General features: G+C 44.4%; 1 protein-coding gene across 9 annotated transcripts; it reads left to right on the top strand.

Moving 5' to 3' along the window:
- Positions 1-55,069: 55,069 nt before the first annotated feature.
- On the top strand, positions 55,070-142,290 carry LOC144597442 (leucine-rich repeat transmembrane protein FLRT2). Of its 9 annotated transcripts, none has more exons than XM_078406832.1 (4): positions 55,080-55,163; positions 68,290-68,376; positions 134,526-134,838; positions 135,273-142,290. In XM_078406832.1, the coding sequence occupies exon 4, from the start codon at positions 135,710-135,712 to the stop codon at positions 137,699-137,701; it is 1,992 nt and encodes a 663-aa protein (XP_078262958.1). In that variant the 5' UTR covers positions 55,080-55,163; positions 68,290-68,376; positions 134,526-134,838; positions 135,273-135,709; the 3' UTR covers positions 137,702-142,290. The 9 variants fall into 9 exon arrangements, with proteins under 9 accessions (XP_078262962.1, XP_078262958.1, XP_078262964.1 ...); XM_078406838.1 differs by having other exon boundaries at positions 68,290-68,408; positions 134,766-134,838; XM_078406830.1 differs by having other exon boundaries at positions 68,290-68,408.
- Positions 142,291-144,179: the final 1,889 nt, after the last annotated feature.

Genomic DNA, 144,179 nt, shown 5'->3' with positions numbered 1-144,179 from the left:
TCAGGTACCTCAATTTCTATGTCTGTATTACAACTTGTCCTTTCACGCAGCCTGACCGACTACGCATGGCTTAGTTTAGTTTAATTTAGAGGTACAGCACTAAAACAGGGCCTTCGGCCCACCGAGCCCACGCCAACCAGCGATCCCATACACTATCTACACACTAGGGCCAATTTACAATCTTACCGAACGAAGCCAATTAACCTAAAGGTGTGCACGTCTTTGAAATGCAGCAGGAAACCGGAGTATCCAAGGAAAAACCCACACGATCACTTGGAGAACGTTCAAACTCCGTACAGACAGCGCCCAGAGTCAGGACTGGGCCCAGGTCCCTCGCGCAGCCCTAATGCATAGGTACATCTGTACATGTTTGTTCAGAGATACTGCATGGAAGCAGGCCCTTAGGCCCATTGTGTCTACTCTGACCATCGATCACCTGTTCACACCAGTTCTATGTTATCCCACTTTCTCATCCACCCCCGACACACTGGGGGCAGTTTAGAGAGGTCAAACAACCCGCAAACCCACACGTCTTTGGAATGTGGAAAGAAACCGAAGCGCCACGCAGTGAGAGGGAGGACGTTCAAACTTCACACAGACGGCACCTGAAGGCACGATCCAACTTAGGTCTCTTTCTTTTCTTTTTTTTTCTTCTTTTTTTTCTCTCTCTCTCTCTCTCTCTCTCTCTCTCTCTCTCTCTCTCTCTCTCTCTCTCTCTCTCTCTCTCTCTCTCTCTCTCCCTCTCCCTCTCCCTCTCTCTCTCTCTCTCTCTCTCTCTCTCTCTCTCTCCCTCTCTCCCTCTCTCCCTCTCTGTCTGTCTGTCTCCCTCTCTGTCTGTCTCTCTCCCTCTCTCCCTTTCTCCCTCTCTCCCTCTCTCCCTCTCTCCCTCTCTGTCTGTCTCCCTCTCTGTCTCCCTCTCTCCCTCTCTCCCTCTCTCCTTCTCTGTCTGTCTCTCTCTCTCCCTCTCTCCCTCTGTCTGTCTCTCTCTCTCTCTCTCTGTCTGTCTCTCTCTCTCTCTCTCTCTCTCTCTCTCTGTCTCTCTCTCTCTCTCTCTCTCTCTCTCTCTCTCTGTGTCTCTCTCTCTCTCTCTCTCTCTCTCTCTCTCTCCCTCTCTCTCTCTCTGTCTCTCTCTCCCTCTCCCTCCCCCTCCCTCTGTTTATCTCCTTCTGTCTCTGTCTCTGTCTCACACACACTCACTACTCCAACCATGTATCACCATGGCGACCCTGGTTTTCCCTTTTCAGAGATATTCTTATTGCTCTGCCCGTCCTTTCCTCTCCTCTCTGCAATTTATACCCGCATAATCTTCTCTCATTCCCAGATCTGATGAATGGTCATCAACCTTTCCACAGGTGCTACCTGACCAGTTGAGTTTTACCAGCATTTGTTTGGTTCTATTTCAGATTTCCAGCGACTGTAGATTTTTAAAAAATATATATATATTGGCATGTGGGTCAAAGTGGGTTACAACCAGAACTGTCTAGTCCAGTTTGATGGTCGGCACAATTGAACTGAAAAGTGGTCACTGACACAATTCAGTCTGGGATGAAATTAAATGTGTACGAAGGAACCGCAGATGCCAGTTTAAACCGAATATACGCACAAAGTGCTGGAGTAACTCAGCGGGACAGGCAGCATCTCTGGAGAGAAGGAATGGATGACATTTCGGGTCGAGACCCTTCTCCAGTCTGAAGGATCTCGACCCGAAACCTCACCTATTCCTTCTCTCCAGAGATGTTGCCTGTCCCGCTGAGTTACTCCAGCACTTTGTGTCTATCTTTGGGATGAGACAAAATAGGATTGGGTAGGTAGACACAAAGTGCTGGAGTAACTCAGCTGGTCAGGCAGCATCTGTGGAGACAAGGGAAGAGACGATATTTTGTGTCGGAACCCTTCTTCAGACAGGCTGGCTGGCTTTACTAAACGTTGACCTATCCAACGTCTTCATCATAGTCCAGGTGAAGGTTCTCGACCCGAAAGGTCAGCTATCCATTTTCCTCCTGCCTGACCGTCTGAGTTGCACCAGCCACTCATTATTTGCTCCAGCTTCTGGGTCTCGCCGGTCTCCTTTGCCAGCAGAAACTGACATCTCTTCCACACACAAAGAACGGGTGGCGCCGCGGTAGAGTTGCTGCCTTACAGCGCCTGAAGCGCCGGAGGACCCGGGTTCGATCCCGCCTACGGGCGCTGTCTGTACGGAGTTTGTTTGTTCGTTCGCCGTGACCTGCGCGGGTTTTCTCCGAGGTCTTCTCTGTTTCCTTCCACACTCCAAAGACGTACAGGTAACTCCAAAGACGTACAGGGACGTACAGGTATGTGGGTAAATTGGCTTGGTGTATGTGTAAATTGTCCCTGATGTGTGTAGGATAGTGTTGATGTGTGGGGATCGCTGGTCGGTGCGGGCTCGGTGGCTGGTTTCCGCACTGTATCTCTAAACTAAACTAAACTCTGACCGCCGCCGCTCGTTACTCTCCACCCATGCCAACACTTTGCCCTTTTCCAACCCCCTTATTTCGCCCACTCACACTAACTCCACTAACCCCACCACAACACCGAAATCCATCAGGGGTGAAATCTATTTCTCAGTGACACACACAAGACAACCTGAAATGTAGTTTCATTCTCAGAATGCAGGCGTTAAAGAGCTGGGCACTCGCCAGCCGAGATTTCATCAGCTGGCCAGTCGATTCCATGGAGTAAACAGGCACCTCTCTCATTTGTTTTTTTTATTTCCTGTTTTGTCAAGAGAATTTAGGGCATAGTCTCCAAATGTAATGAAAAGCAGCCCGCCCGCCGCATTCAGATTCATAAATTCTTTGCATCTCCATCAGTGGCAGGTAAATTGATTGCAATCTGGCAGATTTAAGATAGGACAGATTTGACATTTAGACTGTAATCGAGGTAATCTCCCTGTCAAAACATCCAGTCCCCTCTCAGCACCTTAGCAGAAAAATAAACAAGCCAGTGGCTGACTAAGAACCGTTCGCCCATTATTTTCCGCGCATAATCACTTGGCTTCAGTAGTCGCCAGCTGCTTCTTTTCCTTAAAGTAGGGTTTTGCTTGGACGTGTACATTTTGGACGAACAAAGGCCATCTCAGCCCACTGGCTCACTTTGCCGTTCAGACCTACGCTCAGGACCATGTTCCTCTCATTTAGTGCCTGGCACCCTGCCCTTCAGCTTTGGGCCTCTTGTTGAAACAGGAATTGATCAGTTTCTTTTCAGAAAGCTTGAAACTAAGTCTCCATTTACTTGGTTGAAAGTCGCAGCAAGCCAGTTTTACAAGCTAACGACTCTGAATGTAATTTTCTTAAGAGAGGACTGCATCTCTTAATTTGGCCAAAGACCTTGTACCTGCTCGTTCCCCTTTGCCTGCTGTTCTGAGTGGGTTTTGTCTCCCTGTAACGATTTACATTTCAGGACCACATTTTTTGTTCTCTTCCAAGCGGTCCAAATGCCCTTGTGCCTTTCCACTGGGGTGTGAACTGGTCCATTCTTGGTTTGAGAAAGACAAATTGGATAATCTTTTTTAACACTGAGCTACATAGAGCAGTGAAGTGAAGAGTTGTAGATGTTCTGATTGAAGAGACTAAAATAAATGTTCCAATTTGTAAAATGGAGCTGTAATACAAAAAGGAAAAAATATATATGCCAACGGCACGGTAGCGCAGCGGTAGAGTTGCTGCTTTACAGCGAATGCAGCGCCGGAGACTCAGGTTCGATCCTGACTACGGGTGCCGCACTGTAAGGAGTTTGTACGTTCTCCCCGTGATCTGCGTGGGTTTTCTCCGAGATCTTCGGTTTCCTCCCACACTCCAAAGACGTATAGGTATGTAGGTTAATTGGCTGGGTAAATGTAAAAAAAAAAATTGTCCCTAGTGGGTGTAGGATAGTGTTAATGTGTGGGGATCGCTGGGCGGCACGGACTTGGAGGGCCGAAAAGGCCTGTTTCCGGCTGTATATATATGATATGATGATATGAATGCAGAGGGCCATAGTTTGACTCCAACTGTAGCTCCAACTGTAGCTCCATGCCTAATTTTGAGCATCCCTTTTGGGCGGCACGGTGGTGGAGCAGTGGAGCTGCTGCCCTACAGTACCAGAGACCAGGGTTCGAACGTTACAGTAGGTGCTGTCTGTATGGAGTTTGTACATTCTCCTCGTGACCTACGTGGGGTTTCTCCGGGTGTTCCAGTTTCCTCCCACAATCCAAAGATGTACAGGTTTGTACGTTAATTGGATTCGGTAAAAATTGTAAAATTGTCCCTTTGATCTCTTACCTTGACGGAGATGTGATTTTTTTTCCGTATCGTATCGCTGTCCGCACTGCGACCTAACATCATGGAGTTGGCGGGCATCTGCTGGGGACTGACTTCGGGAGCTCTAACCGTGGGAGCCTGCGGACTTTAACATGGTGGAGCTGGCAGTCCCCCTCGGGGATCGACCTCGGAAGCTCCAACTGCGGGTGCCTGCGGAATTTAACATCGAGGAGCTCAACGTCCGGACCTCCAGACCGCAGGAGCTTCGACCGCCCCGATCACGGGAGCTTCGATTGTCGGATACGGGAGCTTCGATCGCCCCGACTGCGGATGGTTCGACTGCCAGACCGCGGGAGAATTAAGATGAACGAAGATTAGACTTTATTGCCTTCCATCACAGTGAGGATTGTGGGGAATCCGCTGTGGTGGATGTTTATGTTAACTTTTATGTATTTGTGTAAATTGCTTTTTTTAGTGTGACTGTATGGTAAATCGAGTTTCAATGTACCTTAATTAGTACATGTGACAATATATTACCTTTGAACCTTTGTACGTCGGAGAGTGCCAGTGTACGGGCATCTTAACCCCATTCTCCTGCCTTTTCCCCATACCCTTTGACACCCTTACTAATCAAGAACCTGTGAATGTCCAGCTTAAAAAAATATCCATTGACTTGGCCTCCACAGCCGCCTGATGCGATGAATTCCACAAATTCACCACCCTCTGACTGAAGAAATTCCTCATCATCTCTTTTCCAAAGGTATGTTCTTTCATTCTGAGGCTCTGGCCTCTGGTCCTAGACTCTCCCACTTGTGGAAACATACTCTCCACATCCACTCTATCCACGCCTTTCACTATTTGGTAAGGTTCAATGACGTACCCCCCCTCATCCTTCTAAACTCCTAATGGTTCAACTGCCTCGTCTGCGGTAGAACAAGGAGGAAAGAAGATAAGACCTTATTGCCTTCCACCACAGTGAGGAATGTGGGGGAGCCGCTGTGGTGGGTCTTTATGTTAACTTTTATGTAGTTGTGTGTCTTGTTGCTTTTTTTCTGGTATGACTGTACGGTAAATCAAATTTCACTGTACCTTAAATGGTACACGTGACAATAAAGGACCATTGAACCATTGAACCATTAATCAAAGCCTTGGGCGGCCACGGCGGCGCAGTGGTAGAGTTGCTGCCTTACAGCGCTTGCAGCGCCAGAGACCCGGGTTCGATCCCGACCACGGGTGCTGTCTGTACGGAGTTTTACATTCTCCCCGTGACCGCGTGGGTTTTCTCCGAGATCTTCGGTTTCCCCCCACGCTCCAAAGACGTACAGGTATGTAGGTTAATTGGCTTGGTGTGTGTGTACATTGTCCCAAATGTGTGTAGGATCGTGTTAATATGCGTGGATCGCTGGTCGGTGCAGACTCGGTGGGCTGAAGGGCCTGTTTCCGCGCTGTATCTCCAAACTAAACTAAACTAACCTTGTTTTCAAAGGCGATTTCATCGAAGCATTCAAAATAATAACTGGAATAGAGCAGATATAAGGAACTCTGCTGGTTATTAATACCTCACGTCTCATTAATTAAAAACTTTTTTTTTTGTTAGCTTCCACTCATTACTAAAGGGGGCAGGTGACTCCTCTCAAATCTCCAGCTTCAAAGAGGGTCACTAGTTTCCCACATTAGCCTTGCACCTGATCTCTGGCCTTACTTTAGTCTTGCCTGAGGTGGAAGCAGCACAGAACAATTACCAACATGAGGCTCGATACACAAGTTCTTGACAGCCTCAGGCCTTTCATTTTTGGCGTGTTCCTGGAGCCTTCTGACAAGCTCTTTGCCGAGCATGGGCCAAGAGCAGTTCCTACCCTAGTCACCAGATTCACTGCTTGAAGAAACCCCCCCCCCCCCGGATATATTTATTCTTCCTGTGAATATTCAATTAATCAAAGTAAAAAATGTCAGTGCCGAGAGTTTGAATTCTTTCACGCGACTCCATGTAAAGTACTTCCAAAAAACATCGTCACTTGCAGAATACAGGGCCCAACACTCTGCTCCAGCAACCATGCAATTATAACGTGTTGTAGCTCAATGCTCAGCCATTTGGCTTGTCACTGAGCCAGTTCCTAATCCCATCCTTCTCTGGATGATTATTAGATGCCATGTTCCCCCCTCTAAGACATCTGATGAGTATTTCCGAAAGTGCCAGAATTTTCCAATTAGCTCCGTCAGCTATTCTACAGTAAGGCTGCGACTTCAGTGTTATTAGCTCAAAGTCTAGACTCCAAATTTCCTGAACTTCTCTCCTTAAACCTCTTCTTAATCTTATTGCCCTTTAGAGGTTTACCAGAACACTGCGCGGGCCTTGTGGGTATTAGCTACAAGAAGAGGTTGGATAAACTTGGATTGCTTTCTCTGGAACTTGGGAGGCTGAGGTGAAACACGACTGAAGTATGTAAAAGTACGAGTGTGGAATTACAGGGTGGAAATTCAAGGACTAGAGGGTGAGAGAGGCAAAGTTTAAAGGAGGTGAGTGGGACCAGTTATTTACAAAGAGAGTGGTGGGTGCCTGTCACACCCTGATTGGAGTTATGGTGGAGGCCGATATGATAGTGGCATTTAAGAGGCGTTTGGATAGGCACATGGATATACAGGGAATGTAGGGACATAGATCACGTGCAGGAGATTAGTTTAGTTTGGAGACACAGTGTGGAAACGGGCCCTTCGGCCCACCGAGCCCGCTCCGATGAGCCATCCCCGTGCACTACCACTACCCTACACACTAGGGACAATTTACAATCTTTATGAACGCCAATTAACCACAAAACCTGCACGTCTTTGAATGAATGAATGAATGAATGCATGAATGAATGAATAAGTTTATTGGCCAAGTATGTGCATATACAAGGAATGTGCCTTGGTGCTCCGCTCACAAATGACAACACAAACATATATATTCCTTTATTCGTCCCGCACTGGGGAAATTTAGTACAGTTAACAATTAAGAATAAAGCATAACCACATCAAAACAATAAGGATACAACATTACGGTCTAAACGTGTGGGTGAAAATAAACCAGAGCATGGGAGAAATGTGGGAGAAAACGGAGCACCCACGCGAGAGACGGGGAAAACGCCATACAGACAGCACCTGTAGTTAGGGTCAAACCTCGGTCTCTAGCACTGTATGGCAGCAACTCTACCACGGTGCCCGTTCTGGCCTTCTCAATTTTTCAGTATGAAGAAGAGCTCCAACCTGAAACGTTGCTTATTCCTTTTCTCCAGAGATGCTGCCTGTCCTGCTGGGCTACTCCAGCCTTTTGTGTTTACCTTGGCAGATCAGATCTTTTGGCCCAAGAAGGGCAGATGCCTGCCCATGGAACATTCTGTCTCTTGCTGTGTGGTCCCTGTTGCGGTCTCCCACTCTCTGGCCTGGTCCTGGCCAGTGCATCGCAGAGACCTCCGGTGTAGGTGGTTAGATGTTCCCAATAGAATGGTTTTGAAGGCCGATGGAGCCTTTTCCCAAGTCAACTTAGCTCTCAAAGCTCTCAAGGTAAATGCATTAAGACACTAGGGACCGCAGTTGCTGGAACCCAGAGAGAGAGAAGAAAAAACAAATAACTGGAATAACTCAACTGTGGAAGCAGTGAACGCACTGGACTGGATAAGGGGAAAAAACATGGACACATGGAACCATGCATCAGGATTGGGAGGGTCGAAGGGACATAGCCTGTGTGAAGAGGTGAGGGGATGAGCTGAGACAGAAGCTGGAAGGCAATAGTGGAACCACACGAGGAGGGGAATGATGGGGAATTGGAAGATGGACACAAAAAGCTGGAGTAACTCAGCGGGTCAGATAGCATCTCTGGAGAAAAGGAATGGGTGACGTTTCGGGTCGAGACCCTTGAGTCAGATAAGGGAGAGGGAGGGGTGAAGTCGGGACAGTGACTGGTGAGTGATATGCCGAGATAGATAAGGAAAGAATTCAAAAGGGAGAAGATGAAACCAGGTGGAGGGGAGGGGAGGGGGGGGAGGGGAAGGAGGAGGAGGGTAGAGACAGATGCTGGAAGGCACTGCTTTTCTGTGACAGTTCACAACAAAACAGCATACCATCACGTCTAAAAAAGTTAAAACAAGATTTTATTAGACGTTTAAATAGATTTATATTTTTACTTATTAGTTTATTATTTAGCTATTAGTTTATTAAATTAGTTTATTTGGTCACAATATGAAGACAGAAGAGGAAGTTATATTGACGGGGAAAAAAATGTTGGTCAATGTAGCTACATTTTTAATTGATAGGCAGCTTTTTGTCCACAAAGAAAGCACTGCTGGAAGGTAATAAATTGAGAGAAGAGACTGTAGATGTGGAATCTGATAAGTGAAGAATGTGATGACTGGAACCAGATAAGGGAGGGAAATATGGACAAATGGAACCAGTTTGGAGATGGATAAGAGAAGTATGTTGCAGTATGTGGTTATGGACAGATGGGACCAGGTGAGGAGGGGAACGCGAATGAGAGGGAAAGGAGCAGATGGAGTTTGGGTAGCTTTAAATTGGAAAGTTTAACATTCGTGCCATTGGGGTGTAGACAGCAGCACAGTGGCACAGTGGTAGAGTTGCTGCCTTACACTGCTAGACACCCGGGTACAATCCTGAATGTGGGTGCTGTTTGTACAAGCTTCTTTCACTAAATCTCTGTCTCCAATTTTCTCTCTCTCTGTCTCTCTCTCTCTCTCTCTCTCTCTCTCTCTCTCTCTCTCTCTCTCTTTTTTTTTTTTTCAAAGACTTTATTCAGCACAATCACATGATACATCACATCAAAACCACAATCAGAGGTTACAAAACATCAGGTAATCATTATAATACAACATTGCCTTCATTATTTACAATGCTCTCAACCCCCCGCGGTGACCAGCGTTCACGGAAGGCCTCCAGAGTCCACGTGGTCTCCGCGTGTTCCCTCTCTAGGGACACGCGCGCGCGGACGTAGGGCCGGAAGAGGGGGAGGGCAGCTGACTCTGGCAAGACCATCGACCGCCCGCTGCCTGGACCCACGAATGGCCATCTTGGCCAGGCCCAGGAGCAAACCGACAGGGAAATCCCACCCTCCCGATTGGCCCTCCCCACTCCCAGCCCCGAGCCCAAACACCAGGATCGTAGGACTGAAATGCAGCCAAAACTTGAGGAGCAACCCCTTCAGATACTCATACAGGGGCAGCAACCTCACACTCTCCATGTACATGTGGAACACGGACTCTTCCTCGCCGCAGAAAATACAGGCGGCCGGCGAGTCCGTGAACCGGCTCAAAAATTTATTACACACAACGGCTCTGTGCAACACTCTCCACCCCAGGTCCCCGATGTAAAGGGGGAGGATACCCTTGTAGAGAGACCTCCACTGGGGGACCACCCCCGCCATCAGGTGGTAACACGGATCGCCACGGCGTATCCGGACGGAAGACGAAGGCGAGGAGGTGCAGAGTGTGCAGGAGCATCCTATACAGTAAACGTCTGCCTGCATCACGGAACGGCACGCTGGGCATCTGGGAGAGGCGGCTCAAGTTGTGTGGGGCCGGCTCCGGGAAATATTCCGGAGCCTGGGCCCGATGAGCAGTTCCGGCGGAGCGGGGGTAAGCTCGGCCGGAATCACTCCAAGCTCACGCCGCTCCCCAACACCCACCGCGACAGCGTGAGGACCAGCCCCCACCACAGCCACCACACCCCCCTTCTCTCTCTCTCTCTCTCTCTCTCTCTCTCTCTCTCTCTCTCTCTCTCATCTCTCTCTCTCTCTCTCTCTCTCTCTCTCTCTCTCTCTCTCTCTCTCTCTCTCTCTCTCTCTCTCCTCTCTCTCTCTCTCTCTCTCTCTCTCTCTCTCTCTCTCTCCTCTCTCTCTCTCTCTCTCTCTGTGTGTCTCTGTCTCTCTGTGTCTCTGTGTCTCTGTCTCTCTGTGTCTCTGTGTCTCTGTGTCTCTCTCCCTCTCTCTCTCTCTCTCTCTCTCTCTCTCTCTCTCTCACTCTCACTCTCTCTCTCTCTCTGTCTCTCTCTCTCTCCCCCTCTGTGTGTGTCTCTCTCTCACTGCAGTGTGTCTCTCTCTCTCAGGTAAGAGCGAATGACCTGTATGTGTGTGTGCTTTTATATGAGCGTGAGCGTGTGCGTATGCGTGTGTATGTGTGTGCATCACACGTGAAAGTTTACATTCATTTCAATGATTTCTATTATTTAATATTTTGACTAGTTTTTAAGTGATTTTGAAAATTGGCCATTTTCAACAAATACACAGTAAGTGGATAGTTCAGATTAATTTAGTTTACAGATACAGTGTGGAAACAGGCCCTTCGGCCCACTGAGTCCGTGCAGTTCAATTACCACCCAGACACTAGTTCTATCCTGCACACTTGGCACAATTAACAGAAGCCAATTAACCCACAAACCTGCACGTCTTTGAAATGTGAAAGGAAACAGGTGCACATAGAGTTAATGCTCATCATTGAGATAAATGTCAATAGACAATAGACAATAGACAATAGGTGCAGGAGGAGGCCATTCAGCCCTTCGAGCCAGCACCGCCATTCAATGTGATCATGGCTGATCATTCTCAATCAGTACCCCGTTCCTGCCTTCTCCCCATACCCCCTGACTCCACTATCCTTAAGAGCTCTATCTAGCTCTCTCTTGAATGCATTCAGAGAATTGGCCTCCACTGCCTTCTGAGGCAGAGAATTCCACAGATTCACAACTCTCTGACTGAAAAAGTTTTTCCTCATCTCAGTTCTAAAAAAAGTTTTTCCTCATCTCAGTTCTAAAAAAAAGTTTTTCCTCATCTCCTCATGTCAGTCCAGTGTGCCAGGAAACTTGCAAGAATCAACAGAACACGAGCCTGGCATGAGGAGGCTTCACCCCATCTCCCGTAGGTGTGAAAAAAATCTTATTTACAAACAAAATGTCGGGTGATCTACCAGCTCTGTAAGAAATTGTCACAATCCACTTGAATAAATGGATGTGACAGGGATGTGAAGTGCTATGTGATCAGTGCAGGTGGTCATACTCAAGAGGATGATCAGTCTCAGAAACAACTTCGTCCCCTCCGCTATCAGGCATCTGAATGCTCCTTTCATAAGGGAGGGTATTGTTCGATTCACCTCAACCTCATTGAGGACATTGGACTTTGCCCATGGACTTTGCCCATTAGAGGGATACTGAAAGTAAGCATGCAGGTACAGCAAGCAGTGAAGAAAGCTAATGGCATGTTGGCCTTCATTGCGAGAGGATTTGAGTTTAGGAGCAAGGAGGTCCTACTGCACTTGTACAGGGCCCTGGTGAGAACGCACCTGAAGTATTGTGTGCAATTTTGGTCTCCTAATTTGAGGAAGGACATTATTGCTATTGAGGGAGTGCAGAGTAGGTGCACGAGGTTAATTCCCGGGATAGCGGGACTGACATATGATGAAAGAATGGGTCGACTGGGCTTGTATTGGCTGGATTTTAGGCTGAAAGGGGATTTTATAGAAACATATAAAATTCTTAGAGGATTGGACAGGGTAGATGCAGGAAAAATGTTTCCGATGTTGGGGGAGTCCAGAACCAGGGGTCACAGTTTAAGAATAAGGGGGAAGCCATTTAGGACTGAGATGAGGAAAAACTTTTTCATCCAGAGAGTTGTGTATCTGCGGAATTCTCTGCCAAAGAAGGCAGTGGAGACCAATTCAGTGGATGTTTTCAAAAGAGAGTTAGATGTAGCTCTTAGGGCTAAGGGAATCTAGGGATATGGGGAACTGATTTTGGATGATCAGCCATGATCATATTGAATGACGGTGCTAGCTCGAAGGGCCGAATGGCCTACTCAGGTCACCTATTTTCTATGTGTGTGTGTTTCAATGATATGGGCCAAATGCAGGCAAGTGGGACTAATGTAGATGGGTCATGCTGGTCGGTATGGGCATGTTGGGCCGAAGGGCCTGTTTCCACACTGCTTGACTCCATGACTTTATGACTCTGGGAGAGAGTTGGTGCTCTGCTGGAAGGGCGGCACGGTAGCACAGCGGTAGAGTTGCTGCTTTACAGCGAATGCAGCGCCGGAGACTCAGGTTCGATCCTGACGACGGGTGCTGCACTGTAAGGAGTTTGTACGTTCTCCCCGTGACCTGCGTGGGTTTTCTCCGAGATCTTCGGTTTCCTCACACACTCCAAAGACGTACAGGTATGTAGGTTAATTGGCTGGGTAAATGTAAAAATTGTCCCTAGTGGGTGTAGGATAGTGTTAATGTACGGGGATCTCTGGGCGGCACGGACTTGGTGGGCCGAAAAGGCCTGTTTCCGGCTGTATATATATGATATGATATGATATGATTTCCCCTGGTGCCCATCATTCTCCAGCTTCCGTGGCTCTTCAGTCTTTGCCTCATGGGCTGCAGACTTCCCTCCAACGTCTGCTTCAGTTTGCTAGATTGTGTAGAGCGTACACCCAACAGTTGGGACTCTGCACCGGCTGGTTATATTCTGCAGGGCAGCCCCGGGCTGATTTGGCATTTGGAAGACCAGTGATGTTTTCCACAACAGTTGTGCCGTTTCTGTAGCTCTCAGGCGATGTTCCCCTGAGAGATTTAAGCCTGACAGAAACATCATTACTTTTTTATTTCAGCATCTTTTCTTTTTTTTCTAATCAAGTAACCCATCTAAACAAGGAATATTTTTGAAATTCTCCTCTCTGGAGGAACATGTCAGATAGATGACTCTGCAGTGTAATGGACATTAGGAGAATCATCAACAGACAAAAGGGCAATTGGATGTGGAGAAGATGTTTCCACTAGTGGGAGAGTCCAGGACCAGAGGCCAAAGCCTCAGAATTAAAGGACGTACCTTTAGAAAGGAGATGAGGATTTTTATTTTTTTTAGTCAGAGAGTGGGGAATCTGTATAATTCATTGCCATTGAAGGCTGTGGAGTCCAAGCCAATGGATATTTTTAAGGTGGAGATTAAAAGGGTCTTGATTAGTAAGGGTGTTAAGAATTATGGGGAATGGGGTTGAGAGGGAAAGATAGATCAACCATGATTGAATGGCCTAATTCTGCTCCTACGACTTATGACACATGGATAGGACAGGTTTGGAGGGATATGGACCAAATGCTGGCAGGTGGGACTAGTGTAGCTGGGACATGTTGGCCAGTGTGGGCAAGTTGGGCCAAAGGGCATGTTTCTACACTATATCACTCTATGACTCTATTATGAAAACTCAACTGGAACTGGAAATCAGCCATTTTACGCCTATCCTGATTCAAACTCCATTCCAATAAATTTAAAGATCCACTGACTTTAATTTCCCTTTCACATGTTCTATTTAGGTTTAGGTTTATTTTTGGCATGTGCACCAGGGAAAAGCTTTGTTTTTGGATGCTAATCCAAACAGATATACCATACATAAATACAATCAAGCCAAACTCAATTGCAATATTTTTATAAAGCAAAGGGGAAAATACAGAGTGCAGGATATAATTCTCAGCATTGTAGCTCATGGTAGTCCATCATTACATGGACAGGTGTATCTGATCTGTTTGGATAGTATACCATGCTTTGGATAAAAGCAAAGCATTTAATTGTACCTCAATACCCAAGACATTAACTATAATAAATCTAAAAACCTAAACCCAAGCCTCAAGATGCTGCCTGGCCTGCTGAATAATTACGGTATTTTATGTGTTTGGTTTAGATTTACAGTATCTGCAGTTTCATTTTTTGATTTTCAGTGATTATACTGTGGTCCTCAGGACTATTCTAATACTCTAATGCATTATGCCCCATTTAAGCCAGTCCCACATGCTTGCATTTGGCCTTTATCCCTCTGGGCATTTCCTATCCATGTCCATGTCCATGTGTCTTTTAAACATTGTTATAGTACCTGCATCACCTACCTCCTCTGTCAGCTCGTTCCATATACCCACCACCCTCTGTGTGAAAAAGATGCCCCTCAGGTTCCTATTATATCTTTCCCCTCACCTGAAAGGTATGTCATCTTCTTCTTGATTCCCTTACCTTGGGTAAAAGACTGTGTATTCCCTCTAACAATTCCTTTCATGATTTTACACACCTCTATAAGACCACCTGTTAGCCTTCTGTGCTCCAAGGAATAAAGTCCTAGTTTGCCCATTCTCGCCCTATAGCTCAAGTCCTGACAACATTCTCATGAGATCATTCACTCAAATCATTAATATACACGGTGAGTACCTGGGCTCCCAGTATTGATTCCCATCACAATTACTGCCTACCACTGAAAAGAGATCTGTTTATTCCTACTTTTCATTTTCTGTTCAGTCAACCATATCTCTATCCATATCAGTTCTTTACTCCCAAACCCACATGCTTTCATTTTCCATGCTAATCTCTAATGTAGGTCCTGACACCACGTCCATCATTTCCCTCATCCATTCCACCAGTTTAGTTCAGTTTAGCTTAGAGATACAGCGCGGAAAAACAGGCCCTTCGGCCCACCGAGTCTGCACCGACCAGCGATCCCCACATATTGACACTATCCTACACACACTAGGGACAAATTTTACATTTACCAAACCAATGTACCTAAAGACCGAAGATCTCAGAGAAAACCCACGCAGCCACGGGGAGAACGTCCAAACTTCGTACCGACAGCACCCGACGTCGGGATCGAACCCGGGTCTCCGGCACTGCAAGCGTTGTGAGTCAGCAACTCTACCGCTGTGCCGCCGTGCCGCCCTTACATCCCTATTACAGTGACATCCTCAAAAATCTCCGGCAGATTTGTAGGGCATGATTTTCCTTTCAGTTGTGAAATAATTTGTTTTATTACAATTGAACCACATTTAGGGTGGCACGGTGGCGCAGCGGTAGAGTTGCTGCCTTACAGCGAATGCAGCGCCGGAGACTCAGGTTCGATCCTGACTACGGGCGCCGTCTGTACGGAGTTTGGACGTTCTCCCCGTGGCTGCGTGGGTTTTCTCTGAGATCTTCCACACTCCCACACTCCAAAGACATACAGGTACGTAGGTTAATTGGCTGGGCAAATGTAAAAATTGTCCCTAGTGTGTGTAGGATAGTGTTAGTGTGCGGGGATCGCTGGGCGGCGCGGACCCGGTGGGCCGAAGGGCCTGTTTCCACGCTGTATCTCTAAATCTAAAAAAAAATCTATATTACTTTGCAAATAAGATTATTGTACCTCTGTAATGAAGAAGCAAAATGAATGACTGTAATCGATATGACAGTCTTTTGTTCCAGTTATCCACGAACCAGCACTCCACTTTAAGAACCAAAGCCATATTATCTCAAGCCTAGAATGATATGCATGAGTACAGAATAGAACAAGGCAATTAATTTGGGATTACCTCTCTTGTTCTTTCAAGCCATTGTTTCTGTTTGAAGTTAGATAGCCTACGCCATCCCAAATATTTTACCAGCAGGCATTGCAAGGTCACAGATGTGCAAAGGGTAAACTGAGCGACAGACCCAGTTTTCCACTGGCAGGCGCGATAGAAATAGCTAATCACTCAAAAGAATTTCTCCTTGAACTAATAGTTCATAAAGATAGCAATTCTGTGACAAAGATCAACTGGTTTAAAATACAATCCAGCTTTCATATTGAGTTTTCAACATTACGCATGTGAAAAATCAATCTTTTTGATTTCGAGAAGTTTAGCCCATTTTTCTTGCTGTGGCTTTGCACTTTGGTTCTCAATCTACGTGAGATATTGATTATATCAGGCGAGGTGGGCTGGCTTCTGCTAAGAACCACAGAAACATCTTTTTGTTTATGCATATTGGCACCAGCGTTGCCATTTTACATATATTTTTTAAAAAGCATGTTTACTCAGAGTACACTGGTTCAACTCGCCAGATTTTCTTTTTGCGTTATAATCATTGTGACTTCTAAAACTGGGTGGCTTATTTAAGAGATAAAATCAATGTAGAAGAGACTGCTGTGTTTTCAGCTGGGAAGAAAGAACGCTAAAATGAGTCATAACAGACAATGACAATAAACTGGGCGATTTGTGACTGAAGAATTCCTGTTTTAGTTTAGTTTTAGATAAAGAGATAAAGCATGGAAACAGGCTCTTCGGCTTACCGAGTCAATGCTGACATCGATCCCCCATTCACAATACTTCTATGTTATCCCACTTTCTCACCCACTTGTTTTTCCATGAAGTCCTAAGACTTTATTCCTCAGAGCACAGGAGGCTGAGGTGTGATCTTAGAGGTGCATAAAATCATCAGGGCAATAGATAGGAAGAATGCGCAGAGTCTTTTACCCAGGGTAGGGGAAATCTAGAACCAGGAGACAGGTTTAAGGTGAAAGGGGAAAGATTTAATAGGAACCTGTTGGTGAGCTTTCTCACACAACGAATGGTAGGTTTATGGAACGAGTTGCCAGACGATGTAGGCGAATCAGTTAGTATAACAACATTAAAATAAGACATTTCGACAGGTACATGGATAAGAAAGGTTTAGAGGAATATGCACCAAACATGGGGAAATGGAACTAGCTCAGATGGGGCATCTTGGTCAGCATGGATGAGTTGGGCCAAAGGCCATGTTTCTGTGTGTCTGATTAGATGACTTTGTGACTCTAAGTGAATTGTTTCCATTTGTCAAACTACAGTGAAAGGGTTTTCAACGAGCTGAATACTTTATGGAGTAATTGAGTTGCTTAAAGGGTGAGAAAGTGAAGAAACTATTTCCTCTGGGACACCCTTCACAAGATTGCAAGGTGAAGTTCGATCTCGATCATTCACAGATTGATGTCAGACAAAGCATGTTGAGATTCTGTAATTCCCTCCTTTAGAAAGCAATTTCAGTCAAGCCAAAAAAAATAGTCAATACATCTTGATAGGTGACAGTATAGAGTTAAAGTAAGGAGAATAAGTTAACATATTGATTACATTGATTATCAAAAATGTATCTTCCTCTTCTTTAAATACCTCCAATGATTTAGCTTCCACTACCCTTCAAACAAGAGAATTTGCAAAGATTCTTATCCACATTATATTGCATCTGCCATAAATCTGCCCACTCACTTAACCTTTCATGGCAAAATGGAGATGCTTTGTATCCTCCTCAAGGCTCACCCTCCCTCAACTTTGTTTTCCAACAACTTGTAGATATTCACCTTAATTAGAGTCATAAAGTCATATAGCACGAAATAGATCCTGCAGCCCAAGTCATCCATGCTGAGCATTATGCCCCATCTAAGCCAGTTCCATTTGCTAGCATTTGGCTCACATCCCGCTAAACGTTTCCTATCCATCAACCTGTCCAAGTGTCTTTTACACATTGTTATAGTACCTGCATCATCTACCTCCTCTGTCAGCACCATTCTTTGCAAGAAGTTCTTTTGCACCTCAGTTTTCAATGTCCACCCCTAATTTTGTAAACATTTTCCCTCGTGGAGATGTATCCATGAAAACATCTACCCTGTTGTGTCCATTCATGCTTCAATATGATCACCTCATTCTACTAAAATTTAAAGAATACACATCTAATTTCATATCCATGCATGAGAGAACAATCCTTTCATCCACACAATTAGCTTGGTGAATCTACCTTGGACTGCTTCCAATGCTCACATATATCCTCTCTAAAATAAACTGTGCACTGTATTCCACTTATTGCCTCAAAGTTAAGGGCAAGACCCTTAAAGGCAATGATGCACAGTGATCTTGGAGTCCAAGTCCACAACTTCCTGATAGTGGTAACACAGGTAGATAGTCGTAAAGAAGGCGTATGGTATGTTTGCCATCATCAATCGGCGTATTGTGCATAAGAATCAGAAAGTCATGTTCATAAGGTCATAAGGAATAGGAGTAGAATCAGGCCAATCGGCCCATCATGTCCACTCCGCCATTCAATCATGGCCGACCCATCTCTCCCTCCTAACTTTCGTTAGGCTGCATTTGGAGTAATGACTGGAAAGATGTGGAGGCTTTGGAGAGGCTGCAAAAGAGGTTCATCTGAATGCTGCCTGCATTAGAGGGTATTAAATACAAGGAGAGGGGGGACAAATTTTGATTTTGTTTTCTCTGAAGCGTCAGAGGTTGAGGGGAGATCTGATAGAAATACATAGAATTATGAGGCATAAATCGGATTTAAAAAATCATTTCCCGGGATGGAAACGTCAAAGACTGGAGAGGAACTTTTAAGGAATTTTAAGGTGAGAGAAATAAAATTTAAAGATGTGTGGTGCAATTTTTTACAATGAGATTGGTGGGTGCCTTGAACACTCAGCTGCTGGTGGCGATGGAGTTAGACAGGGCAATGGCATTTAAGAGGCTTTTAGATTGGCACATGGATATGCAGGGAAGGGAGGAAATGGACCAAGTGCGGACAGAGATTAGTTTAACTCAGCATCACGTTCTGTACGGTTATTGTGGGCCAAAGGTCCTGTTCCTGTGCTGCTGCACTGCTCTGTGTTCTAGCGATACCTTGTACATTGTTTCAAATGTAGAAGGTATTGATAGAACATAGAACAGCATGTTTCTTAACGATTTCTAAACTCCAACCAACCTCCCAACCATTGACTCCATCTACGCTTCGACAAAGCCACCAGCACAATCAAGGACCAGTCTTACCCCAGTCTTACCCCAGTCTTACCCCAGACTCTTCTCCCTTCTCTGATCAGACAAGAGGTACAGAAGTGTGAAAACGCACCTCCAGATTCAGGGACAGTTGATTTCCCAGGTGTTATGAGGCAACTATCGCCAGCTAGTGAGCGATCCTAACCAACCATCTACCTCATTGGAGACCCTCAGACTATCTTCTTTTGTACATTAGTGGACTTTATCTTCCACTAAACATTATTTCTTTATCCTGTAACTGTACACTTTTTACTGTACCTCATTGCCGGTGACGATAATAAACTGAACTAAAGTAAAATAAACGAAACTAACTAAATTAAACCAAAGTTAACTAAACTAAATTAAACTAAGCTATGAAGGCCCATATGCATTAGCATCCCAACCACTTGCACCTATCCACTATTTGAGATTTGTGCACACAAAACATCTGGAATGCCACATTGATACCGAGACCTATGTTTAAATGAGATATTACACTGTGGCCCAGTTTAACAGCACACATTAATGCAAATAATTCCATGACATATTCTAAAGAAGGTCAGGGATGTTCTTCGCAAAGTCCTAGCTGAAATGAATTCCCCAACCACCTCCACTATAAAAAACATTATCAGAACATTGTTATAACCAGGTGACTTTGCCAACCAAATGAACTCCACAAAATATATTGTTTTCAATTGGGTAATTGTCTTCCAGAGTTTCGTTTATTGTCATGTGTACCAAGGTATAATTAAAAGCTTTTAGTTTAGTTTAGAGATACAGCGCAGAAATAGGACCTTCGGCCCACCGAGTCTGTGCCGACTAGCGTTTCCCACACACTGACAGTATCCTACACACACTAGGAACAATTTACAATTTGACCGAAGCCAGTTAACCTACAAACCTGTACGTCTTTGGAGTGTGGGAGGAAACCGGAGCACCCGGAGAAAACCCACGCAGGTCACGGGGAGAATGTACAAACGTACAAAGTCCATGCGGAGAGCACCCATGGTGAGGATCAAATCCGGGTCTCTGGCACTGTAAGGCAGCAAGTCTACTGCTGCGCCACCGTGCTACCCCTTTTGTTAATATAAATTGTGTGGAATAATAGACATTAGAAGCACCCTCAAATTATTCAGATAAACCTTGAGGGGCAATCTCAGGAGAGCCTCAGTCCTTATGGCTATGACATGTGAGGTTGGTTGGATGCTCAAAGTTAGCTCTTAACTAATATCTGCTCCACATTCTTGCTTCACATGGGTATAGTCATGTGAGATGCCCGTGGGCTAACAATGTACAGGCAAATGTACAGGCAATGTACAGGGCGGCATGGTGGCGCAGCGGCGCAGCGGTAGAGTTGCTGCCTTACAGCGAATGCAGCGCCGGAGACAGGTTCGATCCTGACTATGGGCGCCGTCTGTACGGAGTTTGTACGTTCTCCCCGTGACCTACGTGGGTTTTCTCCGAGATCTTCGGTTTCCTCCCACACTCCAAAGACGTGCAGGTACGTAGGTTAATTGACTGGGTAAATGTAAAAATTGTCCTTAGTGTGTGTAGGATAGTGTTAATGTGCGGGGATCGCTGGGCGGCACGGACTCGGTGGGCGGAAGGGCCTGTTTCCGTGCTGTATCTCTAAATCTAAAAATCTAAATGTAACCGAAAGGCCACGACAACTGCTAGTGAACGAATTGAAGGCGGAGAAAATTGGGAATGGAAGAATTAACGGTAAATTTAAATACAAACTCTGTAAATATATAAAGATTTGACACGTAACGAAGAGGAGAGGAAAGGTTAATTGTGAGTGGAGCCATCTGTTGTGTTTTTGAGCTCATTTATCATTTTCACTCATTTACTTGGCTCCCTTGATTCAAATGGCTCTTGCAGCTTAATTCCTCGCCTTATTTCTCTTTTGCAAGGGTTTTCTCTTTATTTGATATCTGAACAAATAATAACACACGCAATATCACTGTCTTCCCATATGCCTCCCTTCCCCAGCAGCCTCCTCACCTCCCCCCACCCAAACACTGTAAATGAACAGGAACCTTTTATTTTGGTGATGTCAGCTACCGGTACATCCTGTAATTTAATGAGCTCCAAACAGCAACAGCCTACCTCCTTCGCATTCGCCCAGATCCCAGGCTTTACTTTGCCAGACAATCTGTTATAAAACAAGCGAAGCAACTACAATAACCGGAGCAACTTTGAAACAGTTGTTTTGAAATGGCTGAATGAACAGATAAGTGACGGTGTGAAATTTCATACAGAGAAATGGCGGAACAAGTAACGATGGAAAACATAGATTGTATCAGAATTTTAAAGGGCATGCGGGATCGGAGAGAACTGGACGTGTTTGTGCATACATCCTTGGTGGTGGCAGGTCACGTTGAGAGGGCGGTTAGCATAGCATGTGGGTTCTTAGGTTTTATAACAACATAGAATATACAAGCAGAACATTTATGCTGAATTCACATAAAAACACCAGCTAAACCCCAACAGGAGCATTGCACTCTAATCTCTTTATATCCAATGGAATATCAACTCACAAATCTCACGTCACCAACATTATCCAATCTGTTGGGTATTACCAGCTTTCGTGTTATTTCAGATCTCCAATATCTCCACCTCGTAGACCACGTCGCACAGTTCCACCCCAAAGAGGATTTATTTCTTCTTTCCAAACAGTTCTCTATTTTACAGATAGGTCAGCCCTGATCAATTAACATCCATTTTCGTTCTGAGAAAGCATCAAAATCAATCGTGCTGGAAGGAACTGGAGACGCTGGTTTACACCGAAGATAGACACAAAATGCTGGAGTAACTCAGCGGGTCAGGCAACGTATCTGGGGAGAAGGAATCATATCATATCATATCATATCATATATATACAGCCGGAAACAGGCCTTTTCGGCCCACCAAGTCCGTGCCGCCCAGTGATCCCCATACATTAACACTATCCTACACCCACTAGGGACAATTTTTATTTTTTTTTACATTTACCCAGCCAATTAACCTACATACCTGTACGTCTTTGGAGTGTGGGAGGAAACCGAAGATCTCGGAGAAAACCCACGCAGGTCACGGGGAGAACGTACAAACTCCTTACAGTGCAGCACCCGTAGTCAGGATCGAACCTGAGTCTCCGGCGCTGCATTCGCTGTAAAGCAGCAATTCTACCGCTGCGCTACCGTGCTTTCTGCGGGGAACACCCTTTGCCTCGAGACCTCTTCTTCAGACTTCAGACAAAGAAGGGTCAGACCCAAATCGTCACGTATGCCTTTTCTCCAGAGATGCTGCCTGACCCGTTGAGTTACTCCTGCATTTTGTGTCTAAAATCAATTGTGTCACTTTGCCACTCTTTGCAGTATCCTATCGCCGGCCCTTGTTCTCTCCATCCTGTCACTTCACTGCAACCTAAAACAGTGTGTTTTTTTTTTCATTTTACCAGTTCTAATAAAGGATCACTTCCCCAAGAGCTTTGCTCCTGTTTATAGACAATAGACAATAGGTGCAGGAGGAGGCCATTCGGCCCTTCGAGCCAGCACCGCCATTCAATGTGAACATGGCTGATCATTCTCAATTAGTACCCCGTTCCTGCCTTCTCCCCATACCCCCTGACTCCGCTATCCTTAAGAGCTCTATCTAGTTCTCTCTTGAATGCATTCAGAGAATTGGCCTCCACTGCCTTCTGAGGCAGAGAATTCCACAGATTTACAACTCTCTAACTGAAAAAGTTTTTCCTCATCTCAGTTCTAAATGGCCTACCCCTTATTCTTAAACTGTGGCCCCTTGTTCTGGACCCCCCCAACATTGGGAACATGTTTCCTGCCTCTAACATGTCCAACCCCTTAATAATCTTATACGTTTCAATAAGATCTCCTCTCATCCTTCTAAATTCCAGTGTACACAAGCCTAGTCGCTCCAGTCTTTCAACATATGACAGTCCCGCCATTCCGGGAATTAACCTAGTAAGCCTACGCTGCACGCCCTCAATAGCAAGAATATCCTTTCTCAAATTTGGAAACCAAAACTGCACACAGTACTCCAGGTGTAGTCTCACTAGGGCCCTGTACAACTGCAGAAGGACCTCTTTGCTCCTATACTCAACTCCTCTTGTTATGAAGGTCAACATTCCATTGGCTTTCTTCACTGCCTGCTGTACCTGCATGCTTCCTTTCAGTGACTGATGCACTAGGACACCCAGATCTCGTTGTACGTCCCCTTTCTTTATCCACAGATGCTGCCTGACTTGCTGGGTGCACCCGGTATTTTCCATTTTTTATTTCCGGTTATTCCAGTGTACACAAGCCTAGTCGCTCCAGTCTTTCAACATATGACAGTCCCGCCATTCCGGGAATTAACCTAGTAAGCCTACGCTGCACGCCCTCAATAGCAAGAATATCCTTTCTCAAATTTGGAAACCAAAACTGCACACAGTACTCCAGGTGTAGTCTCACTAGGGCCCTGTACAACTGCAGAAGGGAAGACGGTAGAACAGCAATGGCAGGTATTCCTGGGAATAATGCAGAGGTTGCAGGATCAATTTATTCCAAAGAGGTGGAAAGACTCTAAGGGGAGTAAGAGACACCTGTGGCTGACAAGGGAAGTCAGGGACAGCATAAAAATTAAGGAGAGGAAGTATAACATAGCAAAGAAGAGTGGGAAGACAGAGGATTGGGACTCTTTTAAAGAGCAACAAAAGTTAACTAAAAAGGCAATACGGGGAGAAAAGATGAGGTACGAGGGTAAACTAGCCAATAATATAAAGGAGGATAGCAAAAGTTTTTTTAGGTACGTGAAGAGGAAAAAAATAGTCAAGGCAAATGTGGGTCCCTTGAAGACAGAAGCAGGGGAATTTATTATGGGGAACAAAGAAATGGCAGACGAGTTAAACCGTTACTTTGGATCTGTCTTCACTGAGGAAGATACACACAATCTCCCAAATGTTCTAGGGGCCGGAGAACCTAGGGTGATGGAGGAACTGAAGGAAATCCACATTAGGCAGGAAATGGTGTTGGGTAGACTGATGGGACTGAAGGCTGATAAATCCCCAGGGCCTGATGGTCTGCATCCCAGAGTACTTAAGGAGGTGGCTCTAGAAATAGTGGAAGCATTGGAGATCATTTTTCAATGTTCTATAGATTCAGGATCAGTTCCTGTGGATTGGAGGATAGCAAATGTTATCCCACTTTTTAAGAAAGGAGGGAGAGAGAAAACGGGTAATTATAGACCAGTTAGTCTGACATCAGTGGTGGGGAAGATGCTGGAGTCAATTATAAAAGACGAAATTGCTGAGCATTTGGATAGCAGTAACGGGATCATTCCGAGTCAGCATGGATTTACGAAGGGGAAATCATGCTTGACAAATGTACTGGAATTTTTTGAGGATGTAACTAGGAAAATTGACAAGGGAGAGTCAGTGGATGTGGTGTACCTCGACTTTCAGAAAGCCTTCGACAAGGTCCCACATAGGAGATTAGTGGGCAAAATTAGGGCACATGGTATTGGGGGTAGGGTACTGACATGGATAGAAAATTGGTTGACAGACAGAAAGCAAAGAGTGGGGATAAATGGGTCCCTTTCGGAATGGCAGGCAGTGACCAGTGGGGTACCGCAAGGTTCGGTGCTGGGACCCCAGCTATTCACGATATACATTAATGACTTAGACGAAGGGATTAAAAGTACCATTAGCAAATTTGCAGATGATACTAAGTTGGGGGGTAGTGTGAATTGTGAGGAAGATGCAATAAGGCTGCAGGGTGACTTGGACAGGTTGTGTGAGTGGGCGGATACATGGCAGATGCAGTTTAATGTAGATAAGTGTGAGGTTATTCACTTTGGAAGTAAGAATAGAAAGGCAGATTATTATCTGAATGGTGTCAAGTTAGGAGGAGGGGGAGTTCAACGAGATCTGGGTGTCCTAGTGCATCAGTCAATGAAAGGAAGCATGCAGGTTCAGCAGGCAGTGAAGAAAGCCAATGGAATGTTGGCCTTCGTAACAAGAGGAGTTGAGTATAGGAGCAAAGAGGTCCTTCTACAGTTGTACCGGGCCCTGGTGAGACCGCACCTGGAGTACTGTGTGCAGTTTTGGTCTCCAAATTTGAGGAAGGATATTCTTGCTATGGAGGGCGTGCAGCGTAGGTTCACTAGGTTAATTCCCGGAATGGCGGGACTGTCGTATGTTGAAAGGCTGGAGCGATTGGGCTTGTATACACTGGAATTTAGAAGGATGAGGGGGGATCTTATTGAAACATATAAGATAATTAGGGGATTGGACACATTAGAGGCAGATAACATGTTCCCAATGTTGGGGGAGTCCAGAACAAGGGGCCACAGTTTGAGAATAAGGGGTAGGCCATTTAGAACGGAGATGAGGAAGAACTTTTTCAGTCAGAGGGTGGTGAAGGTGTGGAATTCTCTGCCTCAGAAGGCAGTGGAGGCCAGTTCGTTGGATGCTTTCAAGAGAGAGCTGGATAGAGCTCTTAAGGATAGCGGAGTGAGGGGGTATGGGGAGAAGGCAGGAACGGGGTACTGATTGAGAGTGATCAGCCATGATCGCATTGAATGGCGGTGCTGGCTCGAAGGGCTGAATGGCCTACTCCTGCACCTATTGTCTATTGTCTATTGTCTATTGTCAACTTGTGGAAGGATGCAAGGCCCCAAGTAAGGTTGCAGAAAAGATTTCCTGGAATAGGTCCAGGAATGAGAGGTTTGAACTGTTGGGTGAGACTGATGAGGCAAAGGGTGCTCTCTGTGAAGCAAAGAAGGATGAGAGGAAACTTAATAGAGGGGTGTCACATCATAACAGGTTCGGACAGGGTCAATAGAGTGAAGTTGTCCCTTTTAGACATTGCAAGGGCTCAAATGGGCAAAGGTTTATGTAGAGACTGATGTTAATATGGACTTCCCTGCCTGGAGAGGACATGGAGGCAGAATGAGTCAGAATTATTCCAAAAGGATTGGGAGACAATTATTTTAAAAGTTTAGTTTTAGTTTAGTTTAGAGATAGAAACAGGCCCTTCGGCCGACCGGGTCCACATCGACCAGCGATCCCCGCACATTAATGCTATTCGACACACACTAGGGACAATCTTACACTTATACCAAGCCAATTAACCTACAAACCTGTACGTCTTTTGAGTGTGGGCGGATACCGAACATCTCGGAGAAAACCCACGTGGTCACGGGGAGAACGTAGAAACTCCATACAGACAGCACCCGTAGTCAGGATCGAACCCAGGTCTCCAGCTTTGCAAGCGCTGTAAGGCAGCAACTCTGCAGCTGTGCCACCATGCCAACCTAGGGAGAAAGAGCAAAAGAATGGGACTATTCTCTGTGAGGAGCTAGCACATATGTGATGGGCCAAACATCCTCCTTTAGTCCAATGATAGTTATACGATCTATGACTAGTTCTTCAACTGGTAATTCGAATTTCACTGTACCTTAATTGGTACATGTGACAATAACTGACCTTGAAACCTTGAACTTGTTGAAAATACTTAATTCATAACACCGATTCTAAAAGTCTTATTGACCTTTCAATAAGATTTCCCATTTTCTATCTTACTTTCATCATCGATGCCTTTAAGAAGATGCAAACTTGTGTCAAACCTATCAAATCGAAGAACTTTCGGTTAAACAGGCCAGGCTCCCACAATCCAAACAACAAAAACAGGTAACCAGAGCATTGTGAATTTAAATAACTCACAGCCCAAACCACAAAGGTGCAAATCAGGTACACGCTTAAACCAATAACCTACTAAGCTACGAATTGGTCTTGTATAGTTGCACAAAATAAATGATAGAAAATCTCCCTTTTTCAGCAGATCCAATTTTCTTTTTGATTAAATTTGGTTCCCTTCCACATTGTCCATGTCACCGTTCAAGGGGAACTTGTGCCCAAGGGTATTTTTACTGAAGATTGCTCTACCCTTGAGGAATCAATTAAACAGTCAATGTATTCAACTCAGCCAAGGGCTCTGTGATGAAACTTGTGAAACTTCACTTCATATTCAATATTCTTAATCAAATAAACCAATATTTTGCTCCATGGCACCTTTTCAGCCAAAGAGTTTGTTATATTTTCAAATCCTATGCATTTCCATTATTTCTGTTTAGTTTAGTTTAGTTTAGTTTAGTTTATTGTCATGTGTACTGAGGTACAGTGAAAAGCTTTAGTCGTGTGCAAACCAGTCAGTGGAAAGACAATACATGATTACAATACATGATTACAGCCTGAAGAAGGGTCTCGACTCGAAACGCCACCCATTCCCTCTCTCCTAGATGCTGCCTGACCTGCTGAGTTACTCCAGCATTTTGTGATACCATGATTACAATCAAGCCACTTACAGTGTATAGATACTTGATAAGGGAATAATGTTCAGTGCAGTAAAGTCTGATCAAAGATAGTCTGGGGGTCCCCAAAGAGGTAGATAGCAGCTCAGAACTGCACTCTAGTTGTGCTCCAGGATTTCTGATCTTTTACAATTTGAGACATGAATGCGCTTGGTTTCCATTTAGTCACACAAGTGAGGAACATCCTCAGGTCAGTCAATAGCTTGGATGTTGCCCAGAGAACTGGCAAAGCAGCATATAGCATCCCAGCCCCTTACTTATTTGCTGACCTGTTCATTTGAACTCTCGACTGGACATTTGTAAAATCCTATCCAGCCACGACTTCATCATGGATATATTCTACATTGGAGCAGCCATTTGTGTTAATTGAGACGTTGAAGCCAATGGAAAATCGATTAGGACATTAAAGAAGGGCATTAGGGCGTGAAGAACAATGGGGAGCCGGCGTGGGGGGGTACGCCGTGAAAACAATGGAGGACCCGGTGTGGGGGGGACTCCCGTGAAGAACAATGGAGGACCCGGCGTGGGGGAACCGCTGTCAGGGACAGTGGGAGAACAAAGGGCGGCCCAGCGTGGGCGAGGGAGCACTGTAGTTTTAGAATCCTCTGACCAGTGGATAAGTCTGTGTTTGTTTGTTTGTTCGTCCGTTCCGGTGAAGGCGCTGTGCACACGGCAGCCAGCCAACAGTCGCTGGTCTTTTTCTTTTTTTTTCACTTTTAATTTAATTATAATTTCAAGTCTTTGTGTACTTTGTTGTGTGTTATGACTGTTTGCAGATCAATTTCCCTCCGGGGATGAATAAAGTTCTATCGTATCGTATTGTAAATGTAGCTCCAAGTCATTCTAGCCCTCCATATCAATATCATTGGCTAGTGTCTTTCTCCCTTCTGCCACTTGTGCCTCTTGGCTGCCTTTTCCGGATTTACCAGACTAATGTCCCAACTAACTAAAACATGTGGGTTACGCACCTGCGAGGTGGTCGTATCGATACCTGCTCATCACAGGATTCCTTCCAATGAGCCCAGGAATAAACTTAACAGTATGTGGGGCCCTCTCTTTACATTATCGAGTCCCAGTATCAACAGTGTCAGATTTAGCCTTTGGCTATAATTTTCATTTCAGCTTGTAATAAAGGGCACTCAATTTTTTTAAAAAAACATCCTTTTTTAGGAATTTAGTTCACTTCAAAATGATCTTTTAGAAATAAAGTGCAGAGTAGCCAATGAGTCGGTGATGTAGCGTGATGTTAAATGTGTAGGAAGGAACTGCAGATGCTGGTTTATACCGAAGAAAGACGCAGAATGCTGGAGTAACTCAGCGGGTCAGACAGCATCTGTGGAGAAATAGGATAGGTGTTGGGCAGAACCCTTCTTCAGACTGAAAGTAGAGGTGGTGGGGTGGGGGTGGGGGTGGGGGAGCACCTCCCGAGATGCTGCCTGAATACAGAATTTTGTGTCTAAGTGTGATGATAATCTGCATTCACCAAACATACTATTGCGTAGCAGGTGTCATAGTCATGGAGTTTTACAGCACAGAAACAGGCCCTTTGACCCAACTTATCCATGCCAATTAAGATTTCCCATCGAAGTTCATCCCATTGGTCCATGTTTGGCCTCTGGAAGTAGGATTTTACAAGGGGCAAACTGGTAGAATTGCTGCCTTACAGCGCTGGAGACCCAGGTTCGATCCTAACTACGGATGCTGTCTATACGGAGTTTGTAGGTTCTCCCCATGACCTGCGTGGGTTTTCTCCAGGTGCTCCTGTTTCCTCCCACACTCCAAAGACATGCGTGCTTGTAGGTAAATTGGCTTTGGTAACATTGTAAATTGTCCTTAGTGTGTGTGGGATAGTGTCCAAGTGCGCGGGGATCGCTGGTCAGCGCGGACCCGCTGGGCAGAAGGGCCTGTTTCAGCCCTGTATCTGTAAACTAAACTAAACTAAACTCTAAACCTTTCCTGTGCATGTACCTGTCCAAATGCCTTTTAAATCCTGTCAGAGTGCTTGCCTCAAATACCTCCTGTGGCCGCTCGTTCCAATTACCCACCACTCTCTGAGTAAAAGGTTGCTCCTCAGGTACTTGTCCAGTAGCAGTGAGTTTACTTGGAAAACTGAGTCCATTTGAAGATCAGAGGAAACAACTTATTTCAGAAACTACGACGACTTCACCCAATAAGAGCAGGATAAATCCTCCAGGTAAATACTTAATTGCAATACAGTTCCATACAAATCATGCAGGTAAATTCATTCTCAGTCAGTTACAGGAATGTGAGTAATGGATTTGATTGAAGAGGTAATTACATCATACCCTTCATCCTTGCTAGGAGTAACCGATCCTATGCACAGCCTTCGTGAGAAGCTTGTAGGAAAATAACTGCAGGAGCTGGTACAAATCGAAGGTATCACAAAATGCTGGAGTAACTCAGCGGGTCAGGCAGCATCTCTGGAGAGAAGGAATGGTGAAGTTTCGGGTCCAGACCCTTCTTCAGACTGATGTCCGGGGGGGGGGGGGGGGGGGGGGGGCGGGACAAAGGAAGGATATAGGTGGAGACAGGAAGACAGTGGGAGAACTGGGAAGGGGGAGGGGAAGAGAGGGACAGAGGAACTGTCTATAAAGTTAGAGAAGTCAATGTTCATACCACTGAAGTTAGAGAAGTCAATGGGTCTCGACTCGAAACGTCACCCATTCCTTCTCTCCAGAGATGCTGCCTGACCCGCTGAGTTACTCCAGCATTTTGTGATACCTTCATGAGAAGCTTTGCGCAAGTTCCATTTTACATGCAATTAATAAGAATGAAGCAGCTTCAGACCCAACTGGTTTGACTACCCGGACCGGACTGAAAATTAATCAAAACTCTTCGATGTTTTCCCTCAAGAAAACTGAACAAAGGTCAACAGGGGAACAAAATAAAACAATTCCTATACCAACTGCGGATGAGATCAATAATTCTTGTTTTATTCTTTTTTTGCTGACTCAGATTTCCCTTGACAAAAACAAGGTGAGGATGTTTCCCCTTTGAAAGCTTCCTTGCCTCTATGAAAACATCCCCCTACACACAGCGCTGTTACAACAGTGGTACCGGTAATCTAATATGCCTGCTGGTGATTGTTCCTTTGAGACCTTTATTATTCAGATGCTAGAATCTAATTACTTGACACTTTGCCTTCTCGCAGCCAGCGAAAGACTCTATAACGCACTTAATGCTTTGTATGTCGGTCATGAAAATTCTCCTTTTTTTTCTTACACAAACACTGCAGTGTGATTTGTTTTGGCCCTTGGACAAACATCCCACCTTGATTTCTTTCAAAGGCCATACTCTACCACTGTTTCTTCCACCAAATCTCTCCCGTTGTACGTTCGTTCTGCAGCTGTATGTCGGCTCTGACCAGCATTACCTCAGGTGCGGCTTTTAAAGTGAGTTTAGAGTGTGTGACAAGGTGAAGAAAGAACCTTTCCACGGCCTCAAGGCATCCCAAGCAACTGTGTGGTCAAGGAAGTTCCTGTTACAGCTATTCACTGTTGTAACACTCATTTCCTAATTGGCGCTAAGACCCTTTCACCCATTTCTCCTGTGCTTTCAGACGGACATTTTTAGTTGCCGATTAATCAAGATTCAAGATTCAAGATTCAAGATAGCTTTATTTGTCATTCAGTCACCCACAGTCACCCACAGTCCAACAATAAAAGCATTAAAATAGGCAGATTACACAATAAAGCATTAAAATAGGCAAATTACACAACCCCAAAAACACACAAAAAAAGAAACATCCATCAGTGAGTCTCCTCCAGTCCTCTCCTCACTGTGATGGAAGGCCACAATGTCTTTTCCCTTCCCCTGCCGTCTTCTCCCGCGGTCAGGTTGTTGTGGTTGCAGGCCGCGCCGGACGGTCCGCAGCGGGCCGACCCAAGCCCCGCGATCCGGGGCGGGCGAACACGCTGCCGCTGTTGCTGCACGTCGGGGCGGTCGTGGCTCCCGACATTGAAGCCCCCGCCCGGCAAAGAAAAAAATCCCGCGGCCTATTTTAGGCCGCGCCGGACGGTGAAATGTCCGCGACCCACGCTGCCGCTGCCGGAGCTCCCGATGTCGGCATCCACGCGGCACGAGCCTAAGGCGAGTCGCAGCCGCTCCCGCAGCCTCCGAAGACGGCCGGCTCCGCTGATGGTAAGTCCGATCTGCGGCCTCTACGAACCAGAGCCCTGGGGGCCACCAGCTCCAGGAGTTGGGCCGATGGTAGGCCGCAGCAGGAACGGAGACACGGCCCAGAAAACAAAGGTCGGGTCTCCGTTCGGAAGGGACACATATTTACAATTTTACAATTCCCCCCCTCCCCCCCACACCCACACATAGTACACAACCACAAAAACACGACATCACATCGACAATTAAGACACAAAAAAACAACAAAACACAAAGACAAATGGACCGCAGGTAAGCCGCAGCTGCTATGACAGCGCCACCATTTTGGGTAATATCAATCCACTGATATTAAAATGCCGAGACTTTGTTTTCAAATCAATTCCATGGCCCTGTGCCTGTAATCTCCTCCCGCTAAAGATGGACACAAAAAGCTGGAGTAACTCAGCTGGTCAGACAGCATCTCTGGAGAAAAGGAATTGGTGACGTTTCGGGTTGAGACCCTTCTTTAGACTTCAGACAGAGGGTCTCGATCCGAAACGTCACCTATTCCTTTTCTCCAGAGATGCTATCTGACCCGCTGTGTTACTCCAGCTTTTTGTGTCTATCTTCAGTTTAAACCAGCATCTTCAGTTCCTTCCTACACATCTCTTCTAGCTATCTGAACCAAACAAATCAAGGTCTTGTCCACCCAGGTCATTTTCTTCCCCTTATCCCATCTGGCAGAAGGTCCAGAAGCGTGAAAGTGCACACCATCAGACTCAGGAACAGTTTCTTCCCCTCTGTTATTAGGCTTTAGTGTGGCCTTTCCATAAGCTAGGGTACTGTTAGATTAACCTCTACTCCATTGAGGACATTGTACTGTCATAGAAACATAGAAACCTAGAAAATAGGAGCAGGAATAGGCCATTCAGCCCTTCGAGCCAGCACCGCCATTCAATATGATCATGTCTGATCATCCAGAATCAGTATCCCGTTCCTGCTTTCTCCCCATATCCCTTGATTCTGTTAGCCCTATGGCCTACATCCAACACTCTATTGAATACATCATGTGAATTGGCCTCCACTGCATTCTAAGGCATCAAATTCCACAGATTCACAACTCTCTGGGTGAAAAGATTTTTCCTCATCTCAGTCCTAAATGGCCTGTGACCCCCTGGTTCTGGACTCGCCCAACATCGGGAACATTTTTCCTGCATCCAGCCTGTCCAATCCCTAAAGAATTTTACATGTTTCTATAAGATCCCCTCTCATCCTTCTAAATTCCAGTGAATATAACCCTGTCGATCCATTCTTTCATCATATGTCAGTCCCGCCATCCCGGGAATTAACCTGGTAAACCTATACTGAACTCCTTCAATAGCAAGATTGTCCTTCCTCCAACTAGGAGAACAAAACTGCACACAAAACCCCAGGTGCAGTCTCACCAGGGGTCCTAGTATGAGCTGACAGGGGAGGTAGTTGAGGCAGGTATGATCATAACATTTAAGAGATAATTGGACAGGTACATGGACAGGATAGGTTCAGAGGGCTATGGGCCAAGTGCAGGCAGGTGGGACCCAGTGTAGATTGGGCATATTGGTCAGTGTGGGGAAGTTAGGTCGAGGGGGCCTGTTTCCACTCTGTGTGACTCGATGACTCCATAAAACATTCACTGTCATAGCCACAATTCACAATCCACCTATTCTGTCTGGGAAGATGTGGAAGATTTCATTTCAAGACCAACTCAGTTGGTAGCACACTTGCTGAGCTCAGACTAGCCCCACTTGACTTCCAGTTTCCATCATTGGCTTCAGTATTCCAATGTCGTCCAACTCGGCTCAGCAGACAGGAAGGGACCTGAACCAAAGGGCCCCTGTGTAAGCAAGCATTTGACAAAAACAGACTCAAACACAAATATTTTTTTGAAGCAGGATATTTTTGTTCCCTATATCAACTGGGGGAGCTAGCTAATATAAAGCAGCTTAGTTTAGAGATACTAAACTAAGTAATTAAGGTTAATCATTTAATTCAAGGCATTCTCACATGGTGTATCAGTTCTTTGTCACTGCATGAAATAATCCCTTCTCTAGTAGTAATCGGTAATGTTAAAAATAAAAATAGCTTTGCTTCTGCTTGCCTCTTTGAAACAGCCTGTAATGTATCATATCCATACTGTCCTGTGGGTGGTCCTGCAGTGCATGTAAATCTGAACGAGTTAGCCTGTGACACTGAATTTATTGGCCAGAAGTCAGGAGTCCCATTTTTTAAACGATCGGAGGGAAAATAATATTGTTGCTGCCTGAATCAGGGGGAACCACATATTCAGTTATGGTTTCCAGCGTCCCTCTTTACATGTTTCAGCTTTATCGCTTTCAGTAGCTAAAACAATCTGCAAAATTTAAATTGAAATGTCATCCATTTTAGCTTCCCTTGGGAAATGAACAAAGTAGTGCTTCGGAATGTCATCCTTTCCAATGCCGGCTCAGCTCAGCCGGTAGCCGGCCTTGCCCGAGCCAGAAGGTTAAAGTTCACACCTCACTCCGGCAGCAATGAACTATTAGTTTATTGAGTAGTGTGAGGAGGAACTGCAAATGCTGGTTTAATCAGAAGACGCACACAAAAAACTGGAGTAACTCAGCAGGCCAGGTAGCATCGCTGGAGAAAACGAATAGGTGGCGTTTTGGGTCGAGGCCCTTCTTCAGAGCGGGTCGTTACGCACATTATTGAAACTGTCCCTTCTTATACAGTGCTGAGGGGGGAACAGCGTTGTCAGAATATGTTGCTTTGCAAATGAGATTATTGTCTCTTCCGCTAATTCAGATGGGTGCATGTATTTATTTTAATGATACTGTAGGAAAACGTTTGGAGAAGATTTGGTTGTGACCTGAACAACATTCATCCTCACTCCACCAATGTTAAAGATGATCTCTGTCTCATTCATTGTTTCAGGACCACAGCGCTTTCAAAGACACAGCTCCACAGGAACGGAAGAACTAAAAATTCTCGTGGTTCATTCGGCCTTTCAGGCATGCTCCGTCATTCAGAATGGTCGTGCCCGATTGCTGTTTAAAGTTCACTTTACCGCCCCATATCCCAGTGGCTGCAATTAAAAAAATAAAAAGTACTGGTTGTGAAATAACGAAGAATATTTTGAGGATGTGGTAAAAAATATATTTGTCATTGCAAGCTTATTCGTATTGCTATTTCGGGATTATTCAAGACTTACACCGACAGGAACCAATAAAGTTCAGGTTTTTTTCGGTTTAGTTTCGAGGCACATTGCAGAAACAGGCCCTTCAGCCTACCGAGTCCACGCCGACTAGCGATCCCCGCACACCAACGCTATCCTGTACACACTAGGGACAATTTTGCGATTTTACCACGCCCATTAGCCGTCAAACCTGCACACCTTTGGAGGGTGGGAGGAAACCGGAGCACCTGGAGAAAACCCATATGGTTTCGGGGTGAACATACAAACTCCTTACTGACAGCACCCGTAGTCAGGATCAAACCCAGGTCTCTGGCGCTGTAAAGGCTGCAACTCTAAAGCTGCGACAACGTGTCGTACCGTTGATAGGAACAAAGGTAATGGCCTTGATATTATTTCTGATGTGGAGCTGAACATTCCAAGACGAAGCAAAGATAACGGGAGGTTCTGAATGCGCAATGTTAAGGTCCTTGGAAGGAATGCAAGAGAGCAGGATACAAGGGAGCATGCTGTGACTTTCAGCACAGGGAGAACACAGAAACTATACAAGTCTAGCTTTGTAAAAACAGATGAAGAGGAAATTCGAAGAAGCAGCAAGCATTTATCACCGGTGAAGCTGACAGACATAATGCAGAGTACATAAAGTCAAAGGGCAAGGAAGAAGTATGTTTTAGAGAATTAAAATTTAGGTAAGAGTGAACATGCAGCAAAATATTTTGCCAGAATGATCAAAATATCTTGGGAAAAGGCAACATGCTAATGGTGCATAAGTAAGGCCAGTTTGAAGTTAGGGCCACAGCTGATCTTTTGAACTTAAGAACTGTTAACTCCAGTTCCACGCCGCACAGTCCTACCTCTCAGTACTATACTACTCAGTACTTTACACTAAGACGTTAGACTTTAGAGATACAGCACAGAAACAGGCCCTTCGTCTCACCAAGTCCTCGATGACCAGCAATCACCCTGTACACTAACACTACCCTACACAATAGGGATGATTTACTATTTTACCGAAGCAAGTTAATCTACAAACTTGTACGTCTTTGGAGTGAGGGAGGAAACCAGAGCACCCGGAGAAAACCTATGTGGTCACGGGGAGAACGTACAAACTCCATACAGACAGCACCCGTACTCAGGATCGAACCCGGGTCTCTGGCACTGTAAGAGAGCAACTCTACCATTGTGCCACTGTGCCACCCCAAAATTTGTATTACATAATTTGACTTGCATTATCACCGCCTAGTTTACCTAGAATAATTGATAATTTATTTATTGTATTTTTATTTGTTGAAGAGGACGTTTAATGTGCTCGTAAAGCATCAGCAAGCAAGAATTTCATTGTTCTGATCCTGATGCATATAACAATTCAACATTCTTGACTCAGTACTCTTGGTATTCACCTGACCTGACAATACTCAAGGCCAACTCATTTCCAAAAATGAAAGTGTTTCATACAATAAACATAATGTTCTTCACCTTGACTAAGACGCACACACGCTCACAATAAAAACAACAAGTAGATATGAGTCAGTAGACAAAAAAAAAGAAAATTCTGTTTCTCGGGGTGGCAAGGTGGTGCAGAGGTAAAGTTGCTGCTTTACAGTGCCAGAAACCCGGGTTCAATCCTGACGATGGGTTCTGTCTGTACGGAGTTTGTATGTTCTCCCTGCGACCGCATGGGTTTTCTCTGGAAGCTCCAGGTTCCTCCCAAAGACGTACAGGTTTGTAAATTGTGTGTAGGATAGTGTTAGTGTACGGTGATCGCTGGTCGGCGCGGACTTGTTGGGCTGAAAGGCATTTTTCCATGCTGTATCTCAAAACTATAGTTCATACAGACCCCCAGGTTCTCTCAAAGCACCTTCATCCCAGCAAAGCACTTGAAACGTGTCTGCCACAGCTAATTTACAAACTGGAAACTCCCACAAAGATCAATGCAGCAAGATGAACCATATCCATATATGTGTGCATTTAGAGAGGTGTAACAAGTCAAGTGGTGTGTACAATATGTACTGAAAACTGAGGAACGGTATGGATATCCACAGACCCTTAAAATCAGGACAGATCAATAAGATGGTTAAAAGGGCACATGGAATGCTTTTTTTTTATTAGTCAAGCATAGAACATGAGAGTAGGAAGTAATATAACACTGCACTGACCGCGGCCTGAGCAGTGCATACAAATAAAGTTAGCACATTACTGGAAATATTGATAGAAGGTGCAGTGAATATTTATGAGGGTCTTTCTGGGAGTGGGAAATTGTAGCTCTGAGGAAAGACTGGATAATCTGAAATGTTTTCCCCCCCTTGGAACAAATTAGGCAGAGTGAAGATATGTCATGCATAAAAGCATGAAGAATCTGCAAAAGTCAGAAAATGGACCCCCAAAAAATGGATAGAAAGTAAGAGATCCATGTAGAAAATAGACAAGGGGGTCACGAAGAGAATCAGAGGATTTGTCGACTCATCCGCAAAGAAAATCTGCAATTCTGACCCAGTCGGCCTGATCTTAAAATGGAGTGATGCAGAGCTCCAGAAATATCAGTGTTGTTGACTCTCTGATGCCCACTGAAACGATCAAGTGAACCATTCCGTTCAGGCAGCTAATTATGGATAGAAAATAGACGGCGGTCTAGTGAGCAAGGTCCATTCTTCTGAAAGAATAAACAAAAAATAATAATGTAAGGAGAGAGCGCCACTGAGAGAGAAAAAAAACCCAGAGGAGAACGCTGAGTGAAAGAGTGGTTTGTGAAAAAAATGGAACAAATTGGATGCAGTGGTTGAAAATGGAATGAAACCATTTTGGAAAAAAAAGAGAAATGTATGGAGAAAATGCAATAATAGTAGGTTTTGTATCAAATGTTTGTAATTCAAAAACACACAGGAATACCAGGAGATCAAGGAAATGCAAGTTTAAATCAAGACATTTGCAGCCACAACAATATTAAATATCAATTATTTTTCAGCATTTATTACAGCGATTATGGGGTTTTTTTGCAAAGAGTTATAGCAGGTTAAAAGCAAGATTGCGAAGAGCAGGATTCCAGCATGAGTGCTTGGAACTGGAAGAAACCACCCACCATCTGCAGTTTTAAATGGGGCTGGCTTCACATCCCTCTGTGTTTCAAGTCTGCTGAGTAGCAGTGCATCCACACATTTACTTCCCACAGGAATGCGGTCAGACCGAAGGGGAAGCTCATCGGAGAGCCAAGTGTTCCTTTGAAACATACAGTACTGGCTGGCAGTCAACACATGAGGCAAATCAAATTCTATTGCATTTGGCTGCAGGGATTCTCATACACACTATTTGCTCCACAAAGGTTCAATGCAAAGAAACTTCAGGGGACCTGTCCAATAAACAGTTGCTCTGCAACACTCCATTTTAAAATTAGGTTTAGACTGGTGCCCCAATATTATCTACTGGAATCTTATATAGGGGTTGAAAAGCATGTTTGAGTCTTAAATTTGTTTAAGCTGCATAGGAGACTGAAGTTCATGTCATGACTTCTTAATTGATCATGAACTTCATAATTATGAAGTAGTGTAGCTGACAACAAGATAATCTTCATGCAAGAGTCTTCAAGCTCTAAAGAAGCACTATATAATAAAACTGATCGCTCAGATCTTCCTAACTCTCCTTAAGAAAATACATTCTGGCCTTCCATCACAGTGAGGAGGTGACTGGAGGAGACTCACTGTGATGGATGTTTCTTTTTTTTGTTTTGTGTTGGTTTGTGGTTGTGTGTAATTGCTTATTTTATTGTTCTTATTGTTGGACTGTGGGTGACGAAATCTCGTCCAAAAGACTTGTTTTTTTTAGATGACAATAAAGGTAATTCTGATTCTGATTCCGATTTGCAAAATACATAAACTGATTAACACAGGTATCTAATGAAATATTTGTAATGAAGTGGTTTGTGAACTGAATTACTGCTGATTTGGGGTTTTTTCCCCCAAAATGTGAATCCATGGTGAGGTATAAGATTGTTGAAACAACCATTCATTGCTCTGATATCATACTTCAAGGACTGTAATATTTGCTGGCTATTTGACCTTGAAGCTGGGTTGAATCCCATTCACACCCTAAACGCACATCAGTACCATTTGCAATAGAAATCACAATTGAATCAGGTAGATTTGTCGGTCAATGCTTTTTCTCATCATACAAAATCCACCTAAAATCTACCTCCATTTGACAGGGACAAGAAGATCAGTTTTAGCCGCTCTGCTCCCATCCCAAGTGACATTAGTTAACTCAGCACAAACCTGGATAATGGAAAGCGGAGGCTGAGTTCAGTTTAATTTAATTTAGTTTAGTTTAGTTTAGTTTAGTTTAGTTTAGTTTAGTTTAGTTTAGTTTAGTTTAGAGATACAGCACGGAAATAGGCCCTTCGGCCCACCGCGTCCGTGCCGACCATCAATCCTCGCACATTATCACTATCCTAAGCCAATTAACCTACAAACCTGTACGTCTTTGGAGTGTGGGAGGAAACCTGTGCACTCACAGAAAACCCACGCAGGTCACGGGGAGAAGGTACAAACTCCATGCAAACGTGGTGTTGAACTTGCTTGTATTCCACTTCAAGAACTGCCTCTACCAATGGTATCATTGCTTAACTTGGAACAGATGTAGTAGTGTCTTAACTTTCTTGACTAATAATGGAGACGGACATTTATGTATTAATAGAATGCATGTATTTTGTTAAATTAAATAACTGCTGATATTTCGTAGAATGAACATAAAGTTTTGACCATTATTGGTATTATAGAAGTGTAAGAAAATAACTGCAGATGCTGGTACAAATCGAAGGTATTTATTCACAAAATGCTGGAGTAACTCAGCAGGTCAGGCAGCATCTCAGGAGAGAAGGAATGGGTGACGTTTTGGGTCATGACCCTTCTTCAGACTCTTCGTTCACACTCTTCGTTGATCTTGGTCAATTCATCCACTTTCTTGCCAAAGGGTAAAGATTCTCCTGCAGGTAATTGACATCTGCATCAGAATGGCAAGTGAGACAACCTGAACAGATTAATTTACACCATTGCTGCATACACTCTCCACTCTCCAAATGACACCAACCATTCATCAGCCTGAGCTTTACCGATAAAACTGTTTGCAGCGATTACACCCTGAAACCGATAGCAACCTTGGGGAATATGTGCATGTGGTCAAACATGAAAATCCAGAAGCTGCTCCAAGACATTCCCTGCTCGTCCACAGGGTGTGCTGTCCTCCAGCCTTCTCAAACGTAATCTCCTGAAACCAGAGAATGGACAAAAACTTCAGGAATGCATGAACTGAACTCACTGTAAGATGCACAGCAACTATCACACTCTGTTGTATGGGGTGATGTAATAACACTGTGCACTGCTGAACAAACAATCGGACCCAAAGTGAAGCATGTTAGGTTTGAGTTTTAATTTATTTGAATGTTATTGGAACATAGCACAGTACAACACAGGATTGGGTCCTACGGGATCACAATGTCTGTGCCTTACATTATCCAGGTTTGTGCAGGTTCGTTACTCCCTTATCGTGTATCTATGCACTGGAAATGTCTCGATTGTAATCATGTATTGTCTTTCCGCTGACTGGCTAGCAAACGACAAAAGTTTTTCACTAATACTCGGTACACGTGACGATAAACTAAACTGAAACTGAACTGAACTGAGTTAACTTGCTGCCTAGTTAAAGTGATCGCATTTGCCTGAACATGATCCTTATCCCTCTATTCCTTACGCTTCCATGTGCACATCTAAAAGCCTCCTGAACACCGCTATCGTATCTGCCCCCTTCACAATTGCTGGCAATGCGTTCCAGGCCCCTGCCACTCTCTGTGTAAAAGATTCGCCCTGCTCATCTCCATTAAACTTTCCCCCTCTCACCTTATAGCGATGCACTCTAATGTTGGACATTTCCACCCTGAGAGAAAGTTTCTGACTGTCCACCCTATCTATCTGTCTATCCTGTTAATATAACTGTTTTAAATGAAAGCTTTACAATGAAATTTAGGCCATTACCTTAATCTTAGATGCATATTTTTCTACCTTTATTCTGCAATCTGTAAAACATTTGTTGAAATTGTGCTTTCTCCTTGATTTTGGTATTGGTTGTTGCATGTACTGAGACGCATTTAAACGCTTTGTTTGATGTGCTGTCCAGGAAAATGATACTAGACATGAGGACAACAGCGAATGCAAAAAGGGGAAGGAAACAGAATGGAGAATATAACGTGTAGGAACGAACTGCAGATGCTGGTTTAGATCGAAGATAGACACAAAAAGCTGGAGTAACTCTGCGGGACAGGCAGCACCTCTGGAGAGAAGGAATGGGTGACGTTTCGGGTCGAGACCCTTCTTCAGACTTCTTCAGGGGAATATAATGTTACAGCCTCTGAGAAACTGCAGATTAAAAAAAAAGTGCAAGGGCAACAATGAGGTGAATTGGGAGCCTTCAAGAGTCAGATCACTCGAGCATCTGATAACAGAAGGGAAAAAGCTGTTCTAGTTACTGTGTGTGAGAATTCTTAAATGCAATTGCCCTTGCAGCTTGATGATAGCACTTTCATAAGTTCATAAGCGATATGAGTAGAATTAGGTCATTCGGCCCATCAAGTCTACTTCGCCATTCGATCATGGCTGATCTATCTCTCCTTCCTAACCCCATTCTCCTGCCTTCTCCACATAACCCCTGACAACTGTACTAATCAAGAATCTATCTCTGCCTTAAAAATATCCATTGACTTAGCCTCCACAGCCTTCTGTGGCAATGAATTCCACAGATACACCACCCCCCAACTAAAGAAATTCCTCCTCTGTTGGCACTGTTGTTGAATTACATTAGGCTCCCTTTGAACCAACAACTAGTAACAAATTATGTTGGAAAACTGGAGGTGCACGTGCCAGACATCGTTCAAGCAGATTTACGAATGATCTCAGAGTACAAGTACTTTTTGCCATTTCAGTGATATTCCTAGAAAATCTAATAACACTTTCACTGCACCTTACATGTTGTCAGAAAGGCCTTTTGAATACTTTTCAAAGTGTATCCTTTTGCCATTGAGAATGTGCAACAAAGATCGGTTAATCTTTGCCATTTTACAAATTTCCTGTTCGAGGCACAGTTGTATAGGCTTACACCATGGTAGCATGGTGGCGCAGCGGTAGAGTTGCTGCCCTACAGTGAATACAGCACCAGAGACCCGGGTTCGATCCCGACTATGGGTGCTGTCTGTACGGAGTTTGTACGTTCTCCCCGTGACCTGCGTGGGTTTTCTCCGAGATCTTCGGTTTCCTCCCACACTCCCAAGACGTACAGGTTTGTAGGTTAATTGGCTTGGTAAATGTTTTTTTAAAAATGTCCCCAGTAGGTGTAGATAATGTTAATGTGCACGGATCGCTGGTCGGCACGGACTCGGTGGGCCGAAGGGCCTGTTTCCGCGCTGTATCTCTAAACTAATCTCTAAACATTCGAGTTTAAGGGAATGAGAGGTGATCTCATTGAAACCTAACGGTGGACACTAAGAAGATATTTTGTTTTCTTGATTTCGAAGACCTGGAGGTCTCATTATATAACATTATGAGAGACATAGATAGGGTGGACAGTCTGAAGCTTTCTTTTACCATGGAGGAGATGTCAAGGACTAGACGGCATAGCTTTAATGCGAAAGGGGCAAAGATTAAAGGAGTTGCGTGGGGCAAGTTTTTTTTCACAGAGAGTGGTGGGTGCCTGGAATACACTGCCAGTGGTGGTGGCAGAGGCAGATATGATAGTGGTGTTTAAAGATACTTTTAGATAAGTACGTGGATATGCAGGGCATGGAGAGATATGGATTATGTGCAGACAGAGGAGACTAGTTTAGCTTGGCATCATGTTCGGCACAGGCTTCCTGGGTCGTAGGGCCTGTTCCTGAACTTTTCTACGTTCAATGAAGAAGGGGCATCCCATTTACGGTAGGGATGAAGAGAAATGTCTTCATTACGGTTCTTTGTGATTCTTGGGAATTCTCTATCCTGGAAGGTTGTGGATGTTAAGTCATTGAGCTCATTCAAAGCAGAGATAGAAAGATTTCTGAATATTAAGGTTTTTCTCAAGAGAAATTAGAATAATGCAGGAAAATTGAACTAAGTTAGAAAACAGCCATGATCATAGCGGTTGTTGGAACTGCCTCACATGCCAGATCGTTTACACTTGCTCCTAATTCTTAGGAAACACTACAGCCTGAGGGGATTCTGAGTGTGGAATTCATTGCCACAGATGGCTGTGCAGGCCAAGTCAATTGATATTTTTAAGGCAGAGGTTGGCAGATTCATGATTGGTAAGGGTGTCAGGGGACATGGGGAGAAGGCAGGAGAATGGGGTTGAGAGGGAAAGGTAGATCAGCCCTGATTGAATGGCGGAGAAGACTTGATGGGCCAAATGGCCTAATTCTGCTTCGAGAACTTATGAGATAACTTTGCAGATGCTGAGAAAATGTTTTCCATGGCGAGGCAGTGTGGAAATAGGGTACATAGTTTCAGAATCAGGAGTCATCCATTATTTATTTTTTCTCTCTGATAGTGGTGTCTTTGGAACTTTGTACCCCAGGGAGTTATGGAGGCCAAATCATTGAATATATTCACTGGGAAGTGGAGCTGTGGCTAAGATCAGATCAGCTGTGGTGTCTAATTTCACTTCTCATCTGCCCTGTTACTCCACACCCTCGCACACACCTTTCTCCCACTATCCCCTCACCCAGTTTCTTTCCCCTCCTCCATCCACTCATCTCCCACCCCTCCCTAAATATACAACCATTTCTGCAAAGAGGAGGCCATTTAATGCACAATAAGGGCCCATATTAGTTGTTTAGTTTATTGCCACGTGTACCGAGGTACAGTGAAAATCTTTTGTTGTGTGCTAACCAGTCAGCGGAAAGACCGTAAATGATTGCAATCAAGCCAACCGCAGTGTACAGATACATGATAAAGGGAATAACGTGAATAATGTTAGGTGCAAGATAAATTCCAGTCAAATTCGATCAAAGGTAGTCCAAGGGTCTCCAATGAGGCAGATAGTAGGTTAGAACTGCTCTCCAGTTGTTGGTGGGATGGTTCAGTTGCCTGATAACAGCTGGGAAGAAACTGTCCTTGAATCTGGGGGTGTGTGTTAAGGGATCTGATAATGATCACGTAGCCTGTTTCATAGTGATAGACACACAAAGGCTGGAGTAACTCAGCGGGACAGGCAGCATCTCTCGAGAAAAGGAATAAATGATGTTTCTGGTCGAGATCCTTCTTCAGACGGAGAGTCAGGGAAAAGGGGAACGATTGATATGGATGGTACTTTGGAAAAATAGAAACATAGATACATAGAAAATAAGTGCAGTAGTAGGCCATTCGGCCCTTCGAGCCAGCACTGCCATTCAATACGATCATGGCTGATCCATCAAAAATCAGTACTTCGTTCTTGCTTTCTCCCCATATCCCTTGATTCAGTTAGCCCGAAGAGCTCTTTTAACTCTCTCTTGAATATATCCAGTGAATTGGTCTCCACTGCCTTCTGTGGCATAGAATTCCACAGATTCACAACTCTCTGGGTGACAAAGTTTTTCCTCATCTCAGTCCAGAAATGGCCTCCTCCTCATTCTTAAGCTGTGACCCTGGTTCTGAACTCCCCCAACATCAGGAACATTTTTCCTGCATCTAGCCTGTCCACTCCCTTAAGAATGTTATATGTTTCTAAAAGATCCCTACTCATCCTTCTAAATTCCAGTGAATATAAGCACAGTCTCTGGAAATGAATGGAAGATATATCCAAAAAGAAAGATGACAATTGTGATGTTGGGTGTGAAATGGTCACACAATGTGAAAGTCACAAAGTGGAGTTTCCGGAAAGCAGATCAGGAGACATGAGTTTGAATCCCATTTTTGCAACTGAGGAATTCAACTTGAAATTCATTTTAATTTGTTTATATTTCAGGATCTGGCAATAAATTACAACATTTATTGTCGATCATTAATTACCCTTTGAGAAAGTGGTGATGAGCCAGGCTATTTAATTTTTCAATGCTGTTTGAATGAAGCAGTAATAGTATAACTGTAGCTCATAGGCATTTTAAAAGTCAACTGCATTAGTGATCCTGGACTATTAGTGACGTCTCGACCTGAAACGTCACCCATTCCTTCTCTCCTGAGATGCTGCCTGACCTGCTGAGTTACTCCAGCATTTTGTGAATAAATATCTTCGATTTGTACCAGCATCTGCAGTTATTTTCTTACACTAGTGATCCTGGACCTGTACTTGGTTGAGACTGAGTAGAAATGACATATATCTTCCCTGTGAACCAGATGTGTTTTTACAACAATCCATTCATTTTTGCGGTATTCATGGCAAAGACTAGTTATTGAATAAATTCCAAGCTATTGACTGAATTATTAAGAAACTATTAACTGCCGTGGAGACACAAGGGATTGCGTGGATTCTTGAGCAAAAATTCAACTGCGAGAGGAACTCAGTGGGTCAGGCAGTTCCTGTGAAAGGACATGGACAGATGACATTTTGTGTCTGAACCTTTTTCAGACTCATGAAGTGCCCTGACCCAAATCGTTGTGTGTCTATTTCCCTCCAAAGATGCTGCAAGTTCTGCTGAGTTCCTCCAGCAGTTTTTTTTTTGTTTTTGCTGTTGACTGCTGCAGTGGGATTTGAACTCATGACTTTGGATTGTTAGTCCAAGTTTCTGGGTTGCTAACAAGGACACAAAGTGCTGGAGTAACTTAGCCGGTCAGGCAGCATCTCTGGAGGACATAGACAGGTGACATTTCGGGCTGGAACCCTTCTTCAGACTCCAGGGTTTCTAGTTAGACAACTTTCTGGGTTGCTAGTCTGGTGACCTACGCAATTAAATACATATTAAAGGAAAAGTGGTGCAGCGGTAGAGTTGCTGCCTTACAACGCCAGAGACTCGGATTCGATCCTCACTGTGGGTGCTGTCTGTATGGAGTTTATACATTCTCCCTGTGACTGCGTGGGTTTTATCCGGGTGTTCAGGTTTCCCTCTACACTCCAAAGACATACGTAAAATTGCTAAAAGTAGTAATATTTGTAGCTCGTACGCAGAAAAGTGCTAGTGTATAGGTGATCACTGGTTGATGCGGACTCGGTGGACCGAAGGAAAGGTGTTTTCACGCTGAATCTCTAAAGTAAAGTAAAGAAAAAAAAATCCTTGCTCAATTTTGCTTATATGTGATTCCAGACTAAGCAAAGTAATTGCCTCTGAAACTTTGAACAGTGCAGATGTGACATCATAGATGGATGACAACAAAAAGCCAACTTAGTGATCAATGTCTATATCTGTGAAAAAATAAATACAAAATTAACTAGTGAATTCCCCAGTTAACTAGTTGATAGATTCTTGATTAGTAAATTGTAAATTGTAACTAGTTAACTGGGGCATTTCCCTTGTTCTTCCCTACATCATCAAATGGGATCTATTACAGAGAACTGCTCAACTCTGGGTGGCACAGTGGTTGAGTTGATGCCTGACAGCCCCAAGGACTCAAGTTCGATCCTGACCACAGGTGTCGTCTGCAAGGAGTTTGTACGTTCTCCCTTTGACCCTGTGGGGTTTGTCCAGGTGCTCCGGTTTCCTCCCACACTCCAAAGACGAACAGGTTTGTAGGTTAATTGGCTTCTGTAAATTGTAAACTATCACTCGTGTGTAGGATAGTGATATTGCATGGGGTGATCGCTGGTCGGCGCAGACTCATCAATTCATGTGATAGGAGCAGAATTATGCCATTCGGCCCACCAAGCCTATTCTGCCATTCACTCGTGACTGATCTATCTTTCCTTCTCAACCCTGTACTCCTGCCTTCTCTCCGTCACCCCCGACACCCGTACTAATCAAGAATCTATCAATCTCTGTCTTAAAATATACAGTGGGCCAAGGGGTCTTTCGCACTGTGTCTCTAACTGTCTATAAAAACTCCTCTATATTTTCATGTGCAGAATTTTTTTTCCCTAGTCGTCACATTTTTTTGTAAATCGTTTCATTTTCTAGCTTAATCCCAAAATATAATTTCTCCAATAATTTGCTGCTTAGTGCAATAGTTCCTGCAGCGTGCAGGGTATAATCCTTTTGAATCCAGCAAACATTTACACTGAGCAACAACACTATGAACAAATTAATAGACAATAGACAATAGACAAAAGACAATAGGCAATAGACAATAGGTGCAGGAGTAGGCCATTCAGCCCTTCGAGCCAGCACCGCCATTCAATGCGATCATGGCTGATCACTCTCAATCAGTACCCCGTTCCTGCCTTCTCCCCATACCCCCTCACTCCGCTATCCTTAAGGGCTCTATCCAGCTCTCTCTTGAAAGCATCCAACAAACTGGCCTCCACTGCCTTCTGAGGCAGAGAATTCCACACCTTCACCACTTCAATTAAGCTGAACTCAAGAGAAAACACTGCTAGTTTCTTGAGCAGATGGACCTAATATCGCGGTCCTCTACAAGTCTGTCTCCTATGGAATGTACAACCATTTCTGCAGCTATTCCCCATCCTGAGTGTGGCTGAAACATTTACCAGGTTATTGCATCTGTTCTCTGCTGTTTAATTTCCTTTTAGAAACATAGAAACATGGAAAATAGGTGCAGGAGTAGGCCATTCGGCCCTTCGAGCCTGCACCGCCATTCAATATGATCATGGCTGATCATCCAGCACAGTAACCTGTACCTGCCTTCTCTCCATACCCCCTGATCCCTTTAGCCACAAGGGCCACTTTGAGTTCGACCTTTTCCATCCTTCATTGCTAACCCCCCCCCCCTCCCTCCTCCTCCTCTCCCCCTGTGTTTAGCCGATCGCCAATATTTATCTCGATCATAAAGATTCCCTATCCAAACTCAAGATATAGTCACCCGAAACCATAACACTTACTCTGTGCACCTTTATCTCAATCAGATAACGTCTTCAGAGTGTTGGGGGACAATGTTTGCCTTTGATCCATGTTAATTGACTGTCCATTAACTTCAATGGGAGAGATGTAAAGTAATACTGAATTGATATTGCCCATTTTATTGTGCAAAAGAGAAAATCTGACCCCCATCTATCCTTATATCCTCTGACTGGGTCGGCTATTGTGATGTTTGAACAAGAGTTAGGAGAATAACATCACAGCCCTGAGGCTATAGACACTGATTCATTTTCTTCTGAGTGATTTTTCTCCAACATTTTATTGCATTATTTTGTGTACATTTGGTGTTATTTTAGTTGGATAAACAACTTCAAAATAATATCTTACCACGGCACTTCCCAGCCACATCCTCAATCTGAGCCTAAACCCTGCCTTTCACCTTGTGTTAGTCGGAACAGACACAGCACTCTACGGAGCTTCATGTCATTAAATTACGACAGGAAATTCACTCTGAGCAAATGTTGGAGCATTGACGAAAAGTGATATGTTAAGACCTGAGGCCGATAAGGCCAAATCTGGGAGTGATCTCTAAGGTTACAGCCATTCTCCGAACTCACAGGCTATTAGAGACGAAACACAAAATACACAGGAACATACTTATTCATTCTCTCCGATTTACATCTTGTCTGTATGAAGTGTAAGAAAATAACTGCAGATGCTGGTACAAATCAAAGGTGTTTATTCACAAAATGCTGGAGTAACTCAGCAGGTCAGGCAGCATCTCAGGAGAGAAGGAATGGGTGACGTTTCGGGTCCAGACCCTTCTGTCTGAAGAAGGGTTTCGACCCGAAACGTCACCCATTCCTTCTCTCCTGAGATGTTGTCTGGATGAAGAGTCTTCCACATGAAACGTTAACTCGGTTCTTGTTTGTACACGAGCTGCCTAACCTCCTGAGTGTTTCCAAGATTTGCTGCTTTTAGTTCAGATTTTCAGCATCTGCAGATTTGCACCTCCAATTTCTGGATTCTCCCCCCCCCATTTAGAAAATAGTTTACACCTTTATTCCTACCACAAAAATGCATGACTCAGCAATTTGCTACACTATGTTCTATCTGCCACTTCTCCGCCCACTCGCCCAACCTGTCTGTGTCCTTCGGAAGTGTCCCTGCTTTCTCGACACTACCTGCCCTTCCACCTATTTCCGTATCATCCGCAAACTTGGCCACAAAGCCTTCAGTCCCCTCGTCCGAATGCTTCATTATCACCTCTTCCCCAGCCAACAACGAGCCATGACGGGCTCCACCTTTAATTTGTCATCTGTTGCCAGCCCAGATTTGTTCAGGCATTTTCCTACCTCTAGTTCATCCCCCACCCCCCCCCCCCCCCTCCCTCCCCCTCCCTACTTACAGTCTGAAGAAGGGTTCTGACCCAAAATGGCACCCATCCTTTTTCTCCAGAGATGCTGCCTGACCCGTTGAGTTACTCCAGCACTTTGTGCATATCTTTGATGTACATCTCCTCTCGACCTTCTTTTTGTTATTCATCCAATCTTCACCACCCTCTTTTACTTGGCTCCACAATTTCATTTGTCATTTTAAGGGCAGCACAGTGGTGAAGCTGGTACAGCTGCTGCCTCACAGCGCTAGAAAGCCCGGCTTTCATCCTGACCTCAGGTGCTGTCTGCGTGGAGTTTGCAAGTTATCCCTGTGACCTCACGGATTTACTCCAGTTTCCTCCCATGCAGGATTGTAGGTTCATTGGCCTCTGTAAATGGCCTCAAATGTGTACAGATGTCTTCAGTCTGAAGAAGGGTCTCGACCCGAAACGTCACCCATTCCTTCTCTTCTGAGATGCTGCCTGGCCTGCTGAGTTACTCCAGCATTTTGTGAATAAATACCTTCAAATGTGTACAGAGTGGATGCGAAAGTGGGATAACACAGAACTAGTGTGAACAGGTGATCAATGATTGCCGAAAGGGCTGTTTCCATCCTCTGCAGCTGCCAATAATCTCTCCATTTGCAGAATGGAGAGTTTTGAGTGAAGAAAAATTTCTCTCAGATTCTGGTCCCTTGTTCTGGATTCCCGTATCTAAAGAAATTAATTGTAAAAGAAAAGAAGCATTATGATAATCATTAAAGAATCCTTGCATCATCGCATAAAATGCTGGATACGGTTTTGTGAAATTCAGAAAGTCTATGGAAACCTCACCGGGGATTTAGAACTGAACTGAGAGTTTTATTCCCTAATATTGAGGTACAAGTAAGCTGATTGGTAAGGGTGTCAGGGGTTATGGTGTGAAGGCAGAAGAATGGGGTTGAGAGGGGTAGATAGATCAGCCATGATTGAATGGCGGAGTGGACTTGACGGGCCAAATTGCCTTGTTCTGCTCCTAGAACTTATGAATAAGGAACTGCTGATGAAGAAATATTTAGCAAAACAAAAAGTGCAGGAGGAACTCGATGGATCAGGCAGGAGCTGAGGAGGGAATAGACAGACAACGTTTACCTGACCCATTTTCTCCACAGATGGTGCCTGGCCCATTGAGTTAATCCAGAACTTTGTGTTTTCCCCTGATGTTGAATTGAGTTCCGTGGTTGTGGGACTGAGTTGAAACAAGGATTATGTAACAGTAAAGTGTATTGATCCTTTTTTTCTTGATAATGAAACCAGAACACGATAATGTTGTTTAAGCTAATTAAAAACTAACACAGCAAATATATCTCCATTAAATATTGTGTTAAAATGTGGTGGCACCAGAAGTTGTGGTTGCCAAGTCTGTGAAGGTATTTAAAAGAATGATAGGCCATTAACAGAGAAGCGAAGATAGACACAAAAAGCTGGAGTAACTCAGCGGGACAGGCAGCATCTCTGGAGAGAAGGAATGGGTGACTCAACAGCGAAACAATAGTAGCAGAGAAGATTCACCGCCCAGCGGGGGCTTCAATATCGGGAGCCCCGACCGCCCCGACGTGGCAACTCCAACAGCCTGACCGCGGGACAAGACGGCAGGGAAGAGAAAAAGACATTTTGGCCTTCCATCACAGTGAGGAGGGACTGGAGGAGACTCACTGTGATGGATGTTTCTTTTTGTTTGGTGTTAGTTGTGATTGTATGTGTTATTGCATTTTTATTGATTAATCTTATTGGTCTTATTGTTCAACTGCGGGTAATGTTTCATTTTACTACACATTTATGTGTATGTGACAAATAAACGACTATTGACTATTGACTATTGATTGGAGATGCAAAGGCACAGAACAAGTAGGCAGCAGAATAAGCAACTTCAAGGAATTAATTTTAAAAGAATAATATTAAAGTAATTAGAATAGTCCACTTCCTTGCCAATCTTTAGATTTCAAAGATAGAGCATGGAAACAGGCCCTTCGGCCCACCGAGTCCATGCTGACCAGCAATCATCTGGTACACTAACACTATCCAACGCTCTCGGGACAATTTTCACAATTTTTACTGAAGCTAATTAACCTTTGGAGTGTGGCAGGAAACCAGAGCACCCAGAGAAAACCCACACGGTCACAGGGAGAATGTATGAACTCCATACAGACAGCACTGTAGGGTCAGGATTGAACCCGAGTCTCAGGCGCTGTAAGGTAGCAACTCTACCGCTGCGTCACCGTGCCACCCTGAATATGTTAGAACTGGATACTAAAATATAATAAAACTTATTTATTGGTGTTTTAAAATTCCACTTATATTTGGGGGGTAACTTAGTTTTCTAAGTTTTAATTATAGCTTAAAAAGTACTTCGACCACAGATGCTGGAATCTTGAGCAAAGCGCAAAGTGCTGGAGGAACTCAATGGGGTCAGGCAGCATTCGGGGAAGGAAAGGATAGGTAACATTTTGGATGGGGACTTCAGGCTGAAGAAATCTGAAATTGCTTGGTTTTGTTTAGAGGTACAGCATGGAAACAGGCCCTTCAGCCCACCGAATCCACACCGACCAATGATTTCCCCACACATTAACACTATCCTACACATACGAGGGACAACTTACACTTATACCAAGCCAATTAACCTACAAACCTGTACGTCTTTGGAGTGTGGGAGGAAACCGAGGATTTCGGAGAAAACCCATGCAGGTCATGGGGAGAACGAACAAACTCCGTACAGACAGCGCCTGTAGTCAGGATTGATCCCGGGTCTCCAGGGCTGCAAGCACTGTAAGGCATCAACTCTACCGCTGCGCCACCATGCCTGCCATGACCCTGACCCAAAAGGTTGCCTGACAAATCCTGCCACAGATGCTGCCTGACCTGCTGAGTTCCTCCAGCACTTTGCAAAATTGGACAGAAAAAATATTTTTTAAATGGTTTAATTGCATGCCAATGCAAGTGGTTCTGTTGAGGTTGGACACAAACAGGAGCGATAGGCGTAAGGGGAAGTGTAGGGTGATCTGAGCTGATCTATTTTCACAGGTGTTGACTGAATGGCTCAGTGTTTCCAACACTTTCTGGTTTAATTTCCAAGCTATTCTCAATTTCATAGAGTCATGACAGTGAATGATAATAGTTGCATCATTAGTACCACAGGCTCATGGCAAATATTTCTCAATGAAATATGTAATTATGATATATTTTCCAAAAACAATAGAACAGGTGGTACAATAAAATATATCTTTATTGTCATTGTACAGGGGTACAACGAGATTGCGAATGCGCCTCCCATACGATGCAATAAATTAATTAGCTAGTCAGTATTAATTTAAACAACCCAATGAAACAAATTACAACAGTTTTAAAACAGAATAAAGTGCAAGTAGATCTGTGCGATGTGACCATCTGGCTCAGCAGGACCAGTTCATAGCAGCTATGGCCCTGGGGATGAAGCTGTACAGCGGTAGAGTTGCTGCCTTACAGTGCCAGAGACCCGGGTTTGATCCTGACTATGGGTGCTGTCTGTATGGAGTTCGTACATTCTCCCCGTGAACGTGTGGGTTTACTCTAGGTGCTCCGGTTTCCTCCTACACTTCAAAGACGTAAAGGTTTGTAGGTTACTTTGGCATAGGTAAAAATAGTAAATAGTAAAAATAGTAAATTGTCCCTGGTGAATAGGTTAGAGGTCATGGTCGCTGGTCGGCACGGACTCAGTGGGCTCAAGGGCCTGTTTATATGTTGAACCTCTAAACTAAACTAAAAAAAAACACAAATAATTAAGGGAAAATAGCTTTCAACGCCTTTCCCCTTCACCATAGAAACATAGAAAATAGGTGCAGGAGGAGGCCATTCTGCCGTTCGAGCCAGCACCGCCATTCATTGTGATCATAGCGTCCGCTTTACCATAAACTCTCACTTTAACCACCCCTCGCCAAAAAATAAATCTTATTTTCACTCAGAAACTCCAGAATATCTGTTTAATCCTCATTGGTTTATTCCTCTTTCTTTGTTTTTGTTATCTTCAGATCGGATCAAGTCAAGCATAGTTTGTGAAAACTACAGAACAAAATAGAATGCAAAGCCAAAGTTAGCTATCAAATAAGAGAGGATGCTTGGTCAATAATGTGTTCAGAAGATAAATTATCCATTAATGCAGAACAGATAATTAGAAACAAGAAACAGACACCATTGCAATGAATGATTAGAATGCAGAGAAAGGATTCATAGTTCTTGACTCCTGCCTAAACCAGACACAATAATCAGCTGCACATCTGAACTAGAAGATATAGATACGAAAAGCTGGAGTAACTCAGCGGGGCAGGCACCATCTCTGGAGAGAAGGAATGGGTAATGTTTTGGGTCGTGACCCTTCTTCAGTCTTGACCCGAAACGTCACTCCAAAGACGTACAGGTATGTAGGTTAATTGACTGGGTAAATGTAAAAATTGTCCCTAGTGTGTGTAGGATAGTGTTAATGTGTGGGGATCGCTGGGCGGCGCGGACTCGGTGGGCCGAAGGGCCTGTTTCCGCGCTGTATCTCTAAATCTAAAGTCACCCATTCCTTCACACCAGAGATGATGATGTTGCCCCGCTGAGTTACTCCAGCTTTTCGTGTCTAAACCAGCATCTGCAGTTCCTTCCTGAACATATGTGCACTTTTTTTACTCAAATTGGCATCAGGAACTTTGAAAAGCAGCAGGTGCCACATCCCACTTGGGTGGCTTACAACCCAAATGTATGAACATTGAATTCTCCAATTTTACAATTCGGCTCATCTCAAACCTATGTCCTCTGATTCTCCAGTCCCCTGCTCTGGGCAAATGACTGTGGGTTTACCAGATCTATTCTTCTCATGATTTTATACAGATTTTTGTTTTATTTTCTAGATCAAGCCTTGCTCATGTCCCATGTGGGGCTCTCTGCACACTGCCAGAGGAATCTCTCCTGAACGCATTTGACAAGTTCCACCCCGTCTAAACCAAGGAACATGTTTTGTATGTATTTATTTCTCGAATAAAGTATATTTTGATAATAAAAAATAAATATGACATTCCCAGTCAACATTGGGAAAGTTAAAATCCCCCGACGACGACAACCTTATTAGACCGACAGGAGCGAGTAGAGACGTACAGGAGAAAGAAAGTGAAGCCTTTCACGACGTCCGAAAGTAGTTAACAGCCGCTGAAGTACTTGTAAGAAACAGAGAGGCACCTAAGTGCCACACATGCTAGACTTCATATCTGGCGTCAGGCCAATTCGGCGAGCGTGTCATCTTTCATTCGCGTCAGGTGAGAATTCCTCTCACTCGGTTACTGCTGCTTCACGCTTGTTACAAACAAACTCTCCGACAAACAGCCCCATTTAACTGGAGTGAAGAACTATTATCACCCGAGACACACACACACACACAGACAGACACAGACACACACACACACAGACACACACACAAAAACACACACAAGACAGACACACACACAGAGACACACACTGCTGCCTCACGCTTGTTACAAACAAACTCTCCGACAAACAGCCCCATTTAACTAGAGTGAACTATTATCACCCGAGACACACACACACACTTACACACACACTTACACACACACTTACACACAGACACACTTACACACAGACACACTTACACAGACACACTTACACACACACACACACACACACACAGAGACACACACAGACACACGCACACACAGACACACACACAGACACACACACACACAGACACACACACACACACACAGAGACACACACACAAAAACACACACAGACACACACACACGTACAGAGACAGACACACACACACACAAAAACACAAACACACACTTACACACACACAGATACACATACACACAAAGCGAACGCATTCTCTCAAAGCGGAGGCGCTCTGTGAATACATAGTGTTTAAAGCTACTTTGACCGGTTTGTTCGTAAACTGGCAACAAAGTGTGTTGTGTTGTGAATTCTTGGCGCGGGACCTCCTTCGCCGAAAGGAGAGAAAAGGGGGTGGGGGTGGGTGGGTCTTTGACGACTTCCACTAACACGGACTGACTCGTTAAGTGTTTGAGGAGCTCCGGTCCTTGTGTTGAGCAGTGGCATTTCTCCAAGCCAGCCCGAGCGCCGGGTGGGTAACGCGATTCCACCTGCGGATCCTCCAGAGAAACACCCGACACTGGGTGCTGGGCGAATGGCTGGGAAGAGTTAAACTGCACTCTGGAAGCCGGTGAGATCAGTAAGTGGGCGTTTTCACATTGCAGGCTCATGAGGACAGCGCTGCTTAAACTTCGCTTCCCAAGAATTCAACAGGTTACTCAGTCTCTTCACGGATCTGGTCTGTGTGTGACCGACTTGGGCAGAACCCGGTATCAGAATCGAGGTAGGTGTAAAAAGGCTTGGACATTGCACCGAGTTGTAAATTGGTTTGATGAGTGAAAGAGTTTGTTGAATCTGGTGAATTGCAAACTCTTCGACTGGATCAAGAGCGACCCAATTTTCCATTCATGCAACGAGTTGTTTGAAATTTCTGCGATTGTTCGTTAAACAGTTTTCTCCCCTTTTCCGTGTTAATCGCAGGGCAAGGCGACATACAATTTGCGCACTTCCTAATTCAACTTTTTGGGTTCGTAGTGCGTTTGGTTGATCATGACATCAGCACATGATTTTCGCTGATATCCAGAATGTGAAGTGGAGGGATTTGCATCGCAAAGCAGGCAGAGGAGATGTAGTTGAACTTGGCAAACGTGTTCGGGACAGACGTTATGGGCCGAAGGGCCTGTTCTGGTGTTCTATGGTCTGGTCGCGTTTCATCGAGCACCTTCAATGTTTCATGAGATTTGACTAAATAATGTTGGCTTAATTAACTCCTTCGATTGCGTTCACTCTTCCCGTGTGCGCCCTATCTTTCTCGCCCAAGGTTTATGTCCTAATTGCCTCTTAATGTGCCGTCCCAATTCCCCCTTCCGATTGATATCCACAAAGGTCGCGAATTTCAATTCTCCGGTATCGCTTCTACGATCTATGTGGACCTTTGCAAAATCGCCACTGGCGTTTAGATGATGAGCCATTTCCCTCACGTGTTGTTGGGAAAGTTGGCGAGTTTTCACGGGTAGTTTTATTCGTGAGCTCCTCCCGAAACTTCAGGCTTTCGCTGGAAAACACAATTTGTTCTTTTATTCAGATTTCAAAGCTTGCACCGTTAACATAAAGCAAGAGGAATATTGTTCGGTCGCTATGACCCGGGACAACATTGTCATACCATGTAGACTAAGGACTCCAGAGATGCTGCCCGACCCACTGAGTTACTCCAGCTTTTTTTGTGTCTGTCTTCGATTTAAACCAGCATCTGCAGCTCCTCCCTACACGAAATAAAAACTGGTCAGATGAATTTTCTTCCGACTTTTACTCTACAAGGTTGTTTTTTAAAAAGAATCGGATCTTCAGAATAGAGGAAGCTTTAAACTGCTACGCTGTGCATTATTATCTGAAACACACGTTGTAAAATCGCCCTCGTATTCATCCAAAGTCCCGGCATAAATAAACGAAGGATTTAATTAAGACCAAAAACATTCAATATTTTTCTGTTGCTTCTTTCACTCGTACATTATTTTTCTTTATCAATGATTAAGCTTTTCAGATCGAGGGAGAGTAAACACTGAAATAAATGCCTTTTATTACCGCTCCCAGGAGATCATTGCAACACGACAGCATTAAATAGGAGGGGAATACAAATAAGCGATGGATTTGAAATCTGGCCCAGAATTTTTTTTTCCCCTCCCCAAATCCCCTGGCTAATATGAGTCTTTCTACAGCGAGTATGTTTCTTAATTGCTGGTGAGAATCATTGCTTGGCAAAGCAAATGAGCTTCTCTTGCAGTCTCGGCTCGTTCAGAAGCGGACGCGGCGCTGCTGAAGTTTTAACTGAGAAGCAAACAGTCGGGAGTTTCTTTTTCCCGGGACGAGGTTATACAGGGAGCAGGCAGGTCTACGCATCAGGTGAGCGCGGAGAGGAGCTCTCTATTTGGCGGAGTCCAACGTTTAAAGAGCCAGAGCCAGACCCCGAGGCCAACTCTTTAAAAAAAATGCAACAGATTTGAGCTGAAACGAAGCTTTGAGCTGAAAAGTGATGAGAATCAGGCACTTGCTACCGCGAATGACAGATGCATTTAAGGGGAATGTGTGTGACTGGCGGTGGGAGACAGGGAAGCGTGTGTTGTTGGTGTAGGAAAGAACTGCAGATGCTGGTTTATACTGAAGATAGACACAAAAATTTAGAAGGACGAGAGGAGATCTTATCGAAACGTATAAGATTATTAAGGGGTTGGACACGTTAGAGGCAGGAAACATGTTCCCAATGTTGGGGGAGTCCAGAACCAGGGGCCACAGTTTAAGAATAAGGGGTAGGCCATTTAGAACTGAGATGAGGAAAAACGTTTTCAGTCAGAGAGTTGTGAATCTGTGGAATTCTCTGCCTCAGAAGGCAGTGGGGGCCAATTCTCTGAATGCATTCAAGAGAGAGCTGGATAGAGCTCTTAAGGATAGCGGAGTCAGGGGGTATGGGGAGAAGGCAGGAACGGGGTACTGATTGAGAATGATCAGCCATGATCGCATTGGATGGCGGTGCTGGCTCGAAGGGCCGAATGGCCTCCTCCTGCACCTATTGTCTAAAACACTGGAGTAACTCAGCGGGTCAGGCAGCATCTCGGGATAGAAGGAATGGGTGAGGCTTCGGGTCGAGACCCTTCTTCGGACTGAGAGTCTGTTGGGGTCAGCGACACAGACTCACTGGACCGAACAGGCTCTTTCAATGAGGGGGGGGACGGGGGACGGTTCCCATGCAACTAACTTGATCAGACTTGTCTATCGGGACATGCGGTGAACTATCTTTTTAGATGGAAAAGAAGATGCGCGCTTTGAGAGGAACGGAAAAATAAGGACACAAACTCCCTGGTGGCGAAAAGCAAATAAACCGACTGTCTTTCACTGCCCTGCCTTAAAAAAGAAACATGTTTAAGAAAGAAATGTAGACTAATAAACAGTAAACACCAGGCACAACAACGGGAAGTCAATCTCTCCGGCCATAATTCATTGTATGGGGGGGGGGGGGGATTGAAGTTTTGATGAAAGATGCAAAAAAAAAGATCTCCAGGTTCAAACCCAGAAACTTTCGTACCTTAACTCCACACAAGACAAATAGTTTACGTGTTTGTGTTGTTAAGTTTAAGACCTGGGATGGGATCAAGTGGCACTTTAGAAATCATTGAATCAGCACACTAAAAAAAAACAAAAAACTTAATTCCCATTCTTACACTTAATTATAGATTTGGAGTTGCAAATTCACTCAAGTATTGAACGAAAAGGTGTAATTTGAAGAAAGTCGATTACTTGCCCGTTTTTGGAACAACCCTCGCGTTCTACAACATAGTTTTATTTAAACAGGTTTAACGGCAATCTCCCCCGCCCCGTGTGCGAAGGTCTGAAATCATGACTCTGTGAAGTGCTGTGTTGGTTAAATGTTCCTCTTATCCCCAACTATTCGCCGTTGTTGCCTTATTTAGGAACACCCATAATTGGGGAAAGGCATTTAATTTGTCATTAAAATTGTGTGGGTTTTTAAAAACCAAAACCAAAAGTGAGTTAAACGAACACTTCGCGCTCTCTCTGTGTGACCATGTAACCAGATGGAGTTGTTGCAACCTGTGTATGGGACAATGTGTAGGGGTGACCCCCGGCTTCAGAAACACGTTTTTGTGTGACGCCAAGATCTGAAGGGAAGGCGCCGGGCGAGAGAGAGAGAGACATTATTATCAGTCGGGCTGGTTTTTATGTGTGAGGTCCCCCGACACGTAGAGACATTTCCAAAGACAACAAGCCCGTCAGTGTGTAGAACTCGTTGATTGTTGTGTGAGCGCTGCACAGGAATGCTTGTCTCACCCACCCCCACCCTCCCACCCCCTACCACTCTCTCCCCCCACCCCCCAACTCTCTCCCCCCCCCCCCCCCCCCCCCTTTCGTACTCTGCTGGGCCTGTGTAGGAAAATAACTGCAGATGCTGGTACAAATCGAAGGTATTTATTCACAAAATGCTGAAGTAACTCAGCGGGTCAGGCAGCATCTCAGGAGAGAAGGAATGGGTGGTTGACGTTTCGGGGCGAGACCCTTCTTCAGACTGATGACTGCTGGCTTGTGTATTCACCAAGCCGACCACGCACTGACAGCCCCGCAACGCGCTGCTCTCTTGAAACCAGAATCTCATCAGATGTGTGTTTGTCTGTACGTACTCGTGTTGTCTGTCCCTAAGTGTGCGGGGTTTCGAGAGAGCTTGTAGCGCTGGCGCGTTCAACCTCGAGCAACCAGCGACTCTTTTCCCTTCCTATCAATCTTGTTTCTTGCCTGACTGTCAGCGCCCTTATCTCGATGGCTTGCAGGCACTTGCTTGCTCACCACACTCAATCCCCTCGGTCTCCAATTGAATTGGCAAGACTGGCTGGCGGCGCATTGCACAGAGCCGCAGTTTTTGCAAGTTGCAAAAAAAAATCAAAAAAAAATCATTTAGATTTTTATGTGGGCAAGTTTGGTGAGACAAGCTGTCGAGTTGTGACTTCAAGAGTGACAAGGTCGGTGCACACCTGGTGGTGGTGGGAAGGGTGTTCCACTCCATGGATATATAGTGACTGCAGGTAGCTATTTTTGTTTGCTCTAATTCTAGTATAAATGAAGTGACCCGAGGACTGTCTTGTAAATTTCTGGGTATTGGATTGAATAAAGTGAGATATGTTACTGGGGATGATACCATGAGTCTCCTAGTAGACTGTACATAAGCCTTTCCCAGGCTTTTCGGGTGACTTCAGGTGGTCTTCCGCGAGTTACTTGGTAGGTGGCAACGATTTCACCGAGAAGCTTGAATTACAACCTGTGTAAAAAAAAAAATTTTTTTAAATCCATCCATTCTCTCCACAGATGCTGAGTTGCTCCAGCACTTAGTGTTTTACTCGAGACTCCAGCACCTGAAGTCCCCCCTGTCTCTGTAGAAACCCATGTTCATTGCCTTCAGAAATTGCATTTGAGCTGCATCACTGTGTGACAAGTTTGGGTAGGAAAATAACTGCAGATGCTGGTACAAATCGAAGGTATCACAAAATGCTGGAGTAACTCAGCGGGTCAGGCAGCATCTCAGAAAAGAAGGAATGGGTGACGTTTCGGGTCGAGACCCTTCCTACCCGAAATGTCACACATTCCTTCTTTCCTGAGATGCTGCCTGACCCGCTGAGTTACTCCAGCATTTTCTGACACCTTTGACAAGTTTAGGTGTCTGTTCAGAGCAAGATTGTTCACCTCAAATTTTAATATAATGTAAAAGCGTTTCCTATTTTTCCACTAATTGGACTAGTAGATATCTGATACTGTACATGCTAAACTTTAAGAAAATTAATAAGTTTAATAGTCATAAAATCAAATAAATTGCTGCTATTCAGGAAGCTACTTATGACATAAAAGATTAGGAACTTTACTGGCTAGATAGTCTGTTTAATGCCAGATGCAAACAACCTGCATTCCTTGGTTGACATCTGAGATGTTAGACATTCTTGCACAGCCAGCGTAGCCTTCCCACCCTCTGAGGATTCCGCCTTGGCTGTTATGGGTGGAGATAACACAGTTTAGAGCAATATAAATGTAGCAGTCACATAAAATATCAAAAAGTACAGCTCAGGAACAGGCACTTTAGTCTACAATGTGTGCTTAGAAACATAGAAAATAGGTGCAGGAGTAGGCCATTCGGCCTTCGAGCCAGCACCACCACTCAATATGGTCGTGGCTGATCATCCAAAATCAGTACCCCATTCTTGCTTCCTCCCCATATCCCTTGATTCTGTTAGCTCTGAGAGCTATATCTAACTCTCTCTTGAATACATCTGTGTGCTAGACACAATACGTTCATAAGCTCGCAAGCTTAGAATTAGACCATTTGGCCCATCAAGTCCCATTCAATCATGGCTGATCTTTCTTTCCCTCTCAACCCCAACCCCATTTTCCTGCCTTCTCCCCAGAACCCTTGACACCCATACTAATCAAGAATATGTCAATCTTCGCCTTAAAAATATCCATTGACTTGGCCTCCACAGCTTTCTGTGGCAATAAATCCACAGATTCACCACCCTTTGACTAAATAAATTCCTCCTCATCAGCTTTCTAAAGTAATGTCCTTTTATTCTGAAGCTACGGCCTGTGGTTCTAGACTCTCCCACTAGTCGAAACGTCATCTCCATCTCCACCGTATCCAATCCCAAGGTAAACTAATCCCATCTTCCGACACATGTTCCCTATCCCACCATTCCCTGCAGATCCAATGTGCCTATCGAAAAACCTCTTAAACACCATATCTGCCTCTGTCACGATCACTGGCAGTGCATTTCAGGCATGCACCACCCTCAGTGTGATGAAAACGTACCCCCTGTACATCTCTTTTACACTTTGCCCTCTAGTCCTTGACATTTCTACCATGGGGGGGGGGGGGGGGGGGGGGGGTTGGTAAAGGTTCCGATTGTCTACCCTATCTTGAAATGAAAACTCTGAAATGTAAGAAATAGAAACGGCTCATATATGATACCGATGGTACAAAATACATTGGGAATGGGATTGAATGGGAATGGGCCTGACCGCAGGAGAAGACGGCGGGGGATGAAAATGACATTCTGGCCTTCCATCACAGTGAGGAGGGGACTGGAGGAGACTCACAGCGATGGATGTTTCTTTTTTTGTTTTGTTTTGTGTTGGTTTGTGGTTGTGAAATTACTTATTTTATTGCTCTTACTGTTGGAATGTGGGTGACGAAATCTCGTCCAAAAGACCTGTTTTTTGGATGACAATAAAGGTCATTCTGATTCTGAATTCTGATTCTGATACAAACATGGATGAGATTTCTACTCAGAAAATTTGCCTTAGGTTATTATGTATCAACTCGTTAATGTCCTGAAAAGGATAAATATTATTTAACAAGGTTTTGTTTGTTTTCTGACATGCAGCTGGAAAATGAGATTTATCAGCACTTGTTGCAAATTACTATTATTGCTGCAAGAGGTGAATGAGATCAATCCTGCGAGAGACAGCATAGTCTAGATTGGCTCAATGGCATAATTCTACATCATAAGACACAGTGGTGCAGCGGTAGAGCTGTTGCCTCACAGTGCCAGAGACCTAGGTTAAATCCTGACTGTCTGTGTGGAGTTTGCACGTTTTCTGTTTGTGGGTTTTCTCTGGGTGCTTCGGCTACCTCCCACATCCCAAAGACGTGCAGGTTTGTAGGTTAATTGGCTTCTGTAAATTGCCCCTAGTGTGCAGGACATAGAACTAGTGTATGGGTGATCGAGGGCCTGTGCGTGGACTTACTAGGCCCGAAGGACCTGTTTCCACACCGTGTCTCGAAAACTAGGCTTGTATTCACTGGAGTTTAGAAGGATGATTTAGATTTAGATTTGGAGATACATGAGAGGGGATGAGAGTGGATTTTATAGAAACATATAAAATTATAAATCGACTGGACAAGCTAGATGCAGGAAAAGTGTTCCCAATGTTGGGGGAGTCCAGGACCAGGGGCCACAGTCTTAGAATAAAGGGGAGGCCATTTAAAACTGAGGTGAGAAGGAACTTTTTCACCCAGAGAGTTGTGAATTTGTGGACTTCTCGGCCACAGAGGGCAGTGGAGGCCAATTCACTGGATGGATTTAAGAGAGAGTTAGATAGAGCTCTAGGGGCTAGTGGAATCAAGGGATATGGGGTGAAGGCAGGCACAGGTTACTGATTGTGGATGATCATAATGAATGGCGGTGCTGGCTCGAAGAGCCGAATGGCCTCCTCCTGCACCTATTTTCTATGTTTCTATACAAAAAAACAACAAATTTGGACTTTAGACTTTTGAGATACTGTGTGGAAACAGGCCCTTCAGTTCATCGAGCCCGCACTGACTGGCAATCCCTGTACACGAACACCATCCTACACACTGGGGAAAAATAACAATTTTACCTAAGCCAATTATCCTACAAATCTGCACGTCCTTAGCGTGTGGGAGGAAACCGGAGCACCCAGAGAAAACCCACATGGTCGCAAGGAGAAAGTACAAACTCCATATAGACGGCACCCATAGTCAGGATCGAACCTGGCATTGTCAGGCAACAACTCTACCACTGCCCCACTGTGCCGCCCCAGGTGCACTATGGACTTATTGAGTCATACACGGCATAGAAACAGCCCCCTCGGCCCACCATATCTATATCCACCATCTAGTATCCATCTACACTAATCGTATTCACTGACACTTGCTCTGGAGGCCTCCATGCCTTGACAATTCAAGTACTCGTCTATTGTGAGAGTCTCTGCCTCCAATGCCCACTCATTGTATTCCAGGTTCCAACCATCATCTAGATGAAGAAAATCTTCCATAGATCCTGTTTAAAACATCCTTAGCCCCACGCTAAATGCATATCCTCCCAGTTTTTTTACACTTTGTACATGTTATGGAGAAAGGTTTCCTAGCATCTACCCTGCCTGTGCCCCTGATAAATTTGTCTACCTCAATCACTAAAGTTTTCATTGCTATAATATGTGTTTAAATTTGGTGCATTCATCTTTAATTCCTGACTCTTTATTTTCTCTCTACCACTTTCCTTTGGTCAAAATGTTGGACTCAATTCAGTATTACTGGTGAAAATAGACACAAAATGCTGGCGTAACACAGCGGGTCAGACAACATCTCTGGAGAAAAGGAATAGGTGACGTGTCGGGTCGAGACCCTTCTTCAGACTGAGACTATTTATGGTCACGGGTAATGGAGTTTTGTGGTTTCCGTGTCTGGCATTGCATGGTATGCCCTGTACCAACACATCCCTTATTACCATTCTTGATCAATGCTTTTATAATATTGAGATGACTGTTCCACCTTCCTCCTCTCCCTGCCTCCCTCCACCCTCCCTCCACTCCCTGCCTTCCTCCACCCCTCTCTCCACCCACTCCCCCTTCCCTCCCTAGGATATAGATTTAAACTTAAAAATGTGAATAACTTAAAAAATATAACACCGATATCAATGAAACTTATTCCATTAGTACCAAAGGGACAACGGTGTGTAAGGTGGGCCTAAAATTGTCGTGCTATCGTGTACCGTTTTGGCTGTAGTTCAGGAACAAACAAACAAACAAACAAGAATTTTAGTATATAGATGTTCCGAAACATAACAATGACATTTTTACTTTCAGCAGCACAACAGATATGTAAACCCATAATAAAACCCATAATAAACAACAAAAAAACTTTAGTATATATTAAAAAAAACAGACAGATAGATAAACAATAATTATGCAAAGTCAAAAATAATGCCCTCAAGTCTATATAGTTCAGAGCCTATTTGGAGGTTGTAATCTTTAAAAGCCTGGTGGTTGTAGGGAAGAAGGTGTTCCCGAACATGGACGTTATCGTTTTCAGCTTCCAACGCCTTCTTCCCGATGGCAGGAGTGAAATCGGTGTGTGGCCAGGGTGGTGTGGGTCTCTGATGATGCTGACTTTCTTTTTGTGTTAGCGACTCTTGTAGATCCCTTTGATGTTGGGGAGGTCAGTACCCGTGATGGACTGGGCAGTGTTCACCACTTTTTGCAATCTTCTGTGTACCTGGGTATTCAAGTTGCCGAAACAGGCTGTGATGCAACCAGTCAATATGCTCTCATCTGTACACCTGTAGAGGTTGAAGAAAGTATCCGTTGACAAACCGAATCTCCTCAATCTTCCCAGGAAGTGAAGGCATGTAAGAGGTGTTTTAAGTTGTTTACAGAAGTGTTTTTTCGCTCCAAGTGAGAGAATGAAAGTGTGCATTTTTAGGTACTGTCCACATACCCTTGCAATTTTTCTTTACAATGCTAATTTCAGGAAATTGATTATTTTCCAGCCTTCTCAGCCCTGTGTCAACATTAAACAATCTACAATCTGCTGTGGGATGTATCACATGTAAAGTAAGGCTCCCTCTACTTTTGTGCATTAGCCTTAACCTCAGAAAATGCTCCGTTATTCAATCAGTGTGACTTTTTCAAGCCTGCTCACCATCCACCCTGTGGCCTCTGGAAAAGAGTGCCAATTTATTATTAGCAGCAGAGAGAGGAGGCTTTCATCCCTTGAACCCAAGTTGGATTCAACCCAAGTCCCGAGATGAAAGGGCTTTAAGTTAGTATGTTATTACTACACCATCCAATTTTAAAATTGCATTACATCTGAAGTAGACATCAGCACATAATCTTGTTCTGTGTTACAAATGCAATTCAATATTACAATAATTTTCATGTTTATTCAGTCATAAAATAGCTAGCAATCCGCATTAGATTTTGTTGGTATACTTGAAACAACGTTATAACTGATATATGTAATATTTAATAAATATACATGTCGGCACTTTCAGCTCTCTTCCTAATTGAGCCTTCTAAGTGCCCTATGTAATTAAACAAGAAAATTAAACGTGAAGATCGCTCTGAATATTTCACGAGATAACTCCAAATATTGGTCAAATGAATCTTAGCGAGTCCCACTGACAACAATAAAATTTCCTGTTAGTGTTTCCACAGTTAACTCCAGCTGTAGAAATCTTAACGGGAAGAAATTGGCTTTATTGTACCTAGTTTGAAAAATTAACTGTAGAAGCTGTGGGGGTGCAGTTTCCACAGGGCAAATGCTGGTGAAATGGTTCATTCAGACCTCCATTTGGACTTTATCCAGTGAAGGAATAGAGTCTGAAACATTTTAGCTCATTATGTGGTTATTGCCCTAGTCCTGTTTGTGAGTCCTTGTGTGCAAATTAGAAGCACTTTTTTATAGATTGCCACAGTTTGTTTACTTCAGAAGTGCTTAATTTTCTACAAAGAGCTTGAACATCCGAGCCTGTTAAGTATTTAATAAAAGTATTAATTTACAATCAGGCGGGTTTAGCCTCTGCATTAGCTATGATCTCTTAACTATGAGAGGAATTCAGACAAAAGACGGCCGAAAGAAGTGGCAGCATTAAAACAGCCTGTAAACTGTTTACAATTTGGGATTATGTAAACGAGTTTGCACAAATTCTTGTGCTTCTGCACCCTGATCTGTCTTTGTTCTTTTATGCCATTTTACCAGACAGAAATAGATTGATTGGACTCAACTATCCTTTCATGCTTAGCTCAGATGATGTTATAATTGCACTTTGACCATATGCCCTTCAACATGCGAAATGCTAATTCCAATTATGTCGCACATGCATAGAAAAATCAATACAATGCAGAATCAATCTGGTTTAGTTTAGTTTTTTTTTTAGTTTCGGCCCACCGAGTTCGCATCGACCAGTGATCTCTTCATATTAACGCCATCCTACACACACTAGGGACAATTTACACTTGCACCAAGCCAATGAACCTACAAACCTCTACGTCTTTGGAGTGTGGGAGGAAACCAAAGATCTCGGAGAAAACCCACACGGTCGCGGGGAGAATGCACAAACTCCGTACAGACAGCACCCATAGTCGGAATCGAACTCGGGTCTCTAGCACTGCAAACACTGTAAGACAGCAACTCTGCCGCTGCGCCACGATGCCGCATGGTTGTCCAACCAACCCACACTGGCTTTTGCCCGCCACATAATCATCATAATATTTTCATGTCGCTTTATTACTTTCATACCCCCATCCGACTTTCTTGCCTTCATACACCTATCCAACATAACTTTGAATTTTTAATAAGGAACTGTAGATGCTGCCGGCTTTACCTTGCAATAAACATTGGTCCCTTATCATGTATCTATATGCTGTAAATGGTTCGATTGTAATCATGTATTGTCTGTCCGCTGACTGGATCGCAGGCAACATAAGCTTTTCACTTTACCTCGGTACACGTGACAATAAACTAAACTGTAATGCTGGTTTACGTCGAAGATAGACACAAAATGCCGGAGTAACTCAGCGGGACAGGCAGCATCTCTAGCATTTTGTGTCTAACTTTGAATGTTGATGGTTTCTATTATCAGTCAAACTAACTTCATCCTGTTCTTGTACAACCTGCCAATGTTCAAATCCAGGGGTTTTGTTTGCTTCACATCATTATTTGATCAGTTTATATGAGGGTGACATGGTAGTGCGTTCTCCCAGTGACTGTGGATTTTCCCAGCATGCTCGGGTTTCCACCCGCACTCCAAAGACGTGCAGGTAGTTTGTAGGCTAATTGACTTTGGTAAAAATTGTAAATTGTCCCTAGTGTGTGTGCTAGTGTAAGGGGGATCGCTGATTGGCATGGGCTCAATAGGCTGAAGGGCCTGTTTCCGTGCTGCATCTCTCAAACTAAAATCTAAAACAGACCTAATTCTTCAAGAGAAACGTTCAGGATTCTGGCTAGTATTAAATTTGGTGCACTCTTCGTTCCATGGGGGCCAAGGGCGGAGAAGGTCAGTAGAGTGTCCTTGAATGCAAGATGGCTGAAGAATGACATGCCTAGCTGTAGATGCCTTTGTAATCTGTGAGGCTTGGTAGTCTGCTGTCTATGACGTGTATGTCTGAAAGGCTGCAGACAAGCTGAACTGATGCACCAGTGAGTTATGAATGTACGGATGTACATCCCTAGATGGGATTCTTCCAGCTACAAACTGCTGCAGGCGATAATACCCTATCAATCCTAGGTAGGTGGGCAACAGGTAGTTTACTGATGCTCTGCTTCAGGTACCTTTTGAGTATTACGCAGTTGTGTTCAAGGCACTACCAATGTTGGTGGCGGTAAAAACCTTGCCTTTTGTAAAAAAGGAGTCCAGGTTGTCTAAGACTCGCCACACGAGATGAACCATACAGGTGGCGATTCTACTTCAAATGAAGCCTGTGGAAACGTTGTCTGAGACAGATTAATGCTACGGAGGCAACCATGTGTAAATAATGACCGTTCATAATTTTTTTCGTCAATGACCAGCTCAATACAGGGAACATAAAGCCAAATCCATTCATCATCTGTTTTTTGCTCACAGCTTTTCTCAAACAAAGTTGACCACAAACCTGTTTCTGCCTATAATTCAACCCCATGAAAACATACGTCGATGAGAGAAGTTATTGATGACTCATGTTACCTGGAATCCCAGTGGTTCAATTCTTTCACGGACTCGCCGTTTCCTTATCTCTGTGGTTTTGTCTAGCCTACCTTGCACCAAGAACCTTTTGTTCCTCCATGTTTGGCCTTACGTGTACGACTGCACCACTGAATTCAGTCTAACACACTTCTTTTGATTCTAAATCTTTCTTTCCTCGTTTGAGACTCTGGTTAAAACCTATCCTTTTGACTCCGGCTTCAGTCTTTGCCTCCAAAGATCACTTTCTGAAAATCGACATCCATTTGTGTTCAATGGTGTTTATGCAAAATTCCTTTAGCATGGATTCCCGCGTTACAAGGTCCTACATACATTGATATGATTGCCGTTATTAAAGTGATTGGTCTTTTCAGTTACTGATGTCAGCATTGTGTCCTTTTGCAGGCTTTGAAAATACTGTGGGGAAATCAGCTCAAGAAGTTGTATTTGCAAAGGAGTTTGGTCACCGTAAGAATCTCCCCGGTTCGTGGGGTGAGTCGATATTGAGCGGTATTAGACTCCAGGTACGTTACGTTACTGAAATGCGATCAGAGAGGGAGATTTTGAGAACAGGTCTGAAAATGGAGAAAGGGGATAGAAAGATGAAGGAATGTGAGAGATGGGCATGAAGCATATGAGCCAGCTGCAGAAAGGTGGAAAGGCAAGACGAAAGGAAGCAAAGGAGGCAAGTTTAGATGAGTGAGGATATGAACAGTCATCAATGGAAGCGATTGGGCAAAGGAGTGGAAGAAGTTTCTAAGTGAAGTCAACATGGGAGCATAAACGTGACTTAGGTCAGTTGATCCCTCCAGCCTGCTCTTCCATTCAACAATGTCATGCCTGATCTGATCTTGGCTTTGACTCCACCTTTCCATGTTCTCCACATACCTTTACATATTTAAATTGCAAAGGAATCACCTGGAATGTAACTCCACCTCCACAATCCTTTCGGTAGAGAATTCCAAAGATTGATGACAGTTTGAGAGAAAAAAAAATCCTTCTCATATCCAGCTGAAATGGCCAACCCCTTAATCTGAACACAAGCCCCATTGTTCTAGATGGAGTCATACAGCACAGACAGGTCCTTCGACCCAACTTGTCCATACTGTTCAAGATGCCCCATCTACACTAGACCCACGCCCAGTTTTACCCCATATCCCTCTAAACCTTTCCTATCCATGTGCCTGTCCAAATGCCTTTTGAACAATAGACAATAGGTGCAGGAGGAGGCCATTCGGCTCTTCGAGCCAGCACCGCCATCCAATGCGATCATGGCTGATCATTCTCAATCAGTACCCCGTTCCTGCCTTCTCCCCATACCCCCTGACTCCTCTATCCTTAAGAGCTCTATCCAGCTCTCTCTTGAATGCATTCAGAGAATTGGCCTCCACTGCCTTCTGAGGCAGAGAATTCCACAGATTCACAACTCTCTGACTGAAAAAGTTTTTCCTCATCTCAGTTCTAAAAGGCCTACCCCTTATTCTTAAACTGTGGCCCTGTGAACGTTGTTATAGTTCATTCCTAGATAGAGCTCAATAATAGCAGAGTCAGGGGGTATGGGGAGAGGGCAGGAACGGGGTATTGATTGTGGATGATCAGCCACGATCACATTGAATGGCGGTGCTGGCTCGAAGGGCTCCTGCACCTATTGTCTATTGCCTATAACTATGTCATCTGACAGCTCATTGCATGTATCCACCACCAGCCCTCACCATTAGATTTCCCAGCCAGGAGGAAGCTTATGTATTTCCATAAGACAACTTCTCATTCTTCTACAGCCCAATGAGAATAGGCTCAGCCTGCTTAACATTCCTTTATTCCATTAATCAACCTAATGACCCTTCTCTGATTGTTTCCAATGCAAACACATTCTTCCCCAAATATAGAAAGCAAAAGTCTCCAACAGTGGTCTCACCAGTGGCCTGCAAATATACATTAAACTTTTCTGTACTTATACTCCATAACGTTTGCAGTAAAGACTTATTTCATGAGCCTTTCCAACTGCTGTATCTGGATGCTGACTTTTTGCATTTCCCATTCTCTTTCCATGCCCTAACCGTTCCCATGTCCACTCGTCCCTTCCAACCCAAACCACCGCCTCCCCCGGTACTTTCCCCAGCAACCGCAGGAGATGTATCACCTGTCCCTTTACCCCCCCTCCCCCCCGACTCCATCCAAGGACCCAAACAGTCTTTCCAGGTGAGGCAGTGCATCTGCACCTCCTCCAACTTCATCTATTGTATCCGCTGTTCTTGATGTCAACTTCTCTACATCGGCGAGACCAAACGCAGGCTCGGCGATCGTTTTGCTCAACACCTTCGCTCAGTCCGCCTTAACTAACCTGATCTCCCGGTGGCTCAGCACTTCAACTCCCCCTCCCACTCCCAGTCTGACCTTTCTGTCATGGTCCTCCTCCATTGTCGTAGTGAGGCCCAGCGCAAATTGGAGGAACAGCATCTCATATTTCGCTTGGGCAGTTTACACCTGAGTGGGATGAACATTGACTTCTCCAACTTCAGATAGTTCCTCTGTCCCTCTCGTTCCCCTCCCCTTCCCATTTCTCCCACTGTCTTCCTGCCTCCTACTACATCCTATCTTTGTCCCGCCCCCTCCCCTGACATCAGTCTGAAGAAGGGTCTCAACCCGAAACATCACCCATTCCTTCTTTCCTGAGGTGCTGCCTGACTCGCTGAGTTATTCCAGCATTTTGGGTCTACCTTCAATTTGAACCAGCATCTGCAGTTATTTTCCTACTCCCCTATCCATGTCAATATGTTACCCGAACCATATACACTTTTATGTCCTGCAAAATCTTTCACATGTCTCCTTATGAAAAGACATTTTAAAATCCAAACACAATACATGCACTGGTTTTTCTTTCCTCCTCCCATAAGAAGCCTTCTGAAAGATCACTGCTTAACATAAAAGTGCATTAGGTTCAGGTAATATATTGACATGGTAAGAAAGAATAAAGGGATAAAATGGGATCATATGAAGCATAGAAAATGTCAACAACGTGACATCTATTAAAGAGCTCCACCATATTTGTCGAACATGATTTCCTTTCATAAAACCACATTGGCTATGTTTAAATTCCTGATGATATTGGATTTGGCGAGTTGGAGGTCAGAATCGACAAGTCCCCAAGGCTGGGTAATAATCTAAATAGAGATTGTGGAAGAATTTAAATTGTGTTGTACGGTTCCCAGTTACCTAACCTCTAACCGATATAAAAGGATATTTGGATAAACTGAAAGCGAAATGCTGCCTGAGTCACTTGAGCATTTTGTGTCTTTCTCTGAAAGAGAGATAGGTTAAATAGATCTGAAGAAGGGTCTGAAGAAGGATCTTGACCCGTAAGGTCACCTGTTCCTTTTCTCCAGAGATGCTGCCAGACCTGTTGAGTTACTCCACCATTTTGTGTCTATCGTCAGTGTAAACCAGCATCTGCAGTTCCTTCCTACAAATAGCTTAAATGGTCTGAAGAAGGGTGTCGACCCGAAACATCACCCATTCCTTCTCTCCTAGATGCTGCCTGACCTGCTGAGTTACTCCAGCATTTTGTGATACCTTGGCTTAAATGGAAGGTATTTTTGGTTGAAAAATTGTACATAGGTCGACGATGCAGATGAGGATATAGAGTTACTTGGAGACAACTATGTCCCATTTCTTAACATCAACTGAAACTGAAATGCAGATGCGAAGACCGTGCCAAGTCAGGAGAGATTTTAATAGAAACTTCACACAAGGTAGATTTTTCTCTTGCCAAAGCAGTTTTTTAAAATTATTCCTCTGTAAACAATTTTTCCAAGTCTATTGTTTCCTGCATTAAAAGGTGAGCAAAGGAAGTGCCCCCTGGTTTTTATTTTTGTGACAATACTTAAAAGCACATTGGATTTTAGCCTGAGAGGATTTCATTCCAGAGCAATAGACATGATTTGTCATGTTTAAGGTTTACCAACCAACCTATGGACTCTGCGGCTGTGGCCAATTGTATAATTGAGAAAATGGTGCACATTAACATCTAAAACATCAATGAAATAAATAGATCACAACATTTCAATGTGAAAAGTTGGTGTGAAGTTGCGGCACAATTGGAGGGTAGGTGCTGCTATTCTGGAAGAGTGGAGACAGATGCCTGCACTGCAAAGCAAAACTACTTGTGAAAAATACCCACCTGGTTAATTGGTATGATGATTTTATCTTTATCCAAGTCTTTTTTAAAAAAAGAATAGTTTTAGGTTTAGATTTATTATTGTTACTTGTATCGAGGTACTGTGGAAAACCTTGCTTTACATGCTATCTACTTAGATCAGATAAATATCCATAAATCCAATCAAGCCAACATAATCAAAGACCTTTCCCAACCCAGTCATTCCACTTTCTCACTGCTCCTGTCGAGCAGGAGGTACAGAAGCTTGAAAGCACACTCCACCAGTCTCAGGATCTGCTTCGTCCCAAATGTTATCAGGCTTCTGAGTGGTCCTTCTATAAGATGGCGCCCAATACAGGCGACTATTTGCGTGCCGGCCACAGAAACAGAATGGCAAACTCGTATTACAATCGCTCCTCGCTCTTAAATCTGTGTACCTACAGCAGCATTTTCTACTTTAACTATGATCAAAAGGTACAGAAGTGTGAAAACGCACACCATCAGATTCGGGGACAGTTTCTTCCCAGCTGTTATCAGGCAACTGAATCATCCTGCTACAACCCGAGAGCAGTGATTATTTATCTACCTCTTGACCAGACATTTCTGGCTTTATCTTGCACTAAATGTTATTCCCTTATCATGTATTTATCTGCTGTAAATGGATTGATTGTAATCATGTGTTGTCTTTGTGCTGACTGGTAGCATGCAACTGAAAGCTTTTCACTGTACTTTGGTACAAGTGACAATAAACTGAACTGAATTGGAAAAAAACCCTAAATTGAACATAAGCGAGGGTACACCCCTGATTCTCCAACCTACCTCATTTCGGACATTGGACTTTTTTTTTTTTCTGGAACTGTTATGTGCTGAGAACTATATTTTGCATCCTGTTTTTTTTTCTTTCCTCTATCTATTGGACTTGAGTTTGGCTTGACTGTGTTTGGATATGCATTATCTGATTTGATTGGACAGCACACAAAACAAAGCTTCCCACTGTACCTTGGATCATGTGACGATCAAAAACAAAATCTAAACCTAAAATGAAGTGGAGCATTGATGCCCTGAGAAATGAATCTAAACACACTTTGCAATGAGCGTTTGCCTTTTATGCCAGGGCAGGCTGGGTTTACCAATAGTGGCCCCATCCATTAAAATGCTAAGTGTTGGAATTATTTTCATTCAAAGTCTTTAATTTTTTGGTCATATTTTCAGTTGTTTTTGATTATAATTTTCGAAGCATATTTTCCATGATGTTTTAATGCTTTTGAATGCCTCTGCATGTCAGACATTTGAATAACAGTTCAGAAACATTTTTTATCAAGCTGTCAGCATCTGCCTGGTTACTCCAGATGCAGAGCCTCGGGATAGATAACTGGGGTCCGATTTGCCTCTGGGGATGCCTCCTGATATGGAAGGTCAGTGTGTTGGACCTGTTACATCTGGCAATAGTGAAGCTGAACAACGGGCGTGTTACTGCCGAGTTTGGAGCGGCCATGTTACCGTCAGTGGGCTATGTCCAGTTCAGTTTGTCCAGTTTGGTCAGTGGGCTATGTCCAGTTCAGTTTAGTTTATTGTCGCTTGTACCGAGGTACAGTGAAAAGCTTTTTGTTGCCTGCTATCCAGTCAGACAACACACGATTACAATCGAGCCATTTACAGTGTATAACTACATGATAAGGGAATAACGTTTAGTGCAAGGTTACATAGAAACATAGAAAATAGGTGCAGGAGTAGGCCATTCGGCCCTTTGAGCCTGCACCGCCATTCAATATGATCATGGCTGATCATCCAGCTCAGTAACCTGTACCTGCCTTTTCTCCATACCCCCTGATCCCTTTAGCCACAAGAGCCACTTCTAGCTCCCTCTTAAATATAGCCAATACTGGCCTCAACTACCTTCTGTGGCAGAGAATTCTGGCATAAACCAGCGGTAAAACAGTTACCCCGCAGGTACCTATTAAATCTTTCCTCCCCTCACCTCAAACCTATGTCCACTGGTTCTCAATTCTCCTACTCTGGGCAAAAGACACTCTGCATTTACCCTATCTATTCCTCTCACGACCTTATACACCTCTATAAGATCACCTCATCCTTCTGCGCTCCAGGAATAAAGTCCTTGCCAGCTCAACCTCTGGCTATAGCTCAGGCCCTCAGGACCTGGCAACATCCTCGTAAAGCTTCTCCGCACCCATTCCAGCATGTCAAGATCTTACCAATAATGTGGTGACCAAAATTGAATACGATACCCTGAATGTGGTCTCATAAATGTCTTGTACAACTGTAACATGACCTCCCAACTTCTGTACTTAATACTCTGACTGTTGAAGGCCAAAGTGCTGAAAGCCTTTTTGACCACCCTAATCTACCTGTGAGGCCACTTTCAAGGAACTGTGTAGCTGCACTCCTGGATTCCTTTACTCTGCAACACTCCACAGAGCACTATCATTCACTGGATAGGTCCTGCCCTTGTTGGACTTCCCAAAATATAACATCTCACACTTCCCTGTATTAAATGCCATCAACCATTCCTCAGCACACCTTCCCAACCGAGCAAGATCCTGCTGCAATTTTTGACATTCATCTGCACTATCTACAATACCTCCCCCACCCAAGTCGCACCAGCTTCTTATTTTCACTCAACAAACAGCTAACTATGGCCTGTTTCCTTTATCATCGTTAATTTTTTGCATTTCTTTCATTCATTGTTCTTTATCTCTCTACGTCATCGTCTGTATCTCTCTCTTACCTTATCCCTAACCAGCCTCAAGAAGGGTCTCAACCTGAAACGTCACCCATTCCTTCTCTCCAGAGGTGCTGCCTGTCCCACTGAGTCACTCCAGCAGTTTGTGTCTATCTTCAATCAAAAGGACTGATTTACTTTGTGTATATGGGGAGTCTGTAACAAGATGCAATGGGGAAAAGCTGGTTAATGTGGTTAATATCGATGACCTGAAAGGTTGGACTACCATTCTTATTTTATTGTGCCTACTTCAGGAATGCTACATGTTTATCCTTTAAGACGACTTGGTTCTGCTGCAAGCAGTTGCAGAAGATTGCAAAGAAACAAAGAAATAGTATGGCACACTTAGTTTTGTGGAGCCACGTGGTGTGTATTTGATAAGTGATACAAGGAGTAGACAATTGGAGGGTACAGTTGGATGAAGAGAGGAAAAGCAGAGGAATGAGAGTTATGCATTTGCAGAGTTGTGGTGTTTGTGACGTTATCATGGGGTAACTGCTGAGGAGATGGAATGGAGTTTAAATCGAGGTTATTAGGCTGCGGGTTTAATATTTGAGCTATTGGGAGCTATAAACTAGTGAGTTGCGATGCGACTAAATAGTCTGGGGATGGTCGGGCATGATGAAGGTGCAAAGAAAGACATTTCTTGACACTGATATGGAGCAGATGACTCGTATCTAGTCCTGGAAAATATTTGCCAATATTTGCCAATCCATTAATGTCACAATGGATTGGCACGGTAGCGCAGCGGTAGAGTTGCTGCTTTACAGCGAATGCAGCGCCGGAGACTCGGGTTCGATCCTGACTACGGGTGCTGCACTGTAAGGAGTTTGTACGTTCTCCCCGTGACCTGCGTGGGTTTACTCCGAGATCTTCGGTTTCCTCCCACACTCCAAAGACGTACAGGTATGTAGGTTAATTGGCTGGGTAAATGTAAAAAAAAAAAAAAAAAAAAATTGTCTCTAGTGGGTGTAGGATAGTGTTAATGTATGGGGATCACTGGGCGGCACGGACTTGGAGGGACGAAAAAAGGCCTGTTTCCGGCTGTATGTATATGATATGATATGATATGATATGACAAAGTAAAAGAAGAACAATTGATCACTTTCTCATTCATTCCAGTGGAAACTTGCCGTGTGTAAATTAGGTGCTGGTTCTAGTCTGTGTTTTTCAGACAGATTGTATGTCCTCGTGGAAGCTCAACATGCTGATGAAACTTCAGCGACTGATTTGGCTTGCAGCACTGATTCAGGAGAAAGATAAAAACAGTGACTTGAAGGATGGAGCAGATATTAGGCCAAAGACAGTGGATCTTTGGTTAAATATCATGCGGTCGTAGGTGATAGGAGCAGAATTAGGCCATTCAGCCCATCTTGTCTACTCCACCATTCAATCATGGCTGATCTATCGCTCCCTCCTAACCCCATTGTCCTGCCTTCTCCCCATAGCCTCTGACACCCGTACTAATCAAGAATCTATCTATCTCTGCCTTAAATATGTCCACTGACTTGGCCTCCACAGCCTTCTGTGGCAAAGTATTCCACAGATACAACACCCTCTGGCTAAAGAAATTCCTCCTCATCTCCTTCCTGAAAGAACATCCTCTAATTCTGAATCTATGACCTCTAGTCCTGGACTCTCCCACAAGTGCAAACATCCTCTCCACATCCACTCTATCCAAGCTGGGGAGGTCTTGGGGTTTTGGCAGAGGTGAATGTGACCCAGTAGAGTTTGATGTCTTGTTGTATTATTTGACCTGTTTGTGCATTGTCAATCGCTCTGTCTTTGCCTTGAGTTGGAAGATTCTAGGTTTTGAGTCCCACTCGAGAATAAAACACAAAAATCTAGACTTGACACTTCAGTGTATTGTTGGTTCTTGGTCCTCCAAAATATTCCAAATGGAATTTAAACAGGAGGTGGCAGAGTATGGAGCAGCCATATTGGGGATATAAGGGGGAGCGGCCATATTGGGGAACCGATCTTTTGGATGATGAAGTTAATCTAGGCTGTCGTCTGCTCTTCAGTGAGCAGACCAATATTCATTCCTCAATCAACGTTATTAAAAATGAATTAACTCGTCACACTCACTTATGTGCGTGGGATCACTGGCTATCATGCTTCTTTGAAACAAAATCACTTCAGGATCTCATGTTAACTGAAACAGATGTTAACTGCTAATCTGTTTATGGCCTGTATGACGTGACCCCTGCCAACCGCCAAGAAATGAGAAGGATTCTCATTGCACTGACTGCCAAGTAATTTGAGAGGTCCTTTGGCATGGGGCTTGAAGCATGCAGTTCCTGCAGGTGGGGACTAGACACTGGCACTCAATTCCATTCGACGAGTGCCAGAACTATTGGGAAGTTAACTGGCTGCCTGTACAGGAGTGACCCGCAGAAAGTTTTCTTCAGGCCACGAGGAGAAAGTGCCAAATGGGCTTCATTTGGCCACCACGCGGAACACCAACAAACTCAATTGTTAGTTGTAATTTGAAGGTTGAATACCTAACTGAGATGAGGAAAAACCTTTTTCAGTCAGAGAGTTGTGAATCTGTGGAATTCTCTGCCTCAGAAGGCAGTGGAGGCCAATTCTCTGAATGCATTCAAGAGAGAGCTGGATAGAGCTCTTAAGGATAGCAGAGTCAGGGGGTATGGGGAGAAGGCAGGAACGGGGTACTGATTGAGAATGATCAGCCATGATCACATTGAATGGCGGCGCTGGCTCGAAGGGCCGAATGGCCTCCTCCTGCACCTATTGTCTATTGTCTATCTCGGCAGGGAAATTATTTTTCCTTTACACCAATAATCAGAAAGTGTTTTGAGCATGGCAATTTTTAAAAAATGCATTGAAAGATTATGGACAGCACAGTGGCACAGCTGGAGAGTTGCTGCCTTACAGCGCTAGAGACCCGGGTTCGATCCTGACCACGGGTGCAGTCTGTACGGATTTTGTACATTTTCCCCGTGATCTGCGCGGGTTTTCTCCGGGTGCTCTGGTTTCTTCCTGCACTCCAAAGACGTACAGGTTTGTAGGTTAATTGGCTTCTGAAACTAAAGAGTTGGTGTACAGATGGCCTGAAATGCCTGCTTTGCTGTATGGTGTGTTTACCTGCAAGTGTCCCAGTGCCATGCTGTTCAGTTCCTAATGATGAATTGTTCAGATTTGAGATTTTGCTGTGTAAGGCCAAAAGGAAAGGTCTTCATTGACACGTGCATAAGACCTTGAAACAGGCATGCTGAGAAAGTTGTCTGCAGTAAGAATCAGCATAAATATCAAACTAAGGTTCTCTCAAATTATCAAGGATTCAGAAATCAAAGCATTAAGCACTCTCCCTTTGCTAGTGTTTAGCTATTTCATATAGTGCTTCTTCACAAGCCATTGAGAATTAAGTCTATGGGTCTGTATCCGCATGAATGAAAGCAATTGCTTAGAGTAGCAGTGTAAACTTTAACAGTGGAATTCCTCACAAGCAAGTCCCTGCTTTTCTTAATGTAGATACAAATAAATACAGATAAGTGACTTGTACGTGTGCACAGGGCACAGTTTTCAAATCTGCAGGTTCACAAAATGTAGGCATGTAGTCAATTGTGAGAACAGTGGTAGATGTAGCCAGCAAAGATACTAGAGGAACAAGATGGACCACTCCGTTGAGATTGCCTATACTGAAGTGTAGCACGCAAAGGAGCCATTTTGGTAGGCAAAACCCACCGTTCGCTCTGCCTCTCGCAGTGTAATCAGTGTTTTGGGGGAACAGTATGTGTGATGATACAATAAGAATGCAGAAAATATCTCGTCTATTAATTCACAGATTTTTGTTATTTTTCTTTTTAAATGTTTCTGCTGGGTTCTGCCTACTAAAATGGCATCATGACATATTGCAGTTTTTAGGGTCGAGTGGTCTATCTTGCTCCTCTAGTACCTTTGGTAGCCAGGTTGATGAAATTGGTGGATAGCTGGCAGATGAAATTTTAACACTGAGAAACATGAAGTGTTACGATGGTTAAAAAAATATATAAGGAAAGGCAGTAGAAAGGAGAGGGTACGATACACAAGCAGAGGGATCTAGGAGTAATGTGGAAGCAGCCGGAGAGGGTGTTACAGAACTCTCATCGGAGAGAGGAGAAGAACTTCTTCAAAGTAGATATCCCTCGAGGAGATTTCACAGTGGAGCGGACAAAATGTGAAGGAAGGAACTGCAGATGCTGGTTTAAATCGAAGGTAGACAGCATCTCTGGAGAAAAGGAATGGGTGACGTGACAGAGAGAGAGAGAGAGAGAGAGAGAGAGAGAGAGAGAGAGAGAGAGAGAGAGAGAGAGAGAGAGAGAGAGAATATCAAATTACCCTTTTCCAACATGTAACTATTTTATAATTCCAATTTGAATATTTTGCAGTCTAACCCATCTAATTTGCATTGTATATCCTGGCTAAAATTAACAATTTATTTCGAAAGGCGGATGTTCAGATTATAGTTGATATCATGATTCATGCCTCTAACCTGAATAGACAATAGGTGCAGGAGGAGGCCATTCGGCCCTTCGAGCCAGCACCGCCATTCAATGTGATCATGGCTGATCATTCTCAATCAGTACCCCGTTCCTGCCTTCTCCCCATACCCCCTGACTCCGCTATCCTTAAGAGCTCTATCTAGCTCTCTCTTGAATGCATTCAGAGAATTGGCCTCCACTGCCTCCAGGTGTTGCATATTAGGAATCGGACACACACGGTGGCGCAGCGGTAGAGTTGCTGCCTTGCAGTGCTGGAGACCCTGACAGGTTCGATCTTGACTATGGGCGCTATCTGTACAGAGTTTGTATGTTCTCCCCGTGACCTGTGTGGGTTTTCTCCAGGAGCTCTGGTTTCCTGGCACACTCCAAGCACATACAAGTTTGCAGGCTAATTGGCTTGGTAACATTTTAAATTCTCCCTAGTGTGTAAAGGATAGTGGTCGTGTGCGGGGATCGCTGTTTGGCATGCACTTGGTGGGCCGAAGAGCCTGTTTCCACCCTGTATCTTTAAACTAAATGGGGAAAAAAAGCATCACACTTCACCTATACCTATTCATTTGAATGATTAATAACTGCTGTAGTGTCAACTGACTACCTTATTAAGCGAGCAATGCACCTTAGTAAAGTTATGGGGAGAAGGCAGGAGAATGGGGTGAGGAGGGAGAGATAGATCAGACATGATTGAATGGCTGAGTATGATCTTATGAAGTCTATTCTACTGTAGACAAACCATCCCCTGCATTTAAAGTGTACTATACGACGTGGGTCATGAGCGAAAGGTTCCATATTTCACCCCACATCTGGCGTTTCCTTGTGAGGATTGGAAATCATGAAGTCTCGAATAAATAAGGAATTTGAAGGAACATTCTTGGTTTTCCCTGAGAATTATTAGGTTGCAGGAAACCTTCCCCCACAGAGTAATTGAGCTAATAAGCTTGGATGCATTCATGTGGAAAGTGGATAGAGTCATACAGTGTGGAAACAGGCCCTTCGGCCCAACTTGCCCACACTGACCAACATGTTGAATCTACATTGGTCCTACCTGCCTGCGTTTGGTCCATATTTCTCTAAACCGATCCTATCCATGTACCTGTCTACATATCTCTTAAACATTGTGATTGTACCTGCCTCGAATACCTCCTCCGGCAGCTCGTTCCATACACCCACCACCCTTTGTGTAAAAAAAGTTACCCCTCAGGCTCCTATTAAATCTTCCCCCTTCACCTTAAACCTATGTCCTCTGGTTCCTGATTTCCCCCACTCTGGGCACTCTGTGCGATTACCCGATCTATTTTTCCCATGATTGAATAATTGACTGCAGAAATGAAAGGAAGGTTGTGTGCATAAGAGGGGATGTAGGGCTTGGTACGAAGTAAATATCAGTGATGGTTACAGGGACACCATGGACCATTTCTGCGTTTATATATTTATTCACAAAATGCTGGAGTAACTCAGCAGGTCAGGCAGCATCTCAGGAGAGAAGGAATGGGTGACGTTTCGGGTCGAGACACTTCTTCAGACTGAAGGGTCTCGACCCGAAACGTCACCCATTCCTTCTCTCCCGAGATGCTGCCTGACCTGCTGAGTTACTCCAGCATTTTGTGAATAAATACCTTCGATTTGTACCAGCATCTGCAGTTATTTTCTTATACTTTATATATTTATTGATCATCCGCAATGTAATTAATTCACCGTTCCTGCTGAATACTTCCCCTACCCATGTCCAAACCTCCACCCACAAACCTTTCTGTGAATTCATCCCACTTTCCTTTTAGCCATACGACCAAGTTTTAAGACATTTCTTAAGTTTTAGTTTCTCAGCTTTGATGTCTCAAGTGCTGGGGATTACATTTTGGTGGTAATATTTCTGACAATTGGCCTTGTGGCATTTTGATACACCGAAGATGTTATTTAAAATGAAGATCATGTAGTGTGTAAAGCCTGCATGCAAACCTAATTTGTAGAGCAGTCAGCAATGATCTTTTTTCTTTAGCGTACATGTCAACTATTTTAATCAAGAGGACAAATTGTAATCCTGCTCTGTTTTACTAAGCTTGCTGCATTCCAGTATTTTTAAAAGGTCTCAAAACCTCATTCCAAATACTTGGCAAATCTTATTTCCACATCCGCAAAACCGCATCTGAACTGCTTAATCTTCTTTTCTACTCAGCCTGTCTGGAGGCAGTGAAAACATATATTGTCTTTCGTGCTAAACCACACATGCCATCAAAGTAGAGCAAGGTGCTAATCCTCCAGATATGAACAAGCAGAGTAATTCTTGATCAGCAGATTAAATTGAGACTTGGTTTGGTTTATGGAGCCATCTGCAAGACATAAAAGTTCACAACCTATCAATACAAAATCCTGAGCGTAAGCACATCTTAGCTTCGGCTGGTGAAACGCTGGAATTCACTGCCACAGACGGGTGTGGAGGCCGAGACAATGGGTATTTTTTTAAACTGGAAATTGATAGCTAGTTGATTAGGAAGGGCATCAAAGATTATAGGGAGAAGGCAGGAGAATGGGGTTGAGAGGGAAAAATAGATCACCATGATTGTGTGGCAGAGTAGACTCTGGGCTGACTGCCTGAATTCTGCTCCTATGTCCGAAGGTCTTTGGTTTTGATCCCTCCATTTAGATTCTTGGAACCTATTCTCCTAATATGATCATTGCAGTCTGTTGGAGATTTTGGAAGTCCATTTTTTAAGCAAGGACTATGATCACACTTCATAACTGAACAATTCCCTGTCCATTAAAGAAATAGATGTTCAGAGAAGTAACCGTGTTGATGAGATGCACAAACACCAAATGGCAAGTACTGAAACGAAGTTGACTCATTGGGAATACTGAATCCCATCTCAAATGTGTAATAGAAAGAAATACTGTAAAATCATACCAGTAGATTCGAACATGAACTTTCTGTGTTTCTAGTTCAGAAATACTGTGCAAAGCTTCAGACGTTAGTAGTGCTATATATTAGGAGACAGTTACAGCATATAATTGGTAGCGTGAAGTGTATAGGCTGTAGAACCACAGGTGGAATAGCTTAATAAGAGTTCTTTATCTTATTCGCTGGTGGTCTTGGAAATCAGTCTTCCAAAGAAGGATCCCAGCCCAAAACGTTACCTGTCCATCCCCTCTCCAGAGGCTATCTGATCCACTGAGTTCCTCCAGCACTTTGTGCTTTGCCCAAGATTCCAGTATCTGCAGTATCTTGAGTCATCGAATGCTACCTGATCATATTGGTTAAGGCTTGGATTGGGCGGCACGGTGGCGCAGAGGTAGAGTTGCTGCCTTATAGCGCCAGAGACCCGGGTTCGATCCTGACTATGGGTGCTTGTTTGTACAGAGTTTGTACGTTCTCACCGTGACCTGTGAAGGTTTTCTCCGGCATCTCCGGTTTCCTCCCACACTCCGAAGACATACAGGTTTCTAGGCTAATTGGCTAGGTATAATTGTAAATTGTCCCTAACTTGGAGTAAGATAGTGTTAGTGTACGGGGCTCGCTGGTCGGAGCAAAATCGGTGGACCAAAGGGCCTTTTTTCGGTGCTGTATCTCTAAACTAAACTAAAACTAAACTGAATTGCTGCCGGTGCAGTACATCTTTGGTATTACACTGCAGCTTTTGAATGCAGAGGCAACAATGCTGTCGACAACGACAGGGTGAATCTTTAAGGGCGTTTCTTGCCAAGGGGATCTGGATTGATCACATAGAGCACTCATGGAACTGGAGATAGAAAATAATATGCGTAGCCAAACCTGGAAGTACAAGGTGAATCTGTGATCCAAAACATGCACATCTGACAACCTGCTCTGCAACCAAACAAAGGCCCCATTCATAACTTCCTAAGGAACAGGAGCAGGATTAGGCCCTTCATCCCATCGAGTCTACTCTGCCATTCAATCATGGCTGATCTATTTTTCCCTCTCAACCCCATTCTCCTGCCTTCTCCCCATACCCCCTGACACCTTTACTAAGCAAGAATGTTCCTTTGAATGGTGTCATATGGAATATTGCATATGTTCAAGTTATTTTATCATAAGTGATCGTAAGATCATAGGCCATTTGGCCCATCAAGTCTATGCCATTCAATCATGTCTGATCGATCTCTCCCTCCTAACCCCATTCTCCTGCCTTCTCCCCATAACCCCTGACACTTGTACTAATCAAGAAATAAATTATGTTGTGTTAAGTTATTTGTTAGCATTTTAAGTTGAATATTCTTTTCGTATCTATCTGGGTAGCTTTACATTTTTTTTCTGATTACAAGAAACATTTGAAGATAGTTCAAAAGCCATTAGTATCAGGCTGGGACCTCAGGGTACAGGGCCAAAGCCTCGTTCTGTGGATGCAACATGGGTCTTTAGGGAATGTGGGCTTGTTGATCCAGTTGTTTACATCTGGACAAAATAAGCTTGGAGATACAGTGGTCATGTAGTGGGTTAGATCAGCCATGTGTCCAGGCTAGCTGGGCAAAAATATCAAAAGTGAGGAAGAACTCTCCCTATCTATTGAAGAGAACTTGTTAATATGAAATGTGTGATTTATCAAATACTGGGATGGATCTGAGATCATGTAAGAGGAAACAACCTTCACTTGGGTCCCAACCCAAAACTCCACTGGTGGGAGAGTCTCGGACCAAAGCGCACAGCCTCAGAATAAATGGACGTACCTTTAGAAAGGAGGTGAGGGGGGATTTCATTTGGCAGAGGGTGGTGAATCTGTAGAATTCATTGGCATAGACAGCTGTGTAGGCCCAAATACATGATGTATTTTTAAAGCAGAGATGGACAGGTTCTTGATTAGTAAGAGTGTCAAAGATTATGGGGAGAAGGCAGGAGAATGGGGTTCATAGGGAAAATAGATCAGCCATGATCGAATGGCGGAGTAGACTCAATGAGCCGAATGGCCTAATTCTGTCCCTATGACTTATCAACTTATGAAAACGTCACCTGACAATTCCCCTCCACAGATGCCGTCTGGCATGTTGAGTTCCTCTGGCAATTTGTTATTGTGAGCTCAAGATTCCAGCATCTGTTTAGTTTAGTTCACACTAGGATAGTAGGCACTGTATAAAGGGAAGGACGGAGATAGGATGGAAGACAGGAGAGATTAATTGATAGAAGACACAACATGGAAACAGACCCTTTGGCCCACCAAGTCTATGCCGACCATTGATCACCCCCTTCACACCAGTTCTACGATCTCCCACTTCCTCCTCCACTCCCTGCTCACTCGGGCAAATTTACAGAAGCCAATTAACCGGAAAGCCCGCACATCTTAGGTATATGGGAGGGAACCGAAGGACGCAGAAGAACCCCATGCACTCATGGGGAGAACATGCAAACTCCACACAGGCGTTGCGTTTCCTTTATTTTCATGATCTGCTGGTCATTGACCAGGTTGTAATTGGAATGCTCGGGGCATTCAACTCTACATAAAGGCATTGATGTGGATTCACTGAAAGGTGTCACAGAATCACAGTTGCTCTTGTGGCTCTGGATGCGAGATCTGCTTTAGTCTCCAATAGATGGAAGTAGCTCACTGGTTTCTAAACACCAACAGGCTTTAATAATAATGCACATTTGTTTAACTTGGACCGCAGCCCTTGAAACTAAAACTATGAAGGGGATCTCAGTTCACCTCAAATCCCCCTAATAATTAATATTAACATTCCACTCTCCTCATGGCACCCCCCCCCCCCCCCCCCTCTCCAAGAAGGGTAGTGGAGTTTGTTAGCTCTGGGGTTGCAAGAGAGAGAGCTGGATAAATACTTGGCTGCAAGTAATACCAATAATATTATCAACCTCCGGGTAGAAATGTTATTACTTTGCTGCAGAGATCAAAGAAATTCCACATCCTGAAAAGTAAGACAAAGTTGAACATTTTAAGCTTAATACCACTTTATTGCTTTCCACAATCCTGAAATCAAGGCCAATTGTGGTCACTGGGGATATTTTGGGGATTTTTGAGAGTCAGGTGGGTGTAAGGTCTCAGACTCTTTCATGTTCTGCCACAAAAACATCCACTCTCAACAAAGAATGTTGCCTTCTCCTTGAGAATTCAACATTTAGCGAACTTTTTCCCAACGACCCCTCTTCCCCTCCTCAAACTGACTCTTGCCTAACTCCACCCCTGATTATTATCGACGACAAGTCCTGGGGAAATGATGTAACATTCAATTGATCTTTGGGAGACTGTGCAAAATATAAACTTTTGGATTGGTCGTTTCTTAAAAACGTTTGCCTGAATGGGGCGGCACGTTGGCACAGCGGTAGAGTTACTGTCTTACAAAGCCAGAGACCCAGGTTCGATCCTGACTACGGGGTGCTGTCTGTACCAAGTTTGTAAAGTTCTCCCCATGACCTGCGTGGGTTTTCTCCGGGATCTCCAGTTTCCTCCCACACTCCAAAGACGCACAGGTTTGTAGGTTAATTTGCTTTGGTTAAAATTGTAAATTGTTCCTAGAGTGTGTCGGGTAGTCAGAGACACATAGAATGATATGGTGTGGAAACAAGCCCTTCGGCCCAACTTGCCCACACCGGCCAACATGTCCCAGCTACACTAGACTCACCTGCCTGCGCTTGGTCCATATCCCTCCAAACCTGTCCTATCCATAGTGTTAGTGTGACAGTGTTATACTGTGAAAGTGTGAGGAGATCGCTGGTCGGCACAGACTTGGTGGGCCGAAAGGCCTGTTTCCGCGCTGTATCTATAAACTAAACTAAACTTTACAGAAATATTTGGCAATCTATACCCCTGTTTACATCCAACCTCATTGCTTAAGTTAAACCATTGTTAAAGAGATCACGGTGATTCCTTAGATGAAGATTACATAGAACACGGAAAAGTACAGCACGAGAACATGCCATTTAGGCCTAAATAATTGTGCCAAGATAAGTTCATTTCTTTGGGCTGCATGTGATCCATATGTGTAGGAAGGAACTGCTGGTTTACACTGAAGATAGACACAAAATGCTGGAGTAACTCAGTGGGACATGCAGCATCTATGGAGAGAAGGAATAGGTGACGTTTCGGGTGAAGACCCTTCTTCAGACTGCTTATCCATGTGTAAAGTTAATGCCACTATCATATCTATCTCCACCACCACCCCTGACAGAACGTTCTAGGCATCCATCTCCACCTTGCCCTGCACATCCCTTTTAAACTTTGCCCCTTTCACCTTATAGCTATGACCTCTGGTCTTTGACTTTTCCACCCTGGAGAAAAATAAATTCTGACTGCCTAGCCTATTTATACCTCATAAATTTATATACTCAACCTCCGATGCTCCAGATTAAACAATCACTCCTTATAGCTAATAGCTACTAATCTGGGCATCATCCTGGTATACCCTCTTCTGCACCCTCTTCAAATCCTCCACATTTTTCCGTAATGCGGCAACCAGAACAGCATGAAATGCTTTTAAGTGCAGCCTCTCCAAAGACCTGTAAAACGTCGCTCTGTCTTGGCTTGGAATTCTTAGCTGCAATCATTAGTTTCGAGTTCATCCCTACTGTTTCCAATTAGGTCCAAAGAGGAAAGTTCTCAAAGTTCTACTTCCGTAATCAAAATCAATGTGGCGATTGGATTATAGTGTGGAGGGAGTGACGTTTATTCAATGCTACTTCTAATGGGGAAAGTGTTTTTGAATGGAGTTTTGATCACAGACTTGGATAATGCTAATTCCCGATTTCCATGGTTGTTGATTGAAGGTCGAAAATAAGAGCACCACATTATGAAATAATCTCAAAGTATTCCACTTAACATGTTGCACAGTGTGTTAACCATTCCTTTTCAGCTTGGTGATGATCTAGATTTATAATCAGCAGCTCCACCACTCTTTCTGTAGGTTTAGGTCTAAATAGCAGGTTTAGAGATACAGCATGAAAACAAGGCCCTTCGGCCCACCGAGTCCGTGCTAACTACTTTACTGGACTTTGCATGCACATTGTTCCCTTTATCTTGTAACTGTACACTGTGCGTGATTATAATCATGTATAGCCTATCCGCTGACTAGACAGCAGGCAAAAAAAAAGCTCTTTACTGTACAGAAACCTGTGCAGTACTCTGTACACATACCCCTGTACGGGGTATTGATTGGGCATGATCAGTCTGAATGCATTCAAGAGAGAGCTAGATAGAGCTCTTAAGGATAGCGGAGTCAGGGGGTATGGGGAGAAGGCAGGAACGGGGTACTGATTGAGAATGATCAGCCATGATCACATTGAATGGTGGTGCTGGCTCGAAGGGCCGAATGGCCTCCTCCTGCACTTATTGTCTATTGTACCCTGGTACATGTTATAATAAATAAACTAAACTAAACTAAAATAAGCCATCGATCAGCTGTTTACACTTGTTCTGTGTTATCATACTTTCGCAACCACGCCCCACACACTAGGGGCTATTTACAGAGGGAAATTAACCTACAAACACGCATGTCTTTTAGACGTGGGAGAAACCGGGGCATCAGGAGAAAACCCAGGCGGGCACAGGGAGAATGTGCAAACTTCACACAGACAGAGCACAAGGTCAGGATCAAACCCGGGCCTCTGGTGCTGTAAGGCAGTAGTTCTGCCACTGGGCCATCACTGAGTCATGACTTAATAATTGTCAGTGGGAATAGGAGGAGGCACTGAAGCAGCCTCCAGCCATTCAATGACTTGCACAGAATCCAAAGGACGGACAACAGACTGGTCTGTGTCAGCCTTTACGTCCTGTATGCTTTCGTCATCTTGTCTATCGGTGTCTCTCTCCCCGCCCTTCCCTTAGGCTTATTTATGCTTTTCACTTCTCTATCTGGCTGCAAATTGCACATTATAGTCACACTTGGCTAATAAATTAATTACAACACATAAGAATAATTTCAGAATCCATATTTAATGCTATCAAACATTTCTAGACCCCAGTTCTTCTCGCTACCATGGTCTCTGCAAATTGCCAGACCTTTTTGTAACCATAGAATCTTTTATACTTTTGTACTGCAAATTCTATTTTACAAAATAAATTAAAAGACAGGCGTTATTACAATAAGTTGGAAAGAACAAGGTGACTTTTTCAGAGAATGAGTTGGCCACTTAAATCACTTTAATTCTGTGACGAGGCAAAATTCTCTTCAATTGATCGCATGGCAGATAAAACGTACACTGTATTACATTATTAGCTCCATGTGTAAACTGCAAGCCTTTGATATTTGACTGAAAGTAAAGACCAAGAGAAAGTTGAATACCAGAGATATCAGCAAAATATATCGACTCGAGGGTAATGTTGTTCAGTCCGAAGAAGGGTCTCGACCCGAAATGTCACCCGTTCCTTCTCTCCACAGATGCTGCCTGTCACGCTGAGTTCCTCCAGCGTTTTGTGTCTATCTTCGGTGCAAACCAGCATCTGCAGTTCCTTCCTACACGTAATGTTGGCTGTGGCACATTGCCCATTGGCACCCAGGGCAGATTTGCCTATTGCAAACAACTCACGTCATCCTCGTAATTATTAAATGCTGTTAACCGAGACAAGTGCACAAGAAAAGAGGACAAAGAGCAGGTTATCAGGCCCTCAAATCTGTCCCCAACATTAGATTGACTGATTGAAAAATACTGTAAAGAAAAGGGGGGTAGACAGAACCTTTTTCCCAGGATGCAAAAGTTAAATGCTACTAGGCATAGCTTTAAGGTAAAAGGGGAGAGGTTTGAAGGAGATGCGCGAGACAACTTTTTATACACAGAGGGTGGTGAGGGCCTGGAATACACTGCCAGGGTTGGTTGTTGAGGCAGATATAATAGTGCCATTTAAGACACCTGTGGATGGGTATATGGTTATGGAGGGATATGGATTACGCGCAGGTAGATAAGAGATGGCCTTGGCTTCATGTTCAGCATGGACATTGTGGGCCAAAGTGTGGCACGGTGGCGCAGCGGTAGAGTTGCTGCCTTACAGCAAATGCAGCGCCCGAGACTAGGGTTCGATCCTGACTATGGGTGCTGTACTGTACGGAGTTTGTACGTTCTCCCCGTGACCTGCGTGGGTTTTCTCCGAGATCTTCGGTTTCCTCCCACACTCCAAAGACGTACAGGTTTGTAGGTTAATTGGCTGGGCAAATGTTAAAAATAAAATAAAAAATTGTCCCTAGTGGGTGTAGGATAGTGTTAATGTACGGGGATTGCTGGGCGGCGCGGACCCGGTGGGCCGAAGGGCCTGTTTCTGCGCTGTATCTCTAAATCTAAATCTAAAAAGGGCCCGTTCTTGTGCTGTGCTATTCTGTGTTCTATACTAAAAAAAAGAGGCCCTTTGACCCATCGATTCCATGCTGACCATCAGTCAACCATTCGCACTAGTTCTATGTTACCCCATTTTTACATCCACTCCCTACACACGAGGGAAAATGTAAAGAGTCCAATTAACCTACTAACCTGCACATCTTTGGGTTATGGAAGGAAACCAGAGCACTCAGAGGTCAAGTGGAGAACATGCAAACTCCACACACACAGTACCCGAGATCAGGATTGAACCCAGGTCATTGGTGCGATGAAACAGCAGCTCTACCAGCTACGCTACACTACCAACCATTGATGCTGGCCTCGATTCTTCGTCTCTTCCATTCCTCAATCTAGCAAACATTTGTCTATATTCACCTCAAATACACCTAGTGATCCAGCTTCCACCACCCACCTGGGCAGAGAATTCCAGAGTTCACAGCACTCTGCAAAGATACATTTCTGCGTACTTCAGTTTTAACTAACCACCGGCTTTTCTTGCCGTTTTGTCCCCTTGTTTGAGACCTTCCTCCTGGTGAAATTGCGTCATTAGTTTGTGCAGAATCTTAGTGCTGCTTTAGTTTTAGACGCTATCACTCTGACACTTGTCAAAAGGTGAAAGATGAAAAGAGGAATTGCAGACAATTAATGCGGTGATGAAAAGTAAAGACCTGGTCACCAGATCATGTCAAATCAGGTCAACAGGTCCTTGCAAGTAATGCAAGGAAACCCTCATGTAACCAAGAGACACCTGAATGATGTTGACAGTAACTCTGGACTCTTTTATATAAAGCGGCGTTAATGAGTTAAACTGCTGTCTCGTTCCTTCAGTCTTTACATGCATCTAAACAAAGAATCCTATGCAAGCAATGGCTGACTCATGAATTAACAAGCCAAGATAATTTAGCACTGTTTGCATCAAATAGTGCAAACTTGAGTTTCGGTACAGGAAGCTGTGATTGTACATTATGCCAAAGAGTGCCAGGCAACACAATTATGCACACATTTACAGACAAGAGTCCAACTCATCCGAATGAATCATCACTTGCAACTGGCCACATTTTTGTCTATTTCAGTAAGTATCAATGAGGAATACACAAGAGGTCCCCCCCCCCCCCCCCCCCCCCCCACTGATTGGGACTGAACCGAGCTTGTCTTTTTTTTTCCCCTCAGGACAATTCTAAACATAAATGTTATTAGAATGAGCAAGTTAATTGGGAAATTATTTAACACATAATCAAAATTGGAGGGGTAGCACGGTGGTGGCGCAGCAGTAGAGTTGCTCCCTTACAGCGCCAGAGGCCCGGGTTCGATCCTGACTACGGGTGCAGTCTGTACAGAGTTTGTACGTTCTCCGTGTGACCTACGTGGGTTTTCTCCGCGTGCTCTGGCTTCCTCCCACACTCCAAAGACGTACAGGTTTGTAGGTTAATTGGCTTGCTAAAATTGTATTCCTAGTGTGAAGGATACTGTTATTGTGCTGGGTTTTGTTGTGCATCGTGGTCTCGGTGGGCCGAAGCAACCTGTTTCCACTCTGTATCTCTAAACTAAACTAAACTAAACTAAAAAGTCATTTTGGATGTGGCAGCATTGTGTTGGAATGTCAGGTTGGCATGCTACCACCAAATCAATAACATTATTACTGAACAATATGTTTGCACTGATCCATTCTAAGTGAAGACAGTGTGATTTACAAAGCAGAAAATTGACCGAATATTGGCAAAACCATGCTGCCACTCCAGACAGTAAGACGCATGCAATTTTCTGGAGGAATATCTGCATTGTGCACTAAGTACTCGGCTTAATTACATCAGCATAATGCTTTTATTATATGGAAGATGCTGATGCTGTATCTGCACAGTATTGGTGTCAGCAAGTGGGCTTGCAAATGTAGACACAAGGAACTGCAGAAAAAGACACAAAATGCTGGAGTGACCAAGCTGGTCAAGCAAACATCTCTGGATAAGCAACGTTTTGGGTCAGGACCCAACTTCAAGTTGGTTGTAGTAGGGGGAGAAAGCTGGAAGAGACGTAGGCTGGCGGGGTGGGGGGGAGTGATTAGATCGGTGAACAAAAGCCAGAGATCAGAAGAAAACAAAAGGCTCTGAGATAAGGAGTTGCAAAATATGAAGTCAGAGGAAGGGATATAGGTGGAAGAGGACGGGAAAAAAGGGTTGTTGTGGGTTAGTCACCAAAAATTGGTGAAATTATTGCAAATGGCTTGTAATGATACACAATTATGTAGAATATAATGTAAATAACCAGACAATTTGCCCTAACTGGTCTGTGTTGGTTTCTCTGCTTCATATGTGATGCAGGGCAAACTTGCTACACTTTGAGTCAAATGGCAGAGCCTCAAATATGATTGCATAAATCATGATCATTGACTATCTATCTCCTTTGGCGTTGTACATTCCACCAACTGCAAAGAGCTAACAAAATCATTAAATCCTTTGAGCCGGAAGAAATCACCAGAGGACATCTGATTTTTTTTTCTTTGCAAAAGATAAATAAAGCGCACGTTTTCAGCTAGCTGGCTGCATCTGCCCTGCGGCAATACTTATTGAATGCCCATCAGAAGGGGGCTTGAAAAAATCAATGGCAGTCTTGTGCCTGCATTATGTTTTATCTAATCCGAAAATGCTGGCCTGGGATGGGAGATTTTTTCCATCCATGTCCTTCAGACGCCAGTCATTATCTTTGCCTGACTCCTTGTTCATGAACTGAATCCACCCCAACTAACAGTCAGATGCAGTTAGGCCGAGCAAGGAAGAAAACCAAAGCCTGAGATTAGTTTAGTTTAGAGATACAGCGAGGAAACAGGCCCTTCAGCCCACCGTGTCTGCACCGACCAGCGATCCCTGCACATTAACACTACCCTACACACACTAGGGACAATTTGCACATACACCAAGCCAATTAACTTACATGCCTGTACGTCTTTGGAGGAAACTCAAGATCTTGGAGAAGACCCATGCAGTCACGGGGAGAACATACAAACTCTGTTCAGACAGCACCCGTAGTTGGGATCGAACCTGGGTCTCCGGCGCTGCAAGCGCTGTAAGGCAGCAACTCTACCGCTGCGCCACCGTGGCCGCCCTTAATACTTAACTCTGTGAAAAATAATTTTTGGGAAGTTTTCTGCAGTGCTCAGGTAGCCACATAAATATTCAGTGCCCACGGTGACTGTAGTTATTATTTATATCCTAATGATATTAATCTAACATGCACCTCATGCTTCACAGTCTTAAGAAGTGGCTGATTTAGAGGCATACCTTTTTATTGGTTTCTTTTCATTACCAATGGCTTCATGTGCCATTAATAATATTTTGTTGCCTTGTAAAAACTTTAAATCATCCCGACGTTTATCTGTGGGCCTCTTCCGCGAAACAACTGAAACCACACAGTCAGGGACTGTGAATTACATCAGGTAGAAGAGATTGAACAATAATGCCAATAAAGTGAATGGAGCTGCTCAAGATGTTAATTGGAAATCTTAATTACAGTGGAAATTTGTGCGGCTGCCAGGAAGGAGTATGGGGAAATGGAACTAATTAGATTACTTTTGCTGCGAGCTGGGAGAGACACAACGGGATGAATGGCCTCCTACTTTTCCGATTCATGGTTGCAGCCAAAGGCAGTTGCACGGAGCTTTCACGTCGCCATCATGAGCCTCCATCTCCTCACCCCCACAAAAAAATCCAATGATTAAAATTGAATCAGACTTTACTGTTTGATGCAAATTAACGAGGTTTGTTAATTCATGTGTCATAGACACTTTTAACATTGATCTTTGAAACATTACTTGAATAAACATAATTAAATGATCAATTCTCATTTTGGTTGCCTCTAATATGGGCGCAGCAGTAGAGTTGCTGCCTTGCAGTGTCAGAGACCATGAGCTTTGGTTTCCCTCCACACTCCAAACGTGTATGCGCTTGTAGGCTAATTGGCATAGTAAAATTGTAAATTGTCCCCCAGTGTGTGTAGGATAGTGTTAGTGTGCGGGGATTGCTGGTCGGTGGGACAAAGGGCCTGTTTCCGCACTGTATCTAAACTAAACTAAACTAAACTGAAGAGGTCGCAACGACTTCAACATTGGCCAGGCTGCCGTACTACCACCATGTTATTGCAATGAGAAGGCAGGGACTCAACTAAAGTACCCACTTATCCAAAGTGGTGAAGATAGACACAAAAAGCTGGAGTAACTCAGCGGGTCAGGCAGCATCTGTGGAGAAAAGGAGTAGATGACGTTTTGGGTTGAGACCCTTCTTCAGACAAAGCGGCGGGGTCCCTTTAAATTAGGGGTTCGAGCACTTGAAGGTGGAGGGAGAAATTGCAATGCCGTATTTGCATTGGAACTAATCGCATCCCCACAGGCCAACTCTTCATGAGTCTCGGTGCTGAGGGAGCACAACGAAGAATAATTTGGAGATTGTTTTTGCTGGCGAGAAGCCACTGGAGAAACATTGCTTTCCTTGAACTTCTGATTGTTTTTCAGCCACAGAGGGTGGTGCAGGCAGGAAAATTAGAAACATTTAAGATGGAGAGATAAATATTTGAAAGATTGAGAGTTATCGGGTACTGGCACAGGAGTTGAGGCCAGCGTAGATCAGCCATGATCATATTGAATGGCAGGGCAGGCTTGAGTGGTCTGATTGACTGATGAATGGAGCTAAAGGGCCTGCTTGCATGCCTTATGGATCCATCACCTTCTCCTCTTTCCTTGTGTTCTGTGCATCTTTACCACAGAATCACCATTCCACTGTAAATAAATAAAATAGGGAGGAATGGAAGGTTAAGTTCTTGCACCCCACAAATGAGGAAAGAGGTGCAAGAAGGGTGGCATGGTGGCGCAGTGATGGAGTTGCTGCCTTACAGCACTTGCAGCACCAGAGATCCAGGCTCGATCCCGACTACGGGCGCTGTCTGCATGGAGTTTGTACGTTCTCCAGAATTGGCAGTGGAGGCCAATTCTCTGAATGTATTCAAGAGAGAGCTGGATAGAGCTCTTAAGGATAGCGGAGTCAGGGGGTATGTGGAGAAGGCAGGAACGGGGTACTGATTGAGAATGATCAGCCATGATCACATTGAATGGCGGTGCTGGCTCGAAGGGCCGAATGGCCTACTCCTGCACCTATTGTCTATTGTCCCCGTGGCCTGCGTGGGTTTTCTCCGATCTTCGGTTTCCTCATACACTCCAAAGACGGACAGGTTTGTGGGTTGATTGGCTTGGTATAAGTGTAAATTGTCAAATGGACACTGGCGTGCGCAGCATAGTGTTAATGTGCAGGGATCGCTGGTCGGTCGGTGCAGACTTGGGGTGGGGGGGTGAAGGGCCGGTTTCCACGCTGCATCTCAAAACTAAACTAAATGAAATAAATAAAGCAGAACCATAATGTGCACTTAAAACTTGTATGAAAATCGTAGTGAATCGTGGAAAAGGTGTTCTGTCCAGTTCTAAAATGCGAAACTGGATTTGATACATTTTTTTTACAAGAGGGTGTTGCCTGGGCATTACAGTTTCTCAACACTAAGCATCTCTGACCTCAGCATTAGTGCCTTGTATGCCAACACAATGGGAGATATTATTTACAGTGACCAGTTCAGGAGGCCAAGGACACAAACAACATAAGATGACTGGCCTGTGCTATTGAAATTCTTAAAAGCAGCTGGTTTTGCTCAGGGCGAGCAGTAAAATGCAGACATTTGTTACAAATTAGCTGCAGGCTGTTTATAAGTTTTCCCATCATAATTTAAGTAGGAAAAATGCTTGGTGTCCATCTCAATAAATATTGTCTTTAATAGCCGAGAATGAGTGTTATAGAAATAAAGGCGTTAGGTTGGCTCTGATCTCCATGGCTACTTGTGTGTTTACCGTATGGACTCAAGGAGTCTTTCATTAAACCATATAAATACTGTGGCTACAAGAGCAAAGCTGAAACCCTGAATTCAGCAATGAGTGCATCTCTTTCAGACTCCTCAAAGCCTTTCTATCATAGAATCATAGAAACATAGAAAATAGGTGCAGGAGTAGGCCATTCGGCCCTTCGAGCCTGCACCGCCATTCAATACGATCATGGCTGATCATCCAGCTCAGTATCCCGTACCTGCCTTCTCTCCATACCCCCTGATCCCTTTAGCAAAAAGGGCCACATCTAACTCCCTCTTAAATATAGCCAATGAACTGGCCTCAACTACCTTCTGTGGCAGAGAATTCCACAGACTCACCACTCTCTGTGTGAAGAAATGTTTTCTCATCTCGGTCCTAATAGACTTCCCCCTTATCCTTAAGCTGTGACCCCTGGTTCTGGACTCCCCCAACATCGGGAACAATCTTCCCGCATCTAGCCTCTCCAACCCCTTAAGAATGTTATATGTTTCTATAAGATCCCCCCTCAGTCTTCTAAATTCCAGCGAGTACAAGCCTAGTCTATCCAGTCTTTCCTCATAGGCAATTCCCGCCATCCCAGGGATTAATCTGGTGAACCTTCTGGTATCAACTGCATGAATGAGGAATGGGACAGGATTTCATCACTTACCTGCTTAGCGCAGCCCCTTCGATACAAGGGCTCCCCGGTTAATGAATCTCCTGATTCACTGAAATCCAACTTCACGCAAACACTCCCGTAGTTTTGATTGATTGATTGATTATTTGAAAGATCGGGCATGGAAACACGCCATTTTGCCCACGCCAGCCATCGATCACCTGTCCACACTAACTCTATGTTATCCCACTTCCACACCCACTCCCTCCACACGAGGGGCATTTTCCAGAGGCCAATTCACCAACAAACCCGCACATCTTTGGGATGAAGGAGAAAATTGGAGCACCTGGAGAAAAACCATTCTCTGAACCAGGGAGAGCATGCAAACTCCACAAAGTCAGCACAAAAGGTCAAGGTCGAACCCTCTTTGGAGCTGTGAGGCAGCAGCTGTAGCAGTATTAAAGTATTTTTTGAAGTACTTTCAAGCTAGTAGTAATAATAATAATAATAATAATAATAATAATAGTCACAACAACAACAACAACAATGTTTCATGGTAATTCATTAATGACTTGATACAGAATATATTCTATTACTTTAATCATTGGTTGTGATAGGGAGATTATTCAATGAAGTAAAATAATTATAGTAAGTGTATGTTGGTTGTTACAATACAGGTAACTATACAAAAACATATGTTTATGACTTATGGACAAATGGTCCTAAGAACAGTCCTCAGGAACTGAACCTGGCTCAAGGAACTGCCTGCATGCAAGAAGATCTTTGATAAAGAAGCCCACCTTTGTCTGATCTGCCAAAGTAAACTTCCACTCTTGCACCATTCCCTTCACTCCTTTATTGGTGCAAAGTGGCTACAATGTGCACCGTCAACAAATTGTTAGGCTCCTGCACCAAATGCTTTCCAAATCTGTTACCTTAACCACCTAAATGGGCATTGTCAATAGGACCATGATAACACCAACCAACTCTATATTTCCTCCAAGTCAAGGGTCATCGTGACTTAAACATCACTTACCTGTTTAGCTACGGCTCCATCATAGAAGCTACAGCTCCTATACTTCAGTTTGAGATCCTTACGCAGGGTGTTAACCCAATACATCGACCATACCTCTGCCATCACAGATTCTGCTTGACCTCCTGAGTTCCTCCAGTGCTTTGTTTTTTGATCCAAATCACAGCATCTCTTTCTTGTGTGTCCGAGTTGCTGTTCTATAATTGCTGTTGGTTCTAAGTCTTAAATCCAACAGCACTGGAATAGTAAAATGGATATACAAGAGGACGTTCTTTTAGGAAGGAGATGAGGAGAAATTTCTTTAGTCAGAGGGTGGTGAATCTATGGAATTCTTTGCCACAGAAGGTTGTGGAGGCCAAATCAGTGGATATTTTTAAGGCAGAGAAAGATATGATTCTTGATTATAACAGGTGTCAGAGGATATGGGGAGAAGGCAGATGAATGGGGCGAGGAGGGAGAGATAGGTCAGCCATGATTGAATGGCGGAGTAGACTTGATGGGCTGAATGGCCTAATTCTACTCCTATTCCTTATGACAAGAGACTGCAGATGCTGGAATCTTGAACAAAAGCCAAACTGCTGAAGGGACACAGTGGACTGGCTGCCTTCTGCGGAAAGAAATAGACAGACGACGTTTCGGGAGGGACACGTCTTCTGACTGTACTTTTAAAGGTATTTCTATCAGGATGCCTTCAGCACACAGACCGTAGCAGTTTGAGGAGTGGCCTGTCCCCACCTTTTCATGAATGATTACTTGAGGATCAGCATTTCTCACACCCTGTGACAGAATCTTAAAACTAAAAAAAGGCCAAAAACAAGGTTTGTGATTCACTGCCTATTCCGATCAGGTTACCCATTGCCGAATCAGTTCACAAGGAACGAGGGAGGTTAATGGTGAGTCAGACTGACTGATTAACAGTGCCTTGAATTCAGATCAGAAGATTAAAATCAATAGACAATAGACAATAGACAATAGGTGCAGGAGTAGGCCATTCAGCCCTTCGAGCCAGCACCGCCATTCAATGCGATCATGGCTGATCACTCTCAATCAGTACCCCGTTCCTGCCTTCTCCCCATACCCCCTCACTCCGCTATCCTTAAGAGCTCTATCCAGCTCTCTCTTGAAAGCATCCACGAACTGGCCTCCACTGCCTTCTGAGGCAGAGAATTCCACACCTTCACCACTCTCTGACTGAAAAAGTTCTTCCTCATCTCCGTTCTAAATGGCCTACCCCTTATTCTTAAACTGTGGCCCCTTGTTCTGGAACAAGATTGAAACGTAATCTGTGAAACCAAAGGTTCCATCCCTATATTTCCCAATCTTCCGTAAAAATTATGGTGGCATCATTGGATTTATTAATTGACATCACACCAGGTAAAATATATTAGTGTTTTCTTAAATAGACACAAAATGCTGGAGTAACTCAGCGGGACAGGCAGCATCTCTGGAGAGAAGGAATGGGTGACGTTTCTGCTCGAGACCGTTCTTCAGACTGAAACATCACCCATTCCTTCTCTTCAGAGATGCTGCCTGTCCCTCTGAGTTACTCCAGCATTTTGTGTCTATCTTCGGTTTAAACCAGCAACTGCATTTCCTTCCGACACATTAGTGTTTGCAGGTTTAGGTTTATTATTGTCACGTGTACTGAGGTACAGTGAAAGGCTTTGTTTTGTGTGCTGTCCAAACGGAGCAGAAATACTATACATAAATATTTTCAAGTCAAACTTGTACAATAGATAGAGCAAAGGGGAAGATACAGAGTATCATGTATCTTATACACTGTAAATGGATCGATTGTAATCATGTATTGTCTTTCTGCTGACTGGTTAGCATGCAACAATTTTTTTTTCACTGTACCTCTGTACACGTGACATTAAACTAAACTGAACTACAGAATATGTTTCTCAGCACTGTCGCGTATCAATTCCATCGACAAAGTCCAATGTCCACAATAAGGTAGAAATAAACCATATAGTACCCTAGCTTGCAGAAAGACCGTCCGGAAGCCTGATAATAGAGGGAAAAAATATGTTTCTAAGTCTGGTGGTGCATGCTTTCAAGTTTCTTTACCTTCTGCCAGTTGTGTGCAGGGAGAAGAAGGAATGACTGGGATGGGACAAGTCTTTGATTATGTTGGCTGCTTTTCCGAGGCAGCGTGAAGTGTAGATTGACTGAAAGATTTATTGAGATGCTGAAGAAATTGTGGGTGCAGTCCTTAGGGAATCTGTATCTCCAAAGGCTGACATTTGTTTCATTATTCTATCTCTCACTGATAACATGAACCGTTCCCTGACCAAAGGCAGCACAATGGCGCAGTGGTCGAGCTGATGCCTTACAGTACCAGAGACCCAGGTTTGATCCTGACTACAGGCACTCTCCGTACTGAGTTTGTACGTTCTCCCTGTGACCTGCGTGGGTTTTCCCCGGGTGCTCCGGTTGCCTCCCACACTTCAAAGACGGACAGGTTTGTAGGTTAATTGTCTTCAGTAAAATTGTAAGTTGTCCCTAGTTTGGTCAGCAGGGACTGGGTGGGCCGAATGGCCTGTTTCCGCACTGTATCTCTAAACGAGACTAAACTATCCAAAGTCCAATTAAAATGATGGGCTGGAAGATTTTTTTAATAAAAAAACTCCCCTGTGACATTACTCAGGTGAACTGAAAGTTAATCTTGTGTCAAGCATTTGTTAGAGTAAGAACAGAATGTAAAGGTGTTCATCTAAGGGGATCCGCTAGGATCAACAAAAGAGTTTGTTGCTTAATTCCTCGAAATTAGTAGAGTAACATTTTATTTATATTAACATTCACGTTATAATTGTGGAGAGTTTACTGGGAGGATTGGATAATTACAGGTGCACAGATTTCGCCTGGAGAGTAGACGCAAGAACATTTGCCGTTTGATATCTGTTCAGAGACCTTTTGCAGATTTGTCAGTGTAGATTTCCCGGGGCTCAGACATTTGGATCAATGCAGCACTCACGACAGTTGTGCAAGCAAACCAAGTGGCAGGGAAGCTCCAACAAACAATGAGCTTGGAGAATCTTCTCTGAGACCTGTTTCAACACGGGAGTAATCTCAGGAAATGTTAATTGTATTTTGAATACAGGAAATGAAACAGACATGCGAGATGAAGTGGGCGGCACAGTGGCACAACGGTAGCGAAGCTGCCTCACAGAGCCAAAGACCCGGGCTCGATTTTGACCTCAGGTGCTGTCTGTATGTAGTATGCACGTTCTCCCTGTGACCTTGTGGGTTTTCTATGGGTGCTCCGGTTTCCTCCCACACCCCAGTGACGTGCAGGTTTGTAGGTTAATTGGCTTCTGTAATTGCAAATTGTCCACAGTGTATAGGATAGTGTATGGGATATCGCTGGTCGGCGCGGACTCAATGGGCTGAAGGGCCTGTTTCGGCGCTGTATCCCTAAATTCTAAATGAAAAATTAAAACTAGGATTTATTTTTAAGTCTGGAGTAATAATTTCCTTTTACTAGAATAAAACAACAAACCTGTAAGATTGTAGAAACAAGGAAGTGTGAATGCCGGCTAATACACAAAAGGACTGAGCGCTGGAGTGGCTCATCTCTGGAGAACATGGATACATTACAGATTGAGATGTCTGACCCAAAATGCTGCCGGTCCATGTTCTCCAGAGATGTTGCCTGACCTGCTGACTTACTCCAGCACTTTGCATACATATCATATCATATCATATATATACAGCCGGAAACAGGCCTTTTCGGCCCTCCAAGTCCGTGCCGCCCAGTGATCCCCGCACATTAACACTATCCACTAGGGACAATTTTTACATTTACCCAGCCAATTAACCTACATACCTGTACGTCTTTGGAGTGTGGGAGGAAACCGAAGATCTCGGAGAAAACCCACGCAGGTCACGGGGAGAACGTACAAACTCCTTACAGTGCAGCACCCGTAGTCAGGATCGAACCTGAGTCTCCGGCGCTGCATTCGCTGTAAAGCAGCAACTCTACCGCTGCGCTACTACACTTGTCAGATTATTATTTTCAGGACCTGTGAGGTTATCGAGTGATGATTATTACACTGCTTTTAAAAATTCAGTTAATCCTGATTGAGCAAGCCCTACATCTTAACATCAGTGAGAACACGTGTAGACTCGGTGACCACTTTGCTCTTGGAGTCAAACTCCACACGGTCAGCTGGAGCTCCCCCTTGCGAGCCACTTCAATTCCCCTTCTCGTTGCCATGCCGACCTGTCCGCCCTCGTCCCCCACCATTGACAGAGTGACCCACAAGGCAGAATGGAAGAACAGTACCTCATCTTCCACTCGGGTAACCTCCAACCCAAAGTCACGCCACAGAAGGTTGTGGAGGACAAGTCAGTGGATATTTTTAAGGCAGAGATAGATAGATTTTTGATTAGTACGGGCGTCAGAGGTTATGGGGAGAAGGCAGGGGATTGGGGTTAGGAGGGAGAGATGGATCAGCCATGATCGAATGGCGGAGTCGACTTGATGGGCCGAATGGCCTAAGTCTGAAGAAGGGTCTCGACCCGAAACGTCACCCATTCCTTCTCTCCCGAGATGCTGCCTGACCTGCTGAGTTACTCCAGCATTTTGTGAATTAATACCTTCGATTTGTACCAGCATCTGCAGTTATTTTCTTATATATAATTCTACTCCTATTCTTTATGACATTGAATTCTCCATTTTCCAGTAAACCATCCTTCTCCATCCTTCTGATTTCCCCAGATCCTCTTTCCCACGCCTTCCTTTTCTATTCCCTTTCCTCCAGTTATCCAGGCACTTCCCCCTCCTCCACTTCCTCCTTCTGCTCATCGCCCACCACTACCCTCTCTGGGTCCCCTATCCTCCCACCTACCTCCTGTTCCCATCAATGCTTCATCCCTCCCTCTGGCTCTACATTTCACTCCTACCTTCCTTTCTTAATCAGATTCCACCATCTGCAGCCGTCTAGCTTCTCCACTGATCGCCTCCAGCCTTTGTGATTATCTCCGCCCTTCTCTTTCCCTCTAACTCATCTGCCCATCAATGCCTCCCCCCACCCTCAACCTAGATCCATCTAACACTCTGTAGCTCTTGCCCCACCCTTTCTCCTCACCCTTTACTACCAGCTACCTCCCAAGCACTCCAGTTTAGTTTAGTTTAGAGATATAGCGCGGAAACAGGCCCTTCGGCCCACCGGGTCCACACCAGCGATCCCCGCACATTTACACTATCCTACACGCACTAGGGACAATTTCACATTTACACCAAGCCAATTAACCTACAAACCTGCAGCTCTTTGGAGTGTGGGGGGAAACCCAAGATCTCAGAGAAAACTCACGGGGAGAACGTACAAACTCCGCACAGACAAGCACTGGTAGTCACGATCAAACCCGGGTGTCTGGCGCTGTGGGGCAGTAGCTCTACCGCTGCGCCACCATGCTGCCACCGCAGTCTTGAAGAAAGGTTCCGAACTGAAATATCTTCTGTCTATTTCCTACCACATATGCTACCTGTCCGGTCGGTGCAAGACCCGGCAGTAATTTGCTGCTTGCCGAAGTCTTTTGGCTTTCATTTTAACAAAATGTGGATAATCTAGCATTATTTTCTTGTGCAATTACAAATTATTTGACACTCATCTCAGGTGCTGATAGTTTCAATATTACCAGTATGTCAAAAAATTGGGGCGGAATTACTTTTAGAAATTTTAAGTACATGAAGAGATGGACCACGTATCGAGACTGATTTGTAAATGTCAGCACAAGTGTGGAGTGGGACCTGTGGCGAGACCAAAACTGAGACGACTATGTCTTTGATAAGGAGCAGTGACAGGACAGGGCTGCTTATCAGCATTCTTTACATAGTAAAGCACTGTGAATATTGTGGGATAAAGTCTTTATGTTTGAAGAAACTGAAATGATATGCCCTGAGAGGTTTAACTGGTTTTACTCTGGTGTTGGAACCTGTCTCCGTGTTGTATGTGACCAAAAACTTCATGCATGTATTATTCAAAGATGAAACGCGAGTAAATAGGTTGCATTGATTTGATGGCACAATTAACAAAGAGAGAGATAATGTACTGATTGGAATCCGTCTGTCCATATTTATGAATAAACGATATTTTCGGATTTAAAAAAAAAAAACACCTGCTTTTGAGACCCAACACTATCCAGACAGGTGTGGTAATCTAGTTGCTGGACATACAACAAGGCATATTTAGATGAATGATGTAGTTGTAATGTTGGGGTGGATCGTGTAGCCCACAGGGACTGGAGGCTAGACACAGTGCTTGGGTCAGCCCCTGCACGATTTCTACACAATGCAGTGCAAAAGCCAGGAAGAAGCTGGAGACACGAGGAAATGGAGATACTGGAATGTTGAGCCAAACACAACGTGCTAGCGTAACTCAGTGGGTCAGGCAGTACCTGTGGAGGGGAGCTTACAACCCAGCGAAGGGTCTCGACCCGAAACGTCACCCATTCCTTCTCTCCCGAGATGCTGCCTGACCTGCTGAGTTACTCCAGCATTTTGTGAATAAATCGATTTGTACCAGCATCTGCAGTTATTTTCTTATACCAGCGGCATGAATATTGATTTCTCTAACTTCAAGTAAACCTTGCATCTCCTCTTTTTCCGTCCCTCCCCCACACCCTGGTCTTCGTACTAGTTTCACTGTTGGCCTGTTGAGTTTCACTGTCTGTCTCACCCCACAGCTAACAATGGACTATTGTTGGCTCCACCTTTCATCTCTGTTTTTTTGCATATCTTTCAGTCATCAATTCTATGTACTGCCTATATCTCTTGTGTTTCCCTTTCCCCTGACTCTCAGTCTGAAGAAGGGCCTCGGCCCGAAACGTCACCTATTCCTTTTCTCCAGAGATGCTGCCTATAGTCAGGATCGAACCCGGGTCTATGGCGCTATAAGGCAGCAACTCTACCGCTGCTCCACCCAGGTCTGGTCATTGCCTGTGGCCCATTCTGCTTTGTGGGAGAGCTACAGGAGCAAACTTCCTGTTCCATCGGACCCTTGGGGATGGAAAACATGTTGGCTCGAGGACAGCAAACTCTGGTCCAACGCCTTGATTTTCTAAGTGGTGGGTTCTGTTTTGAATTTTGCGCCTTTTGAAGTTCAAAGCCAGGCCCATCATGTGCTAATAAAGAGTCTCCTTGTTCAGGCAAGGGAATGCTTCTCGGAGTCAAGGAAAAATAACAGGCCAAATTGTACAACGAACAGAAAATGACACTGATTACAAACAAGCTAAATATAATGTACAACACGATCTGTGTCCTGTCACTTGAACTAGAGAAAACATAGTTGGATTAGATATGAGTTCTGAGCGATTGGCGGGTGGAGTTCACCTTTTGATGCTTAAAAGGTGCTAGATTGGAGAGCACTGGTTAATTTTCATGCATTTGGCTCAAATATCGACAATGGCATTGAATTTGTGGGAGTTTCGTCAACTAAAGGCCAAAATGGCTGAACACACAAAAGGTGCCACCAATCAATGAGTTTGAGTTTAATTTACTGTCACGTGTACCGAGGTACAGTGAAAACCTTTTGTTGCGTGCTAACCAGTCAGCGAGGATGAATTTCTCCTCCCCTTTATATCTTACGTCAATGTATCTATTTGTTGATTCAAGTAAATTAAAGAACATAGAACAGCATAAGAGAAGGCACAAAGTGCTGGAGTAACTCAACGGTGATGTTTTGGGTCGGGACACTTCTTCATCTGTCTGAGGAAGAGTCCCGATCCCCAAACGTCACCTATCCATATTCTCCAGGGTTGCTGCCTGAGTTACTCCAGCATTTTGAGTTTTTCTTTGGTAAACCAGCATCTGCGGTTCCTTGTTTCTGCATAGAACAGCACAACACATGAGCAGACCCATCCACCCATGACGTCTGTGCGAAAAATGATGCCCAAATTAAACTAATCTCCTGTCCCTGCACGTGATCATTATCCCTTCATTTCCTGCATATCCAAGTGCCTCTCTAAAAGACTCTTAAATGCTACTATTGTATCTGCCTCCATCACCGTCCCTGGCAAATACGTTCCTGGCCCCAACTACTCTCTGTGTAAAAAAAACTAGCCCCACACATCTCCATTAAACTTTCTCCCTCTCAACGTGTAGCTGTTCCATAGAAACATAGAAAATAGGTGCAAGAGGAAGCCAGCACCGCCATTCATTGGGATCATGGCTGATCGTCCCCAATCAATACCCCGTGCCTGCCTTCTCCCCATATCCCTTGATTCCACTAGTCCCCGAGAGCTCTATCTAACTCTTTCTTAAATCCATCCAGTGATTTGGCTTCCACTGCCCTCTGTGGCAGAGAATTCCACACATTCACAACTCTCTGGGTGAAAAAGTTTTTTCTCACCTCAGTTTTAAATGGCCTCCCCTTTATTCTAAGACTGTGGCCCCTGGTTCTGGACTCGCCCAACATTGGGAACATTTTTCCTGCATCTAGCTTGTCCAGTCCTTTTTATAATTTTATACGTTTCTATAAGATCCCCTCTCATCCTTCTAAACTCCAGTGAATACAAGCCTAGTCTTTTCAATCTTTCCTCATATGACATTCCCGCCATCCCAGGGATCAATCTCGTGAACCTCCGCTGCACTGCCTCAATTACAAGGATGTCCTTCCTCGATCCCTCTTAATGTTGAAAATTTAAACCTGTGGAACATGGTTCTGACTGTCTACCTTATAATTTTCATACCTCTCATAATTTTATATACTTAATACTGAATATTTTTCTATATATATTATACATATTTATATAATGATTTATATTTAATTTTACTTCTTTAAACCTATACTTACACTTATTTAATCTCCCTAAATCTTGATTTTGTGTTAAGTTTTGGTGGTTTGGGGTGATCGTCACTAGTTGGAGGGACAATGGCCAAGGATCTCAGTGTGTAGCATTAATTACGCATGATAATGGTATTACTGCAAAAGTACATAAATTGCCTAATAAAACAGAGAAGTAACTTCCATTTAGTGAGTCATTTAGAGGAGTTATTAGCCTCCCCAATCAGTTCAGTTTAGTTTAGTTTAGAGATACAGCGTGGAAAATGGCCCTTCGGCCCCACCGAGTCCGCACCGACAGGCGATCCCCGCACATCCACACTATCCTACACACACTGGGGACAATTTACATTTATACCAAGCCAATTAACCTACAAACCTGTGCGTCTTTGGAGTGTGGGAGGAAAGTGAAGATCTCGGAGAAAACCCACACGGTCACGGGGAGAACGTACAAACTCTCTACAGACAGCACCCGTAGTCAGGATCGAACCTGGGTCCCTGGTGCCGTAAGTGCTGTAAGGCAGCAACTCTACCACTGCGCCACCGTAGCCACCCAGACACATGATTCCAATGAACTATTTTGAAGAGAGCTGCTTTGTTATCCCAGATGTCCCGGCCAGAATTGATCTTCTTGTCTTGGTTTTGATGATCCGCTCACTCTCACTTTGCTCTGTGTGGGTGCTTGCTCCAAGGCAAGTTAGTTGCTCAGTTTCCCACATAACATGCATTGCTCCATTTGGAAAGCAATTAATCGGCTTTTAAGTGCTTGGGCTGCCTTGATAGGTGCTCCGTTATGCATGCCATTCATTTTGTTTTATGTGCACAGATTCCAAATGTTTCCAAGAAGGTTTCACTACCACAGAATTCATTCTGGAATGTGATTGCTACTGAGTCACCTGCTGACCAATTTATGCACAGCAACACCCCACACAAAAATTACAATTAAATTAAAATAAACAACCAGAAAATTGGTTATTCTTATATCAGTAAGGCGGTAAACATTGGCCTGAATAATAAAGGACCTTCCTGTTTTTAGTTTAGTTTAGATACACAGCACGGGAACAGGCCCTTCGGCCCACCGAGTCTGTGCCAGCCAACGATCCCCGCACCGTAACACTACTCTCGACATACTAGGAACAATTTTACATTTATATCAAACCAATTAACCTACAAACATGGATGTCTTTGGAGTGTGGGAGGAAACTGAAGATCTTGGAGAAAACCCACGTAGGTCACGGGAGAACGTACAAACTCCGTACAGACAACACCCGTAGTCAGGATCGAATCCGGGTCTATGGCGCTGTAAGGCAGTAGCTCTACTGCTGTGCCACCATGCTACCCTTTGATGTTTGTTCTGACGATGAGACTAGATAAAGCTTCAGTCTTATTTATCATCAAAGGGACTGTGCCCCTAACCCCTTGGTGTCATCGAAGCATCATCCTACTTTATATGTGTAAAGATCTGCATTAGGGCATCTGTAAATATACTGCATAATATTTATCACTGGTAGCTATATCATAGAAGATAGAACATAGTAAGGTACAGGACAGGAACCGGCCCTTTGGCCTACAATGTTTGTGCCAAACATGATGCCAAGATAAACCAAACTCAACTACCTGCACATGATCTATTCCCCACATGTCCATGTGTTTATCTTAAAGCCTCTTAAACACCACTACCTCAGTTGTCTCCACCACCACCCCTGGCAGTACATTCCAGATTTCCATCACCCACTGTGCAAAAGAAACGTCTCCTTTAATTTTTTTCCATCTCACCGTAAAGCTGTGCCCTCTAATGTTTGACATTTCCACCCCGGGGGGGGGGGGGGGGGGAGGGGGGGGAGGGGGAGGGGGGATTAAGGTTCTGACTGTCTACCTGATCATAATTTAATAGGGCACACATAAAATAGCATGACTGATCAAAGTTCATAAGTTACAGGAGCAGAATTAAGCCATTCGACCCATCAAATATATTCTGCCATTCAATCAAGGCTGATCTATCTTTCCCTCTCAACCCCATTCCCCTGTCTTCTACCCATAACTTCCCCCAATAACCGCCTTAAAAATATCCTTTGGCTTGGCCTCCACAGCCATCTGTAGCAATGAATTGCACAGAATCACCACCCTCTTATATCTTTCTTCTATGAGGCTCGGCTTGTATTCTTGTACCAGGTCTAAGAATCTAACACTGGGTTAAATTAATAGGCCCTTAATTATTTATTTTTAACATGAACAAGTTGATGGAATAAAATAGTCACTGTGGCCCCATATTTTGCATTGGCTGGGCAAGTTGAAAAACAAGTCCAAATCAGATTTCATGTTTTTGATGGTGAACTGTGCAATACACAATATTTAATGTATGAAATAACCAGTTGCATCTGTTAGTGCAGACAATTGGCCAGACCAGGAAATAAAACAAGAGGATTTTTTCTTTCCAAAGCCGGCTTGACTTGTTCCTCTGTTGTTGTGCTAATTTTCCATGGAGTTGGCTCGCAAAGTGCATTTATTGTATTTGAGTCAAAACTCTATGGAAACTTCGGGTGAGAACGGCTGTAGAATGCAAATCAGAAACATTCGTATAATCTTATGCAGAGCAAAGAGCGACACTGGCCAGCCCATGATCAGATGGTTTAAAATCCAAAATCCCCATCCAAAGCCCTATTTTTTTTCACTGCGTTCCACTGTGATCACAACACAGTGTTTGATGTAGGGTCAGGAGCTGTGCATTCACTGCCCCCCCCCCCCCCCCCCCCCCCCGTCAAACCCCTTAGACTCAAGCTGATCTGCACCTCCTCTCCACCACACAACTTTGCTTCAGATATTTTAAGACTCCAACAACGTAAAACACACTGTTCTCTGCCTTAAATTAATCATCCAGCATCTGGGGCTTTTGGGAAGAGCTGCTTCCAGATTTCCACTACACTTTGGGCGAACATGACCAGAGGAAATGTTTTGTCTGTATGTTGTCGGTCAAATCCTTTCATCGTTTGGATAAATTGCACTTGCCGCAAGTCTCGAGCCACATTTAGGCACTTTGCCATCAGCTAACGCCAAGCCCTGATAATATTCAGCCTGAGAAACCAGAGTGTTGAAGACAAGCAGAATAAATGAGCTGACATTTATATAGTGCCTTTCACTACCTCCAAAGTGCAAGCAAGCAAGTATTTCTGCAATGGAGTCACTACTGTAAAAAATTGTAGTCATTTTTTTCAGATGTTGAATTTGTTGGTAAGGCCAGCTAACGTTTACCTGTCCCTAATTACCGTTGGATCATTGTGTTTCTTCTGGCCTGTTGAAAAAAGAGCAGCAGGATTTTGAGCGAACAATGATGAAGTGGTGATTTTAGCCTGGTTACCTGTTCCAATTGCATTGATTTCCAACCAAATTAGTCTGGTTTGGGTCAGTTTAGTTTAGTTTAGTTTAGTTTAATTTAGTTTAGTTTGGTTTGTTTTGGTTTGGTTTGGTTTGGTTTGGTTTGGTTTGGTTTGGTTTAGTTTAGAGATACAGCGCAGAAACAAGCCCTATGAAACAATCCATTGAGTCCACGCCGACCAGCTATCCCCGCACACTATCCTACACACAATAGAGACAATTTACAATTTTGCCAAAGCCAATTAACCTACATATCTGTACGCCTTTGGAGTGTGGGACGAAGCCGGGGCACATGGAGAAAGCCAACGCAGTCACAGGGAAAACATGCAAACCACGCGTACCCGTGGTCAGGATCGAACCTGGGTCTCTGATGCTGTAAGGCAGCAACTCTACTGCTGCACCACTGTGCCACCCATTCTGTGCCACACATATCACCTAAACCTAAAACTAAGTTAGGAATCACAGCCAACAATTTGAGTGCACAAGGTCCCACAATCAGTTATAGGACCGATGACTGAACGATTGATTGCATAGTCTTTGGTTGTGGGGTAAAGTTTGTAAGGTAACTCAGAGAGTAAACTTATATCTAAGGGTGTATCATTGAGGCGATTAACATCCTATTTGAAGAAGAGTGCATCACTTACACTCAATGCTACCTTGGAGCATCAGCTCCGTTAACTCTCCAAGTGTTGGAGTGTTGTTTGAGGCACAATCTTTGACTCGGAGGCATGGATGTGACTGCTCTGCCAAGAAAATCTCCATAATGAGCAACCGATAAAATCACATCTCTAAAATTATACACTGCAAAGCTTTATGTTGCCCTATTTTTTGTTGATTTTGTTGGTAGGTTGTTGGACAAGAAGAAAAAATGCACTTCTGTTTGCAAATTGAAATAATAACCGCATTCCCTGCTGTGATTCCATTCCAATTTTTTTTCTCATCTCACCCACGAGACTTACTTGAGTTTGCCTCTGGCCAGTGAGGCCACAAATGAGAGAACTATGAGCTCGAGGTTGAGAATGATGTTAAATTATTGGTTCTCTGGTTGGTTTAGTTTAGTTTAGTTTAGTTTATTGTCATACAATATTGATTTCTCTAACTTCAAGTAACCCCAGCATTCCCTCTCTCTCCACCCAAGTCGCACCAGCTTCTCGTTTTCACCCAGCAAACAGCCAAGAATGGCCTGTTTCCTTTATCATCATTACATTTTTGAATGTCTTTCATTCATTGTTCTATATCTCTCTACATCATCATCTATATCTCTCGTTTTCCTTTCCCCTGGCTAGTCTGGTCTCGACCCAAAACGTCACCCATTCCTTCTCTCCAGAAATGCTGCCTGTCCCGCTGAGTTACTCCAGCTTATTGTGTCTATCTTTAGTTTATTGTTACGTGTACTGAGTAACAATAGTTTATTGTTACGTGTACAGCGTAAAGCTTTTGTTGTGTGATAACCAGTCAGCAGAAAGCATGATCACAGTCGAGCTGTCCACAATGTACAGTTACATGAAAAAGGAATAATGTTTAGTGCAAGGTAAAGTCCAGTAAAATCCAATTAAAGATAGTCCAAAGGTCTCCAATGAGGCAAATAGGAGCTCAGGACCGCTCTCTAGTTGTTGGTTTCACAAAATGCTGGAATAACTCAGCGGGTCAGGCAGCATCTCTGGAGAGAAGGAATGGGTGACGTTTCGGGTCGAGACCCTTCTTCAGACTGCAGATTTGTACCAGCATCTGCAGTTATTTTCCTACACATCTAGTTGTTGGTTAGTTGTTTCAGTTGCTGATAACAGCTGGGAAGAAGCTGTCTCTTGAGGTATGCCCTTGCCTGATGGGAGAGGGGAGAAGAAGAAGTTACCAGGGTGAGACTGATCCTTGATTATGCTGGTGGACTTGTCAAGGCAGCGTGAAGTGTAATCAATGGAAGGGAGGTTGGTCTGGACTGCGTCCACAATTCTCTGCAATTCCTTGCAGTCTTGGATGGAGCTGTTCCCATACCATGTTGGGATGCATCCCGACAAAATGCTTTCCAAGGTTACTGGTTACACGCGTGATAAGAACACAGCATTTGTCCACCTTCCTCCCTTCCCCTCTACCCCTTAAAACAGGCCAAAGTCTGTGCACCCATTCATCATTGTCGGAGCCTGCGTGTTGAGCCTTAATCTAAATGTAGTGAGAGAGCAACATTGTCGTGTATTGTTGAGGACTGTCCCCTCTGTAAATCTCAGGGAGGTCTGATAACACTGAGCTCAACAAATGAGGAGACATGGACAGCCCAATGGCTATGTGTAAGCAAAATAATATATTGTGTACAAATGGCTGGAAAATTTGTGTACAAATACAATACAATATAATACAATATATCTTTATTGTCATTGTACAGGGGTACAACGAGATTGGGAATGCGCCTCCCATACGATGCAATAATTTAATTAGCTAGTCAGTATTAATTTAAACAACCCAATGAAACAAATTGTAACAGTTTTAAAACAGAATAAAGTGCGATGTGAGATGTGCGATGTGACCATCCGGCTCAGCAGGACCGGTTCATAGCAGCTATGGCCCTGGGGATGAAGCTATTCCGGATGACTGCGGGTGCTGGCTCGAAGGGCCGAATGGCCTACTCCTGCACCTAGTGTCTATTGTATAAAATACTAGCCAGCTCCAATACTTAAGTAAAACTACAAAATGGTCGCACTGCAAAGTCCTTGATAATGAATTGACATTTATTTATTGCCAATTGTTTGTGGGGAGCCATGGCATGTGAGTTTTTAATGCTTGAACTTTAAATTTGCAATCTTAAAAACTTTGAGGAATAAGATTATTACTTTGTCTGATTACGAATCTGGAGTGTGGATTTGTGCTTTAAAAAAAAAAAAATCTCGGTTTTCCTCAAAATGTTTCATGTTTTGCTCGGATACCGTTCAGTGGTTGTTGGTGAAGTAGGAAAAGTCCAAGCAGTGATTTCCACCAGCCCGGGCAAATTTTCATGGGCATGAAGAAATTGGCCATAAATCAATACAGGCATCCGCAAACATCCTGGGAAATTTGAACAAGCCGGTACAAATCAACAGCTTGTACAGATTTCCTATCACACCTACAGCACTTACCAAATGGCTATTCTTTGCATGTGAGCTGGAGCACTTTTACAAATCTAGCTATTCAAATGTAGGTACAGGCTGCTCGCTCAAGAGGCAATTGTGCCAGAACTACATTTATAGACAATAGACAATAGGTGCAGGAGTAGGCCATTCGGCCCTTCGAGCCAGCACCACCATTCAATGTGATCATGGCTGATCATTCTCAATCAGTACCCCGTTCCTGCCTTCTCCCCATACCCCCTGACTCCGCTATCCTTAAGAGCTCTATCTAGCTCTCTCTTGAATGCATTCAGAGAATTGGCCTCCACTGCCCTCTGAGGCAGAGAATTCCACAGATTCACAACTCTCTGACTGAAATTTTTTTTCCTCATCTCCGTTCTAAATGGCCTACCCTTTATTCTTAAACTGTGGCCCCTTGTTCTGGACTCCCCCAACATTGGGAACATGTTTCCTGCCTCTAATGTGTCCAATCCCTTAATAATCTTATACGTCACTCCAGTCTTTCAACATATGACAGTCCCGCCATTCCGGGAATTAACCTAGTAAACCTATGCTGCACGTCCTTCTTTCCTCATTGAATACACTGATTATATATGCAGCACACATGAACTACTGCAAAGCTTTCAGATTGGTTTTTTTACCATTTACATCTTTCTGCTTAGAGTCACAGAGCGTGGAAACAGGCCCTTTGGTCCAATTTGCCCACTCCGACCAACATGCCCCATCTACACTCATCCCACCTACCTGTGTTTGGCCCATATCCCTCCAAACCCTATCCTATCCATGTACCTTTCCAAATGTTTCTTAAACATTGCAATAGTTTCAACTGTCTCAAATACCTCCTTTGGCAGTTCATTCCATACAACCACCACCCTTTGTGTGAAAAAGATCCAGATTTGTATTAAATCTTTCCCCCTTCACCTTCAACCTATGTCCTGTGGTTCTCGATTCCCCTCGACTCTGTGCCTCCACCCGATCTATTCCTCTCATGATTTTATACACCTCTATAAGATCGCCCCCCATCCTCCTGCGCTCCAAGGAACAGAGTCCCAGCCTGCTCAACCTCTCCCTACAGCTCTGGCCCTCATGTCCTGGCAACATCCTCGTAAAGTTAGTAGGAAAGAAAACTGCAGATGCTGGGTTACTGAGTTACTCCAGCGTTTTGTGCCTACCTTCGATTTAAACCAGCATCTGCAGTTTCCTTTCCTACACAACTTGCTGCTCCACTGCGAATTCTCCTCAAGGTATGTCTACTTTGAAGAAGTTCTCTTCCTCTCTTCGAAGTGAGTTTAGCAACATGCTCTCTCACTGCTCCTCCTCTGCGATTCCTCCTGCCCTCCAACTCTCTGTCCTGGGCCTCCTCCATTGTCAGACTGAGGCCCAGCACAAATTGGAGGAACCGCATTTCATATTTCGCTTGGGCAGTTTACACCCCAGCGGTATGAACATTGACCTCTATTTTCAGATAGTTCCTCTGTCCCTCTCTTTCCCCTCCCCCTTCCCAGTTCTCCCACGAGTCTTCCTGTCTCCTACTACATCCTTTCTTTGTCCTGCCCCCTCCCCTGACATCAGTCTGAAGAAGGGTCTCAACCCGAAACGTCACCCATCCCTTCTCTCCAGAGATGCTGCCTGACCCGCTGAGTTACTCCAGCATTTTGTGTGTACCCTCGTATAGTGAGTGATATGCCTTATGTAAAGGGCTGCTCTGTTATATAACTGTGTTGTGTTGCTAGAGAAAGTCATCTACCTCACTGCGTGAGTGATGTCAGCTCTGGACCAATAAGAGGTGTGGGTCATGTTTAGTTCAGTTTGGAGATACAGCATGGAAACAGGCCCTTCGGCCCACCAAGTCTATGGTGACCATGCTCGTTCTATGTTATCCCACCTTTGCATCTACTCCTAACACTCGAGGGGCAATTTACAGAGGCCAATTAACCTCCAAACCTGCACTTCTTTGGGATGTGGGAGGAATCTCACATGTGTGGAAGGAATCACCCAGAGGAAACCCACGAGGCCACAGGGAGAATGTGCAAATTCCAAAACGCAGACAGCGCCCATGGTCAGGATCGAACCTGGATCCCTGGTGCTGTGTAGCAGTGGCTCTACCACAGTGCTGCCCGAGTTGACGACGAAAGTCCAGACTGGCCAGGAAATGGTGGGACTGGATTTGTGGACTGATAATAAGAGTCATAGAGTCGTACAGAACAGAAGAAAAAAGGCTCTCCTTAGCCCAAATCATCCATAAACTAGTCTAAGCTGGTACCATTTGCCCTCATTTTGCCCATATCCCTTGAATCCTTTGGTCCATGGACTTGGCCACATGTATTTTAATTGGTGCTGGGTAATTAGAGAGCGTAAAGTTTAGTTTAGTTTAGAGAAAAAGCCTTTGGCCGACCACATCCAAGTCAACATAAAAATGCTGGAGTAACTCAGCGGGTCAGGCAGCATCTCAGGAGAAGAAAGAACTCCTTTTCTCCTGAGATGCTGCCTGACCCGCTGAGTTACTCCAGCATTTTGTGATACCTTCGATTTGTACCAGCGTCTGCAGTTATTTTCCTACACATTCCAAGTCAACCATCGATCACGCACTTAGGAGTTAGGGCGCAAAGGCAGAGCAAGCTGGAAAGAAGGTGGCAGAGTAATATATCTTTGACGTGCCCCCTAGTTTAGAACCCTTTGGAGGATGTGCTAATGTCACGAAGGACATGAACTCCGAATTTTCTCAAGATTTGATGATTCAGTGCTTCAATGACACTTTTATTGTCACATGTGTCTAACAACAGTGAAATGCTTTGTTTTGCGTACAACCCGGTAGAATCGTACAGTAGACCTCACCTAGGCGAAACAGTGTCGCCACTTGTCTGTTCACGGAACTGTCCTATCTTCTGCCTGCCTCCACACATGCCCCCCCCCCCCCCATCTCCCCCCATCTCTTCATTCTCGACATCCCCCCCCCACCCCCGCCCAGTCCCCTTTCGTTCTCGATGCCCGGGATCTGCAGATGCTGATTCTCTAATTCTCTCATTTTAAGTAACTTATACTTATACTCCCCTCCCCCCTCCTCTCCTCTCGACCCCTGCATCCACCCTAGTCGTTTTACCAGTTCCGCAGTTCTCCACCGCGTTTTTTGAGATCATACCTTCCCCAGCCAACAGTGGGTTTAGACCAGGCACCACCCTGCCTGAGGTCATTTGTGGCCAGCCTTGATTGGTCCTGCTCTTTTCTCGCCTCCACTTCTCCATAACACCCCCCCCCCCCCCCCCCCCCCCACACTCTCTCCCCAACCCCTACTTTCAGTCTGAGGAAGGGCCCCAAGCCGAAAGATCACCCACCCTTTTTCTCCACAGATGCTGCCTGGCCCTTTGAGTTAATACAGCACTCTGTGTCTATCTCTGCAACAAGCATTGCGGGAAGTGTGCAGTGGGTCGATGTGTCTGTATAGGAGAGGTTTTTTTTTAACCAAAACAAAATGTAATCAATTATTTACACTAATATGTACAATACAAGATAAAACAGTGGGATGTTGCTGGCCTGTCAGCTTTCCTTTTCCCTAGTTGCCATCTCAGCGCACAGCAGTATTTTCATAAGATGATAAGCTCCGGGAGCAGAATTACTCCATGCTTCTTCCACACCAAGTCTATGCCGTCATTCAATCATGGCTGGTCTCTCTTTCCCTCTCAACCCCATTCTCCTGCCTTCTCCCTATAACCCCCCCCCAAACACCCATACTAATCAGGAACCTATCAAACTCTGCCTTAAAAATATCCATTGACTTGACCCGCACAGCCGTCTGTGGCAATGAATTCCACAGATTCACCACCCTCTGACTAAAGAGATTCTACTTTCTAAAGGTGCATCCTTTTATTCTGAGGCTCTGGCCTCTGGTCCTGGACTCATCCACTTGTGGAAACATCCATTCCACATCCACTCTATCCAGGCCTCCCAAAGTCTCCTGATCAAACTGAACACAAACCTATCCTTGAAATTCCAGTTTTATTGTCCAGCTGTTCTGAAATAACAGCAGAATGACCCCAACAAACAGATCGATATCTCGCTGAGGTTCCGCGCAGGCACCAAGACTCAGCGGCACACGCAGATTTATTAGTGACCTTGGTGGGAATGCTGAAAAGATCACTTCCTGAGCATCACTCTTTCTCGGTTCCAGATATCCCCCTCACTCAATGATCTTTTGCTGGATTTTCACCACACAGTCTGCCCAACACTGGCTTTTTGTTCTCAGTCTAATGTTTTCACAGCTTGCTGCAGACGGCCAGGATGCAACCAGCTGCAGCACTGTTCTGAATTTCTTTCCGCCTTTAATTTGCTACCGACTGAATTATTTTATTAAGTAAATAACACCAAGCAACTTTGGACAATCTCCATCTATTTGGCAAAAAATGAATTGCTCTATTTCTTTTGAACTATTACTATTTTGAACTATAACTATATTGAAACTATTACTTTGCATGTTATGCATTACTTTGCTACATTTTTTGGATATGTAGAACTATATTAGAACCACTAATCTAAAAAAAGCAGCCGTAAAAGATATATCACTTTAGTACTGGGAACTTTGCCCCTGTTGTTCTGCGTTAATGATTTTTTTTTTGCTGTTTCACGTTAATAATCGTTGTAATTAACAGTTCCAGTGGATCTTATTTGTCATCCAGGCCTGTGCCTGCCGACTGTTTTCCACCTCTTTGGTTCTATTTCTGCATGCTGCTTCTTTCTGATTGCTTAGTTTGCATTTTTTGTAATGAAACATACATATCATCCAAAAAAGTTTTCAAACTTCAAATGTTCCAATCAGATTTTGCAGCATGATTTCACGCTTCCTCATGGAACAATCTTCAATCCAGAACCACCGTGATGGTCATCGAAATTTGATGCATGTAATTGTAGAAGGCTCGACATTTTGATCGGACCCTCCACCATTTTGTGAATTGCAGACGGTGTCTACTGTGTTCAACTGCACTTCACCAATTTCTACTGCCGTAGCCTGGGACTTAGAATTCTTTCCCCTCTCACCTTATATCTATGCCGTCATCTAGTTTTACACTCCCCTACTCTAGAAAAAGGATAGTTAACCATTCAACTTACATCAAAATCATAGTACATTATTTCCAACACACAAGGCTACGCTATCTCTAATCAGTCCTTAGCTTGGCCCATATCCCTCTAAACCTATCATATCCATGTACCTGTCTAAACGTTGCTGCCTCAACTACCTCTTCTGGCAGCTCGTTCCATAGGCTTACCACCCTTAGTTTTTAAAAAATTGCCCCCTCGGGTTCCTATTAAATCTTTCCTCCTTCACCTTAAACCTATGACTTCTGGACCTCGATTCACCTAATCTGGGCAAGAGAGTCTGTGCATCTACCCGAACTATTCCTCTCAAGATTTTATACACTATAAGATCACCCCTCATCCTCCTGCGCTCCAGGGAATAGGGTTACATCCTACCCAACCCCTCCCTCTTGCTTAGACCCTTGAGTCCTAGCAAAATCCTTGTAAAGCTTCTCTGTACCCTTTCCAACTTGACAACATCTTTCCTGTGACATGGTGCCCAGAACAGTTGATCAAGCACAAGGAACTCATCATCTTTACGCACCTCCAGACTGCCAACATTTCCACTTCCGTAAATGTAATATGTTTCAGGACTTTAACCTACTCTTCCCTTGGTTTGAACTATGCTGTAAAATGCTCTGATAAAATGGTGACAACTCTGAGCAGTCACCCCATGCACAAGGAACGTATTTCTTCGTAGAACCGCTATTCCTTGCATACGTTTAAATTGTCAACCCGTCTTTAGTTAAGTTTAGTTTACAGCGCAGAAACAGGCCTTTCGGCCCACCGAGTCCATGCCGACCAGTGATCCCCGCATATTAAAACTATCCTACACATAGAAACATAGAAACATAGAAAATAGGTGCAGGAGTAGGCCATTCGGCCCTTCGAGCCTGCACCGCCATTCAATATGATCATGGCTGATCATCCAGCTCAGTAACCTGTACCTGCCTTCTCTCCATACCCCCTGATCCCTTTAGCCACAAGGGCCACATCTAACTCCCTCTTAAATATAGCCAATGAACTGGGCCTCAACTACCTTCTGTGGCAGAGAATTCCACAGACTCACCACTCTCTGTGTGAAGAAATGTTTTCTCATCTCGGTCCTAAAAGACTTCCCCCTTATCCTTAAGCTGTGACCCCTGGTTCTGGACTTCCCCAACATCTGGAACAATCTTCCCGCATCTAGCCTCTCCAACCCCATAAGAATTTTATATGTTTCAATAAGATCCCCCCTCAGTCTTCTAAATTCCAGCGAGTATAAGCCTAATCTATCCAGTCTTTCTTCATATGAAAGTCCTGCCATCCCAGGGATCAATCTGGTGAACCTTCTCTGTACTCCCTCTAAGGCTAGAATGTCTACACACACACACTAGGGATAATTTTTACATTTACCAAGCCAATTTACCTACATACCTGTACGTCTTTGGAGTGTGGGAGGAAACCAAAGATCTTGGAGAAAACCCACGCAGGTCACAGGGAGAACGTACTGAACAAAGACTTATTTTAGATGGAGATTGAGTACAGGGAGACTGAAACAGGCCACACGTAATGAGATATCAAAAGTGAAAAGACACACCAAAGACCTTTTTATCTTATTTTGATTTAGTTACACTTAAGCTACATGGTTGATGGGGGAGATGAAAGGAAAGCAGCATACATGTGCAAGGAGGAAAAAGAGAGGTAACAACAATGACAAGAGTGCAGCAGAAAGATTGGAGAAAGGGAAAGGGGAAAGAACAGAGGGAAAACACCATGGATGGAAAATGATATTCAAAGAAGAGTATATGTAAAGGGAAAGAGAAAACTGAAGTGTTAAAGATATTTCAGGCCGACAAGCAAATGCCATGGGAATGGAAGAAATGGAAATACACAAAGTGAAACAATAGAGATGGAATGAGAAGATGGTAGGTGCCGACATAACATTGGCCTGGATTCATATATGGAGACACTTGAAGCACAAAATAACCAGTTAACGAAATGAAAGAGAAATAGGGAATGTGGGCATAGAGACAGAAATGGAGATTAGTTTAGTTGAGTTTAGTTTAGTTTAGAAATACACTATGGAAACAAGCCCTTTGGCCTACCACGTCCACACTAACCATCAATCACCCATTCCCACTTTCTCATCCACTCCCTACACACTGAGGCCAATTTAGAGACCAAAAACCCTACAGAGTTGTGTGTCTTTGGGATTTGAGAGGAAACCGGAGCACCTGGAGGAAACCCACGTGGTCACAGGGAGAACGTGCAAATTCCTCGCAGACAGCCTCCCGAGGTCAGGGTTGAACCAGGGTCTCTGGTGTTGTGAGGCAACAGCTCTACCCACTGCACCACTATGCTGCGGTCAAAGGAATTTTCACCCAGAGTTGTGAATCTGTGGAATTCTCTGCCACAGAGGGCAGTGGAGGCCAATTCACTGGATGTTTCCAAGGGAGAGTTAGATAGAGCTATAACAGAATCAAGGGATATGGCGAGAAAGCAGGAACAGGGGTTACTGATTTTGGATGATCAGCCATGATCATATTGAATGGCGGTGCTGGCTCAAAGGGCCGAATGGCCTACTCCTGCACCTATTTTCTATATTTCTACGAGTCTAGTGGAATAGAGAAAAGAGAGAAAGTAAAGAAAAGTAGGCTGAAGAAAACCATTGGGAGATGGAGAGCTACAGAAAGTAAAGATATTTAATGAGCAACAAAATGATGCCTACAAACATCCTGCTGGAAGAGAGCGGTGAAAAAACAAATGAGGGGGGGGGGGGGGGGATTAACCCTTTAAAGGAACTACAGAGGCAGTGTAAGAGCTCCACGACATGGCGGAGCCGGAACTCGTTGATGTGGGGGCGGAGGGGAACAAAGGTGAGGCCTCTGCTGAGGACAGACCGTTCGGTGTCTGAAAGGGGGAGGTCAGGGGGGATGGTGAACACCCGGCAAGTGTGGGGGTTGGGGTCGGATGAAGGCCGTGGGGCAGAGTCATCCTGTTAGCACTTCTGGCTTAGAATGGGCGGCACGGTGGCGCAGCGGTAGAGTTGCTGCTTTACAGCGAATGCAGCGCCGGAGACTCAGGTTCGATCCTGACTACGGGTGCTGCACTGTAAGGAGTTTGTACGTTCTCCCCGTGACCTGCGTGGGTTTTCTCCGAGATCTTCGGTTTCCTCCCACACTCCAAAGACGTACAGGTATGTAGGTTAATTGGCTGGGTAAATGTAAAAATTGTCCCTAGTGGGTGTAGGATAGTATTAATGTACGGGGATCGTTGGGCGGCACGGACTTGGTGGGCCGAAAAGGCCTGTTTCCGGCTGTATATATATGATATGATATGATATAATGGAGAATTTTTTGAAGTTTAGCGAGTCAGTAAATAAAGCAGCAACTCCCTCGACTTACTGTAGTCAATACTCTGGGAGATCCAACACCATAAAATAACAGTTCAACATACTTCATTAGAGATGTGCTGTAACAGATCTCATCTGCTGTGAATCAGTCAACTGCTGCAAGGCAAATTAATTTTTTAAATATTAGAAACAGAATGATAATGAAATAGTGAGAGTCGCAATCTTTTTTTCTCTGTGGAGGTTATTGCTAATTCATCTACCACTACAGATGTCACAGAATAAAATAAACTCCACGATAACAGGATATTTGAAAATATGTAATGTGAACATTAGTTTAGAAATATTTAACACATTCACAAAAATTGCTTTGCTCATTAGTTAAACAAAGGATTAGTCAACTTGACTATTTTGTCTGATAAATGATGTTTGGAGGATCAAGTGCCAATTATGTTTGCTTAATTTGATGCAAGTTATTTCTTTGACTGATAAGTCAAACTTTCTACTTGAAACTTTATAGTTTCACAGCGAAATGTCCCAATGGAGTTTTCCTAAGTGGTACTGGTGTAACATCTAAAACAGTTGCTTTTACTTGAGACTGAGCTCCACCAAGCCGCTTAACTCATGGCGGCTTGTTGGCGCAGCAGTAGAGCTACTGCCTATTTGCACCAGAGACCCAGGTTCGATCCTGACTGCGGGTAATGTCTGTACGGAGTTTGTACGTTCTCCCCGTGACCTGCGTGGGTTTTCGCTGAGATCTTCAGTTTCATCCCACACTCCAAAGACGGACAGGTTTGTAGGTTAATTGGCTTAGTGTAAATGTAAAATTGTCCCTTGTGTGTGTAGGATAATGTTAATATGCAGGGATCGCTGGTCGATGTGGACTCGGTGGGCCGAAAGGCCTGTTTCTGCGCTGTATCTCTTAACTAAAGTCACCAGGTCAGGCAGCACTGCTGGAGGACATGCATCGGCGACATTTCAGGTCAGGATCTTTCTTCAGACTCTTGCATCACCCATTGAGTTACTCAAGCACTTTGTGTTCTGGCAAGATCCAGCTCTGTAGACCCTTGTGTCTCCATGAGTCAACAAAAAAATCAGTTTAAGCAGCTAAGAGATTGAAGCACTCTATTTTTGCATGTTGAAATTTGCAAAACATAATGGTTAGGCATTCTAAACCAGAAACTGCTACTTTGCTGACATTGGGAGAGTCTAGGACTAGAAGTCATAGCCTTAGCATTAAAGGACGTTCTTTTAGGGAGGAGATGGGGAGGAATCAGCCATGATTGAATGACGGAGTAGACTAGATGGGTGGAATGGCCTAATTCTGCTCGTGTCACTTATGACCTTATGACATTATTAGCAAGGGCACATGGGAAAGAGTTTGCGATCTTATAGCTAGATATTGTAATTTTGAACTGTATACTGGTTGCAGCATAGCTAACAGAGCCAACCCCATTTCTAAAATCCAATCAACTCCAGAAACATGGAGAAAGGTAACAGCGGTACTGACACAGCGAATGGAAATATAAAAGTAAATATAAAACCTGAGCGTAAAATGAGCAATATGTAAAGAATGATTAATATAAACAACACAGTCGTAATGAAACTTTTACAGCAATCCTTTCCATTCTGCTCCTAGCTCCAAACAAAAAAAATCTATTTCAAGAGTTAAATAAGCTGACTTAAAGAAGAAAGGCAACTGACAACATTGATTCTGAGTTGCAAAAATGCTCAGACATTCGATCTTGGGAAAGTTCTTCATCAGTCAGGGTATTGAGTGTATTAAGTTAAGACAATAGACAATAGACAATAGACAATAGGTGCAGGAGTAGGCCATTCAGCCCTTCGAGCCAGCACCGCCATTCAATGCGATCATGGCTGATCACTCTCAATCAGTACCCCGTTCCTGCCTTCTCCCCATACCCCCTCACTCCGCTATCCTTAAGAGCTCTATCCAGCTCTCTCTTGAAAGCATCCAACGAACTGGCCTCCACTGCCTTCTGAGGCAGAGAATTCCACACCTTCACCACCCTCTGACTGAAAAAGTTCTTCCTCATCTCCGTTCTAAATGGCCTACCCCTTATTCTTAAACTGTGGCCCCTTGTTCTGGACTCCCCCAACATTGGGAACATGTTATCTGCCTCTAATGTGTCCAATCCCCTAATTATCTTACATGTTTCAATAAGATCCCCCCCTCATCCTTCTAAGACATTATGTTACAGTTGACAAGAGGCCACATTTAAAATACTGTGTTCAGTTTTGGCTCACCATGCTATTGGAAGGATGTGGTTAAGGGTAGAAAGGGTGATTTCTAGAGAAGATTTATGAAGATGTTGCTAGGACTCAGCCCAAGCTGGGGAAAGGTCGAGCAGGCTAGGACATTCATTATTCCTTGGAGTGCAGGAGGCTGAGGGTGATAGGGCTGGATAAAATCACGAGGGGAATAAATAAGAGTGAGTGCGCCGAGTATTTTACCAAGGGAAGAGGAATCAACAAGCAAATAATATAGGTTTAAGATGAAAGGGGAAAGAAAGGGGAAAGATCTGTGGGTGGTGGGTAAATGGAATGAGTTTGCAGAGGAGCTGGTTGAGGCAGGTACTATAACAGCATTTAAAAGACATTTGGATGGGTACATGGATAGAAAAGGTTGAGGGGATTATGGGCCAAAGCAGGCAAATGGGACCAGCTTAGATGGGACAACTTGGTCGGCAAGGACAAAAGGGGCCTGTTTCCATGCTGTATGACTTTGTGATTCTATGACTTTCAACCATCTTATCATTCTGATTATTGACACATAATCAAAGGCCATCATTGCATCCATTATGGTGGCACGGTGGCGCAATGGTAGAGTTGCTGCCTTACAGTGGCAGAGGCCCGGGTTTGATCCTGACCAACGATGTTGTCTGTACGGAGTTTGTAAGTTCTCCCTGTGTCCACGCGCGTTTTCTCCGGGTCCTCTGGTTTCCTCACACACTCCAAAGGCGTTTAGGTTTGTAGGTTAATTGGCTTCGGTAAAAATTGTAAAATTGTCCCTCGTTTGTAGGATAGTGTTAGTGTGCAGGGATCGCTGGTCGGTGCTGACTCGCTGTATCCACGCTGTATCTCGAAACTAAAACTAAAATATCTTTCAATATTGTCCATCACTACATCGTGACAAAACAATCAATGTGCAAATTATTCTTTTTTTTCAATGCTATGTAAAATCTATTAAGCAATTAGATTAATGCTAAAGATAGACACAAAATGCTGGAGTAACTCAGTGGGCAAAATCTAGTTGGGCTACTTCCTTCCACTAAAATGAAACCTCACAGTGAACATCGTTATTGCATCTTTTTTAATGTCAGTATATTTTGCCACCTTGCTCTCCTCCAACCACTGTCAAAGCTTCCACCCATTATGATTGTACCAACATGTACCAATTCGGGTGTCAGAGGTTATGGGGTGAAGGCAGGAGAATGGGGTTAGGAGGGAGAGATAGATCAGCCATGATTGAATGGCGGAGTAGACTTGATGGGTTGAATGGCCTAATTCTGCTCCTATCATTTGTGATTTTATGAATCCTCCTCCTTCCTTCCAGTCCATCAAAATCCAACTGACAACATTGTCCCTCCTTTCTCTCCAGAGATGCTGCCCGTCCCACTGAGTTACTCCAGCTTTTTGTGTCTATCTTCAGTTTGAACCAGCATCTGCAGCTCCTTCCGGAACATTGTTCCTCAACTGAGCTCTTGATAATGGTTCAGTATCTACTTCCCTCCCACCATCCTCTCTCTTCTCCATTTCTCCAGCTTTAGGTTTTTGCTTGACTCAGTGTTACAGAAATGCAAAATGTTCTTGATGCTGTGCTTCTTGCTCTAATTAATGGCTGCTCTGATTAGAATTTCTTTCAACTTCTGAGAATTTTTTCCGGTAAAGCTTCGCATTTCTAACACACATTCTGCTTCTGTGTGATCTAGAATGCAGGTTAAGGCAGCGTTTTTGAGCCTGTTTTTGAGCCTGGGGCGAGTGAAGTTAAAAGACTGGTCATTAAAATGCCCATATCTAGATTGCAACACTAGCTTTCTTCTGACAATATTAGTGTGCATTTGTCTTTATTCACCAACTCTTCCAGGTATGGCAACCCTTCCTTGAAACTTTCTACCTGGGTGTTTGTGTCTCCATTTTTAAGTTCTCTTTTCCAACCCCTTTTTTTCGTAGCTTCCTATAGAAACATAGAAAATCGGTAAAAGGAGGCTATTTGGCCCTTCGAGCCAGCACCGCCATTCATTGTGATCATTGGCTGATCATCCACAATCAGTAACCTGTGCCTGCCTTCTCTCCATATCCCTTGATTCTGCTAGCCCCTAAAGCTCCGTCTAACTCTCTTTTAAATTCATCCAGTGAATTGGCCTCTACTGCCTTCTGTGGCAGAGAATTCCACAAATTCATAACTCTCTGGGTGAACAAGTTTTTTCTCACCTCACTTTTAAATGGCCTCCATTTTTTTTCATAGACTGTGGCCTCTGGTTCTGGACTTCCCCCAACATTGGGAACATTTTTCCTGCATCTAGCTTGTCCAGTCCTGTTATAATTTTATACGTTTTTATAAGTATGTAGCTAGGTTGTAATGTCTTATTTATTAACTTCTGTTGTGGTATGTTCTGATATGTTTAAAATGCCATGTTAGTCCATCTTCATATTATTTTTGCTTAAATATTTATTAAAGTCTTATGAGACAGATCAAATCGTAGCTGACACATTGAATTGGACTTAGAAAGACCAATATGGAATTATTACTTTAGACTTTAGCGAAACAGCACAGAAACAAGGGTGAAGAAGGGTTTGAAGAAGTGTCTCGACCCGAAACGTCACCCATTCCTTCTCTCCTTGATGCTGCCTGACCTGCTGAGTTACTCCAGCATTTTGTGATACCTTCGGTTTGTACCAGCATCTGCAGTTATTTTCCTACAGCACAGAAACAAGTCCTTTGGCCAAGCGAGTCCACACCGACCAACGATCTCCCCATGCACTTCCACCATCCTACATGCTAGAGATAAATTTACCGAAGCCAATTAACCTACAACCCTGCACGTCTTTGGAGTGTGGGAGGAAACCGGAGCACCCGGAGAAAACCCACGCTGTCACAGGAAGAACGTACAAACTCCGTACAGACAGCACCTGTAGTCAGGATCGAACCAGGCCGTCTGGCGCTGCAAGGCAGCAACTCTACCGCTGCACCACTGTGCCACCTTTCTTAGTTGAAAAATGGATCGCATAAATAGACAGCATGATCAGTATGGTTGGAGGACTTGAACGACAGGTTATTCAGTCCACAAAATGTTCTCACTGAGCACGCAGCAGTCAACTAACTTAAGAATCCAACTGGGTGTTAATTCAGCATTTCCGACATGTGTACGTATGGAATGACTGAAGGCCATTTGGGACATTTATGACCTCTTCCATTGATGCACCAAGATTGCTTAACTGCAGACTCTAGTGCATTTACCCAATCTCCTGAGAGATTATGATCCAAGATAGTTCTCTTTAGGACCAGATAGAAATTCTGCCAGCATCCATCTTCCATGGATACGGTATGACCTGGGAAGACACTATAATTGCAGCACAAAAATTGAGGTATATACTATTTGTGTGCTGAGATCAGGTATAATTTGAGATAAAAGATGCTTCCAGTATTATTGGCAGTGTTCTAACCACACTGATGTTTGAAGTACGATCATATAATCTCTCTGCTGCGTGACTATAATATGTCTGGCAGGCAACATTCTAGGCATGGTGTCAACAATCCCCAATTACAGACCATATTTAGGGATTCTTATTTCCAAGGCACCTAGCTTCTAGTCAGTGACTGGCAGCATCAAACACATTATGCAAGAAGTTGTCTACTTGAACGGCGTTAGGGGAAAGTTGGAAAAAAAAACTGGGGAAGGAGTTTGAAGAAAATGGAAACAGTATTTGTACGGAGAGAGGGAGTCAGTGACTTCGGTCACGGTGAATCCGCACGCAAATCTTCGGGGGAGAGCTGTTGACTGATACGAAAGAAAGTGAGAGCAGGAGATGAAGTGGGAGAGAAACCAGAAGACATGAACAGTGTATTGGAGAGAAGAGAATTTAGACTGCGTGGGTTTTCTCCAGGTGATCTGGATTCCTCCCACACTCCAAAGACGTACAGATTTGTACGTTAATTGGCTTTGGGAAAGATTGCAAATTGTCCCTGTTGTGCAAGTGTATGGGGATCGCTGGTCGGCGTGCACTCGGTAGGCCGAAGGGCCGAAGGACGCTGTATCTCTAAACTAAACTAAACTAAACTAAAACACAGCAATGGGCCCTTCGGCCCACAATCTCCATGCTGAACATAATGCTAAAATAAATTAATCTCATATGCCTGCATATGATCTATATCCTTGCATTCCCTGTATAGCCTAAAAGGTGGGATCAGTGGTTCGGGAGAGGAAATAAAAAGTGCAGCATTTTTATAAGGAAAATAAGTCAAATAGCCGTGCTTCAGGGACTAGAATGGACCTTACCAGAATCTTGTTCTGGCTGCATGGTGACAGGGTGAGAAAATTGTGGACTTACATCACTACATCAAGGATCGCTTGCAACTGCGTAAAAACTGTCGATATCAGAAATGTTATATGGGAATGGGACATTGAACTATGGTTCTGATGGCTCCATTCGGCGAACAAGAAGACTATTCAGCCCCTTGTACCTGCTTCACCAGTTACTAAGACTCAATCAATCCAATGATTTAATTATACTTTATTGTCACGTGTACCTAGGTACAGTCAGATTCTTTGTTTTTGCATGTAGTCTGGTGAAATCATACAGCGGACTTCACCTGGGCAGTAAATACACAAAGAGTCAGCGACAAGGTTTTGAAGGTTCTTCTCGCAGCGGTGAACCAGGCCTGCTGCCGCATGTGGCCGCAGGCAAACTGCTGGGTCCCTCGCCTCCGATCCCGGCGGCCCCTGGCCGGGACCCTCTCCGTTCTCGGCGCCCCCCCCCCCCCACTGGGTCCTTCTTCCTTCTTGGCGTCCCATGGCCGGACCCCTCTCCATTCTTGGTGCCCCCCCCCCCCCCCCCACTGGGTCCCTCTTCATCCTTGGCGGCCCCTGGCCGGACCCCTCTCCATTCTGGGCGCCCCCCCCCCCCCCCACTGGGTCCCTCTTCATCCCTGGCCGGACCCCTCTCCATTCTCGGCGCCCCTCCCCCCCCCCCAATGGGTCCCTCATTCCTCGATGGTGCTGCCCACCAGGTTGCTCTTGGGGTCCCTCATTGTTCTCGGCTGTCCGTCCGACTGCCGGTTTGCTCTCGACGGCCTGCTCGGGGTTGCTCTGGGCCCACCGCGTCACCCGGCTCTGCAAAGCATCCTGGGAGCCTTCTGCCGCCTCGCAGCACATCCATCGTGGATGAACTCTGATTTCAACCTCACTTTCCTGCGCCAACTCCATTTCCCTTTAATCCCTTAAAAGCTAATAATCTATTGACCTCTTGTCTTGAATATACCCTGCGACCGAACTTCCACAGTTGTTTGGATAGTGATTTCCAAAGATTCACCAATATCTGGTTTAAGAAATTTCTTCTCACCTCATTCCTGAAAAGCCAACCCCTATATTGAGACTGTGGTGTCCTGATTATACACACAAACCATGGAAAAATAATCCCCTGTATCAACCACAGTACGTACACAGGTGCACAGTCATTTGATATTTCTCCATCACCCTGTTCTCAACATAAAATAATATATATTTTTTTGTTTAGTCTCTCCTCGTTCTTGCTATTCCATTAACCAATCTCATCAACCTTCGCACTATTTTTCTGTATGGCAGGTTGATTAGCAAGGGAAACCAACCTTGTGCCAATTATCCCACTTTAATAAATCCCATGGCATAATTGTTGCTCGAGTTTGTTTGCAGTGCTGACCAATTTTTAACCCTCCCAACTAAGAACACAGAGTAACACATTATCACAGTGTCGGGTAAGGGGATTTAGCTGTGTGCAAATGGACTGCACTGCTTCTTAAGGAAGTGAACATACCCCACCAGGATATCTGAAAGCCATTTCCAGCTCTTGAAATTTTAAAAGGCAAATGTAAATTCATGGAGTCACTTGTTCAAAGGATTCTCGTTTCTGACCTACAGTCTTGTGTGCATAGTTAAGTTCTGGGTCGTAATGTGCAATGCTGCACAGATACGTGGTTTGAAAAGGTTTAAAGGGATATGAGCCAAACGCGGGCACGGACTAGCTTAGAGGGGACACCTTGGTTGGCATGGACAGGTTGGGCCAAAGGGTCTGTTTCCGTGCTGAATGACTCTATGCTGCCTTGTTCAGCATCATCCTCCACTTTCTAAGAGCTCATTGGAACTGCTGAAGGTGAAATGGTGGAGGGTTGGGCCAGAAGGAGGAAAACACAGAAAGGTTCAATTGTTAACTCTTGGTGACGGGATGAGCGAAGATAAGATGGTTGGTTTCTGGAAGTAGCTGTAAAGTTGTGCATCGTATGTAATGAAGACAAATAAGATGGAAGACAAGGTCATACAGCACAGAAACTGGCCTCTCAGCGACTCAGAGGGGAACGTACAGGTTGTGGGGTTGCAGTATATCACACGTCCTTTTCTTTGTTCACGATAGAGACCACAGGTTTGGCAGGTGTTTTTGGAACAGTCCAGCTCACTGAACTGCAGCCAATCCTCAGAATAAAAGGACGTACCTTTAGAAAGGAGAAGGGGAGGGATTTCTTTCGTCAGTGGGTGGTGAATCTGTGGAATTCATTGCCACAGACGGGCTGTAGAGGCCAAGTCATTGGGCCTTGTTGAAGTGGAGATTGGCAGGTTCTCGATTCGTAAGGGTGTCAAGGGTTATGATGAGGAGAATGGGGTTGAGAGGGAAAGATAGATTAGCCATGATTGAATGGTGGAGTAGACTCAATGGGCCGGATGGCCTACTTCTGCTCCGATGTGTTATGAACTTATGAATTGTGTAGATGGCATTCCCAGCAGCCATAGGGAGGCAGTGGTAGAAGAAATAATATATTAGCTGGAGCATTGAGTGCAAGTCAAGCAGGCTGCTTTATCCTTTATCTTACCAACAGTCTTTCCCTGCAAGGTGGAAGGAGGTGTTTTGCAAATGATTTTGAGCATCTGTTTCTCAGGATAGAAAATTGTGAATGAAGACTGTTGTAAAGGCGGGGGGGGGGGGGGGGGGGGGGGGGGGGGGGGGCGGAGGGGGCACAGGGAGAATGCATGCAGGGTGAGCTGAAATTCATAGGCAGAATGGAAAGGGCGCAGAGTAGATTTACGAGGATGTTGACAGGACCCGAGGGCTTGAGCTATGGGGAGAGGTTGAGCAGGCTAGGACTCTATTCCATGGAGCGCAGGAGGAAAAGGGGTGATCATATAGAGGTGTACAAAATCATGAGAGGAATAGATCGGGTTGACGCACAGAGTCTCTTGCCCAGAGTTGGGGAATCTAGAACCAGAGGACACAGGTTTAAGGTGAGGGGGGATAGATTTAATTGGAACCTGGGGGGGGGCGACTTTTTCACGCAAAGGGTGGTGGATGTATGGAACGAGCTGCCGGAAATGGTAGTTAAGGCATATACTATCACATGGAGACAGGTACATGGATAGAACAGGTTTAGAGGGATATAGGCTAAATGCAGGCAGGTGGGACTAGTATAGATGGGCCATGTTGGTCGGCGTGGGCAAGTTGGGCCACAGGGCCTGTTTCTACGCAGTAAGACTCCATGACCCTAATAAATAAATGCAGTAATCTCCCCAATATGAAAAGCGTTGGGGTGCAAAAGCAGTGAGCTCACCGCAATCGGAGATGTACAGGAGAACGCTTACCTTGGCTGACCTGGTGAGGTCGTTATATTACAGGGCGCCGCGGCCATGGCATCACTTGCACTGAAGAAGTCTGCTGCTGCTATCCATCGCCAACTCCCCCCAAGCGCCTTCCCGATGATTAGAGCCCGCTGTCATCCCGTTGGGACATTGGTTGGGTCTTGCCCTCTTTCTTGCGCCTCGTCCACACGTTGTCTGAACTTTCGCAGCTGGTTCGGTGCCGGGACCGAAGAAGTAACCCATACCATTTAAACCCCAAACTTGGTTGTTGGGGGGGGGGGGGGTGTTTTTGTTCTTCTCGCCCTCTTCGAAAATCAATAGGCTTCTTCCCCCCAAAACCACAAAAACCAAAAAACAGAAGCAGCGAGTGGTATCTGAACAGCCTAGTAGGGTTTCTACCAAGCAAGGCTCGGAGTCGGGACATGATTGTCCACAGACTCTCCACGCTGGCTCACCGTGACCTTGGTGGAAGTGGCACCGGTTACAGGTAGCTAGCTGCTGGACCACCCAGCTACCAAAGAAACCCTTCAGCTTTTTTTTGTTTTTCTTCCATGGCTTCTGAGAGATGCTGGGGATTTGTGCAGTCCCAGGGTGGGTGGGTGGGAGGGAGGAGGTGGTAGGAGATTCAATCGCCACCGCAGTCTTTCAGGCTTTCTTTTTTTGTTTTTAACCCTTTCGGCTCCCCTGCAGATTCCAAGAGGGGTTGAGTATGTGTGTGTGAGAGAGAGAGAGAGAGAGAGAGAGAGAGAGAGAGAGAGAGCATCCATCAACCAGCCCGCCGCCGAGTTAGCCCTGGCACACTGGAACATCTCCGGCACTGCGCCCGACCCCAGTTCCATCCAGCCCCAGTCTCCATCCAGCCCCAGTCTCCATCCAGCCCCAGTCTCCATCCAGCCCCAGTCTCCATCCAGCCTCAGTCTCCATCCAGCCCCAGTCTCCATCCAGCCCCAGTCTCCATCCAGCTCCAGTCTCCATCCAGCCCCAGTTCCATCCAGCCCCAGTCTCCATCCAGCCCCAGTCTCCATCCAGCCCCAGTCTCCATCCAGCCCCAGTCTCCATCCAGCCCCAGTCTCCATCCAGCCCCAGTCTCCATCCAGCTCCAGTCTCCATCCAGCCCCAGTTCCATCCAGCCCCAGTCTCCATCCAGCCCCAGTCTCCATCCAGCCCCAGTTCCATCCAGCCCCAGTCTCCATCCAGCCCCAGTCTACATCCAGCCCCCCAGTCTCCATCCAGCCCCCCGAGTCTACATCCAGCCCTAGTCTACATCCAGCCCCAGTCTACATCCAGCCCGCCCCGCTTCCAAAAGCGTTGTCGCTCCTGTGAAACTGCACACTGTTACGCCCTCGCTTCCAACTACCCTTAGCACCAAATTACGGACCAGCCCACGCGGCAAAGACTTTGTTGGGGGTAAATCTATTTAAAAAATACACCAAATATTGAAAAAAAGAACAGAGGAGGCCATTTCCCCCACAAACCAAGCGCTTTCTGCAACGCCACCCACATCTGAAAAATGAGAGGGGGGGGAAGGGGGACCAAGACAACATTCCTTGGCCAGCCTTCCCCTTGAGTTGCATGTCCTCCATCAAAAGCATTTTGCCTGTTTATATTGAGCTGTTTTTTTAAAGTACTTTATTTGCCCCCTCCCCTGTGCAATAGTGTTTGTTGTGTGTGTGTGTATGTGTGTGTGTGTGTGTATGTGTGTGTGTGTACGTGTGTGTGTGTGTCTGTGTATGTGTGTATGTGTGTGTGTGTGTGTGTATGTGTGTGTGTGTGTGTGTGTGTGTATGTGTGTGTGTGTGTGTGTGTGTCTGTGTATGTGTGTATGTGTGTGTGTGTGTGTGTATGTGTGTGTGTGTGTATGTGTGTGTGTGTGTGTGTGTGTATGTGTGTGTGTGTGTGTATGTGTGTGTGTGTGTGTGTATGTGTGTGTGTGTGTGTGTATGTGTGTGTGTGTGTGTGTGTGTGTGTGTGTGTCTGTGTATGTGTGTATGTGAGTGTATGTGTGTGTGTGGTTAGTTTGGTCGGCGACACTCAAATGGTTATACGAAAGCGGTGTGTTGCAAAGTGGACGTGGGGCGCACGGACTGTACAGCACCGCCACCTCTCTAGAAGCCGCAGCATCGCTCCAGCGCCTCTCCACTGCGATCACTTGTCAAAGCGCAGGCTGCGCACACGTTAACCCCACCGCTCCCCTGAACACCCCACCCCCCTGATTGTGTGTGTTTAACCAACGACAACAACAACAAAGCACAAAAAGACCCGTTTCCACAACGCACGCTCGCTTCACTGGAAGACAGACGGAATTGTAACAACAAAACCAAAAAACCCCAAAAAAACGTTTCCCCCTCCCTCCCTCCCTCCCTCCCTCCCCAATATCAACACTAACTTGAGGCGAGGATTTTCCTGCAGTTTCACGGTAGGAATCAGAAGAGCTGGTTAACACAACAACAAAAAATCTCCATCGGAGGATTGCAACTCGCAGAGTTCGCAACTTCGGGGCGATGCAAGGTTGTGGATAACGTCGGCAGGGAATGACTATTGACTATTGAGGGCGATCTTCCCGGAAAAAAACCCTCAACTGGCCGCAAATTTTGCAATGAGATGCTGACAACTCACCGCAGTTTTTGACGACCGCTTCGCCTTTTTTGGGGTTTTTTTTGCAGAGATTTTGTTTTCAAAACCTTTTTTTTGGTTGTTTTTGGAGTGAAAAATCCGTTCCGGCATAGAAGGTTTAGAAAGAATGGCCAGAGAAGTCTTGCTCGGTTAACTCTGCTCGCTGTTCCAGTGGAAAGAACTGTTAAACAAAAAACCAGGGGACGCACTATCGCTCGCCCAGTGCCATCGCCATGGTTAGTGATTCGAGGTGTCTGTATCTCCATCTTTCGGGCGCATGCAGCAAAGTGGTAGCTCAGATATATGTTCCCCCCTCCCCTTGCAAATAACTACAACAACAACAGCAACAACAAAACGCCTGGTTGTCCGCAATGAATTTGTCTCGGGAAAGCTTTGGGAAGAACCGTTGCAGCGGGACCATTGGAAAGCCTGGCTTTTTTCACTGCTCAATAACGACCAGCGATTGATAGCAGAGGAGGGTGGTGGTGGGGGGGGGGGGGGGGGAAATCAATCGTCCAATTCATTTGCAACTTTCTTTAGGTCTTATCGTTTAATACTTCAGGATTGTGACTAGTTCAGGGAGTGTAGTTCAGGGTAATCTCTGACCGACGATGAAAGCTTTGCGCGATTGTTTCTACAACGACAACGCACAAAACAAAAAAAAATCCCGAAGCAGCTGAACGCAGATTTTAAATAGTCTCATCAGCTATTTCACTGCGAGGGATCATATTGTGTCTGTACGGGCTCAAGGTCAGTAAATACGAAGAGGGGAAGGGTTGGGGGGGCTGGGAGGGAGGGGGAGGGGGTGGGAGGGGGAAGTTAGGGACTGATTAGAAGGAGAAAAAAAAAAGACCAAGTGCGTTATTTATCGAACAAATCCAGAATTTGCCAAAGGGTGTCCGAGCCGTTTGAGGGAAAGGGGCATTCGCTCCAGCGAGGTAGGTAGAGTCTCTTCTGAAAAGGAGGAGGGAGGGGAGGAGAGGGGTGGAGGGGGGTGGGGAGAGGGGAGAGAGAGAAAGCGAGAGAGGGGGAGAAAGAGAGAGAAAGGTGGGAGGGTATGTGTGTGTGAGAGAGAGGGAGGGAGAGGGAGATCGCTGTCAGCTGAATTCATTACTGTAAACATCTCCCAGGGGGGTTTAAAAAGGAAAAAGGGAAGACTTACATTAGCAATAAACAGCCTGATCAGACGCATTATTACTGGCATTTGGCTGTGTGCGCCCGGCAGTACGGGCTGATGTATTGGATCGGTGGTGGAGAGGGGGTAATAAGTGGCAGCGGCTTCTATATATATATACATATATATATATTTCTTTTTTTCTCGCTAATGGTTGCCTAACGTATATAAAATCCTCTCTCGTCTCCAGAACCGGCTCCACAACAGAAGCGAGACTTGAGGAGGCTCCAGAGAGAGAGAGAGAGAGAGAGAGAGAGAGACAGGGGGAGAGAGAAGAGTTGAGCATGGTCAGGCTGGGAAAGCTGAAGCGTCCAGCTGGGCTGAGCACAGACCCTGTTCACTGATGACAGCAGCCGAGGGGAAGAACAACTCAGCCTACACCAACTACTGGGACAGTGCGACTCTCTCTCTCTCTCTCTCTCTCTTAAAGCAGGGGGGATAGCCGTCTAACCCCAGCAAACAACCGCAGCGGATGAAGACAGACCATCAACAGCAATGAGAAGGTGGTTATGATTCACTTTGCCGTTCCACTGTTTGTTTGCTTTTAAGTCTGATAAGATTCTATCGTGCAAAATCGATGTGACTTTTTTTACTCTCTCTAATTTTCTGGTAGTAAATTCGGTCGGGCTTTTAATTAGTCACCGTTTCCACCTTGGGCCAGTCTCACAGGGTTATTTCTCGTTGCACTCTCTCTCTCTCAAGCTCTGCCTTTCCCCGTTACAGATTTTTTTAAAAATAGTCTTGTTTTATTAACTGGCATGGAATAAAACTGAAGGCAGTTAATGGTTTACTGACGGCCCATAGATCTGTCCACCAGAGGCAGCTCTAGGTTTGAAAAAAATAATAATAATGCAGCTCTCTAAGAGTGTGTGTGAATCCAAACGAACCGTTCATTTATTTCTTGTGTCTGTGTGTGTCTTTTTTTTTAATTGAATAGGATTGTGAATGTGAACGGCGAGTCGCAATGACACTCCGCTCTCCGACTTGGATCCCGAGTGCGTGATGAAGCGACTCCAGATTTAATAAACCCACCGAACGCTTTGCCAGGCTGTGTGCATGCATGTATATATATATATATATACGTGTGCAATTTCAAATTGCCAGTCACCAGCTGAAGCAGCATGTGATGTGCTTTGGTTATCACCAAGAGTCCTGGTTTGGATGGAAGAATTTGCAGAGACGGTCTCCAGTTGACAAGTCGCACCTTTGAAGCGTCAAGAAACTGCACACAAGGATTATTCTCGCCAGCCGTCCAGGTCACTGCTTCTCCCGGGTGGTTGGTTGGACGAAGCTGCTCTACAACAACTGGAGTTGCCCCTGGCTTTGTGGATTTCTTAACAGCCTGTTTGCTGCTTTGCAATGAGGAAATCCTGAATGGTTGGAGTGATGGGAGTGTCACAGACCAGACTCTGTTTCAATGACTGGATTACTTTACTGTATTTATGGATCATGTTTCTGTTGGGACTGTACGCACAAATGACTTGGGCAGATTTTTGCCCCCCGGAGTGCCGCTGTGATAAGAAATACGTGTACTGTAATGACCGTGACTTGACATCAGTGCCTTCTGGGATACCAGAGGGGGCCAGCATTCTCTACCTCCAAAACAACGTCATCAACAACGCTGGATTTCCACTGGACCTGAGAAACGTGCTCTCCGTCCAGACCGTGTACCTTTACGGCAATGAGCTGGACGAGTTCCCCTTGAACCTACCAAAAAATGTGAAGGAGCTCCACTTGCAGGAGAACAACATCCAGACTGTCTCCAGGGAAGCTCTGGGGCAGCTTCAGAACCTGGAAAAGCTGCACCTGGACGACAACTCCATCTCCACCGTTGGCATCGAGGACGGCGCCTTCAAGGAAGCGGCCAACCTCAAGCTCCTGTTCCTGTCCAGGAACCACTTGAGCAGCGTGCCGGTCGGCCTGCCGCTGGGGCTGAAGGAGCTGAGGTTGGATGAGAACAGGATCTCCACTGTGTCCGAGCAGGCCTTGCGCAACCTGACCCTCCTCCAATGCCTGGTCCTGGACGGGAACCTGCTGACCAACGGCGGCATTGCCGAGGGGGCCCTGGCGCAGCTGGCGCAGTTAGCCGAGTTCTCCATGGTGCGCAACTCCCTCACCCTTCCCCCGGTCAACCTCCCGGGCGGCAACCTGGTGAAGCTGAGTTTGCAGGAGAACCAAATCAGCCAGATTCCTGTCACCGCCTTTCGGCAGCTGAAACGCCTCGAGAGGCTGGATCTTTCCAACAACCAGCTCCGGATGCTGGCGAAGGGGGCATTTGATGGCATGACCAGCCTGAAGCAAATCCTGTTGAGGAATAATCCGTGGTATTGCGACTGCAACATAAAATGGGTGACCAAGTGGCTGCAGTCGCTCTCGTTCTCCATCAACGTGCGTGGTTTGATGTGCCAGGGGCCCGATAAGGTCAGGGGAATGGCCATAAGAGACCTGAATATGAATCTGGTGTCCTGTCCCTTCGCCACCACACCTCCCAAAGTGACGAACGCGGCCCCTGCCCCCTTGCCATCCGCCTTGCCCACCGTCTCTGTCACTGCTTTGACTCCCGCTGCCAATGCCACCGCCCTCCCGTTCACGCCAGGCTCGAGCCTCCCCATGCCCGGTGGCGGCGGCGGATCCACAGACCCCACTGAGGCGGGCACGCTGCGCCTTGCCATTCAGTTCGTGAACGACACCTGCATTCAGATCGGCTGGCTGGCCGTCTTTGCGGTGACCAAGTACAGGATCACGTGGGTGAAGCTGGGCCACAGCCTGGCGGGCGGCATTGTGCACGAGCGGATCGTGGGCGGCCACACCGACCGGCTCAGCCTGCCCAACCTGGAGCCCAGGTCCACCTACAGGATCTGCATGGTGCTGCTGGACGCCTCCAACCACTTTCACCCCGAGGACGACACCGTGTGCTCGGAGGCCACCACCAGGCCGTCGTCCTTCAGCACGAACACTGCCGCCAACCCGGAGCAGGCCACCCAGCAGGAACTCAGCTCCCCGCTCTTGCTGGCGGGCCTGATCGGGGGAGCGGTGCTGGTCGTCCTGGTGGCCCTGCTCAGCGTCTTCTGCTGGCACATGCACAAAAAGGGGAAGTACGACTCGCACACGTGGAAGTACAACCGCGGCCGGCGGAAAGACGACTACTGCGAGGCCGGCACGAAAAAGGACAACACCATCCTTGAAATGACTGAGACCAGCTTTCACATAGTCTCGCTAAATAATGAACAGATGCTGAAGGAGGACTTCCGACTCCAGTCGATATACCCTCCGAATGGCGCCATTAGTTATACGGACTGTCACGCCAGAGGCAACAGCAGATACTGTACGGGCGGGGCTCCAGATTTAGAACAGTGTCACACATGACCATGAAGTCTGAAGACCCCCCCCCCCCACCAACCTCCCCTCACCCCCCCAACTTACAATAGGACTTTCTAGAATATATTTGTGAAATATTGTCCAGACAGATTGTGTCTGCCTACTGTGTAATTTATACAGTGTAAAAAAAAATGCTATCTTTTCTATTACAAAAAAAATTAAGTAGCAACAATTTTGTAATGCAGTCAAGTGATTTAAAACAGAAAAAAAAAGAGATTAAGTATGCTGTATAGTTGTTGCTGTACAATCAAGGCCTATGTTCATAAATGTCATTTTTGTTAACCATATGTCGGCATTTAATGACATAGTTTCCAAAATGGGCTCATAGCATCTGCGCAGTCACACTGGCACTTAATCTGGAAAACTAACGTAGACGGATGATTATCAGGGCCTTTCCTTCACTTTCCCTCAATTTCTTGTAATCATATTTTATCCCTTGCAGTGGTATAGTTTTTTTTCCCTTTATCGTCTTCGACTTCTGGCATTACTTTGCCTCACCACGCCCCCACCGCACCCCACCCACCCCTCCTCCTCCTCTTGTATCTCCCAGTCATGTTCACAAAAATCAACCCATGGAGTGAAGAGCTGAGGCCGACATTCATCACATTTCCAGCAGAGGACACTGCATCCAAAATCTGGATTAAAATTGCAGATATAATTGCAACCCAGCACCCTTTGGCCCAGGGACAGTGCATCATTTTACTTGCCCAGTCGATGTTAACTCAGTTAACTCAGCCAAACCTGAAAGTTTAATGTGGACGAAACATACCCTTCCATGAACGAAAGTCTAATCAGGCAGGTATCTAAAAGCCAGTTCCGGTGCTTAATCCAATGCTTTAGCTGTATGTTCAGTACTTTTTAAGACACCGTGTGTACAATATAATGTGAATTGGCTCTTTGTCGTGATCTTAAAACGATTGATAAATATTCTTTATATTCGATTAATTCCCTTACACATTCTGGACTGTATGTGGTTCCAGGTACGCTACAACGCCGTCGATCTTAATTGTTGGCCATTTCATGATTCAAGGGCATTTATGGTGAGGCATTAAAAGCCTGCCTTGCCAATAATCCCCACATTCTGTCAAGGAATAAAATTGCCATAATTAGATTTCCCAACACTAATTACACCTGTCAGTACAGGGAACATTGCAGTCTCATAATAATAAGGATCAAATTCACTTGGAATGCCTTTGTTGCAACACCAGCCCAGAGCAGTCTTTGATTAGCAAAAATAAAGAAGGTTTATTCTCAAACAACAAAGTAATTAATTTATTGAGTGCACACTTCTCCATGCTGATGTTAAAACGTTTTTGTTGACTTTTTTGTGTGTGACTGGGCAGTTTTCAGGAACACTTTTGTTTAACTTAAAACTAAATAAGGCGTTTTAATCAAAGCTACCTTTCCATGCCAAAAGAAAAAAAAATTAGGATGTCAGAAAGGTGTCTTTGAGATTAATCATGCAGGAAGATCAAAATTGTCATAAAATGAATTGTGAAATTCCATAATATCTGCAAGTAATATGGAACATTACCAGCCCCACCATTAAAATAGAAGCTGTTTGTTATATTTCCCAACTGCTGTACAGCTGAGTAACCCATGGTCATCACATCCAATTACTTTATTATAATCAGATATCCAACAGATTGTTGAGACAATGAACTGAATATTCAGCTACATTACATTTTATTTTTACAAATATGGCACAATTTCATCATTGGTGCATCGTTGACACCATTTTGCAGGAAAGCATTGCTGCTGACTGTAATATTTCAGGTTGGCTGTTTTTTTCCCCCACCAACATTTTTGACTTTTACGCATGAACATTTAGACAATAGACAATAGACAATAGGTGCAGGAGTAGGCCATTCAGCCCTTCGAGCCAGCACCGCCATTCAATGCGATCATGGCTGATCACTATCAATCAGTACCCCGTTCCTGCCTTCTCCCCATACCCCCTCACTCCGCTATCCTTAAGAGCTCTATCCAGCTCTCTCTTGAAAGCATCCAACGAACTGGCCTCCACTGCCTTCTGAGGCAGAGAATTCCACACCTTCACCACCCTCTGACTGAAAAAGTTCTTCCTCTACTCCTACCCCTTATTCTCAAATTTGTTCTTGTGTCTCTGTTTGTTCCCTTGTGCTTTCCATGCCACACGAAGGCGAGCCTTCTTGGCCAGCACCACCCCATCCACCCTCATCCCAAAGTCCTGGTTTCTGGCATGGATAGCTGTGGGAGTCGAACCACTTGCAAGAGCAGACCCCCAATGGGAGGGAGTGAACTGGACAATGGCATGACCGAGATCAGGAACATGCCATGCATAAGCACAATCTTGTACCCGTGTACTACTATTCCATGACATCTCTTCCAGCACCCCCCCCCCCCCCCCCCCCCCCTTAACTGTACCATTGTATCACTTCAGGTTTACATGAGGGACATGCTGTTAATTGAAGGGTGAGACTCCATTTTAGGGCAAAATATACTGCGTCAGCAGTATTCTGTACAATGAATGAATGATAATGATAGATAAATACTCCCATAGTACCTTTACCTGGGTGTGTTGATGTTACTGACAATGGAATGGTTAGCTGTTCACTTGAATTTCAGATGATTGTGGGTTTAATCGATTTAATTCGATTAACGCACACAAATGTTGAGCCCATTGAGATGTTCTTTCTCTCCTCTACTTGGCAACTGACAGCTCTGATTTGGAGCCAGTTATTGGAATAAGCAATACTGGTTAAACTGGCACTAAATCTAAGAAGAGAATAATGATAATCTACATTTTTTTAAAGAAAGAAAATGCCTACAGCGAGAATGCTGAAAAAAAACTGCATTAAAATAAATGGCGACTTTTGTAATACAGATGTCAGTTCATGTTTGTGTAGATGGCAATGTCAAAATAGTTTGGTTTTATTCTATTTTTGTCCCTGATTTTCCATTGTGCAAGGAACCAAAGTTCATAATCTTGCACCGGCTTGGTGTATCATGTATGTGCCTTGAATTTTAATCATAAGTATTTAAGTCCTTCATACTTATTCATTTCCACTCCCTTTTTCTTTTGCAGAGCATGTATGAATACTTGGGTACACTGATGATAATGTGATTAAGTTAACTGGACTAATAACCCAGAGGCTCGGATTAGCAATCCATAGACACGAGTCCAAAATCCTACCATGGCTACGGAATTTGAATTCAGTCAATCATTGGGAGTTTAAATAATTAAAAAAACAACCAGTGTTGGTGATGATGAATATAAAATAATCAGCTCGTAATCTACCAGAACTGGTTCACCAATGCCCTCCGGGGGAAGAAATATGTTATTCTTACCCAATCTGGCCTATCCACTAGTCCAGACCCTGCAGCAATGTGGTTGTCTCTTAAATTACCCTCTGAAGTTGACCGAGCTAATAAGTTGCTCAGTTGTACCATGTTGAAGCTTGCTCACCACCCCATTCTCAAGGACAATTAGGGATGGTTAATAAATGCAGGCCTTGCCAGAGACACCTAGTTATTGAAAGCTAAGAACACTCTAAAATAAACAAACAAAACGTTTACAACACCTTTACAAGATATGGGTTGATTATTTAATAAATGTCACGTGAATCATTTTAAAATTTTTGGCAAAGTTGACTCTGTTACCTTTGTGTTCATGCATCCTTTGAGATTTTGTTATGGATTGTTACAGAAGTGTTAAACAACCATTCTTTTGTGATTTTTCAACTGCTTTATACCACTTTAATGTACTACTAGAAACAAAGGACTGAAAGGATTGTGCTTTCTTTTTTAACAAAAGCAAATATTGTTTTTTTTTCTTTGTAGTAATTTAATCAAATACAGTGACCAAGCAATTTGTGTGTGAAAAGTAAGCATTTGTATGGAACATCGTGGGATAACTTCTGAGGTGGTTATTTATTCCCCTTAAAAAAAACCCAGAGGATTTAATGAATTGGACTTTGTTACTTTAACAGTGCAGTACATTCTTACACATCCAACATGCAAGTACCGATTTATCACAATTAACAACCAATTAATCCTTATTTTGTAACTGATCAAATGCACTGCTAGCTTTTAATTTTTTTACGTAGCTGCTTCAGAGCCAATGTTGTGATAAAAATAAATCCTTTCAAAATATTTTTTCTACTTCAAAAGTGAGATTAAGGGGAAAAAAATCATTTTTTTAAAGAATGGGTGAAAAGAAAAACCTTTCTGAACCATAGTGTGTTAAAGAGAGCAAGGTCACTTGTACTCAATTTTCCTGTTTAGCCTTATCTAGATAAGAAATTCTCACATTGAAAGTGCAACAGTACATTTTATGTTTTGTATATATTTTTGTCTTGTCAAGGTGGGAAAAAGAAATCTCATGCTTTATATATAAAATAGCTACTTGATGTAACTTATAATAATGCACAGATTTACTTGTTATACTGACAGGTTGCCGATTCCAGAGATACTCTGTACCTCACTTGCATCTTCCTTACTTTCAACAAGTTCTCTGTATTTCTAAAACATTGTTTGAAGGATGTCCATAACCAAAATACAAAATAAAGTATGGTCACAACGTATAGAGCACTGGCATTAAACAACTTTGCCTTATTCGGAATAAATGGAAGATAATATTTGAGAAGTGCTCATGAATGATCATTCACATCCTGGTGGCGCAGCGGTAGAGTTGCTGCCTTACAGCGAATGCAGCGCCGGAGACTCAGGTTCGATCCTGACTACAGGCGCCGTCTGTACGGAGTTTGTACGTTCTCCCCGTGACCTGTGTGGGTTTTCTCCGAGATCTTTGGTTTCCTCCCACACTCCAAAGACGTACAGGTATGTAGGTTAATTGGCTGGGCAAATGTAAAAAGAATTGTCCCCAGTGTGTGTAGGATAGTGTTAATGTGTGGGGATCGCTGGGCGGCGCGGACCCGGTAGGCCGAAGGGCCTGTTTCTGCGCTGTATCTCTAAATCTAAAATCCTCCTGAAAATGAGCACGTCTGCTACCTTTCAAGGCAAAGTCAAGCATTCGGCTGCATTTTGTAGGTAAATATAAAGATTTGGTGGAATTGCAGATGTTGTAATACAGTGGATGACCAGTCTTATAAAGAGGTATTGATCTAATACAAAATACTTGTCCATTAGAGGGCATCAGTATATGTAAAAACTACAAAAGTATGCTCTCTTCTGTTGGCTTATGATGAAAGATGATTACCTTTTTCAGCTGCTGCCCACTGAATATTTTTTTTGCCCAGTTTCGTTGGTTATCCTTCTCCACTGATAGCACCACAAATTTCAGCATTATTGATAGAACGTTTGGATTTTTCATGGGGCTTGTATGCATTGCACCATTACAAATGCATCATTGAAACTTGCCTGCTCTATGGCACTGGTGAATCCCTTTTCATTCTCACCACTAAAGGGAGGGAAAGGTGTGGTGTTGTGTGTTTGAGTCCTTCAAGAAGCTACTCGTTTAAATAGAGAGAGAGAGAGAGAGAGGGAGAGAGAGAGAAAGAGAGAGAGAGAGAGAGAGAGAGAGAGAGAGGGAGAGAGAGAGAGGGAGAGAGCCATAAGTACAATTCCTTCCCTTCTTGACCTGCACTTGCTTCTCCCCAAATAAAGCTGACCTGCTACTTCGGAAACAAAGTCCATTTCATCCATCATGGTTCATGGAAGGGGAGGCAGGAAATCCTAGTGACCTTTAACCCCAATCTTAGAACCTTGACATCGCAGGCAGGACTGGCCTGACATTGTCAGGTTGAATGTCGTCTATTCCTGGTACAATTACTCACCGATCCCAAGGGTCTCGACCCAGAACGTCACCTATTCCTTTTCGTCAGAGGTGCTGTGCTGCCTGACCCGCTGAGTTACTCCAGCATTTAATGTCTCTCTTCGCTTGCAAGGACATGTCTTTGAACCACAGCGGATCCATTACTTCCTTCCAAAAGCAAAGTCGCTTGAAATCTGGAATAAAAACAAAAAGACTGCTGTACATACTCATTTGACCAGGAATTGTCAATGCAGAGGGAAACAGCCTTAACACGGCAGGCCAATGACTGCATCTGAAAATATTTTCTCTGATCGTGCCAACTGGCAATGCAGTATAGCAGATTGGAATTATAGTTATCAACATTAAAAAGCTGCAGATTTGGAGAAAGATGAATGAAAGATCTAGAAAGTTAACTTTTTCTCTCCATAGACGGTGCCTGACAAGGTAAGCATTGCCAGTTGTCTGCTTTTATTAAAACTTCACAGAGTAAGAGGCTCTTTCTGGACAGGATGTTTCAAATGACTTCAACCTCCTCCACACATCAAGCAAAAAGTGCTTAGATACGTAGATTAAAGCCCAGGCCAGCAGCATTATCCTTTACAATATGGGGAGCAATGGATCATTTTGCTGACATTTGAAAGAATAAAAAGGACAATTTAATTACCATTTCTGTAAATTTTAATAGCATTTGCTTTTGTCTCTCGCTTTCTC

This window comes from Rhinoraja longicauda, chromosome 10, assembly GCF_053455715.1.
Source record: "Rhinoraja longicauda isolate Sanriku21f chromosome 10, sRhiLon1.1, whole genome shotgun sequence".
In the NCBI taxonomy this organism is placed as follows: domain Eukaryota; kingdom Metazoa; phylum Chordata; class Chondrichthyes; order Rajiformes; family Arhynchobatidae; genus Rhinoraja; species Rhinoraja longicauda.
This window is presented reverse-complemented; position numbering and strand designations above follow the sequence as displayed.

Excerpts from the sequence above, each read along its gene's own strand:
- LOC144597442 (XM_078406836.1), top strand. The coding sequence starts at position 135,710 with ATGGTTGGAGTGATGGGAGTGTCACAGACCAGACTCTGTTTCAATGAC.